Consider the following 144,179-nt stretch of genomic DNA (forward strand, 5'->3'; position numbering starts at 1 on the left):
ACTTCCGTGCACCACAATGGCCATATGCCAAGTGAACATAATCTATCAGCACTTCAGTGTGTTGTTCCGGCCAACATACTCTCCACTTCCCTGGATTATTTAATCTTTGAAGATACAGTACACCTTTGTGTATTTTATATGAAGCCCTTATGTTAGTTGCATCCGGATTGTCAAACTTGACCTTTACCGACTTGAGTGCATCATCATCACTTTGATATCTTCGCATAATCCGACATATTTCCCTAATTTTTTCTCTTCCTTCCGCTTTTTTGAAGTAATTCACCTCAAAAACATCTTCCCTATTCTTTAAACTTTCTAGTGTCTCACATCCTTCCGGTAATCTCGACAAAGCATCCGGTACTGCATGTTCTTTCCCTTTAACATACTTGATCTCTATATCAAATTGTTGTAAAAACAGCGCCCATCTGGTCAACCTGTTATGTAACAATCTGCAGTCCTTCAAAAATATTAAAGCTTTGTGGTCTGTATGGACCACAGTCTTATGCCCCCATAAGAAAAGTTGAAATTTCCTAAAACCCCATACTATAGCTAAAGCCTCCTTCTCTGAAACCGTGTAGTTTCTTTCGTACTTAGACATGGTTCTACTCGCAAATGCTATTTGTCTATGAGTTTTTTCCCCATCTATCATTACCTCCTGAAATATGGATACTCCCAATCCATAATCTGAACTATCTGTTGCCATGTGGAATGGTTCACACAGGTCAGGGTGCCATAACTTTATGTTTTTAGCCAAATTGTCTTTTAGCCGGTTGAATGCTGTTTCACATTCCTCAGTCCATATATACACACTGTTCTTCTTAAGTAGGTTGTTCAGATGTGGGCTATTGAACACCTGATCATCCACATACTTACGATAAAAGGAACAAAGTCCTATAAACGACTTTAGTTGTTTTTTATTCTTGGGAGCAGGAAAATTTCTTATTGCTTTGACTTTATCGGGATCCTTTACAATTCCCTCTGGTGTTACTATGTGACCTAAAAACTTTATTTCTTTCTTCACAAACTCGCATTTTTTCAGGTTCAGGGTCATTCCTCCTTTAATTAAAGCTTTGAACACCCTGTCGCATAACTCCATGTGCTCTTCCCATGTCCTTGTAGCAATTAACAGATCATCTACATAAACCGTGATTAGCGAACTAAGTTCACTCCCTAAAATTTTGTCTAAAGCCCGAATGAACACTGAAACGGAAGTATTTAGGCCAAATGGTACCACTGTGAAATGGTAGCATTTGCCATTGAATAAAAATGCCGTGTACTTCCTAGACTCCTCACTTAATGGGATTTGCCAGTATCCTGCAGTTAGGTCTAAACTAGTCATGTACTTTACACCATTAAACTTCTGCAATAAATTATCTATGTTCTCTGGACGATCCAACTCCCTCTTCACTACTTTATTCAGAGTACGAGCATCTATCACTATTCGTACACTTCCATCCTTCTTACCTACTATCACCAGTGGGTTATTATATGGGCTAGAACTCCGTTCAATGACCCCACATGAAACCATTTTATCTATTTCTTTTTGAACTGCTTCTTTCTTAGACAAGGGTACATTATATGGTGGTTTAAAGAAAGGTTCATGCTCCTCTACCTCCATGCAGTACTCATAATTTATCACTCGTCCCGGTTTGTCTGAAAATACCTCCTGATTTTCTTTCAGAATTTGCCATAGATCCTCCCTTTGTGCATCAGATAGTCCTTCCGTTTTATCCACTACATTTCGAAGGAGTGTCTCCTTATTTCCATCTTCAACTATCTGCCTCACCAGACACCAATCGAATTTTTGACCTATTCCTGAATCATGATCATCTCTAAATTCTACCCATCTCAGCTGGTTCTCTTCCATTACTCTAGATGATTCAAATGGTATTTCTAAGATCGCACTATCAACTTTACAAACTATTATCCCTTTGTCACAATCTATAATTACTTTCTGTTTTATTAACCAGTCAATGCCTAAAATGATCTCGGCACTGAGCTCTGGAACTACTAAAAATGCATTCGAGAATAGCTTGTTTTTTATCTTAAATTCCATCATCACTTGATGTTTAACAGGTTTACTACATTTCCCTGTCGCCCCTATCACTTTAACACCTGTTACTGGCATCACGACTACTCCTCGTTGCTCTTTGATCATCTCAAAAAATGCGTGCGAAATAGCACTTATTTGAGCACCAGTATCCAACAATACATATAAATCGTATCCACATATATTAATGGGTAGGATTGTTTGCATCCTATTGTCCTCTTTCATACTTTCTTTATCTTCCCATAATAAATCCTTTTCCACCGCCAAGTCTTGCCATATTATTTTTCCGGTTTTTATACTGACCATTCCATCTGGAGGTTTCTTTCTCCTTTTCATCCTAAATTCTTTCACCACTTTTTCCAATAGTCCTTCGTCTAGGCTCTTTAATGATATCTCGTTCTCATTCGAATCTGTCATGCCTGAACTCTCGGTTGCGGAATCGGAAACTTCCTCTACTTCTTTTTCTCCCTGGATGCTTTCTGATGATTCTGACGATAATTCCTCCTCCTTAGAAATATGACATTCTTCGGATTCAAATAATTCTTGCAAATTATAATCCATTTCTCTACTTTCCCTTTGTTCGATAGTACATTCGCCACTCTTACTTTCATTACTTTCCCCTACTAATGGAATTCCAGTCTCACTCAACTCATTTGCTTCAGTACCACAGGGATCACAACACTCTTTCTCTTGGTTAGATACACTTTCTCTAATTTCTTTAAAAGAATCTTCATCACAGTCATGTACTCTTGCTGTCACTAGGTACACATCATAATCGGTATGGCTCTCTAACACCGTCATATTCGGGTCCAAACTAATCACTTGAGTGGAAGATCTCTCTAATTGTGCTGGCTGGCTTTTGAGCTGATGTACATATTCTGCATACGAGGTAATTTCTGAATCGGCATGCGTCTCTGCACTATGCCCCTTTTTCTTATCCACCCTTTCCTCTTTAATTACTTCTCGATGCGATTCGTCGACTATTCGTACGAACCTTTTACCATAAATCACATCACTCCTACCTTGCCCCTGCCTCTCTGCACAGTTGCCATCCCTACCGACAAACAACGCCTTCTCTGACTCTTCCATCATCAATTCGTCACTCTGACCTCGAATTGTACTTATTTCATTCACGTGAGCCTTCACATCCGACCGATATTCTTTTCCTACTTCATTTCCCTTAATAATTCCTCTCTGCTCTCTCTCCTCTGTTTGTATCCCTGCATTATACTTCGCAAAGTTTCGTTTATGTAACTGCTCTTAGGCGAACGACGCACTATCCTACTATAGTACTGACTACTCCGATCTTCCCTATATTTGGGCCATTTCTTTCTTTCCGCGCGCGTTAGGCCCTTGACCTGCGCGGTATTTAGTTTTCCTGATTTTGATAATGCATCCCGTTTCCCTGATAGTGTCCTCTCCCTCGCTGAGAGTTACCTCCTCGACCTCTTCCTCTCATCATGTTAATTTGCGGTTCATTCCTACCACCTTTTACTATTCCATTCTGATTTCTGAAACCTCGAAACTCTCTAGTTTCACGCCACCTATCTTCATTCTCGATTTTTTCTAAAAATTCATCGAATGTTCGATGAGTGCCTCCTACATAACGCTTTGAATCGTCAGGTAGCTTTCTCCACAACTCCCACACTATCTCCGATTCTGATCTACGATCTTTAAGATACTCCAAACGCTTGAACCATCCTTCACAGTATTCTTTCATGAGCCCACGCCCATGTTCTGGCATTCTGGCGACAACGAATTCTCTCCACAACCTATCCCTCTGTTGTGTGCCCCAGAATTCCTCAAGGAACTTTTCTTTGAAGTCTGTAAACTTCAAATTGTCGATATCCAAATTCAATCCCCAACGTTTAGCATGACCTGCTAAAGTGTCTATTACTAAATTAATTTTTTCTTTATCCGACATGTCTGTTGGTAAGACACGTTCACAATTTTTTATAAAATCCATTGGATGCCATCCACCTTGTTTCTTTTGAGGATCGTACTTTTCCTCCCTACTCAGTATTTCCGATTTTTGCTTTACCAATGGGATACCACTACAGTTAAGAAACGTCTGATTCTGAACTTGCTGACTTAACAATTTTATCTCATTACGCAGTGTATTTTCCTGCTCCTGCACACATGCATCAAAACTCAACATGGTATTGCGCAGTGTTTCAATATCAGCTGCCGTTTCTTTAACAATCTCTTTCTTTACAACTGGTACTATCACGTGTAATTTACTTTCAATTATCGGTTCTAATTTTTCACTAACCAAAGGTTCCACTGATTTCTCTATTTTCAGAATTTCGGTATCAAATCTTTTCTCTATTTCGGTGACTTTTCTCTGAACATTTGTTATTTCAGCCCTAATGCTATTTACTGATTTGTTTACCTCTGTGATACGTTGGCTTTGCGTATTCAAAATATCTAAATTGGCTTTTATTTTACCAGATAGGTTTTCATCCAGTTGGGATATATGACTAGCCATTTCTGCTTTCAAACTAGCATTCCCTTCTCGAATTTGCGCCATCATACTATTTAACAAACTTGTTAATTCCATATCCTCTCCCTTGTGACTTGCATCCACAGATACATTGGGTTCACTTTTCACTACCTTTGGTTTCACTTCCCGTTCCTCCTGTTTTGTGGGTGTGGATTCATCTATAGGATTTTCCAACCCTACAACAGTATCTATGGTCCCTAATTCTGGGTCTGACCTTGTAATGTTTTCGTCTTGCTTGTTACTATTCGACTCCATCTTATGCTGCTGTATTTCGTGCCTAATTGAAATGTTGATTAAACCAAGTATTACTTGTTTAACTCCTACTATTGGACTTTCTTTTGCTGCTTTGCAGGTTGTCGTCTTGAACTTACCAATTGTGGTATATTTGTCTACAACAGAATTTTGAATTTAAAATTTTCTTGAAACTACAAGTTTATATAAAACACTTTTATTGCAGCCATTATTCTACAAACTTGGTAAGTCCTGTCACGGTCGCCACATGCGACCGAACCGCCGAATCTTTCCATCAGTAAACGGGGTATGTTCTCAACTGGCTCGGTTGTTTTAACCCCCTCCACTGACAGAATGACCCGCTTCCTACTTCCGTATGTATTAAGCCAATACGGACTTGTAGCTGTCACGCCTTTGCGCTTACTGCTACGTATTTTAACGGTAAATAGCTCAGCCCTAATGGCAAGAGGTAGTAGTGAGTTCACGTTATTAATCTTTGAAGACAGCACAGCTGCCACAAGCTCAGCTCACTTTTACTCCACTCCTACCCTTGCCATTGCACCACATTAACTAGGTGCTACATGGACCTTGCTAAATTCACTTGCGTATACATTTTTGACCGTTACTCGCCAGTATTTACCTATTGGATTAGTACACTCCTAACCGGACTATTTCCCAAAGAGCTGTGATGATTGAACGGGTTCGATCCACGGCCTACAGTGCCCTACAGTTCACACGGTAACACTGCCTACCTGACCCACTTAACGTGGTAGTGAGCTTATGTATCCAATCACCACTGCTAGCAGCAGTAGATAATCCTATCAGCACGACGAGAGCAGCAGACTTACCGTCGAATCCTCCTGAAAATACTTATAACTACGGTCGCCAGCTCTGAAGGAGCAAAAGACTAAATCAATTTTTTGGCTCGTTTCAAAGTGAAACGGCTTGAGTTGAATTTTAAACTTAATTCTGAATATTACTATTTCTGATCATTCTAGGTGATTCTACAAAGCAAATACTCTCTCAATTTCTGTGAGTTGGCTTGGTAATTACCACCAAGACAATTTAAGCAACTTAGGTTAACAAACTTCTACCCTTCAACTTATTTAATGATTTTGGGATATTACTCTTGGACAATTGCTATAGAATTAGTTAAGTGACTTTACTTGAAAGGTTATTCAGAAAAATTTAAGTAACTATAAATAGGCGACTCATTCTGGTGTGACCATTGCTCTTTTCTACATTCTTAAACGCTAAAGTATTCTACAACCAAAAGAATTGTAAATGAAAGAGGCGATGGTGGCCTCAGTCTGATTTCACTACACTATGTTTCAGGTTACTACACTTTACAATGAACAACATGCGTCGTAATTTTGCTCATTACTATATTCTGTCCTCTGCACTTGCACAAAATAAAACTGGTATTCTCCTTTTACATGTATACAAAGTTCGACTTAACAATTTCAAGCAGTCTTGCCTTGGGTAGACGTGTCGGTGCTGGTGGTGAGATGCATGTGGCTAACGCAGCTCTTCCTCTTCACGCCTCGTGCCCTTAATGGCGGCTGGAACTACGAGCTGTAGCACTCGTATAAGCTACTGCGCGTCCGCCATAAAATCTGGGCGCAGGAACCCTTACAATCAGCCCCAGTGGCATAGAGACGGCTTCGACAACCATTCGTCACGTTCCACTCCACAAACGGCGACGATATTCTCCTTTTCGCTGTTGCACAGTCACTTTTGCGTGAGCACAGTTATGCACGTCCGCTCACGTCAACACTCCCCAGGCCATTCCATTGTTCAGTCCCTGTGTCTCCAGCTACCTCTAGCTATGCTCGTATCACCAAGAGTGGGGGCGTTCCCCTACCATCTTTTCACCGAAATCATTTAGTATTTAAGAATATTTATATTTATTACCCTGGAGTTCATACCAGTCATAATAATTTACTACTAGCGCCTTATAACATTAAATCATACAGTAATAACTTATAATTACCATCAAAAAGAATACATTTGACTCCGAGAGTTTAGCGCATTGTCTGAGACAGCGCTAATTCCCAGTTTCGCCAATAGATGGCATCAGGGTGCACTCCCTGGCAGTCTCACACCAGCGCGCCCGTTTCCGACGCGCGGGCTCCAAATTACTGTCAGCCCACCATCATTTCAGTTCCGTTACAAGTGGGAGATACGATGCTGTGTGAAGAGTTTGACAGAGCACTGAAAGACCTGAGTCGAAACAAGGCCCCGGGAGTAGACAACATTCCATTAGAACTACTGACGGCCTTGGGAGAGCCAGTCCTGACAAAACCCTACCATCTGGTGAGCAAGATGTATGAGCCGGGCGAAATACCCTCAGACTTCAAGATGAATATAATAATTCCAATCCCAAAGAAAGCAGGTGTTGACAAATGTGGATATTACCGAACTATCAGTTTAATAAGTCACAGCTGCAAAATACTAACGCGAATTCTTTACAGACGAATGGAAAAACTAGTAGAAGCCGATCTCGGGGAAGATCAGTTTGGATTCCGTAGAAATGTTGGAACACGTGAGGCAATTCTGACCTTACGACTTATCGTAGAAGCTAGATTAAGGAAAGGCAAACCTATGTTTCTAGCTTTTGTATACTTAGAGAAAGCTTTTGACAATGGTGACTGGAATGATCTCTTTCAAATTCTGAAGGTGGCAGGGGTAAAATACAGGGAGCGAAAGGCTATTTATAATTTGTACAGAAACCAGATGGCAGTTATAAGAGTCGAGGGGCATGAAAGGGAAGCAGTGGTAGGGAAGGGAGTGAGACAGGGTTGTAGCCTCTCCCCGATGTTATTCAATCTGTATATTGAGCAAGCAGTAAAGGAAACAAAAGAAAAATTCGGAGTAGGTATTAAAATCCATGGAGAAGAAATAAAAACTTTGAGGTTCACCGAAGACATTGTAATTCTATCAGAGACAGCAAAGGACTTGGAAGAGCAGTTGAACGGAATGGACAATGTCTTGAAAGGAGGACATAAGATGAACATCAACAAAAGCAAAACGAGGATAATGGAATGTGGTCGAATTAAGTCGGGTGATGCTGAGGGAATTAGATAGAAGTAGAGAAGATATAAAATGTAGACTGGCAATGGCAAGGAAAGCGTTTCTGATGAAGAGAAATTTGTTAACATCGAGTATAGATTTAAGTGTCAGGAAGTCATCTCTGAAAGTATTTGTATGGAGTGTAGCCATGTATGGAAGTGGAACATGGACGATAAATAGTTTGGACAAGAAGAGAATAGAAGGTTTCGAAATGTGGTGCTACAGAAGAGTGCTGAAGATTAGATGGGAAGATCACATAACTAATGATGAAGTATTAAATAGAATTTGGGAGAAGAGGAGTTTGTGGCGCAACTTGACCAGAAGAAGGGACTGGTTAGTAGGACATGTTCTGAGGCATCAAGGGATGACAAATTTAGCAATGGAGGGCAGTGTGGAGAGTAAAAATCGTAGAGGGAGACCAAGAGATTCAGAAGGATGTAGGTTGCTGTAAGTACTGGGAGATGAAGAAGCTGGCACTGGATAGGGTAGCATGGAGAGCTGCATCAAACCAGTCTCAGGACTCAAGACCACAACAACAACAACAACAACAACAATATAACAGACATGCGATGGGAAGTGTTGTCAGTTCAGAGGCCTTTCAGCCAACTTTCGATGCCACTCTGTCGTGGACGCTGTGCTTTTGTCGTAGTATAGGAACTCAATAGGAAGACCATTACACTTTTTTATTAACTACGGCAGAAAAGATTTCGTTACGCCAAGCAACGAAACGTAAGCGAAGGTAGTCGTAAATGATGATTTGTCAAAGGTAATACCTGGTTTGTCGGAAATGGGCTACTTAGCCTGACCATTATTACGTGTCTGTATCTGTATCTTTTATTTACTTTTACAACAAGTTTCAAAATAAGGATTTTAATTCTATATATTTACGTTAACTTTTATACAAGATATAAGATGAAAAAGATTAGCTGCAACAAATTACAATTTTACAGTTGAAATTATAAATCAATTACATTGATAATAGTACACTTCAGCAGTCTTCATATATTGTTAAGGCGACATTTGACAATAATAAAGGAAAATGTTATAACACCGATACACGAAATAAATGTGTAGCCACGTGATGTTTTCAGATAGACCAATGTCTTATTTTCTTTTAACTTTGGCAAGTAATTTAATTGTTTATACGTTGGGAAACTTTATTATATTACAAGGCTTGTGAAAATCACAGTCTCAGTAAAACTGGTCTGTGACAGCCAATTGCCTCCCTTTTCTATTAATCTTCCTCAGCGCATTTCCCAAGCCGAATTCACGACATATCCATAAGAAGTGATCTGTTGTTTTGCAACCCCAGATCTTGCGAAAGCAGCACTGAGGGATGATCCGAAGAAAGATAGTGCAGAATGAGTGCACAAGGCGAATCCGTGATGATCTGACAAACTCTTATGGATGGTGATTAACGATAAGTGTATCAATTTGAGTTAAGACGAAACGACCGAGTAAGACGAAAATCGCTCTGATACCTCTGACAGTGGATCTATTCTAGCGCTAGCGCATGTTTCGGAGGAGGTACCATGGACCAAAACAAGAAAAATTTGTCTCGGGAACATGGGCCCTAAAATGCCTACGTTAAGAGCTAAGAGCACCTTTTCAGTAGAAGAGATATGTTTCGCAGTAGCAAATAGGATCATACTTCTCAAGGTATGCATTTCATAGCCCACATTTACTATTATTTGGATGTGAAACGTGAACGATAGGCAACTGAGTCAAGAAAAAGACAGAAGCTTTTGCAATGTGGTGCTACAGCACAATGCTGAAGATTAGATGGGTAAATGGCATGTAGAGAGGAGCTACTAAATGTAACTGGGGACAAAAGAAAACTATGTCACAATTTGACTAAAAGTAGTGACTGGTTGACGGGAAGTAGTCGAAATATCGGTGAAGTTTGGTATGGAAGGAAGAATTGTTTTGGTGGGGATGGGGGGGGGGGGGGGTGAGCGTAATCAAATGGGAGAATACAGCAAGCTGGTTTGAATGGATGTAGGTTGTGGTAGTTACGCAGAGATGAAGAGGAATGCACAAGCTAGATTACCACGAAGAATTGCATCCCACCTGTCTTCGGACTGACGTCAATACAACAACAACAACAAAACAACAACAACAAAAACAACGAAAAGAGTACTGAGATGATCCAAAGATAAACAACAGGTTTCGTTACAGTTTCAATGAGTAAGTGCGGGAGCCCCCCAGAGTGGTTCATCAAACGACAGGACCAGAATCTACAAGGGATACGTTGTACCCACCGGTAAAGCTAACTGTTAAAGTTCCTGACCCTTACGTTAAGATATTATTCTCTTCAACATGGTTGTCATGAAAACAGACGATACGATACGTATGTTACCGTCTTTCACTCACAGCATTCGGACCTGAAGCGGCAATGGGGAATCGATAGTGATACTAAAAAATGGTTCAAATGGCTCTGAGCACTATGGGACTTAACAGCTGTGGTCATCAGTCCCCTAGAACTTAGAACTACTTAAACCTAACTAACCTGAGGACATCACACACATCCATGCCCGAGGCAGGATTCGAACCTGCGACCGTAGCAGTCGCGCGGTTTCGGACTGAGCGCCTAGAACCGCTAGACCACCGCGGCCGGCAATACTAAAATTACTCTCTGTCATAAACTGCAAGAGTGACTAGTGGAGCATAGAGAGTGATACATTGATGCATAAACTCGGCAAACTTAAAAGAAAATAATAATAATTAATTTTTGAATTGTTATGTTGTAACGTTCTTTTGTTATATTTATTGAAACATTTGAATTATTACCTGAACTGGTGACTGGATACTAAACTCGAATTGTCGTGTAGTGTGTTGTAAGTGCAAGTGGTGTGCTTACTCTGTGTTATTGTTAACGAAAACTTTATACGAACTGATTGGGCAATGCAAGTCCCAATACCAACAAAGAAATACAGTCACCGCAAAATACATTCAGCCCCTTAGACACTGAATCCTCTGGTTCTGTTCAAAACTGATGACCTTGGTCTCTGTTCACATAACAAATTAAATTGTCTTACCACTAAAGCAGCAACGGTGGAACGCGATAAATTCTGGTCTCTCATCAAAAAATTAAAGTATGTCAGGTACAGGCTCAGCAGTGTGCATTGCTAGCGGTAATACTTTTAAACGTACATGAAATTCTTTTGGCTGATAAATGAAAACTTTAAAGAAAAATCCAACTTCTTTGAAAAACATACGATCTTGACAGGGAGGCGGTACTGATTGTGGTGAATTACTAATACTGACTTTTTTTTGTGAAATGGTATTGCATGTTAAGTTTGGCTTTTCAAAAACATTTGCAACTGAAGTTACATTGGTTAGAATAACATATCATATTTACTAATTGGTTCTCAACCAAAGAGACTTATACAGCAAATATTATCTAACATCACAAAACCAGCACAGATGCAAATAATCGAATTACATATAGCTCTGTTAACAAATCTTAGAAACATTGCAAAAGTGAAATAACTAACAGCCTTTTTATCAAAGCAGTTTACGTACTATCTGGGATTATTAAACAATTACAAATTATCAGCCAACTCATTTTTACTAACGCTCCAGCAATACGAAAATCATAATTATTTAACATTTTTACGTTGCCTGCATGAAGTCTTCTACTTCCATGTTCTCGTAATCCCCACATTAATCTAACACTTGGTGGCTTCACAAAGCCTGCTCCATCGTCTTTCGCTCACACATAGCTACGTACAACTTTGCGCCCAGCGCTCTCTTACCCTAACACTACAATCTCAGATTAGAAGCAGTATCTTTGACTCTATGGTCGTGCACAGTCAGCGATCCGCTTTATAAAACCTATCATAGACATACATCGTTTATAATACACTAGTTTCATTTTAGTTTACATTAATATTATTGTCATATTCGGGTGCCACATACAAGTGTGCCCCAGTAGACTTCTTTCAATGTACAGGAGTATAATTCGAAAATGGCATCTTAAATCAAACCTACTAGTAAGTCTTGACCTCTAAGTCAACTTACGTTTTGACAAGAATATAACAATTCCTGCCAAACTATGGATTTCTATTTCGGCAGTGAAATGGTGGCTCTGAAATGTGACATCAAGCAACTGATTCTACTTATGTTTCGAATAGTACAATAATGGCCAATAAAATTGCAACACCAAGAAGAGATGCAGATGATAAATGGGTATTCATTGGACAAATATTTTATACTTGAACTGACATGTAAATTCATTTTCACGCAATTTGAGTGCATAGACCCTGAGAAATCAGTACCCAGAACAACCACCTCTGGCCGTAATAACGGCCTTAATGCGCCTCGGCATTGATTCAAACACAGCTTGGATGGCGTGTACAGGTACAGCTGCCCATGCAGCTTCAACACGATACCACAGTTCATCAACAGTAGTGACTGGCGTATTGTGATGAGCCAGTTGCTCGGTCACCATTGACCAGACGTTTTCAATTGGAGAGAGATCTGGAGAATGTGCTGGCCAGGGCAGTCGAACATTTTCTGTATCCAGAAAGGCTCGTACAGGACCTGCAATATGTGGTCGCGCATTATCCTGCTGAAATGTAGGGTTTCGCAGGAATCGAATGAAGGGTCGTAACACATCTGAAATGTAACGTCCACAGTTGAAAGTGCCGTCAATGTGAACAAGAGGTGACCGAGACGTGTAACCAATAGCACCCCAAACCATCACGCAGGGTGGTGGTAGTGGTGGTTAGTGTTTAACGTCTCGTCGACAACGAGGTCATTAGAGACGGAGCGCAAGCTCGAGTTAGGGAAGGATTGGGAAGGAAATCGGCCGTGCCCTTTCAAAGGAACCATCCCGGCATTTGTCTGAAACGATTTAGGGAAATCACGGAAAACCTAAATCAGGATGGCTGGAGACGGGATTGAACCGTTGTCCTCCCGAATGCGAGTCCAGTGTGCTAACCACTGCGCCACCTCGCTCGGTATCACGCATGGTGATAAGCCAGTATCGCGATGACGAATACACTCTTCCAATGTGCGTTCACCGCGATGTCGCCAAACACGGATGCGACCATCATGATGATGTAAACAGAACCTGGATTCATCCGAGAAAATGACGTTTCGCCCTTCGTGCACCCAGGTTTGTCGTTGAGTACACCATCGCAGGCGCTCCTCTCTGTGATGCAGCGTCAAGGGTAACTGCAGCCATTGTCTCCGAGCTGATAGTCCATGCTACTGCAAACGTCACCGAACTGTTCGTCCAGATGGTTGTTGTCTTGCAAACGTCCTCATCTGTTGACTAAGGGATCGAGACGTGGCTTCACGATCCGTTACAGCCATGCAGATAAGATGCCTGTCATCTCGACTGCTAGTGATACGAGGCCGTTGGGATCCAGCACGGCGTTCCGTATTGCCCTCCTGAACCCATTTTGTCACTGGATCTCGACCAACGTGATCAGCAAAGTCGCTATACGATAAACCACAATCGCGATAGGCTACAATCCGACCTTTATCAAAGTCGGAAACGTGATGGTACGCTTTTTTCCTACTTACACGAGGCATCACAACAACGTTTTACCAGGCAGCGCAGGTCAAATGCTGTTTGTGTATGAGAAATCAGTTGGAAACTTTCCTCATGTCAGCACGTTGTAGGTGTCGCCACCGGCGCCAACCTTGTGTGAAAGCTCTGAAAAGCTAATCATTTGCATATCACAGCATCTTATTCCTGTCGGTTAAATTTCGCGTCTGTAGCACGTCATCTTCGTGGTGTAGCAATTTTAATGGCCAGTTGTGTAATTACATACATAATCCTGCATGTCGTAGGGTATATTCAATCGTACAGCGTCTTTTGTTATGATTTGACGAATTTATGTCAGTTTTGTGGTCGTATGACTTTACTGTCCCAAAATGTTGTCAATTGACCTAAATTATTTATCTTTTTTGTTGCTATTATAACGCTGAGTCACAGCTTTGTAATCGACTAAAACGTGACGCAATTCAAAAAATGTTACGAATATGACCTGTTATACAAATAGAGAGAGTTGGTCTAAGAATTCAGTGAAATAATGAATGACCTAAGTGAAGGTTTTCTATTTGTCATCTGTCTGTAAATCGTGCAAACCTTTGTGTGTTATCGTATTTCAACTGTTTGTTATCGTGTTTACTTTGTCGGAGAATGAATAAGCAGGCACACTGTATTCACTTGAACAAGGATTTCGCGAACTATAGTACTTCGTTAACCAGGTACATTCCTAACCAATACATTTCTTAATGCTTTGGTTTAATGAACATTCACTCTCATATTTCTGCGTATTAGCGTTTTGAAGATCTGATGGTAGTGTAGCAGTTCCTAGAGTTGTGTTGAGTTCAGGTGAGCCTGACGTCGAGGCTGGAGGCACAGTTCGGCACTTGCTGCTCCAGCGTTCATCACCCCGAGTCGGCAGCCTCGCGTCCTCGCAGGAGGCACACTCTGGGAGAAGCGTGACGTGACGTCGTCCGGGCCCTCCGCTGATTGATTGCTCGCCAAACAAACGAGGAGCGCCAGGCTTGATGCAAGTTTGAAGCGACTGCGTCCCAGCACAAGTGATGCTCCACGCCGTCTACAGTGCGTACCTAAGCTTGAAGGTGATGAGCCACCTCGCGCGCGTGCGTCAGAGCGCCTCGCCTGACGTCTGAGTTTAGCACAATCTTCTTCTAAAATAAATAAACTGCTGAGGGAGTCTGGGGCCCTTACTCGGAACGCACTGCCGGAACGGAAAGAAAATTTATGTTTACTTTGTGCGTCACTCTTCCAACAGCAGAGCGGTGAAACAAACATGCTTATCAAGATTTAGAAGAATGTTTCACCATCTTGTTCGGTTCTAGATAAAAACTTACTGTCGAACAGTATGTACCGGGTGATCAAAAAGTCAGTATAAATTTGAAAACTCAATAAACCACGGAATAATGTAGATACAGAGGTAAAAATTGACACACATGCTTGGAACGACATGGGGTTTTGTTAGAACAAAAAAAAAATATATTGCTAGACGCGTGAAAGATCTCTTGCGCGCGTCGTTTGATGATGATCGTGTACTCAGCCGCCAATTTCGTCATGCTTGGCCTCCCAGGTCTCCAGACCTCAGTCCGTGCGATTATTAGCTTTTGGGTTACCTGAAGTCGCAAATGCATCGTGATCGACCGACATCTCTAGGGATGCGGAAAGACAACATGCGACGCCATTGCCTCACCATAGCTCCGGACATGCTTTGCAGTGCTGTCCACAACATTATTCCTCGACTACAGCTATTGTTGAGGAATGGTGGTGGACATATTGAGCATTTCCTGTAAAGAACATAATCTTTGCTTTGTCTTACTTTGTTATGCTAATTATTGCTACTATGATCACATGAAGCGCCATCTGTCGGACATTTTTTGAACGTTTGTATTTTTTTGGTTCTAATAAAACCCCATGTCATTCCAAGCTGTGTGTCAATTTGTTCCTCTCTATCTACATTATTCCGTGATTTATTCAGTTTATCACCCGGTATATACCGAAAGAACTAATCAGCCTGTAGCATACGACATACAAGAAATTCCCAAAAAAGCGTGAGTTAAGGCAGTTAGGTGGATGTAGTATCGTTGAATTTCGAAAAGCATTTGACTCATTACCACAATAATATAGATTCAAACTCAAGCAAAAATACCTGATAAAATCCGAGTAAGTCAGAGGTTATAAAAGGGTGTAGCCCGACGCTGATGCGGCTCGCGTTGCTACCGTTGGTAGGCTGGCATCGTGTAATAGGGATAGTGGCGTCTCGTTTCCTTCTTGTGTTTACTGGCGCCACTACGTTTGCTAGCGTTGTCTGTGCGCGAGTGGCAGCAGGTGATACTGTCTTTGGAGGGACGTCAAGTGTTTTTCCGGGTCGGAGTGTGCCGGGGAGTTCGGTTTGGACGGAGCGGCAGTGAGCTCCGGCAGCATTATATACTGCACAGAAAGGCGTTCCACGAAGCAATTATGCAAATTCACACAGGTATCGACGGGAAATACAAAATGTCACCTGACAGATGACTGTACAGCGCAATGTAGCCGCAGGGCCGGAAAGGATAATAAATATGAAACATCTCAATAACAGGCATAAAGTTGCGAGGCGCCGGAGTGGAGAAGAGTTTGTACCTCTTTAATTCAGACGAATTTTGCATGAGCGCGAGACAAGCACTCAAATCCCTCCTTATCTACCAGCTAATTAATTATGAGCACAGCGGTAACGGAAGGAAATGATGGTGGACCCTGCTAGTTGGTAAAATAAGGAGTGCACACTCACAATATTTTAATAAAAATTGTAATCTACTCAAAAGAAAGAGAACTTTATCATAATAAACAACAGGAAGGGGGATTCTGCCTATATCTACGAACTGATATGCGGATTAAATATTACAATGAGATTTATTATACGTCAGAACATGAATGCATATGATTGTCGACACACACAGTAAGTTAAGGGATAGGATATACTGAAATATTATGAGAATAAGAGTTGGCTCGACAACAAGGGGCTCCTACTCTCTGTGATGCAATAGATTGACAATAATGGCTGGAGGTCCTAATGGATCAAATATATTAATCTCACGAATATAAAGCAGTGTCACTATTAGTAGTGAGAGCTCAAATGGAATCACATGGAGAAACAAGCAAGGTCGACTTGTAGTAAAACGAGCGCGCGTGCTGCTGAGGGATTCAGTATAAAATTGATAAGTTCCTAAAACGCCAGAGCCGCAAAATACTGTACCAGTACTGAAAACTGCAGCACGTCGTCGGTAGGCAGCGTCCTGATGACGCAGGCGCCGACTTCTGCCGTGCAGCAACTCTGTGTCAACCCCTGGCCGCGAAGGCTGCCCGAGAATTCTAAGTTCTACCGAAAACTAGCGACCAAGTCGCAAGACCGTCCGACTCCGAGGAAGATCAGATCCCGAATCCCTTCTGCGATACGAAGCAAGCAGCGAAGTCAGCATTGCTCAACTCTCTACTGTCCTCGAAAAGCGCGAATCAGCATTCAGTGCTGATTCCAAAATTCCCCCACACTGTCTCGGAACATCATTCGCGCCAATAGCGACTGTTCCCTCCAATTTCGAGCAGGGTTTTATGACGTCAACTAGCCTCAGTTTAAGTTGATCAGTCGTGCCTCTACTATTCACCTTAGGGCACTGAACTTGCCGTTTGACAGGCCAAAAAGACAACCTGCCTAGATCACCGTCCATCCCCAGCAGGGCACAGTCCACAAGTATTCTCAGAATCATGAGGACAATACAGTCAGTCAGTGCTAAGAATCTTCGTTCCGGACGCGCCGGAACAGTAAACACATAAACTACTGCGACACTCAGACGTCTCGCAGGTCGTTTCGCCCTGCATACTATAGGCGAAACTCGACCGATGTCAGTCGTTCCGCAAGGAACATTGTACGAACACCACAGAATTCAGGGAAGTGCAGCCCCCAACCGGAAATGCCATGTGCTGCGTCCTCTGATGCTTGCCTCGCTCAGGCCACCCATGGAACTAACCCAACATGTATAGCAATAAAGTGAAAAGTATTTTTTGAGCTCTCAGTACAAATACTCTCTTTACAATAACCTTCTTCGGTCTGTTACTACCGTGCAATGACATAGAGCATTGATAAAATTGATGAAAATGAGAGGCGGCATGCAAAAGAGGGCATGGAACCTCTCAAAGTCTTTGCGGATTTCATTTCGTGTACTCTGTTGGATGCCAACTATGCCTCGCAGACATGCGCATGAACAGTATACGCAGATGTCAACATTTGATTTCGGATGTGTAGTTTAGCTCAAAGAAGGCGATTGCTGTAATCGGCGAATCGCTCGAAATTTGAACAGGAATAATGCCACTATTCGATGATGTTGGCAGGAAGGGATGAACCATGGCTCAACACAGCGTCTAGGACGGAGGGGTCGACCTGGAGAGAAGACACAACGTGAGGGCCGAGCAATCGTCAGAGAGGTGCTCACAGCCCTGGAATCATTGTTGTCGATCCGACGTGCAGCTGGTGCTTCAGTGACCGCCAAGACCATTAACAGGTGGCTCACAGAAAGGGTGATGAACTCACGCCGTCGCCTACAACCGACTACGGCTGACCTCTGTACACCAACAAGCCAGTTGACAGCGGTGTCGGTCATATTTTGCCAGCCGTTGTGTCCGAGCGATTCTAGGCGTTTTAGTCCAGAATCACGCGGCTGCTACGGTCGCAGGTTCGAATCCTGCCTCGGGCATGGATGTGTGTGATGTTGATAGATTAGTTAGGTTTAAGTAATTCTAAGTCTAGGGGACTGACAACCTCAGATATTAAGTCCCATAGTGCTCAGAGCAATTTGAACCATTTTCGGGCATATTTGGCCTGGGGTCCCAATGACTGCATTAGAAATTTTTTCTGTGATGAGGCCCGCTTCGAAATGCGCCTCGATGACCAGCGATTATGAGTTTGGAAACGCCTCCGACAGCAACGGCATACCAATCTGACTGTTGCCCGCCTTACGACATTCATGGCATCCTTACCGTATACCGGTACGTCGACGATATTCTGCGTCCCATTTTGTTGCCCTTCATGGAAAGCCATCCTGCATTTACATTAGAACAAGATAATGTCAGAATTTCTAAATTCATTGGGGGAATTGGCAACAAAACGACTATTCACATTGGCGTGTAGAATGTATAATTTTGGGGACATACTATCTGACTTTCGGAAAAGCATCATGCATACAATTCCGAAGACTGGAAGAGCTGAGAAGTCAGAGAATTATCGCACAATCAGCGTAACAGCTCATGCATCTAAGTTGCTTACAAGAATGATATACAGATGAATGGAACAGAAAATTGAGGATGCGCTAGATGACGATCAGTTTGGCTTTAGGAAAGCTAAAGGCTCGAGAGAGGCAATTCTGATGTTGCGGTTAATAATGGAAGCAAGACTAAAGAAAAATCAAGACACGTTCATAGGATTTGACCTGGAAAAAGAGTTCGACAACGTAAAATGGTGCAAGATGTTCGAAATTCTGAAAGAAGCGGGGGTAAGCTCGTGGTCTTGCGGTAGCGTTCTCGCTTCCCGTGCACAGGGTCCCGGGTTCGATTCTCAGCGGGATCAGGGATTTTCCCTGTCTCGAGATGACTGGGTGTTGTGTCCTCTTCATCATCATCATCGTTCATCCTCATTACGGTCGGAGGAAGGCAATGGCAAACCACCTCTGCTAGGACCTTGCCTAGTCGGTGGTGCGGGTCTCCCGCATCGTCCCCTACGCTCCTCGGAGTATGGGACCTCCTCATCATCAAGCTATAGGGAGAGACGAGTCATATACAATATGTACAACAGACAAGAGGGAAAAATAAGAATGGACGACCAAGAACGAAGTGCTCATATTAAAAAGGGTGTAAGATAAGGATGTAGCCTTTCACCCCTACTGTTCAGTCTGTACATCGAGGATCCAATGATGGAACTAAAAGAAAGGTTCAGGAGTGGAACTAAAATTCAAGGTGAAAGGATATTAATGATACGATTCGCTGATGACATCGCCATCTTGAGTGAAACTGAAGAATAGTTACAATATCTGCTGAATGGAATGAACAATCTAATGAGTACACAGTATGAACTGAGAGTAAATCTAAGAAAGACGAAGGTAATGAGACGTAATAGGAAGGAAAACAGCGAGAAACTTAGCATCAGGATTGACGGTCACGAAGTAGATGCAGTTAAGGAATTCTGCTACCTAGCCAGTAAAATAACCAATGACGGACGGAGCAAGGAGGACATCAAAAGCAGACTCGCTATGGCAAAAAAGGCATTCCTGGCCAGGAGAAGTTAATTAATATCAAGTATCGGCCTTAATTTGAGGAAGACATTTCTGAGAATGTACTTCTGGAGTGCAACATTGTATGGTACTGACGCCATGGACTGTTGGAAAACCGGAACAGAAGAGAATCAAAGCATTTGAGATGTGGTGCTACAGATGAATGTTGAAAATAAGGTGGACTTATAAGATAAGGGATGAGGAGGTTCTGCGCAGAATCGGAGAGGAAAGGACATGATAGGACATATGTTGAGACATGAGGGAATGACTTCCATGGTACTAGAGGGAGCTGTAGAGGGCAAAAGCTGTAGAGCAAGACAGAGTTCTGAATACATCCAGCAAATAACTGAGGACGTAGGTTGCAAGTGCTACTTTGAGATGAAGAGGTTAGGGCAGGAGAGGAATTCGTGGTGGGCTGCATCAAACCAGTCAAAAGAATGATGACCAAAACAACCAAACAATGTGAGCCCGCACATGGCGAGAGCTTTTACTGCTTGTCTTCGTGGTTGCCAAACCCTATCTTTTCCAGCAAGGCCGCCAGATCTCTCCTCTATTGAGGAAATTTGGACCATTATGGGTAGAGCCCTCCAACCAACTCGGCATTTTGAGGTCCAGCGCGCCAAATTGGGGATCAGTGCCAAACCGAATAACTGCTTGCATAAGAGCGAGAGGCGCGCCAACGCGTTATTGAATTGGTCACTACTTGAAGCTCATTCTCTTGACTAAATCATCTAATTTATCTTAAGTTTTAATAATTTGTTTGTCTGTACACTGCACCAAATCCACCGATTTCCATCCCATTCGGCGCGTCCTTTTTTTTCTTATTTTCTTTTCTCTTCAATTGAATCTGAAGCACGGTGAGTACTATTTAATGACTACGCGCCCACATTATGCTCCTAAATCTTTTTAGATACGATAATGGCTGCCGAGGTGAAATCAGTAATCAGTTGGAATAAAATGTTGCGTGACCAAGACACTGATTTTTGTAATGTAATCCTATATCAAGATCATAAGTCTCCTCAGGAGCTAAAAGCATCCTCGATCTTAAGAAAGTAGAAATTTTTTAGTTCAACCTTGTATAAATATGTGATGCTAAATTAAATACTTACTCGTTCGCTAACGACTAGTTAATTATATACGACATATTCTGAAAAATGAAATCTATTAACAATCAGAATAAATTTAAATATTAGGGAGTCTGAAGGCATTTCTCTGGATATAAAACATAGAAAATAAAAACTTCAAATAAGAAGAGAGTAGAAGCTTTTGAAATTTAGTGCTACAGAAGAACGCAGAACATTTGATGGGTAGATCGCAATTATTCATGGGGTGCGCTGGATCGAATTGTGGGGTACAGAGAATTATGCAACAGCTTTGACTAAAACAAAGGATCCATTCTAGAATGAAAGTTTCACTCTACAGCGGAATGTGCGCTGATATGAAACTTCCTGGCAGATTAAAACTGTGTGCCGGACCGAGACTCGAACTCGGGACCTTTGCGTTTCACGGGAAAGTGCTCTACGAACTGAGCTACCCAAGCACGACTCACGCCCCGCCAAAGGTCCCGAGTTCGAGTCTCGGTCCGGCACACAGTTTTAATCTGCCAGGAAGTTTCAAAGGATCCATTGATAGGACTGATCATGAGGCATCAAGGAATATTTAATTTGGTAGCTAAAAAATGTATGGGGATAAGAATTTTAGATGGAGACAAATGCTTGACTCCATTAAGTAGGTTGAATCGGATGTAGGTTGCAGTAGCTACGCAGAGAGAAAGGGCTTGCACAAGACAGATTAGCACAGAGAGCTGCATGAAACCAATTTTCGGACAGAAGCACACAACAACACAAAAGTGTTATATCGCCTGTAAAATAATTTTCGCAAGAACGACATTGAAATACTGGTTGGTTCTGCTGCCCCTACCGATGGGTTTAATGCAACTCGCAATGTCAACAACAAGCACGCGTGGGTTTTCATATTCTCTCGCTTGCTATGTGCAAACTATTAGTCCTGCAGAAAAAAACCAACAGGAAAAATTTTTGTACAGTGTTAAGTGGGAGTACCACGACCAAAGTGTTAGAAATCCTGACCAGTAGGGGCTGAGGTGGTAATGGGGGTGTGTTTGAAGGTCACTTTTTAAAATTTTTCTTGAATAACTCGGAAACTACTGCCGCTAGTAAAAACGTATCTCAGTGCAAAATTTAACTACATTAAATTTTCTACGAAAAGGTCCTGTTCATTTTCTCTGTAGGACTAATAGTTTGCTCATAGCAAGCGAGGAAATATGAAAACTTGCGCATGGTATTTGAATGCGTAGCAAGCTCCATAGACCCATCGGCAAGTCCAGCTTAATTCACCTGTATGTGGGTGAGCACTACTCATGAACTGTTTATCAGAAGGAGAATGATTAAACTTAATGATTTGCACACCGATGTATGTACTGTCAAACTTCAATTACAATCGGAAGATACGAATCCAAATAAATAGAAGAGGAAGGAAGGAAGATTAGGGTTTAACCTCCTGTAGGTGATGTCATTAGAGACAGAGCACAAGCTCCTATTAGAGAAGGACGAGTAAGGAAATCGAACCTAAAATCTCCAAAACAACTAACCCAACTCCTGTCTTCGGCAATTAGGGAAATCACGAGAAACCTACATCTGGATGACGAGACAGGGGTTTGATCCGCTGTCCTGCAGTGTAGTAGCTCAGTGTTTTAGCATTGCATCACCTCACTCAGAAATGAAGACAGTAATGGATGAGATACCGTTTACATGTTGTTCGGGATTGATGATTTAGGGCACCCATAGAGAAGAAACCCAATACTAGTCCATAAACAATCATGAACGAAGGAATATGGTTTTAAAAATACAGTGTGAAAATGGATGCAAATCCAGTATTCCAATACGATCGATAGGTATAACGGCTTGGAAAATAGACTGATAAATTATTTAAAGAATTTTCATATTGTTAAGAAAGAGGGATATCTTCTAGACTACTGTCGCTAGTTACAGGAAATAGCGCTATAAAGTGCCGAAGAGAGGTCTAGATGAAACATTTAAATTCGCTGCCTGTTGCTGTTCCATGTTTTGCGGATCATTATCTGGCAAATAAAGTATTTATCTTGTATGCCTGTCAACTACGCTGATCACGAAGTAAATAAAACATGTTACTTGCAGGATTTTAAACTGAGCTCTTACCGATTACAGTTCCACTATAGCTAAATGACGTGATGTGATCTCTGTTATGTAACTGCATTTCACATAAATCATTACAAACTAATTGACCTCACAGTAGGCTTGCATGTGTTTTATATACGTGATTCCGTGTTGCTAGACGATAATCATATTAACGTAATCCTTTGGTGCAAATTCTAAAGCGAATGGCAAACAGGAGGCTCACAGTTAGTTAACGCAATTACGAGCGAGCTCGTTAGAAGAGCGGCACAAGTGGAATGAGCTTTGCAGTGTATCTACACACAGCTTTCAGTACTCCCTCTGGCCCTAGCACTGCTGCTAATTCGCTACCTGCAGAACTAGAGAGTACAGGTGGACGGTGTGAGAATGAAATTAGAGAGACCTGCCTTGGTACTGTGTAGCAGACCATTTCGCCTTGTTGATGGACCCTTACATACACGAGATGTCAAAAGCGTTGCGCTACAACTCGATTCAAATCATCGCTGAACGACTGGCACGACTAACGGAGATCGGTGGGAACTGGGTTAAGCGTGCGTCACATTGCAAGCCTCCAATCTGGTTTTCTGTAGTTTCCGTCACCTCTTCAGTAGCTCCTCAGAGAGTTGTCTCGAAGCTGAAAATCTTTTTTAGTATCTCATGTACTCAGAAAGGTGTGTTCAATTTGGACGATGACCATTTTTCTACTCCGTAAAATTAGTAGTTCTTACATTCATGTCGTCACTCACAAGCAACCAAGAGTCCAGTGGCAGAACTATTCCTATAAATTACAAAGTGATTGAAGCACGAGTAAATGAAACACGGTGCAATAAGCAGAAGTGATCCTAACACGTCACTGACCAAGTATTTAAGACTGACACAGAGCGCAGTCCATATTTACACAGAATGTCTCAGTTCACATGCTGCCTTGTAATAACCATTGGGTAAAAGTACAGTACAGTAGTTCAGTTCGTCTATTCCTTGATGAAAGTTAGCACCGTAAACAATCACACTATCTAATGACAATGTCAGCTAAAGATTCCTGCCTACCACCATACACTTCTGTGAAATCGTTATCAAACTTGAATTAAGGTAACATTTGTAGGGAATTAGGCTTTGGAGTATCTGAGTTTTCGCGGATGCCGAAAGGCGTATTTTCAGGGGTATTCTGCCCATAGCCATTGTGTGAGCGAGCGCCGGAAGCAGATTCGACGTAGGTGTTAGCTCGCAGGGAATTTGCGCAGACTGCCAATTATTCAACTACTTAAAGTTTTATTTCGGGAACTCCGCAATCATTTGAAAAACGGCTAGGTTAAATTTTACTGCATAAAACATTCTCGGTCTTCTTGCCTTGTGAGTCCAGGGTAAAACCTCGATTTTGCGACAGTTACCTCCGCCGTCTTCGTCAGAAGCAACTGCTACTGACGAAAATGATGGAGATAATCGTCGAAAGCTCGAGGTCTTACCCTGAAATGACACGGCAAGAAGTCCAAGAATGTTTTATACAACAATGCCATCGCGAAAGACTTCGTTCTCTTGACTTTTGCTATTCAGAATGGACCGAAAGTATTAATAAAATTTTGGTTTACGAAAAATGTGGTAATTTAGGAATATCTAAAGAAATGGAATCACTGTAAGCATCCACACAAGAAATAACTCGTTTATGAGTACAAGCACCGTGTTGAAAATTATTAGGAATTATATGTAAATCTCAAAGGCTCAATCTGTTAATGAAGAATGAATACTAGTGCACAAAATGTAAGTTAATAGAAGTAAAATGGCAAAGATCGGAATCCAATAGCCATTGAGGCAAAACTCCGCATTGGCAGATGGAGATGTTTCTGAAATTTAATGCTAATTATCTCCTAAATTAATTGGTTTCATAGAGTTTGGAATAAAACGGCAAAGGTCCCGAGTTCGAGTCTCGGTCGGGCACACAGTTTTAATCTGCCAGGAAGTTTCATATCAGCGCACACTCCGCTGCAGAGTGAAAATGTCATTCTGGAATTTGGAATAAGTTATTTAAAGCTAGGCTACCAGTCTTCATTGCTAGTGGTGTCACTATGTCTAGATATACATATTAGCTAACAATGTCTATATTATTACTCATCTACTAGAATCTTCTTAACTGACTTTTCAGCAAACTAAGTGCAGCTTTGAATAATGAGTCTAAGTTGGAAAACAGTTTCGTTTACGTTTTGGAATTTTGTAACACCTGAGTAATAAGCCAAGGGGAAAAATTAGTTATCAACAAGAGTTGATTTCATCATAGACTTAATAGTGCCAACTTTCTGTACCTCAGCATATCAGCCTACAGTGTAGCAGATGTGAAAACGAGACGGAGGCCTAAATAGCGACTAGGGTGTGAGATATGTGACTAGCAGGTGCTGAAAGGAGCTGCTATCTTGTTAACATAATGTGAAACAGCACTCAGTTTTGTTACTCTATGAACACTTGAAGCGAGTACATTGTCATAAGCCTGTCTTTCTCTTTCCTCGAGTTTATCCAGTCGTAGAGGGTCAGCTGTTTGTAGGATCTGGCAAATTCTCTTCCTGTCGCCACAGTCGTCGTTAACCAAAGGGAGGAACAGGGTGTGCGTCATCTGTCCGTAAATGGTATAAATTTTGCTCTGTGTGTTTCCGTATTTTAAATGCTGGAGTGTCGTATTTAGTGAAGTGGAAATTGATGGCCGATTGAGAATTTACCTAAACGATTGTGGGATTCGTGCTGAGAAACACTCTCAGGCCGACCGGTGTACTGGGCCTACGGTCGTTAAGCAGCGGCGAGGATTCCATCCTGATGCGGCTCACTTGCCTGTCTCACAAACTTGTTGCACTGCGCCGTAATCTGCACGATCACGTCCGCTGTCGTATGGGAATGAACTGAGTAAGAATGTATTTTCTTTCGTGTTCAAACTTTTAAAGGTACGTTTTCTCGCTAATGCTATACTAACCGTGTAGCTATTTGCTCATCGTGTTTAGTAAGTTGTAAGGCTTTATGAAATGTGCACATTTACTACTTAGGGCTTCGGTTTTATTTCGTAGGTAACTCAAAAGTGAAAATAACCCATGGTATTGCAAGCTGTCGCTGGTTTTAATCATAAATATAAGTCTGAATGATGCTATATGTTACACATAGTTAATCTGACAATGGTGTTACAGTGAGAGACTGGTGTGCTAACTTAGTGTATACGTGTACTACTATGCGAACAATTCACAATAGTCAAAAAGCCTAACATTGTTACAGACAATGAAAAAGACAGCGCGATGGGATTAGGATGAAAAAACAAGAAGAAAAAATGAGAAATCTGGAGGCAGTAAAATCCTTCAATGTGCCTCGTGGTACGTGGTGAGACTTGAGCAAAATGTTAGAAAATCCGAGTAACAGGAGAAAACGAAATGTGAAGGAAAGAGTCGGATGTCACAGAGAGGAAACAGTTTTGGAGAATAACCCGTTATTGAAGGAAGGCCTTATCTGTGAAAGTGTAGCGTCGCAAATTGTTCCGAGCGAACGTTTGTTTTAGGATAGCTTGCTTTATGTAATTTCGGCGGCTGACATCTAGCAGCCTCCCCGGGAGACACACGAGCATCTGTCACTGCTGTCACTGCCTGCAGAGGGAAAGCTATTCAATGTCTCTTACCGAACGCGTACATTCACCACCTACAAGAATCTAAATAAAGGATAGTAGTTTTTGTTTAATAGCTTTCAAAGTTTGTATACTGCGCTTTGTTATTAACAGAAAGTTGGTGTGAAAATCTAAGCTTTTCGGAGATAGAAATATTTACTTTAAAGTTAGAAAAACTAAAATTAAGAAAGGAAATTCCCCTGGGAACATTTTTGACTTGTTTTGGGTTGTCAACTGAAATACTCACATGAAGTATCAGGGTATAGAATTATTTAACTGGAATTTAATTTAAAAATTTCAAATGCCTTACAATTTTCGTAGCATGAAATATAGATTAACTTCAGCAAGAACTGATAAAATCAGTATTTATTTTATTATGTGTTATGTGAGCCTGTGAGTAAATGAGAGTGTGTATGTGCGACATTGGTCAAATTTCAATATTGCATTATATACCGTCTTAAGTAACCTGCAAGAGTTACACAAGCCTGTTGTGGGAAAACGATCCTAGGAGATTTACCCATTTTGCTGATGGCGTATGTCTAGGTGTGATTGCTATTGTAACAGAGCAGCCAGAAAGTCAGCTGGAGAAAAATCTGTATCCTAAGAATATTTCCAGAATTATTGTCTTTTCGTTTTCGTTTATTAATTATTACTTTAATGTTAGCAAGTCATAATGAAGCAAATGCGACTGTGAATAAAGATTGGTGCAGGCCAGTTTTGGCGCGAGTATGATCACAAGCGAGTATTCTGATTAGCAGTCAGTATGGTCAGCCAATCAGAACTGAGACGGTTCCCACTCGTTACCTGATAGTTATATTGGCGGTGAGGCTGGAAGAGAAGAGTCGCTCGCTAGCTTTGAACGCGGACAGTCATGTTACTAATGCCAGTAAAAATAATGTGTAAGATGAAGAACTACTTAGTGTTTGAGTTATGGGTGGGCTAAGTCGATAGCAGTTGTTGTTGATGACTGCTTGGTGAAATTTCAGAGGTTTTGACTGAATCTGATGGACAGATATTCACATGTGAAATATTGGCCTTCATAGTTTCCGTGTGGCATGTTTCAACTGCTGAACATCTCGGCGAGCAGTTTCTTTCTGAGAAAGCCACAAGAAGGACCGAATGTAATAACTCATATTAGTGGTGAAATTAATGACTGTGAAAAAATTTTCACTTAAAACGTCCGGGCTGATAGGCCGTGGTCTAAGTATAAAACTCTCCCCTGACGTTTCGTCTCCGACTGCGGGAGACATCCTCGGAGGTAAAGCGGCAAAATGCAAAGAAAACTCGAGGAAGCGCTGATTATATAAGCAGTACAGAGGGCGCCACAGTCGATCACGTGGCGTCGGCTATGAGATTGTCTCTGGTGATGCCAACATTCTCGACTGAAAGTAATCGATCGTCACGCTTGCGGTGCAATGCTGACATCAAAATTTTATCCAGTTTACCACCTTCGTCTTTCCTGTTAAAATTATTACGATATCTATCAATCTCGATAGCCTCTCTATACAAGCGTGCATGATAATGCGAGGTTTTTGATATGACGCTTGTCTCGCTGAATTTTATTTCATGATCACCTTCCTGGTAAACATGTTCCGCTACGGCCGATTTATCCGTGTGACTCAGGCGGCAATTCCTCTTATGTTCCACAAGACGGGTGTTCACACTTCTCTTTGTGGTACCGATGTGAACCTGTCCACAAGTACAAGGAATTTTATATACCCCCGGTGTAGCCAAAGGGTGTCGTGCATCTTTTGCCGACCTTAAAAATTCTTTTATTTTCCTAGTAGGTCTGAAAGTAGTTACCACCCCATACTTGCCTAAAACTTTCCCAATGCGATCTGTGACCTTACTAATGAACGGAAGAAAAACTTTGCCCTTGGGCGACTGTTGTTCTTCGTTGCTCCTGATTCTCTGCCTAGAGCGAAGTGTTCGATCTATATCCTTGCTAGAATAGCCATTCTTCACAAAAGTTGACCGTAGATGTTCAATCTCATCCTTTAAATAAACAGGTAAACAAAGCTTGTACACCCTCTCAATCTAGAATGTTGGCATCATCAGAGACAATCTCATAGCCGACGCCACGTGATCGACTGTGGCGCCCTCTGTACTGCTTATATAATCAGCGCTTCCTCGAGTTTTCGTCGCTGTTCGCCGTTTTACCTCCGAGGATGTCTCCCGCAGTCGGAGACGAAACGTCAGGAGAAAGTTTTATACTTCGACCACAGCCTATCAGCCCGGAAGTTTTAAGTGAACACAATACCGGCCGTAAAAGCTTACATTGTATGATGTGAAAAAGTTGTTTAATTTGGGTCGGGTTTGGACACATTTCTGGCTGCGTGTGAAATGTATGTATGAATCGTGAACTGAAAGGAAATAGCCAATAGTTTAAATGTGGACTGAATAGTGCCTTTTCTTTGGTTATCAAGGACTAAATAAACATTATTGTGTGGAAATTTCGGACATTATTTTTCAGAAGCCAATCTATTTTCTTACTGCCTGAAAAAATTGGATGACACTATTTCTACAGAACTTTTTTTCATAACTAGAGATGCATGGCGTCAGTAATTATACATATAAGGTGGCGTTTTTTATCAACGCTGCTTTTACATCATCTTGTAAGTATCTACGTTAACGAGTGAAGGGACATTGAGCAGACGCCGTCCTGAGGTAGGTGAATTTTTCTTTGCAGCCTGCACAGTGACAACGACGTAAAGACAGAACAAATGAAATCCCCCACCAGCCGCAAAGGAAAGAAAGCCTCAAATGATGCAGCCAGCCTTGTCTGCCAAGGACTATTCAAATAACAACAAACGGGAGCTGTGCATCACGTGCTAGCGACTCCTGCTCCTTGTTTTGAATAATCCTACGTCTCAAAGCTGCAGACCATTTTTCAGACAGAATGCGGCGCCGAGGATGTCATTTGGCTTTCCTGCCACGTCATATATATTAATGCTATTTACTATAGACACATTCCATGTCTGCCATTTTGAACGCCGAATAAAGGGACTCCATTCAGGCATTTATGTTGTTATGAACCTCCAAAACCTCACAACGATACTGTAAGTAGGCTGTTTATGTTTTCTTATTGGCAACGTTACGTAGCGCTCAATATGAAAATCACTGGCTGTGCTGTGTGCAGTCTGTGGCTAGTTTGCATTGTTGTCTGCCATTGTAGTGTTGGGCAGCGGCAGCTGGATGTGAACAGCGCGTAGCGTTGCGCAGTTGGAGGTGAGCCGCCAGCAGTGGTGGATGTGGGGAGAGAGATGGCGGAGTTTTGAAATTTGTCATGAACTGCTATATTTATATATGATGATATCAAGGTAAATACATTGTTTGTTCTCTATTAATATCTTTCATTTGCTAACTATCCCTATCAGTAGTTAGTGCCTTCCATAGTTTGAATCTTTTATTTAGCTGGCAGTAGTGGCGCTCGCTGTATTGCAGTAGCTTGAGCAGCGAAGATTTTTGTGAGGTAAGTGATTTGTGAAAGGTATAGTTTAATGTTAGTCAGGGCCATTCTTTGTAGGGAATTTTGAAAGTCAGATTGCGTTGCGCTAACAAAATATTGTGTGTCAGTTTAAGCACAGTCACGTATAATTGTTCAAAGGGGACGTTTCAATACGTACGGAGTGGCTGATGTGGCAGGCAGTTGTATGTGCTGTGTCTGACAACAACATCACAGTCAGAGGAGTGAGTACAGACACAACCAGTAGAACGTAAGGAACAGGAGTCCACTGGAAGACACCCTATATCACTAAGTGATTGCTGACACAAGGAAAATGGTCCGTACCTAAATGTTCTTTGAGAGGACTTTTTCCTAGTAGCAAATTGTTTTTTGTTCCTCTCCCATCCTACGTCCTTAAATTCCTTCCTATAAATTTCAGTCACTCATATGGGATTTAGCTCCACACCAAATTAGTGACAGGACTGCATTATTCCACAGCACAGTGAGTGTGAAAACACGATTGCCAGTTAACAGACTCTCACGTAATAACATGCCCAATAGTTTCAGATACTTTTCAAACACCTTAGACGCTGATCCATATATCGTTCACAAAAATGTAAAGCTATCATCAGTTCCATGACTGGTTTTAACACCACAACGCTTTACCATGTGCGGTTCTGTTGGAGATGCAGTGCCATTGCATTCCTCTGAGCTTTGAACTCACTTACCCAGCCGGTTATAGGGATATTCCAAACCACAGTGCCACTCGGCATTTTACACATTAAAAAACATCGTAACAACTTAAATTGGAAGGAACACATAGAATATGTTGTGGGGAAGGCTAACCAAAGACTGAGTTTTGTTGGCAGGACACTTAGAAAATGGCCGGTCGAAGTGGCAGAGCGGTTCTAGGCGCTTCAGTCTGGAACCGCGCTACCGCTACGGTCGCTGGTTCGAATCCTGCCTCGGGCATGGATGTGTGTGAAGTCCTTAGGCTAGTTAGGTTTATGTAGTTCTAAGTTCTAGGAGACTGATGACCTAAGATGTTAAGTCCCATAGTGCTCAGAGCCATTTTGAACTTAGAAAATGTAACAGCCTACTAAGGAGACTGCCTACACTACGCTTGTCCGTCCTCTTTTAGAGTATTGCTGCGCGGTGTGGGATCCCTACCAGATAGGACTGACGGAGTACATCGAAAAAGTTCAAAGAAAGGTAGCATGTTTTGTATTATCGTGAAATATGGGAGAGAGTGTCACAGAAATGATACAGGATTTGGGCTGGAAATCATTAAAAGAAAGGCGTTTTTCGTTGCGACGGAATCTTCTCACGAAATTCCAATCACCAACCTTCTCCTCCGAATTCGAAAATATTTTGTTGACACCGACCTACATAGGGAGGAACGATCACCACGATAAAATAAGGGAAATCAGAGCTCGTACAGAAAGAGATAGGTGTCCATCCTTTCCACGCGCTATACGAAATTGGAGTGATAGAGAATTGTGAAGGTGGTTCGATGAACCCTCTGCCGGACACTTGAATGTGACGTGCAGAGTATCCATGTAGATGTAGATGAAGGTGGAAGCTGTAGCATTCCGTCGTTGGTGATGCATGCACAAGCAGGAATACGAGCCCAGGTAACCAAAAACAATAGAACTTTATTAATACGGAGAAACTACATAACAATATTAGTAATTGTAACAGCTTCCGAGCAAAATGAAAAGATCGTCCTGATCTGATGAAGGTTTGTCATAAACATGATAACAGTGCTTGAATGTACAAGCAGAGTTCACTGTCGCTCACTATCAAGGAACACTGCCGTAGCCAGAGTCTGTATAAGCAGCACTGGCGGTGCCTCTGGTTTCACTGGAGATCACACGCTCTGGCAGATAGACTGGCTGTACTTCCGCTGTCAAGTCGAGAAGTCGACATCGAGCCTGGAAATCGCACTGACCAACTGCTGGGCAGTGACCTATAAAGATCGCCAGGATGTTGTCCAGAATAACGTGGCGTGTGGAAGAGGGGTAGGGCTGGCTATGTCGTGCAGATGTGATGCTTTCAAATACTGCAGGAACTGTCACGGGCAGTGGAGTTGCAGGCGCCTTGGCATTGCGGCGACCCGCAACACTATGGTGTTTGCGGTGTGATTGGATCACAAGGCGCTACAAGACGCGTCATTCCTCTTCCCTACAGAGGACATGACGGACCCATCTCGCAGCAAAGACAACAGCCGAGAATCAGCCACCCGTACTTTTCCAGTATAAAGCAATGCCAGCAGTAGCAGCACCGATCAGCTACGAAGTAGAAGACTATCAGTTTGTGCCTTGCCCAACGATCTCTAATTATAATTATTACTATTAATTTGTGTATGTTTCGTTGTACTTACGGCTTTGTTATTATTGATACAGACGAGGACACGCAGATGTTTCTGCCTGAACAGCAGCATCAGCAGATACTGTCCACAGGGTGTCTTCCAGAACTTTTTTTACCTGGTGTCTAACATTCTGCGTGGTGTCTGTTTGTTCTATATCGTGTCTCCCTACCACTTTCGCGCAACGACGCTCTGAGCGTGTTTTTTAGGGAATTGACTAGTTTGAACCTGGGACCTGTTGCTGGTAAGGAGACGTCAGACCACACATGACATGTAGAATTCCGAAGAGTTCAGTGAGACTAGCGATGATATAACCAAATACTTCATGATTTCAGCGTCAGCTCCACTGCACTCCCTGTAAAAGAATCTTAATACTAACTAAATTTAGTGGAAGCGGTTCAAGGCTTTCCTATTTTTAGTTAGCTGGTAAAATAACGTCGAAAAAGCAGTTAAGTTTACCATTGGAAATTTTATTCTGCTCACAAAACATTGTTTATACATTGCACTATTGATAAAAGGAAATGTTTTAATACAGGATGGTAAAAACCAACTGCGTTCAACAAAAATGTGAACGAATATTCCCTGAATGGGTTTCCAAGTTCTACAATGGATCGAAGGATGACCTATGCCATATCACATCTATAATCTGGGTTTAAATTAAGTTTCACAAAAGAGAAAACTATCAAAATGGTCTACAGTGACTCTCAATTACCTTTAACTACTTATCTAACTTGTCGTAAATTACAGTGGCTGATGTGGCTTCTCAGTAACTATATAACAGAAAAATCATCGCGTTTCAGATTTCTACTTCAAGTGGCAAATGTGAACATCATGAGCTTTAATTAACGATAGACACTAGTATTACGCAAAAAGGGGGTGTAACAGATGAGACTTCTGCTGTTCTGAGTGAAGCTTTATGCGCTGTTATGAGGCATCACGTGCGTTCATTACCTTGCCGGTGTTCGTCAAGGGGTGGCGGACAGCACAGCTCCGCTCACCTCGCCGTCTCAGAAGCAACTCTCCCCTAACTTCTCCTTACTACAATTTACCGAAGTTGGTTTAAAAAAAACTATCTGGCTGTGTTTTCATCTGACCAGTCAGGGTCTCAATGTTAACCTTAAGCTCCGCCTACAAAAATTCTGTCCATCCAATGAGAAACGTTATACTTTTCGTGGTGGGGCAATGTTTTTAAAGTTTGCAACGTAACAGAGAAGCGAAAAAGTCTCACGATAAAACTTGCAGCTGGTGTGGCCCTTTTAGCGTTATCGGAAGATCTATACTGTTCTTCTGGAGGGCTCTATCTTTTAACATGGGCTGGTGGGTGGTCCTGACGTAACAGAGACGTGAAAAAGTCTCACGCTAAAACTTGCGGGTGGTGTGGCCCTATTTGTGTTATCGTAAGATCTATACTGTTCTTCTGGAGGGCTCTAGCTTTTAACATGGGCTGGGGGTGGTCCTAACGTAACAGAGACGCAAAAAAGTCTCACGCTAAAACTTGCGGCTGGGGTGTGGTCCTAGCGGTTAGCTGGCGACGTGGGTGTCCGTCCCTTGTCGTAGGGCCTTCCAGCTTAACACGGTTCTGCTCTCGGCTTCTGTTCTCGTTTCTCCCCTCGGAACTGCGTCTGTCACACGGTGGGAAGGTATGACATGCATTTAAGCTTTCTTGTGTTAGTCAGTGGTATTCCATTTGCTCACTCGTTACTCGTATTACTTTGGTTAATTTAATGTCACGATTTATTCGGAGCTATGTGGCATACTACTGGATTTGCTTATCATGTCAGGGTTTTCATGGAAAGTGTTGGATTTGCCTTTTACGAAAAGTATAACGTTTCTCATTGGATGGACAGAATTTTTGTAGGCGGAGCTTAAGGTTAACATTGAGACCCTGATTGGTCAGATGAAAACACAGCCAGATAGTTTTTTTTTTAACCAACTTCGGTAAATTGTAGTAAGGAGAAGTTAGGGGAGAGTTGCTTTCTTCGGCTATGTCACAGCACAACCACAGCAGGTTGTGGAACTTCATATGTCAGCTAAGTGGTAGCAGAATTCTGATATTCACCAATATGTGCAATTTGACTGTAAGTCGTTGTAAGCTTATGCATGTAAGCCGAGAACCCCTCAGTGACTTTGATGTGCTGCTTGAGATAGAGACTATTCAACGTTTTGGCACTGGTGTGAATGGGAGTGCCAGTGTAATATGATAGACTTCATAGTGAGAAAGACGACGGCTGCACACAGCCATCGGATACTCCTGTTAACGTTAGCATGTTAAGGATCAAGGGGTCAACTGTCTATACGGAGAGGCAGTATTTGATCAAAAATCTGAAGGTGCCGTCATATACGTAAAACATGCAAGTTTGGTTGCCTTGCTTCCATGTACCTAGAACTATTTTGAAGGTCACTTACATCTCCCATCAGAAATACATGCACGTAAAACACTGTAAATAGGAAATCTCTCACAATGTTCTATGTGCATGTATTTTGGAGGGTAGAACTGGATGACCTTGAAAAATAGGTGAAATTATGTAGCTGAAATCAAAGCAAAAAGCCGACAAACTGCAGGGATGGATTTGTGTGGAAATGGAGAAAAAAGTGGTCCTATGAGCATGTGTCAAGAAATGCATTGTTGCTACGGTAGATGGTGCTGATAAATGACAGGTCATCTGACCACGTGTTGTGTGTTCCCTGAGTGTTGTACGTTGTGTGATTGACTCAGCGTACTGCATGCAGCAGAATGGCCGGGTATTCGTCTCGGGAACAAGCCGAGATGGTGTTTTTATACCGCTAATCAGATGAAAACGATCGAGAGGCAGCATGGCTATACCAAAACATTCATGTCGCGAACAGGCTGAGATTGTGTATGGTTAAGCAGATGGAAATGGTCGAGATGCATCACGGATATACCAAAGTAAGTACCCTCTCAGACACCAACCACTTTACACAACATTTAAAACCCTTTTTGCGCGTTCATGTGATCGTGGGTCCTTTAAGACAGATGAGTATGCAGGGTTCAAAATGGTTCAAGTGGCTCTGAGCACTATGCGACTTAACTCCTGAGGCCATCAGTCGCCTAGAACTTAGAACTAATTAAACCTAACTAACCTAAGGATATCACACACATCCATGCCCGAGGCAGAGTGGGGATCTAGTCACTTACACATCCACTGGTGATGTGTACGTATATGGAGCTACATCGATATCTGACCACGTCTTCAGCGTACTAACAGGCAGTGTATTTTAAAGTTGTAGAAATGTAGTGTACGCCATAATAAAGTGAATAGTGTCCCAAATTATGACTTTGATGTCGGAACTGGTATCAGGATAAAAAGAAAATGCACCTTTTGGTGATTTTTCATCAATATAGGATATCATTTCACAGTAAATGGGCAACAGTATGTACTGTCACAGGACTTTGTAACGACATATTTGCTTCTCGCCTAAAATCGTGATTTCGCAATTTATTTGTCCCAAAGAATCTACTGAAGGAGGGTTAGCACGAAATTTTAAAACACCCTTCAGGATTCCCCAGTTTCGGTGACGTACACGTAAGAAGGGTCTCGAAGCTGCTTTCGAAGGAGTGCTTCCCCGCGTTCCTATTGGGAAAAGGCGGACAGCGGCGCGAGACGCGCTCCACAGCGCCAGAGCGGAAGCGGCGGCGGCCGGGGGAATCACCAGGATACCGGAGATGGCGCCACGGCCGGCGAGTCGCGGCTGTGCCGGCGGGAAGTTAAGACAATAACGGAGCGGGGGCAAAAAGGAGAAAGAGCCGGCGAGCAGGAAACGCATAAACCGAGAACCGCCAGAGCGGAAGCATATTTGCGCGAGGGACGACGAGGGGTAAGCAGGGGTGGGGCGAATGGGTGTTAGCAAGCAAAAGCACCCACTCCATTGGGGGAGCTGTGCTGGCTAAGAGGAAAGAGGGGGGGGGGGGGTGGGGTGGGCAGAGGAGAACCGCGGTAACTGTGACTAGAACTAAAGTTTAACAATGCCACTTTGTTGCGGCTCGTTATTCTGTGTTTAGATTTACAGCTATGAAAGACCTTCAAAAACTAAGTTACACATCATTGTGACGGACCAAAGCACTGAATGCTGCACTGCACTTAAAAGTGACGCATATACGTGACACCACTTTTCAACATAGACACCAACTCTCAAACGATCGGAATGTTCTAACAAACTTTTAATTCCTAGGCGACAGAGATTGTGGGTTGATCATGGAGCCATACGAAAACTGCTGTACGAAAGTCCTCATAGTAGGAAAATTTCCTTTCCCACCAGATTTTTTTCCACCCTGTCGAAAAGATGGAAGCCATGTGGTGCAAGATCTGCACTCTATCACCCATGTCCGTCTGATCTTGGCCAAATTTTTGTCGCCACTTTCTTACAGGTAGATGGGGTGTCACATATGGGCCTGTAACGGACCACCTACACTTGAAAGCAAAATGTAGAAACATTAAATTTTTTCCCGTAAATGTTATATTTCTACTGTGAATGATCGATAAATTTCGATACTTACTTATACCGAAATGGAAGGCAGATACAATATGTGATCAAAAGTATCCGGACACCTGTTTGAAAATTACTTACAAGTTCGTGGCCGCCTCCATCGGCAATGCTGGAATTGAATATGGTGTTGGCCCACCCTTAGACTTGATGACAGCTTCCACTCTCGCAGGCATACCTTCAGTCAGGTGCTGGAAGGTTTCTTGGGGAATGGTAGCCAGTTCTTCAGCGAGTGCTGCACTGAGGAGAGGTATCGAAGGCGGTCGGTGAGGCCTGGCACGAGAAGCGCGTTCCAAAGTATCCCAAAGGTGCTCAAAAGGATTCAGGTCGAGATTCTGTGCAGGCCATTCCACTACAGGTATGTTATTGTCGTGTAACCACTCCACCATAGGCCGTGCATTATGAACATTTGCTCGATCTTGTTGAAAGATGCAATCGTCATCCCACCATCCCCGAATTGCTCATCAACACTGGGAAGGTGGAAGGCGCTTAAAGCATAAAACATCCATGTAGGCCTGTGCTGTGACACTGCCACGCAAAAAACAAGGGGTGCAAACCCCCCCCCCTCCCCCATGAGAAACACAACCGCACCATAGCACCACCTCCTCTGAATTTTACTGTTGGCACTACACACGCTGGCAGATGACGTTCACCGGACATTAGCCATACCCACACCCTGCCATCGGATTGTCACATTGTGTACCGTGATTCGTCACTCCACACGTTTTCCCACTGTTCACTCGTCCAGTGTTTACGCTCGTTACATCAAGCGAGGCGTTGTTTGGCATTTACTGGTGTGATGTGTGCTTGTGAGCAGCCGCTCGACCATGAAATCCAAGTTTTCTCACCTCGCGCCTAACTGTCATAGAACTTGCAGTAGATCCTGATGCACTTTGGAAATCCCGCGGGACGGTCTGGACAGATATCTGCCTATTACACATTGCGATGCTATTCAACTGTCGGCGGTCTCTATCAGTCAACAGACGAGGCCTTCCTGTACGCTTTTGTGCTGCACGTGTCCCTTCACGCTTCCACTTCACTACCACATCGGAAACAGTGGGCCTAGGGATGTTTAGGAGTGTGGAAATCTCGCATACAGACGTATGATACAAGTGACACCCAATCAACCGACCACGTTCGAAGTCCGTGAGTTCCGCGGAGCGCTCCATTCTATTCTCTCACGATGTCTAATGATTACTGGGGTCGCTGATATGGAGTACCTGATGGTAGGTGGCAGCACAATGCCCTAATATGTAAAACGTATGTTTTTGGGGGTGTCTGGATACTTTTAATCACATAGTGTATCTCTGTAGCTTCGGAAAGTAAAGATTTTCTGAATATTCGTTTGTTAATATCGAGAAGGAGTTGTTACAATTATTTTTGTAAATATGTTTTATGGAACAATTCCCAGGGTTCATGAAATTAGTGTTTGAATTTAAAAGTCATAATAAGGGGAGTCGCGAATTGTGACTGGTTGCACAGCTGGGAAGCGCAGTGGTGGCATACCCAATATCAAGCGATGCTTTGAATTAAGCACCCGTGTTGTCTATGGTTGGTGACTTTAAGAATTTATTTTGTCGTAAGAAGTGCGTTATTACAGCTGTAAAGTGGTATGGCATTAATGTGCACGCAATGAAGTTGTCTCTGATCTTTTGTAAAGCGCGAAAGCAACAATTTCCACGTTAGTGACGCTGTAATGTTTTTCAGCTGTGGCCACCGAAGTAACAATGTCTCCAAAAGGTATCTTATTGGTTGACGAGTAATGGAGACGTACAACGTTGGTTTTTTCCACCACTCATCTAAACGACGCACGCATCAACGATCGTCATAACACGACAGATCAAGACTCTCCAACTAAATTTCTTAAAGACTAGAACTGTATAGGAATTTAGTTCAATTTTCTGTTACGAGAAGTCTGGTGAATTATTTGAAAATAATTCTTAACCACAGTGTTAATATCATTTTAAACCATTTCACGTTCCCAGTTCCAAGACAATTTCAGATCTATTCTAAATGCAGTTTTTCTTCTAAATTATAGTTTTTCGTAATCTAAAAGAATCGGAAAACAACTAAATTTAGACTGATGAAGTCTGACCATTCTCGCAGAGGGAACAGAAGTTCTAACTGAGTGCGTTGGTTGCTTTATGATACATTTTGTACGGGAATATCTTTCTTTATTAACTTCAAAGCTTTACTAAATCTAAGTTCTTTCTAAAGAACGTTCGTTTCCATGAAGTGATACGTAAAATTAAAACTAACTGCTTCACAGGATATGAATCAGTCATAATGCTAGCTTATATAGGAAAAGAATGTAATTAACATCAACTGGAATTACAATACAGCAAAGTGCATTAGCCACATTAGCGCTTGCCGACTCTAAGGAAAACAAGAGAATATATGATTGCAGAAGCATAATACAAGGTTAGTCACAAACTATTCTTTCCTGAGCTGGAATTTTCGACTGTGACTGATGGATATAATCGTGATATCAAAACGGTATCGGAGGTATACAGTGTTAAGATTAAAACAGTATTTTGTGTGGCCTGGTGATCGTAGCTGAGGATCGAATCCTTGCATCCACCAGTAGTTTTGGAATAAGACGTAGTGGATCGCCTTTATTAAACTTGAAACAGTCCAAGTAGGGCGCACAAGGGTCAATCGAAACACAGCAAAGTTGATATCGTTATTTGTCGTTATTTGCTAGAAATATCTAAAAAATGACTATATCAACTTTACTGCTGAATGAAAGCGAAATTCTTGCCTGCGTTGGGGTCTGGCATAGCAGTCTCAGGAACACAGTGCTGGTGCGGCCAAGTTCGCGCGCTGCCAAAGCCTGGAGGGAGAAAAAACCGGGTGCAGTGACCGGGGGCGCAGAATGTGGCTTCTCATCACGGAAAAAAAGTAGCTCTAAATCGATCAGTTAATAAAACGGTATTAACTGAAACAATAGTAGATTGCACTAGTAGTAAAAGATCATGGGGGCTCGGTAGCACCTGGGACTGTGACAGGAATTTCTGGAGGTTTACCTTGTGCAACAGGTTATCGAAAAGTTGAGAAAGTCCAAAGAGCGAACTTACAATACGGAAAGATTAGTTCCAAAACGTTACGAAATATTTTATTGGGCTGTATTTACGTGACAGCAAGAGAGAGGAAAGAGAGTGGCAAAACCAACATTTGTATCCCTACAAAGTCGCAGTTACTAATTCCAATATGGAACATGATAGTGACACAGTAGAAAGGAATGATGTAAGCGCGAATGCCGAAGGTTCAGACGATGACAAACAGGTCGTCGTTTCCTTATTCGTAGATAGGAATAAAATATTTTGCATTCGGACCAAAAAGTTGATCACTGAAACTTTATGATAAGATTACATCGCAACGAAAAACACCTTTGTTTTAATGATTGATGTCACACTCACTTACGGTAACTGTGAAACGCTCTCCCCTACTTTGTGATAATACAGAACGAGCTGCCATTCGATGAAATCTTTTTCGATCTCCTCCGTCAGTCATATCTGGTCCGAATCCCTCATCACACTGCATTATTCCGGAAGAGGACAAACGTAATATTGGCAGTATCTCTGTACATCTGTTGCATCTTCTATGAGCTGTGTTGTAGTACAACCTCACGAAATTTTCTACATGATGATTGCAATTTAAGTCGTCCGTAGTTACAATCCCTAACTATTTAGTTGAATCGACCACGTTTAAATTTGTATGAATTATCGTGTAACAGGTATGTGACGGAAGTTTTTTACTCGCAGTACTCGTGTTGAAAACCTTAAAATTTTTATTGTTCAAGGTCAAATTCCACTTTTCGCATCATGCAGACGTCTAAATCATTTTGCAGTTAGTTTCGATCTTCTTAAGAGTTTACAAGACAAACGATGGCTTCATCTATAAATACTCCAAGAGAAATGCGTAGATAGCTATCTGATTCGTTTATATAGATTAGAAACAGCAGAAAGTCTATAACGCTTCCTTGAGGAAATCATAACATAACTTCGATTTCACTAGTGGCGTCTCTAAAATTACAACGAACTGTTACTTTTCTGATAGGAAATAACGAATTCAATGGCACAACTGAAACTATACCCCACAGGCACGCATTTTTATTAGAAGTCTCTTGTCAGGGGCGATATCAAAAGCCTCCAGTGACTCTAGGAAAGTGGAATCAACTTCAGATAAACTGTCCATAGCACTCAGTACCGCGTGTCAGTAAATAGACAGCTGTGTGTCGGAAGCTATGTGTCAATAGAACCTTTCATAACATTGGAACAGCATATGATCTAAAATACTAGTACTTATTTCACTGATTAGGATCTATAGTGCAACGGATTATTTCTATTTTCTTTTAGCATCGTCCGATCTATTGATTTCTTTACGTCAGAAACATACATATTTTATTGCATGATATAAAGAACATTACGGCTTTCATGATATGAAACGGAAATTAGGAAAGAAATCTATACATAACTGATGGCCGCACGTGCAAATGAATGAAATAATAAACGTTATAGTCAACAAAACTAAAAATTGTAAAAGAAGAAAAATGATCCACATGTTCAGCCCGTGCTGATAAGGTCAAGTACGCTACTATCAGCAACATAGACAAATAATCTGACGAGACAGATAAAATATTCCAGAAAAGTGGTTAAAACAGACTTCAGGACATAAGATATTATGAAAACCAGAGTGAATTATAACTTACGTGAACAGTAAATACGGAAAATCTGGACTGTATAGAAATCATGTTGACTGCGAAAAAGTTATATTCGTCAGATGAACGGACCCTTTGACTTTGAATGAAGGACATGAAATTAGATGTTTGAAAAGAGCGATATAACAGTGGTATAAATCTTACAAACACTTAAAAAAGTAAAATTTTGCAATAATTGGAGATTTATGTTACGAAACGATAGGAACTGGTTAAACTCCCCAAGGAGAAGAGTGAGTTTATGGTTCAAAATGGTTCAAATGGCTCTGAGCACTATGGGACTTAACTTCTAAGGTCATCAGTCCCCTAGAACCTAATTAATCTAAGGACATCACACACATCCATGCCCGAGGCAGGATTCGAACCTGCGACTGGAGCGGTCGCGCGGTTCCAGTCTGTAGCGCCTTTAACCGCTTGGCCACCACGGCCGGCTAATGAGTTTATGATGGACACTTATTTTAGTATTCAGAACAATCTTTTCAGCTGATGTGGTTGTTGGAGCCAGCTTGTGTGCTACAGTTGATCAGAGAGGACCTGCCAGAAGGCAGAACTGTCTCCAGCCAACAAGGTGAGTTTGCTTTGACTGGTATCTTCAGAGTGCTGGAGTGGGACAGTTTGACTATCGCGAAGACGTACATGTCAAGAATGGTAGTTTTCTCAGTAGCCAAATTGTAGAATTCAGCGGTACGTCTTGTAGATCTAACAAGAAGGAACGAGCAAACGTACATCGAACATAGGGATTATTTTGCTGTTGTCGTGGCCGTTGTATGGCCCGTCATTCGGATGTTTACGCCATTCTCCAACGAAAATTCCGCCACCATGACATGTGCTGTTCACGATACTCTGGACGGAAACCTGTGTCATAGAGACAAGAGGTATGTCGTCAGTTGAGTGATGCGCTTCGGAAGATTTAATTAAAGTGCTAGAGAATTACCGTCTTCAGTGATCAGGTGCAAATTTAAAGGAACGCAAAATTCCCAAAACTGGAAAACATTTGCACAAGTTTGAAAAATTGCTCGTAATTCAATGCAAGATGCTTCTACTAATTTCTACAACGAAACTTTGTCTCGGAATCTGGCAGAAAACCCAAAAAAATTCTGGTCACACATAAAGCACACCAGTGGCAAGACGCAATCAATACCTTCACTGCGCGATAACAACGGTGAAGTCACTCATGACAGTGCCACTAAAGCAGAGATATTAAACACGGTTTTCCGAAACTCCTTCACCAAAGAAGGCGAAGTAAATATTCCTGAACTCCAATCAAGAACAACTGCCAAGATGAGAAACGTAGAAGTAGATATCCTCGGTGTAGCACAGCAGCTTAAATCACTTAATGAAGGCAAGGCCTCCGGTCCAGATTGTATACCAGTCAGGTTCCTCTCAGAGTATGCTGATAAAATAGATCCATATTTAGCAATTATATACAACCACTCACTCACAGAAAGGTACGTACCCAAAGACTGGAAAATCGCTCAAATCACATCAATACCCAAAAAGGGAAGTAGGAGTAAACCGCTGAATTACAAGCCTATATCACTAGCGTCGATTTGCAGTAGGATGTTGGAACATGTACTGTGTTCGAACATTATGCAGTACCTCGAAGAAAACGATTTATTGACACATAGTCAGCACGGTTTCAGAAAATATGGGTCTTGTGAAACACAACTAGCTCTTTATACTCATCAAGTAATAAGTGCTATCGATAGGGGATGGTACAACAATCAAAAATTTCTTTCAAGATTCACAAGAATGTGTAATACAACAGCTGATGTACGAGTATGAATAACAGTTATGTGACTGGATTCTTCATTTCCTGTCAGAAAGGTCACAGTTCGTAGTAATACAAGGAAAGTCATCCAGTAAAACAGAAGTAATATCCGGCGTTCCCCAAGGAAGTGTTATAGGCCCTCTATTTTTCCTGATCTATGTTGACGACATAGGAGAGAATCTGAGTAGCCGTCTTAGATTGTTTGCAGATGATACTGTCATTTACCGTCTTTTAAAGTCATCAGATGACTAAAACGAACTGCAAAATAATTTAGATAAGATACCTGTATGGTGTGAAGAGTAGCAATTGCCCCTGAATAAAGAAAAGTGTAAAGTTATTCACGTGACTACTAAAAGAATTCCGCTAAATTTCGATTACGCGATATGTCACACAAATGGTAAGGCTATAAATTCAACTATATACTTAAGGCTTAATAACCTAATTTGGAACGATCACATAGATAATGTTGTGGGTAGAGTAAACCAAAGACTGCGATTCATTGGCAGAACACTTAGAAGGTGCATCAGGTCTACTAACGAGACTGCTTACACCACGCTTGTCCCCCCTATTCTGGAGTATTGCAGTGCTGTGTGGGATCCGCATCAGGTGGGACTGACGAATGACATCGAAAAAGTTCAAAGAAGGGCGGCTCGTTTTGCACTATCGCGAAACAAGGGAGATAGTGTCATAGACATGATACGTGAATTGGAGTGGCTCATCATTAAAACAAAGGAGTTTTCCGTTTCGACGGGATCTTCTCATGAAATTTCAATCACCAGTTTTCTCCTCCAAGTGGGAAAACATTCTGTTGCCACCGACCTACGTAGGGAGAAATGATAATCACTATAAATTAAGAGAAATCAGGGCTCCCACAGAAAAATTTAAATGCTTGTTTTTCCCGCGCGCCTTCCGAGAGTGGAACGGTAGATAGACAGTTTGAAGGTGTTTCATTTGACGGTCTGCCAGGCACTTTATTGTGGATAGCAGAGTAATCAAGAAGAGGTATATGTTATGAGAAATTCTGCAACTCATTTTCAGTATACTGCCTGTAGAATACACATAGTAGAATCGTTAGTAATGCATTAAAGTTTGTAGGGAGTACAACACAATTTACTAATGAGGAATTAGTGACTTGGTATTAATTTATGTAGGAAGTCATCAACAGCATCAGAATAGTATGTGGAATGATTCTCGGGTAGACGGATTCAAGTCGTCCCATCTTCGTTACTACCATCAAAAGACACCGAGAGACTGGGAACTTCGCCTGAAGATAATGTATACGAGCGAAGACTGCCCCCAATAAAGTTGCAGAAGTTGCGGTTCCTTCTGCTGCTGCAATGTCCGCATACCAGTAAGCGTCAAAGAAACCTTGCTATCAGCCAGAATGCTTTCTACTGTTCTTCACGGACACATAATATATCTCTCTACATCAAGAGGTACATGGCAGAGCTTTTCAACAATGTTTTCAATCCAGAATGAGATTTTCACCCTGCAGCAGAGAGTGTTCGGTGATATGAAACTTCCTAGCAGATTAAAACTGTGTGCCGGACCGAGATTCCAACTCGGGACCTGTGCCTTTTGCGGGCAAGTGCTCTACCAAATGAGCTGCCCAAGCACGATTCACGCCCCGTCCTCACAGCTTTACTTTTGGAAGGTAGGAGACGAGGTACTGGCAGAAGTAAAGCTGTGAGAACGGGGCGTGAGTCGTACTTGGGTAGCTCAGTTGGATAGAGCACTTGCCCGCGAGAGGCAAAGGTCTCGAGTTCGAGTCTCGGTCCAGCACACTGTTTTAATCTGCCAGGAAGTTTCAATGTTTTCAATACTCTCGGTTCGTTCTCTAGCAAGACAACATGGAATGGGGAGAACAACATACATTATTTAGTAATGATTTAAAATTACTATTAGAAAATGTATCCTTGGGAACTCGTCAAATTGGTGCTGGGTATACAGCCGATAATTAATCAGTGACAAAAGAAACATTATGCCCATCCACTGACGAAAAAACAAAAGCGCATCACGAAGAAGGTGTTGAGCGATATAAACCAAAGTACGTATACGTGTTTCTACGTCGGAAATATCATATCTATTCTAATTCCGCGTCGGTCACGTAAGAGTCGCTCTTGTAGTACAACTATGATGATGCAGCCTGAAATACGAGTAGTAACGGTCAGTCTGCGTTCGGCAGGCCAGCAGTGCGCACGGCGCTCGGCCGTCAGCGCCGCTGCGCGCGCGGAGTGTTTTGTTTACTTCGTCGTCACCGCGCTTCTCAGTCGAACAAGCTCTAATGGCTAACTCTTACAGGAAGGACACTCTTAAGTTCACCTTCTCAAATGAATACGCACGACCCAAAGCACTGGCCGTCGAACGCTTCCTACGCGAAGACGTGAAGATCCCCCGTGACGAGCACATCGGCATACACCTATCGATCATTGCCAAATGGCTCTGAGCACTATGGGACTCAACTGCTGAGGTCATCAGTCCCCTAGAACTTAGAGCTACTTAAACCTAACTAGCCTAAGCACATCACACACATCCATGCCCGAGGCAGGATTCGAACCTGCGACCGTAGCAGTCGCACGGTTCCGGACCGCGCGCCTAGAACCGCGAGACCACCACGTCCGGCGATCATTATCAGTGTCGTTTATGTTAAGATGACTTCCGACGCTGCCTGCATCGAGATTATTCAAAGGACGCGACATGGACTAAAATTTCGGCACTCCGACGGGAACGTCGGGCCTGTGGATGTCGACCATGCAGGACTTGGCCTTCGGACGATCCGTGTATTCGAACTGCCTTTCGAGGTGAATTGAAGATGAAGTCATCACGGCTCTAAGCCCGTTCGGAAAAGTCCAGAGCCACGTAGCCGAGACATGGGCACAGTTTACGACGTATCCGGTGCTTAATGGTGTGAGACAAGTCCGAATCGATCTCAAACGGCACGTTCTATCGTACATTTCTATCGGCGGCTGCCATGCGGTGGTCATTTACGACGGACAACCTCGAACATGTTTCGGTTGTGGCAAAGAAGGCCACGTCCGTAATGAATGCCTGCAACGCCGCATCACACAACTAAGGCCCGACGATACGAACACCGACAGAACCACGACCACCCTTCCAGTCACCTATGCGGCGACACTGCACGTCCAGCCCACACAAGACGCGGTTCATGAGCGTCTCTCTGGTCCGATACACCCGGAGGCGTCCCAGCACCTTGACACCGGCGATGCCGCCCGTGAACATGTCCAACAGCCGGACACACCCACGCTAGAAGATCACAAGGATACCAATGAGAATGTTCTGGAGAATGACGACCGCATCATAGCACCCGCGGCTCTTGTACCGGAACGACGTGAATATCTTCCTTCCTCAGACACCGAAACTCATTGCCGAAAGCAGATGTCGCCCAAACGACGAAAAAAAAAAAACGCCGCAAGACATCAGAATCGACCATTGAGCCCCCTCCGCAGGACGAAGAGATGGCACATCACTCTGACAGAGAACACGATAACACGGAGACGCGTCATCCACAAGACGGTGAACCGTCCAACAGAGATCGTGCGCAAGCCCCGCGCCCAGAAGCCATGGAACACAGCACGCCTGTTGTCACCGACGCAATGGAGCCGACTCGGACAGCGCTGCCACCTCTCGCCGATGTCAAACCTGTCGGACATTTTTCCGTTAGACCAACACTAAAATGGGGTAAGTTTCTACGGCGACTCCTGCGACTTCTATGGACTTCCAGCGTCCACCACAACAATCTTCACCAGCTACGAACCTATCTGCAGCACGGATCTCCCATCAGGCGTACCGAATGGCTACTATCAATACTAATAATATCGGCTCCCACGCTAAACTTCAACTGCTCCATGACACGCTAAGAGCAGCAGACATCGACATCGCCCTGTTACAAGAACTGAGGACAGCAACTTGGACTGGGTGTTATGGATATGAGACGTACGCCGCCCCTGCAGCTATGGAACACACAGGCGCAGCCATCCTCCTACAAGAAGGGATTGCAGTTTTCGATGTCGCATACCTCCCAACGGCGCGAGGGGTGGCCATAACAGTTGAAGAACTCAAAATCAAAAATCTCTACGCCCCATCGGGCACTGATAAACGGAGGGATCGCTCCCAGTTCTACGCAGAAGATATCACGCCTTTATTCCTCGGCCGATACGATCATCTCATCGTAGGTGGAGATTTCAACTGTGTTCTCGAGTGCACAGACCAATACCCCCATTTCACCACATGTCCGGAACTTCGTTTCCTCGTCCGCCGCCTTCGTCTCCTCGATACTTGGCGAGTGGTACACGGCGACCGCCCTGGGTATACACACATCACGAGCCACTCCGCCAGCCGACTTGATAGAATATACATCTCTGACGCTCTGAAATCAGTTCTCCTCGACGCGGAACGTTGGCAGTCTGCCTTTTCGCATCATGACATCTACATCTGTACCATGAACCTACGTCGACAGTCTATATGGCGCAGTGCAGGACCTTGGAAACTCAATGTCGCGCTACTGCGGGACCCTGAATGTCGACAACAGCTCACCGACACGTGGCACACCTGTGTTCAACGCATTATGCATTACGAGACCACACTGCAGTGGTGGTTGCTGTGCGCCAAACTTGCCATCCGACGCACATTGACACACTATGGCAGAGCCAAAACCAGGTTTAATCACCACACAACTGATTTCTACTATAGCGCTCTTCGTGAACTCATGGATCATCCTCCATCCCCGGATCGTCTAAAACAAGCTCAACGCATCAAGGCAAAGATTTTAACCTTGACCAGGTGCCGTATAGAGGGAGCTATTGTACGAGCACGCAGCCAAGACAGGATTAACGGTGAAGAACCTTCTATGCATCATATTATTCAAAATGTTCGTCGACGCCGACAGGCTTTAATGACAACTTTAGACTTACCTGATGGACGACGGCTGACTTCGCAAGCTACCATTGCGGATGCATTCACAACGCACTATAGACTATTCTATCAAGAAGTACCTGCCGGTGCAGAGGCCATTGCTGAGGTTGCCCAGGAGACACTTGGGACTCTAAGCGCAGCAGCTGCAACCCTCCTGACTTCTGAAGTGACCACCGACGACGTCCAAGGTGCTGTGGCCAAAGGGTCTCTGAATTGATCTCCCGGCCCGGATGGTTTACCTCTCGAATTTCACAGAACCTACCAAGATTTGATGATGCCACGATGGAGGGACATGTACTGGGAACTTTTGTCCGGCGCGGCGAACCCGCCACCAATGTTCATGGAAGGCTTACTTGTACCAGTCCCGAAACCCGCAGGAGGAACACGACCCGACAGTTATCGGCCGATCACGTTACTCAATTCCGACTTCAAGATTATCACACGCCTTCTAGCAGTGCGACTCAAACATGTCTTACGAGACATTGTTTCCCACGAACAAACATCTTTAGGTGGCGATCGTAATATATAGACAGCCCTCAGTGAATATCGAGATGTGATCGCTGTGGCAACACACTCGCGACTGCCAGGCGCTTTAATCTCCATCGACTTCAAACAAGCGTTTGACCGCGTCAATCATGCATTCCTCATTGCAGTGATGGACCGAATGGCAATTCCCCCGACGTTCACGCAAGTGATTATGCGGCTCCTTCGTGGAGCAACGTCCAGACTTCTCGTCAACGACAGACTTACAGAACCTATACGGATTGAACGCTCAGTACGGCAGGGTTGCCCTTTGTCGACGATGCTTTATGCCATTGCGATGGAACCACTCATTTGCGGATTACGGCGACGTTTGGCGGGTATTCCAATCCGGGATCATATGTTCCGCTGCCGAGCTTACGCGGACGACTTGGCCCTCGTCGTACGTTCAGCGGCCGACGTACAAGCTGCGATGCAGTGGATTACCCGTTACAGTGCAGGGGCAGGGAGCGCTATGAACGTGGCAAAATCATGCGCCATGAAGATCGGCCGCGGCCTTCCCGCAGACAGCGTAGTCCCATTTCAACTGGTGGACACCCTTCGTTGTCTCGGATTGGGGTACACGCGAGACATTCGCCGCACCTCGGCGATCAATTTTCGGGCGCTGCTGCAACGAATCCGGGCCAGCATACAAAATCACATACTACGCCCGCTGACTATGTGCCAGAGAGTCACCAATACCCATCTGGCAGCCCGGAGACCCCATATAGCGCAGATTCTGCCCATCACTGCGACAATGGCGGCCAGATTACAGGCGGCTTTCGGCTATTTCATTTGTTCTGGACACATCTTCAAAATCCAGTATGAAGCTCTCACCTTACCGAAGCGGGATGGTGGTCTCGATCTGGTTAATGTGAGAGCCAGGACTACGGCACTTCACACCAATACTATGCTCCGGTTATGGAAAAGCCAAAATGCTAGTTTTACTGGAATGTTGACCACCGAGCTCGCACCGACGTCTCTGGCACACATCCCACCTCCGATGTCACATATCGGCCGTTTCTTTTTGGAGTACAGCTACATATGCACCGAGTTCCCCACGACCAGGAAGACGACCACCCGCGACATCTACCGCCTTCTCCGAAAATCTCCACCCCGCAACCCCGTCGAAACACGTCACCCCCAGGTTTCATGGTCTACAGTTTGGAAAACGATCCACCAACCATATCACACCACTGACACCACCTCTATGTGGTACCTTCTCGTCAACGGCAAGTATACTACAAGACAGAAACTGCATCGCATCGCACTGGTGGACTCACCCCGGTGCCTCAAGTGCAATGTCGAAGATACAGATTTACATCATTTTGAGTGTGGGCCAGCAGCAGCTGTCTGGACCCTCGTACAGAAGATTGTGGCTTTCTACCTCCGAATACCACGACATCACGTTTCTCCTACCATGATGATATATCCCGACACGACCTACTTTCCATCGGCTAAGTGGCACGCCCTCACATGGATCAGTGGCATGGCTGTCAACTACCTCTTCCGGGACGACATCGTCGATCCGGCGGACTTTTGGATACGCCTCCAAGTACATCACCACACCCTTCGCCGACATCGACACTATCGGGCCACTTTCGGGAACTATTTACAGAGTATTTTCGCCAACCCCCCTTCAATGGTCAATGATAGAATGCATTTTGTTCTGATGGAGCGCCAAAGTGGAGCATGGCGCGGAAAGTATTCATATTTTATTTCACTTCTCTTTTCTCCTCCTCTTCTAAGTTTTTTTTCTCCTTACACATGTTTATCCTTTTCACACATAGCTCTCTATCTGCAGCCTCTTTGTTTTTCTTTCTCCTGTGCTCCCAAACAAAAATAAAAAAAAAGTTTGCTGCTGATGGTGAGACTGTATACTCATTTATGTTAACAAAAAAAAAAAGTTGGTAGAGCACTTTCCCGCGACAGGCAAAGGTCTCGAGTTCGAGTCTCGGTCCAGCACACTGTTTTAATCTGCCAGGAAGTTTCAATGTTTTCAATACTCTCGGCTCGTTCTCTAGCAGGACAACATGGAATGGGGAGAACAACATACATTATTTGATAAATGATTTAAAATTACTATTAGAAAATGTATCCTTGGGAACTCGTCAAATTGGTGCTGGGTATACAGCCGATAATTAATCAGTAACAAAAGAAACATTATGCCCATCCACTGACGAAAAAACAAAAGCGCATCACGAAGAAGGTGTTGAGCGATACAAACCAAAGTACGTACACGTGTTTCTACATCGGAAATATCATATCTATTCAAATTCCGCGTCGGTCACGTAAGAGTCGCTCTTGTAGTACAACTATGATGATGCAGCCTGAAATACGAGTAGTAACGGTCGCGAGCGTTAGTTACACTTGAGGTGGGACGTGGTGATCTGATGTTGGTAAGGAATGCCTGTAAGATGACGAAGAGGCCCTTATCAACAGTTCACTGAGTATGAACAAGGTCATTTAACAGGGCTACGAGAAGATGGATGTGTTTTCCGCGATACAGCGGGATAACCTTGCAGGAATGTAACCAATGTACATGACGGCCAGCAGCGGTGGTCATGAGAATGTACAGTCGCGAGAAGACCGGACTCCGGACGGACACGTTGCACTATCGAGACGGAGGGTCATCGTGTTCGGTGTATGGTTCTGGCGCATCTGCAGCAAAAATTGGAGCAGCAGTTGGGACCACAGTTTACTTGTAAAGTAAATGCAGACGTACTACACCATTTCTACGTAAAACAGCATAGTAACAGTAAACGCGTTTGGAGGATGATAAAACACCACGATACACACGCAGAGTTGACAGTACTGTACAATAAGGCACAAAAACACCACGAAAACTAACGTAGCCTACGACTCGGCTCGAAACAGACAACTGACTGGTACGTGACATCATAATACCCTGCAACCCGTTTCACGGAGCGCCAAGGTAACGCCTGTGCTTCATCCAAGCATCGCGCAGCCCTTCCAGTAAACACGTGTTTATCTCGGAAAGTATGCGTTTCGGGACCCAAGTTAACTGTATTTTTTTTTCTTGTTTCAATGAGTACTACCACCTCTCAAAGTATTCGACGCTTTTTTGGTTCAAATGGTTCTGAGCACTATGGGAATTAACATCTGCGGTCATCAGTCCCCTAGAACTTAGGACTACTTAAACCTAACTAACCTAAGGACAGCACACACATCCATGCCCGAGGCAGGATTCGAACCTGTGACCGTAACAGTCACGCGGTTCCAGGCTGAAGCGCCTAGAACCGCTCGGCCACACTAGCCGGCACACTTTTTTGGAACCTATATATATACTACAATGTTTTGATAGCAGAACTTGTGTTCTATTAAGCCGCGAAACTCAACAAGTCACTCTTAACGGAACTAAATTGACAGGTGTAAATGTAATATCCAGAGTACCACAGGGAAGTATGATAGGATTGTTGCAGTTCACAATATATACAAATGATCTAGTAGAAAGCGTCGGATGCTCTTTAAGGCTATTCGCAGATGATGCAGTTGTTTATACCAAAGTAGCAACGCTGAATGGTGCAGACTATGGCAGTTGACTCTGAACGTACATAAATGTAACATATTGCGCATACAGAGGAAAAGAAATCCACTACTGTACAGCTGCACTATTGATGACAAACAGCTGCAGACAGCGTCTGCCGTATAACATCTAGGCGTAACTATTCAACGCGACCTCTGTTTCACAGAGGAAGACCGCACTGCAGTTCCTTCTCTAAATCCTCGCACAAACGAAAAAATGGCTGACATCGAAATAAGCGTCCAAGGAATAGAAAAGCAACTGGAATCACTCAACAGAGGAAAGTCCACTGGACCTGACGGGATACCAATTCGATTCTACACAGAGTACGCGAAAGAACTTGCCCCCCTTCTAACAGCCGTGCACCGCAAGTCTCTAGAGGAACGGAAGGTTCCAAATGATTGGAAAAGAGCACAGGTAGCCCCAGTCTTCAAGAAGGGTCGTCGAGCAGATGCGCAAAACTATAGACCTATATCTCTGACGTCGATCTGTTGTAGAATTTTATTGCATGTTTTTTGCTCGAGTATCATGTCGTTTTTGGAAACCCAGAATCTACTATGTAGGAATCAACATGGATTCCGGAAACAGCGATCGTGTGAAACCCAACTCGCTTTATTTGTTCATGAGACCCAGAAAATATTAGATACAGGCTCCCAGGTAGATGCTATTATTCTTGACTTCCGGAAGGCGTTCGATACAGTTCCGCACTGTCGAATGATAAACAAAGTAAGAGCCTACGGAATATCAGACCAGCTGTGTGGCTGGATTGAAGAGTTTTTAGCAAACAGAACACAGCTTGTTGTTATCAATGGAGAGACGTCTACAGATGTTAAAGTAACCTCTGGCGTGCCACAGGGGAGTGTTATGGGACCATTGCTTTTCACAATATATATGAATGACCTAGTAGATAGTGTCGGAAGTCCCATGCGGCTTTTCGCGGATGATGCTGTAGTATACAGAGAAGTTGCAGCATTAGAAAATTGTAGCGAAATGCAGGAAGATCTGCAGCGGATAGGCACTTGGTGCAGGGAGTGGCAACTGACCCTTAACATAGACAAATGTAATGTATTGCGAATACATAGAAAGAAGGATCCTTTATTGTATGATTATATGATAGCGGAACAAACACTGGTAGCAGTTACTTCTGTAAAATATCTGGGAGTATGCGTGCGGAAGGATTTGAAGTGGAATGATCATATAAAATTAATTGTTGGTACGGCGGGTACCAGGTTGAGATTCATTGGGAGAGTCCTTAGAAAATGTAGTCCGTCAACAAAGGAGGTGGCTTACAAAACACTCGTTCGACCTATACTTGAGTATTGCTCATCAGTGTGTGATCCGTACCAGATCGGGTTGACGGAGGAGATAGAGAAGATCCAAAGAAGAGCGGCGCGTTTCGTCACAGGGTTATTTGGTAACCGTGATAGCGTTACGGAGATGTTTAACAAACTCAAGTGGCAGACTCTGCAAGAGAGGCGCTCTGCATCGCCGGTGTAGCTTGCTTGCCAGGTTTCGAGAGGGTGCGTTTCTGGATGAGGTATCGAATATATTGCTTCCCCCTACTTATACCTCCCGAGGAAATCACGAATGTAAAATTAGAGAGATTAGAGCGCGCACGGAGGCTTTCAGACATTCGTTCTTCCCGCGAACCATACGCGACTGGAACAGGAAAGGGAGGTAATGACAGTGGCACGTAAAGTGCCCTCCGCCACACACCGTTGGGTGGCTTGCGGAGTATAAATGTAAATGTAAATGTAAATAACCATGTAAAACAGGTAGTGGGAAAGGAGTCACAAGACTCAGATTCATCGGAAGAATCTTAAGGAAATGTAATTCATCCAAGAATGAAGTGGCTTTTAAGGCTCTTGTTCGCCCGTTTCATCTACGTGGGATCCCTATCAGGTAGGACTGATAGAGAAGATCCAACGAAGAGCGGCGCGTTTCGTCACGGGATCGTTTAGCTGGAGAGAGAGCGTTACGGAGATACTAAATAAACTCCACTGGCAGACATTACAAGAGAGATGTTGTGCATCATGGAGAGATTTACTATTGAAATTTCGGTACAGCACTTTTCAGGAGGCGTTAGACAACATATTACTTCCCCCCACATACACCTCGCGTATTGACCACGAGGAGAAAATTAGGGAAATCAGAGCCAATACCGAGGCTTACTGACAATCATTCTTCCCACGCACTATTCGCGCGTGGAACTGGGTTGGAGGGATCAGATAGTGGTACGGAAAGTACCCTCCGCCACACACCACTAGGTGGCTTTCGGAGTATGATGTAGATGTAGATGTAGACAACCCCAAAAGACACTTAAGCTATAGCGCTTTTGTGAAGCCCAAGTTAACCCTTTCTATGAAGATAACAAAAGGAAATGACTTCTGAACAAGTTACGGAATGGAGTGGAAACTGCAAGGGATTCATATATTTGCCTGGAATATCGCGCAACTGATAACTGTTCAACATACAGCTACAAAAATTATTAAATAAAAAATCAACATACAAACTTTTCAAAATTGCTGAAGAAAACTAAAAAAATGATATCATTATACGGAAACTGCAACGAATTCATTTATTTGCCTTGAATATCGCACAACTGATAACTGTTTAACGTACAGTTACAATTTTTTAAAAATAAAACATCAACAGACAAACTTTTCAATATTGCTGAAGAAAATTTAAAAAAAAGATATCAGAATACGCAAATGGCGTTTTAACAAAAGTCTTTAATCAAAAGATAAGTAGATGACCTATTACAATTGCGAAGGGAATTCGATAACAGAACACACAGAAGGCGATCGTAGGGGTCGGAAGGTAGTGCAATTTTTTATAACGATTACTTTTTGGCAACATTATGTAGTAGTCGACTTACTACATTTAAGAACAAAAAACTTATAAAATGTTTAATCAACGTACACTCATAACAACGAAACAGTTTTACAGCACACAAACATAACTACATGAAACACAAGGACTAATCAGCTGAAAGCTATTAATTAATTAAATGGAAAGCACTGTTACACAATTAAAACTCTACAACGACTGCCACCATAAAAAGTACATGCAAGGCAATTTCACTGAAATGCGGGATTACTCAAATGGCGAAAACAAAGAAAGTTTCAGCGAACTGAATGTTTAACACCTTAAGTAACAAGGACAAATAGTAAAATTAATTTTTTATTGATTTCCAGCCACGCGAGGTAGCCGTGCGGTCTAGGCGTCGCCTCAGGGTTCGCGCGCATCACCCCGTCGGAGGTTCGAGTCCTCCCTCGGGCATGAGTGTGTGTGTTGTCCTTAGCAAAAGTTAGTTTAATTAGTGTGTAAGCCTAGGGTCCGATGACCTCAGTAACTTGGTCCCATAGTCGTTACGACAAATTTCCTATTAATCTTATATTCAACTACAAGGACGAATAGTAAAATTAATTTTATATTCAACTACAAGGACGTTCAAAATCCAGTCACCGCAGGTTTCTTCCACTTATTGGAGACAGTTCAAAATTTACATTGAGCTACATGACTCCCAGCTTATCCACTTTAGCAATATCAGATTAACTGGGGCGGTCAGCAAAGCACACAAAACAAAAGTAGTTATACGCCATACTACAGTGACCAATGCAAGCATGACGCAATCTTTTCTCGGCCACATCCAGTCCAACAAAATTCAGCTAACAAAAAAATGGTTCAAATGGCTCTGTACACTATGGGACTTAACATCTTAGGTCATCAGTTCTAGGGGACTAGAACTTAGAACTACTTAAACCTAACTAACCTAAGGACATCACACACATCCATGTCCGATGCAGGATTCGAATCTGCGAGCGTAGCACAGTCGCGCGGTTCCGGACTGACGCGCCTAGAACCGCTCGGCCACCGCGGCCGGCAAATCAGATAACATTAATTTGTCCAAGCTGCCTCATTTTCTGAGAAACAATTTCGTATAATCAGTGCCACTTGAATATCAGCACCAATATAGATTCAACTTCACCGCGCGACTTAACACACAGTCACCTGTCAAGCCAAATCCCGTTGTTGAGGCCAGCATATGTTGTTTGTTGTTGTTGTTGTGGTCTTCAGTCCTGAGACTGGTTTGATGCAGCTTTCCATGCTACTCTATCCTGTGCAAGCTTCTTCATCTCCCAGTACCTACTGCAACCTACATCATTCTGAATCTGCTTAGTGTATTCATCTCTTGGTCTCCCTCTACGATTATTACCGTCCACGCTGCCCTCCAATGCTAAATTTGTGATCCCTTGATGCCTCAAAACATGTCCTACCAACCGATCCCTTCTTCTAGTCAAGTTGTGCCACAAACTTCTCTTCTCCCCAATCCTATTCAATACCTCGTCATTAGTTACATGATCTACCCACCTCATCTTCAGCATTCTTCTGTAGCACCACATTTCGAAAGCTTCTATTCTCTTCTTGTCCATACTAGTTATCGTCCATGTTTCACTTCGATACATGGCTACACTCCATACAAATACTTTCAGAAACGACTTCCTGACACTTAAATCAATACTCGATGTTAACAAGTTTCTCTTCTTCAGAAACGATTTCCTTGCCATTGCCAGTCTACATTTTATATCCTCTCTACTTTGACCATCATCAGTTATTTTACTCCCTAAATAGCAAAACTCCTTTACTACTTTAAGTGTCTCATTTCCTAATCTAATTCCCTCAGCATCACCCGATTTAATTTGACTACATTCCATTATCCTCGTTTTGCTTTTGGAGGCCAGATTATAGGCTAGCGTAATAACCACCGTTACGCCCACTCGCACGGACCATCTGCGCGTGTATTTAAACGCAAACGATTACTCTGCAGTTCACAGTTAAGTGCGTGGCAGAGGTTTCATCGTACACCTTCAAGTGTTTCTCTACCGTTCCTCTCTCGAACAACGTGAGGGAAAAACGAACACTTAAATTTTTCCAAGCGAGCTCTGATTTCTCTTATTTTATTACGATGGTCATTTCTGCCTATACATGTGGGCCGCAATAAAGTATTTTCACGCTCTGAGGATAAAGTTGGTGATTGAAATGTCATCTCAAAATCTGGCCTCAACGAAAAACGTCTTTGTTTTAATGATTGTCACCTCGATTCCCGTATCATATTCGTGGAACTCTCGTCCCTAGTTCCTGATAATACAAAACGAGATGCTCTTCTTTAAACTTTTTGCATGTCCTCCGTCTACCCTAACTGTTGCGGGTCCCACACTGCACGATAATAATCCAGAAAATGGTGCAGAAGCGTAGTGTAGCCAGTAGGAGCTAGTAGATCTACATTTCCTGAATGTTCTGCCAATAAATCTCAGTTTTGTGACAATGTAGATTTTCCCAACGTATTAACAGATCAAATTCTTGTTGGTTCTTCAGTCGGATCTGCACGTAATATTTTCACGGTCCACCTCGCCGCCAATATCAGGTGGGAAAAGCTAAGCCCCTCTCAACGATAACTGATTCAAACCGTTTTGGTTTGCTGTCACCACAACGTTATTCATGCGATCGTTCCAATTTAATTGTTCATAACTGTAATCCCTAGGTGTTAAGTTTAATTTACAGCCTTCAGATGTGCGTGATTAACCGTGCAGCTGAAATTTAGCGGGTACGTCATATGCCAAAACTAATTACATTTCAAGTTCTATCCAAACTTAATCCTTAATGGATTCATCATACTGCAAACCTAATTACGTTTCCATTTCGATTCAAACGTAACCATTACAAGCATAGTCATCCCTTACTAAGGAGGCTAGGGACCAAAATGATTTAAGTGTTAGTATTACACGGTTGAAATTCGCTTACAATCTGTGAGTGCATGGCTAAGCCGTTGACGTAAGTGGGTTTTTGTAGAGAAATTAGAGATTGTTTACCGGATTTTTAGGCAACAAGTGTCTGCCGCGTGAGATTAGCCGAGCGGTCTAGGCGCTGCAGTCATAGGACTCTGCGGCTGGTCCCGGCGGAGGTTCGAGTCCTCCCTGGGGCATGGGTGTGTGTGTTTGTCCTTAGGATAATTTAGGTTAAGTAGTGTGTAAGACTAGGGACTGATGACCTTAGCAGTTAAGTCCCATAAGATTTCACACACAAACACACACACGCACACACACACACACACACACAGACTACAAGTGTCTTCCACCAGACTCCTTCAGTGGAAGTGCAGCAGCCGTCTGGTGCACATCATTCACTACAAGGTTGTTTATCCATCGCTAGCACCTTCACGGAATTGTATTATTGCCATATTAATGTAAGAATCACTGCTACGAACTATTGTCGTATTTTGCAAGAAGGTCCCAAGGCCTTTACGCAATCAAGCGACGACGCATGTGATACAATAACGAAGTATAGAAAACGGAAGGTATCGAAGATAATGAATTTGTAAATAATCCAGCTGGATTTCCAGAACTTATTCCTCATCATCGTGCCTTCCTCGATGCGGGTTCTCAACATCAACAGCATTAAGCCCTTCACCTGGTTTCGCAACAATGACGCGACAAAGAAGAACCAATTACACATCAGATTTTCCCTTATCAAGACACGAACAATGTCTACATCTACATCTACATCTACATCCATACTCCGCAAGCCACCTGGCGGTCTGTGGCGGAGGGTACTTTGAGTACCTCTATTGGTTCTCCCTTCGATTCCAGTCTCGTATTGTTCATGGAAAGAAAGATTGTCGGTATGCCTCTTTGTGGGCTCTAATCTATCTGATTTTATCCTCATGGTCTCTTCGCGGGATATACGTAGGAGGGAGCAATATACTGCTTGACTCCTCGGTGAAAGTATGTTCTCGAAACTTCAACAAAAGCCCTTGCCGAGCTACTGAGCGTCTCTCCTGCAAAGTCTTCCACTGGAGTTTATCTATCATCTCCGTAAAGCTTTCGCGATTACTAAATGATCCAGTAACGAAGCGCGCTGCTCTCTGTTGGATCTTCTCTATCTCTTCTATCAACCCTATCTGGTACGGATCCCACACTGGTGAGCAATATTCAAGCAGTGGGCGAACATGTGTACTGTAACCTACTTCCTTTGTTTTCAGATTGCATTTCCTTAGGACTCTTCCAATGAATCTCAGTCTGGCATCTGCTTTACCAACGAACAACTTTATATGATCATTCCATTTAAATCACTCCTAATGCGTACTCCCAGATAATTTATGGAATTAACTGCTTCCAGTTGCTGACCTGCTATATTGTAGCTAACTGATAAAGGATCTTTCTTTCTATGTATTCGCAGCACATTACATTTGTCTACATTGAGATTCGATTCCCATTCCTTGCACCATGCGTCAATTCGTTGCAGATCCTCCTGCATTTCAGTACAATTTTCCATTGTTACAACCTCTGGATATACCACAGCATCATCCGCAAAAAGCCTCAGTGAACTTCCGATGTTATCCACAAGGTCATTTATATATAATGCGAATAGCAACGGTCCTACGACACTCCCCTGCGGCACACCTGAAATCACTCTTACTTCGGAAGACTTCTCTCCATTGAGAATGACATGCTGCGTTCTGTTATCTAGGAACTCTTCAATCCAATCACGAAATTTGTTTTATAGTCCATATGCTCTTACTTTGTTCGTTAGACGACTGTGGGGAACTGTATCGAACGCCTTGCGGAAGTCAAGAAACACGCCATCTACCTGGGAACCCGTGTCTATGGCCCTCTGAGTCTCGTGGACGAATAGCGTGAGATGGGTTTCAGACGATCGTCTTTTCCGAAACCCATACTGAATTCTACAGAGCTGATTTCTAGTCTCCAGAAAAGTCATTATACTCGAACATAATACGTGTTCCAAAATTCTACAACTGATCGACGTCTAGTGCCAACGGCAGCGCGTTCAGCGTCTGGTAGCAGGAGACCGACAACCGTAGCCTTCCGAGAACATGCAGATGCAGTGTCAGCCGTCAGCTTAAAACATCATCCAAGTGGTCGAGCAACTATCCCATGAACCACGGCAAAGAGCAGTTATACATTAGACATGTTTGTAATTATAAGGAACTCAAGGAATACTACATAAGCTACCAGTTCAAAATCGCTTTGAAAATTCTTGTCGCAACGAAAGTGAACCTCTTGTTAATAAAAACCCTGTGCAACCACCTATCAGGATCGCCATTATATACAGCACTAAAAGCTGGAGTGTCCACCTAATTTTAAATATTCCTCTGTATCACATCTAAAATGCTTCGATTCTCTTCTGTTCCGGTTTTCCCACATTTTGTGTTTCATTACCATACAATGTTGTGCTCCAACGTACCTCCTCAGGAGTTTCCTCCTCAAATTAAGACCTATATTTGATACTGCCAGATTTCTCTTCGCACCATTTTCGCCAATTCAGAAATGGCTCTGAGCACTATGGGACTTAACATCTGTGTTCATCAGTCCCCTGGAACTTAGAACTACTTAAACCTAACTAACTCAAGGACATCACACACATCCATGCCCGAGGCAGGATTCGAAGCTGCGACAGTAGCGGTCACGGGGTTCCAGACTCAAGCGCCTAGAACCGCACGGCCATAATTTTCTCCAGTGCTAGTCTGCTTTTGATGTCCTCCTTGCTCCGCCCATCACTGGTTATTTTGCTGACTAGTCAGTAGAATTCTTTAATTTTATCTACTTCATGATCATCAATCCCGATGTTAAGTTTCTTACTGTTCTCATTTCTATTACTTGTCATTAACTTCGTCTTTCTCCGATTTCCTCTCAACCAATATTCTATACTCATTGGACCACTCCTTCCATTCAGGAGATCGTGCCTTTCTTCTTCACTTTCACTCAGGATAGCAATGTCATCAGCGAATCGTATAACTGATATTCTTTAATCTTTTATTCTAATACCAATTCTGAAACTTTCTTTTACTTCCATCGTTGCCTCTTCGATGTACGGAATGAACAACAGGGGCGAAAAGCCACATCCCTACCTTACACCCTTTTTAATCCGTGCACTTCTTTCTTGGTCGCTCACTCTTATTATTCCCTCTTGGTTCTTGCACATATTGTGTATTACGCGTCTCTCCATAAAGCTTACCCTTATTTTTCTTTGAATTTCGAAGATCTTTCACCATTTTACATTGTCGAACGCTTTCCCCTCGTCGACAAAACCTACGAACGTGTTTCGATTTTTGTTTAATCTCGCTTCCATTATTAACCGCAAGGTGAGAGTTGCCTCTCCATTTTCTTTCCCTTAAGCCAAACTGATAGTCATCTAACACATCCTCAGCTTTTTTCCATTCTTCTGTATCTTATTCTCCTAAGTAACTTGGATGCATGAGCTCTTCAGCTGATTGTGCCATAATTCTCACACTTTCAGCTTTGCAGTCTTCGGAACTGTGTGGATGATATGTCGCTAGACTCATACATTCTAAACACCAACTTGAATAGTCGTTTTGTCACCACTTGAGGCAAGTCTTCCTCCTCATAGAGCCCTTCAATATACTCTTTCCACCTATGCACTCTCTCCTCTGCATTTGTAGGATTCCCGTTGCACTCTTGATGTTACGAGACACGCTTTTTATTTCGCCGAAATTTATTTTGACCTTCCTGCTCAGTCACACCTTCCGACAATCATTTCTTTTTCGATTTCTTCACATTACATTTGTAATACAGCCATTTCGCCTTAGCTTCCGTGCACTTAATATTTATTTCATTTCTCAGCGACCTTTTATTTCTGTGTTCCTGAACCTCCCTGAACGTTTTTGTAGTTTCTACTTTCACCGATCAACTGAAGTATTTCTTCCGTTACCCATGATTTCTTCGCAGCTACCTTCTTTTAGCCTATGTCGGAAACCTCTGAAAGGAACCAAGAGGCAGACAGAACTGGGGAAATCGATGGTGCTGGGAACAGCATCGTGCGAGTGGCAGACATCGCAGTGTCCTCCGGAAATTTTAGCGGAGAAAAGCGAGACACTTGATACAGTCGCTGGAGGGCGTCCTCAGTGAAAGACGGCAGGCATCATCTATTTCCATTAGCACGCGCTCCCTGTCGCTTAGTCAGTTAACAGGTAGATATTAAATTTCGCGACAGGAAATGAAATTAAAGTACGTCGAGCAGCGTGCTGCGCTTGCTTCTGATGAAAGAGGAATTAATGGAACGGCACGGTTTCTTTCGAGCACGCCTGCTTCGCCGTCGGACAGCACAACGTTAATTTTGTGCACTTGTTTCTCCGGCGTCCTCGCCCATTCATCACTTAGCGGAGTCTCTGGATGAAGAAACTGTGAATATCAGGGAAAAGACCATTCATATTTTAAAATGTTTGACGGGATACGTTGTGTTATAAGAATATTTTGCCGCCAGCTGTTGAGTAATTAGGGATATAGCAGAATTTCAGTGTGATTAAATAGAATAGATAGACTAGCTAGAGACAAGATCTTCAACGAGGATCACAGTTCATGTTCCCTTACTTGCGAATGCAGCTGTAAGAAGAAGCAAGGAAAACAGGGAAATTGTGGAGTAGAATAATCCTGTTTAATTACTGTATTCAGTGGATTAGACCACATGCGATTATATCGTCTTAAGCAGGAAAAAGATTAAATTCAGAAAAATAACTAGTAGATTTCGATATAAATTTCGACACAGGAAATGCGTTCTCAAGTATGATGTACAGTATATCACTTTTTGCCCAAATTTAATATCGAAATACAATTTTGGATGTTACAGTTGTAACAGATTTACGTAAAGTTGTTCATTTTACTAAGAGAGTATTAATGCTGTAAACTGGTCTCCCTAGTGCGAAAAAAGGTTAGAAATTTAATACACTGTGAGGTTTCCTTACAATTGATTTCTAGAATACGTACAATTAAGTATTCAGATTCGTATCACTTAAATGTCGTGTACTGATGAAGTCAAATTATTTCCATGCCTAGTGTTCGGTGTGTTAAAACTTTCCTGTCATTCAAAATTGAATTTTAGCAGAAGGTAAGCCTGTATTTATTTCCTGTAGAGTACTCTTAGCCGCATCAAAAAGTCCTTGATTGTATCATATTACCATTATTTATATGACTGTTAGATTTAGGATAGTTTCTCAGAAACAGAGTATCTTCCGAAAATTTCTTATAGAACGTGTTTTTACGACAACAGAAATAATAAAGTACATCTACTGGATTAATTAACAGCCTCAATTACTGCAAGTCAAATAGGATCTTGCTTTGCAGTTCGCCTTTACTCTCTTAAAAAGATAAATCAACAAATATTTTACTTACAATATTTATTTCCGCTCAGCACCTTACTACTCCCACACCCTAGTTCCCTACCATTTCAGGTTTCGTTTCTCTACCATTTCAGGTTTTGTTTCTCTGGAGCATGTATTCTCCGACTGCATGGGGCTGTGATCTTTGCATGTTTAGCTCATTGGCCCTCGATGTTCCTACGCACTGGCTAAGTTAGCTTTTTCCTCATTGTTACACAATTCCTTATCAGATTCCAACTCTCACAGATTCTTTGCCTACTTTATCTTCACTGTAACAAGCCCAACGGAAGATACGTCCAACTTTCTCGACTAGGGAGTGTGATTTCCTTCTTCTTCTCACTACAAGGAAAACAGTTTTATCAAAGAGAAAATTATGCACAGTGTCGTCTTGTTATCTCTATCTAAGCAATTCGTTTTTGTGCATTGTTACAGGAAAGGACCTGGCAGCAGAGTACTTTTCTGTGTCCCAAACTAAGCCCAAATTCTTATATTGTCCTGAAGTTGACCAGCGAACATATTGGCGACACGATTCGTCTTATACTCCTTGAACTTATTCCATTACCTTGCGAATGTACAGTAAAAGATTTCGGCTTATTCCTGTACGAGCATTTAAACTAGATAGAACAGACTGCTACAAATTTACGGAAACTCTCTCATGCTGGCATCCATTGAAAATTGTGGAAATGTGTTTCAATGTAAAAGTAAGCGGTATCAGATCCAGTTTATATGGTATGTAATATTAACTGTATATAGAATCACTGTGTATGTACACTACTGGCCATTAAAATTGCTACACCACGAAGATGACGTGCTACAGACGCGAAATTTAACCGACAGGAAGAAGATGATGTGATATGCAAATAATTAGCTTTTCAGAGCATTCACACAGGGTTGGCGCCGTCGGCGACACCTACAACGTGCTGACATGAGGAAAGTTTCCAACCGATTTCTCATACATAAACAGCAGTTGACCAGCGTTGCCTGGTGAAACGTTGTTGTGATGCCTCGTGAAAGGAGGAGAAATGCGTACCATCACATTTCCGACTTTGAGGAAGGTCGGATTGTAGCCTATCGCGATTGCGGTTTCTCGTATCGCACCATTGCTGCTCGTGTTTGCGAGATCCAATGACTGTTAGCAGAATATGGAATCTGTGGGATCAGGAGGGTAAAACGGAACGCCGTGCTGGATCCCAACGGCCTAGTGTCACTAGCAGTCGAGATGACAGGCATCTTATACGCATGGCTGTAACGGACCGTACAGCCACGTCTCGATCCCTGATTCAACAGATGGGGAAGTTTACAAGACAACAACCATCTGCACGAACAGTTCGACGACGTTTGCAGCGTGGACTATTAGCTCGGAGACCATGGCTACGGTTACCCTTGATGCTGCGTCACAGACAGGAGCGCCTGCGATGGTGTACTCAACGACGAACCTGGGTGCACGAATGGCAAGACGTCATTTTTTCGGATGAATCCAAGTTCTGTTTACAGCATCATGATGGTCGCATCCGTGTTTGGCGACATCGCGGTGAACGCACATTGGAAGCGTGTATTCGTCATCGCCATATTGGCGTATCACCCGGCGCGATGGTATGGGCTTGCCATTGGTTACACGACTCGGTCACCTCTTGTTCGCATTGACGGCACTTTGAACAGTGGACGTTACATTTCAGATGTGTTACGACCAGTGGCTCTACCCTTCATTCGATCCCAGCGAAACCCTACATTTCAGCAGGATAATGAACGACCGCATGTTGCAGGTCCTGTACGGGTCTTCCTGGATAGAGAAAATGTTCGACTGCTGCCCTTGCCAGCACATTCACCAGATCTCTCACCAATTGAAAACGTCTAAACGTCTGGTCAATGGTGGCCGAGCAACTGGCTCGTCATAATACGCCGGTCACAACTCTTGGTATCGTGTTAAGGTGCATGGGCAGCTGTACCTGTACACGCCATCCAAGCTCTGTTTGACTCAATGCCCAGGCGTATCAAGGCCGTTATTACGGCCAGAGGTGGTTGTTCTGCGTACTGATTTCTCAGGATGTGTGCACCCAAATTGCGTGAAAATGCAATCACATGACAGTTCTAGTATATTTGTCCAATGAATACCAGTTTATCATCTGCATTTCTTCTTGGTGTAGCAATTGTAAGACTAGATTAGATTAATACTAGTTCCATGGATCATGAATACAGTATTTCGTAATGATGTGGAACGAGTCAAATTTTCCAATACATGACATAATTAAGTTAATTTAACAACATACATATGTTAATATAGTAACTTTTTTATTTATTTGTTTTTTTATTTTTTTATGATTTTTTTTGTTTTTTTCCTTTTTTTTCTTAATTTATATCTAAAAATTCCTCTATGGAGTAGAAGGAGTTGTCATTCAGGAATTCTTTTAATTTCTTCTTAAATACTTGTTGGTTATCTGCCAGACTTTTGATACTATTTGGTAAGTGACCAAAGACTTTAGTGGCAGTATAATTCACTCCTTTCTGTGCCAAAGTTAGATTTAATCTTGAATAGTGAAGATCATTTTTTCTCCTAGTACTGTAGTTATGCACACTGCTATTACTTTTGAATTGGGTTTGGTCATTAATAAGAAATTTCATAAGAGTATATATACTGAGAAGCTACTGTGAATATCCCTAGATCCTTAAATTAATGTCTGCAGGATGATCTTGGGTGGACTCCAGCTATTGTTCTGATTACACACTTTTGTGCAAGAAATACTTTATTCCTCAGTGATGAATTACCCCAAAATATGATGCCATATGAAAGCAATGAGTGAAAATAGGCGTAGTAAGCTAATTTACTAAGATGTTTATCACCAAAATTTGCAATGACCCTTATTGCATAAGTAGTTGAGCTCAAACATTTCAGCAGATCATCAATGTGTTTCTTCCAATTTAATCTCTCATCAATGGACACACCTAAAAATTTGGAATATTCTACCTTAGCTATATGCTTCTGATTAAGGTCTATATTTATTAATGGCGTCATACCATTCACTGTACGGAACTGTATGTACTGTGTCTTATCAAAATTCAGTGAGAGTCCGTTTACAAGGAACCACTTAGTAATTTTCGGAAAGACAGTATTGACAATTTCATGAGTTAATTCTTGTTTGTCAGGTGTGATTACTATACTTGTATCATCAGCAAAGAGAACTAACTTTGCCTGTTCATGAATATAGAATGGCAAGTCATTAATATACATTAAGAACAACAAAGGACCCAAGACTGACCCTTGTGGAACCCCATTCTTGATAGTTTTCCAGTTTCAGGAATGTGCTGATCTTAGCATATTATGAGAACTGCTTATTTCAACTTTCTGCACTCATCCAGTTAGGTACGAATTGAACCATTTGTGCACTGTCCCACTCATGCCACAATACTTGAGCTTGTCTAGCAGAATTTCATGATTTACACAATCAAAAGCCTTTGAGATTCGGTTATTCAGATCATTCAAAATTTGATTGGTGAAAACATATATGGCATTTTCTGTTGAAGAACCTTTCTGGAAACCAAACTGACATTTTGTTAGTACTTCATTTTTGCAGATATGTGAAGCTACTCTTGAATACATTACCTTCTCAAAAATTTTCGATAAAGCTGTTAGAAGGGAGATTGGACGGTAATTGTTGACATCAGATCTATCTCCCTTTTTACGCAAAGGTATAACAATAGCATATTTCAGTCTATCAGGGAAAATGCCCTGTTCCAGAGACCTATTACACAGGTGGCTGAGAATCTTACTTATCTGTTGAGAACAAGCTTTTAGTATTTTGCTGGAAATGCCATCAATGTAATGGCCAGTAGTGTATAATTAGACCTAAGAGAGGGCCTGAAGGTTATGATCTTGTATAAATATTGTTTTTGTTGTTGTGGTCTTTAGTCCTGAGACTGGTTTGATGCACCTCTCCATGCTACTCTATCCTGTGCAAGCTTCTTCATCTCCCAGTACCTACTGCAGCCTACATCTTTCTGAATCGTCTCCCTTCACAACCTGAATAATTATTCAGTAAAAATACCTTCACTTGGATATGTAAACTGTGTAAGCGACAGAATTATCCTGTCACTCCCTTAACTACTACAGTACACTTCAAAAGCACTAAGAATGAAAACATCAGACCACTCAGTCCAGCTAAAAATTGTTTCGGTTGCGTTCGTTCTTGTTTTGATCGGATGGTGTAGACGCAACTAGATAATGCAGGTAATTTGAAGACCTACTTTCTTCATTTGTTTCTTAATAGCTGGCGTCCTCAAAATCACTTCCAGAAATTTAAGAAGCTGTCATCATTCTATAAATGCAATATAAGATGTGATTCTTCCTGAACCTTGGTTAAAGCTACCAGCAAGTATAAATCTTTCTCTCCTTCGTTGATCCATTATGGATCGTGGGACGACGGCTGGCATGAACTTCTTGATGCAATAATTTACCCACAGCCGTATGTATTGTAGAAATATATTTTATTTTATGAACATCTATGTTCTACCAGTTTCGGCATTACATTGATGCCATCTTCAGGCCCCACTCGTCATAGTCGTAAAATCGCTATATACGGAAGGAGCCATATAACTAGATCTGTGTCGCCTGGCCACCAAGAGCTGTTGCAGGACGATGTGAGTCACGGATCCAGTTATATGGCTCTTTCCGTGTATAGCGCTTTTACGACTATGATGAGTGGGGCCTGAAGATGGCATAAATGTAATGCCGAAACTGGTAGCACTTAGAAGTTTATAAAATAAAATAAATTTCTGCAATACATACAGCTGTGGGTAAATTATTGCATCCAGAAGATCGCCGGCCAGTGTGGCCGAGCGGTTCTAGGCGCTTCAGTTTGGAACCGCGTGACCGCTACGGTCGCACGCTCGAATCCTGCCTGGGCATGGATGTGTGTGATGTCCTTAGGATAGTTAGGTTTAAGTAGTTCTACGTTCTAGGGGACTGATAACCACTGATGTTAAGTCCCATAGTGCTCAGAGCCATTTGAACCAACAAGAAGATCTTTCTCTATCTCCTTCTTTTCAGCTGTATGTCTGGGGAACAAAATGCCAAACGACCCAAAAATGTTATTTTCGTTTTATCATTCTCACTAACGCATATCGACTATATCCAAAGTAACAGCGAGCCTGTGGACCTGCCACACTGTCAGAACTCTCGTACACGTAAGTTTCGTTTTCTTCCTTCTTTCTTTCGTAATATTCTTAGCTCTTCTCTGGATCAGTTCAGGTCTGCTGGGATTTCATTCTTCGTTAATACTGGCACGATTTTTCGGGTTACTTCACATTGACAGTATCATTGCAGCACGTGAATTGTACTTGACTATGTGAATAGAGCTGGTATCACAGCAACAACTACGACACTTAACTACAACTACTAACATTATTATCAGTAACTTATATTCTATGTACGTTACAAGGTTAACGGTAAATAAAGTCGTTAATAACGCCTAGTTACATATGAGAGAGTGTAATGGCTATATTCGTGCCCGGTAAAATAAGTCACGAAATAAATAAATAAAAATTCTTACTTGTTCAAAAAGAGGCACAATCAAAAACAAATTAGTTCCTAATTTTTGCAATTTTAAAATATGATTTAGTCTCTTGAACATCCTCAAGCTGAACACGAATGTAGCAGTGCCCAGCAGTGCTTCCGGAGACAAGGAACGAACTTCGCCAAAGCTTCAGTAAGCTCTTCAGACATTCATTAGTAATTGGTGGACGATACATTGCAACGGATTGAAACTTCCTGACAGATTAAAACAAATTCCCGGATTGGGACTCGAACCAGTAACGTTTCCTTTCGCAGGCAATGCTCATAACGAATGAGCTATCTAGACATCTCACTAATAAACTTCAGTACTTTTTTCTGCCGGTACCTCTCTCCTACTTTCCATTCTAGAAACGATGTAGTAGCGTATGTATCCACCATCCGTCATAAGATACCAGAGTTGCGCAAATGTTACAGTAGGTGTCGTTAAAGTCTTCCGAAGTAAGAGTGATTTCAGGTGTGCCGCAGGGGAGCGTCGTAGGACCGTTGCTATTCACACTGAGGCTTTTTGCAGATGATGCTGTACTATATCGAGAGGTTGTAACAATGGAATATTGTACTGACATGCAGGAGGATCTGCAACAAACTGACGCATGGTGCAGGGAATGGCAATTGAATCTCAATGTAGACAAGTGTAATGTGCTGCAAATACATAGAAAGATAGATCCTTTATCATTTAGCTACAATATAACAGGTCAGCAACTGGAAGCAGTTAATTCCGTGAATTATCTGGGTATAGGCATTAGGAGTGATTTAAAATGGAATGACAATATAAAATTAATTGTCGGTAAAGCAGATGCCAGACTGAGATTCATTGGAAGAATCCTAAGGAGATGCAATCCGAAAAGAAAGGAGGTAGGTTACAGTACACTTCTTCGTCCACTGCTTGAATATTGCTCACCAGTGTGGGATCCGTACCAGATAGGGTTGATAGAAGAGATAGAGAAGATCGAACGGAGAGCGGCGCGCTTCGGTACACGATCGTTTAGTAACCGCGAAAGCGTAACGGAGATGCTAGATGAACTCCAGTGGAAGACTCTGCAGGAGAGACGCTCAGTAGCTCGGTACGGGCTTTTGTTGGAGTTTCGAGGACATACCTTCACCGAGGAGTCAAGCAGTATATTGCTTCCTCCTACGTATATCTCGCAAAGAGGCCATGAGGATAAAATCCGAGAGATTAGAGCCGACACAGAGACATACCGACAATCTTTCTTTCCATGAACAATACGAGACTGGAATAGAAGGGAGAACCAATAGAGTTACTCAAAGTACCCTCCGCCACACACCGCCAGGTGGCTTGCGGAGTATGGATGTACATGTATATGTAGATGAAATGGCACTGGGCCTAATCCTGCAACTAAAAACTCTTATTAGTGAGGAGAAATGGTAATACGCAAACACAGCATCGGAGACAGAAATTACGCCTAAGGAAAAAGTAGCCAAAGCAACCGTAAGGAGAGAAATGGAGGAAGCGTTGAATAAATTTCAAGTAAACTTATAACTACAGATCTCACAAAAGATCGTAAGACATTTGTTCTTATGTGGTGTTAAAAAGTGAATAAAATTGGTCTATCCAATTGCTCACTGTTCATTATGACGCCGAAAAGTGGTGATGACACAGAGAAAGCTGAAATACTTGATTCCTTCTATCTAAACTGTTCACTGAAGAAGATTGTACTAGTGCTCTTTCTGTCAATCGAAGTCAGAAAGCGGAAACGAGATATATTGAAATACATGATTGCCGAACAGAACTTACTTAATATGTGACAACAAACGACTACATCTGATGAGCTATCTGTAGCATTATTTTCGCTTACGTGATAGAACGTCCTCGAGTTACAGAATTCAGTTTTGCAAGTAGGTTCAAACAGATTCATACAATCAGAGGTTGAGCCGGCCGGGGTGGCCGAGCGGTTCTAGGCGCTTCAGTCTGGAAACGCACGACCGCTCAGGTCGCAGGTTCGAATCCTGCCTCGGGCATGGATGTGTGTGATGTCCTTACGTTAGTTAGGTTTAAGTTCTAAGTCTAGGGAACTGATGACCTCAGAAGTTAAGTCTCATAGTGCTCAGAGCCATTTGAACCATTTTTATTTTTATTTTATTTATTTATTTATTTATTTTTTGCTGAGAGCCATTTGAACCATTTGAACCATTTGAACCAATCAGAGGTTGAAAATACCGCTTCAGTTGTAAATTTCTTTATCACCACCGGTTTCGAACTCTCATAAGCCAATCCTCGTCGGCCTTTGTGGCCGAGCGGGTCTAGGCGCTTCAATCTGGAACAACGCTGCTGCAACGGTCGCAGGTTCAAATCCTGCCTCGGACGTGGATGTGTGTGCTGCCCTTAGGTTAGTTAGGTCATATAGAAGAGCAGCACTTTCCGTTACAGGTTCATTTAGTAAAGACGATAGCGTCACAAAGATGATAACCGAACTCCAGTGGCAGTCCCTACAAATGGTTCAAATGGCTCTGAGCACTATGGGACTTAACATCTGAGGTCATCAGTCCCCTAGAACTTAGAACTACTTAAATCGGCGACATGGAGCCTGGAACCGTGCGGCCTTAGGTTAGTTAGGTTTAAGTAGTTCTAAGTCTAGGGAACTGACTGATGACCTCAGATGTTAAGTCCCATAGTGCTCAGAGCCATTCGAATCATTTTGAACCAAAAAATGTCTTAAGAGTAGGCGTGAACAACAATTGTGCATAGTGCTTAGAGTCATTTGAGCCATTTTGAAGCCCATGCTCAGGTGTCACACTGGAAACAGAAAGAGGCAGAAGATAATTTTCACACGCCGCATCACATATAAAAAACAAAACAAATTCATAGGAAAGGTTAAAAAAAATTTCGAAACCGCCAGTCGGGCTAGGTGCTGTGAAACCTATGTCAATGCGAAAGTGACACCAGACAGTAGAACGGACGACTGCCTGGGTAGGGTAGTATACAAGTACTAGCAGGACTTCTACACTGTGCTGTGGTCCCCGAGCGCCGCGGTGGACGTGTATCAGGCGGTGTGTATTGCCTATGAGCGCAGAACAGGATGTAGCGGATGCGAACGAGGAAGCAAATTGGTCAACCAGAGTGGCAAAAGTGCTGCCATCTATTGACGGGGAGAAGAACGCGGAGCTATTTGCCCGACCGTTCACAATTTGAATTAGTGGTTTACACTTTAAATGAAGAAAAAACAAAAACATTACATAAAAATGCACGAAATAAGTTAAAAGTGCATTAACGTAGTAAAGGAGTGTATTGAACAGGTCGGTAGAGAACTGTCGCAAAACTGAGTGGAAGCTGCGATATAAGTGGAAGTTGCGATACAAGATTTTTATATAGACCGTAAAGCGCAATGAAACTTTTCTTTTACATCAGTGGCAAATGGATTTTAAATTTAGTGGGGATACGTAAGTGGCAACGTGGAACAACGCGCCACAGTCATCAGTTAAGAAACATACACACTTGCCACTCTCCCATTTACGAATTCTCGTTACTGATCAACAGGGAATGTAGCGAAACCTTACTGTCTACACTGTCAGAAAGTACTACGCAAATTAATAGCTAGCAGCAATAGCACAAAACAGACACATTAAAAGTGGGGTCAGTTTAAAAGCTGCTAACCAACAGACGACAACTAATCGAGGCTTACATGAGATAAGACCTGAGACGCTTTTTACATCATGAAATACAGGCAATTTTTTTAAAAAATTTGTTTTATGTAAATAAATACATACAAACATGTATACATACATGTACATGTCGAGGGACCCTCCTGAGATTTCAAATGGTTGAAATGGCTCTGAGCACTATGGGACTTAACTTCTGAGCCCGCATCTCGTGGTCGTGCGGTAGCGTTCTCGCTTCCCACGCCCGGGTTCCCGGGTTCGATTCCCGGCGGGGTCAGGGATTTTCTCTGCCTCGTGATGGCTGGGTGTTGTGTGCTGTCCTTAGGTTAGTTAGGTTTAAGTAGTTCTAAGTTCTAGGGGACTTATGACCACAGCAGTTGAGTCCCATAGTGCTCAGAACCATTTGAACCACTTAACTTCTGAGGTCATCAGTCCCCTAGAACTTGGAACTACTTAAACCTAACTAACCTAAGGACATCACCCACATCCATGCCCGAGGCAGGATTCGAACTTGCGACCGCAGCGGTCGCGCGGTTCAAGACAGTAGCGCCTAGAACCGCTCGGCTATTCCGGTCGGCCCCTCCTGAGAGACGCCCGTCGCATTTTCTCTGGTGTTCCGGCAGATACTTGCAGATCCATTTTTGCAGTGTATAGCTAGAGAAGACCCTAACAGACAATGCTCCTCACTTCTTTCACCCGACCCCCAGTGTCAACGGAAAACATCGGTTTGTCCCCCTTATAGGCAAAACTATTTTCAAATCGGAATTTTACGTTTCCTTTAGGTAGAGCGACCAAAATTAGTCTAACGCAATACTCATTTTACCGATATGTAAAAATAAGGGCACTAAAACTCGAAGAATAACTAATAGTCCAGCAGTGACAGCACCGTCCCAGCCCTCGTTGACTGATACCACCATGCAGCAGCGCTGCACACTCGCTGCCGGGGTACTGGCTATTCATCCTGTTTTAATATCCCTGCTAACACGTACTGATAAACGGAACATTGTGTTGGACAGTGTAGGACCGGTCTATCGAAAGGGCAAGTAAAATTTCATCTTAAAAATATTTTGTTTTTAATGAGAAACAAACCGTCTCTTTCCATCGCCATTGGTCGTCGCGTGAAAGACGTGATGAGCAGTGTCTGTCTGGGCCTTCTCTAGCTGTACAATGTAAAAATAAAAATGCAAGTATCTGCCAAAACAATAGAGAAAATGCGCCGGACGACTCTCTATATACACTACTGGCCATTAAAATTGCTACACCATGAAGATGACGCGCTACAGACGCGAAATTTAACCGACAGGAAGAAGATGCTGTTATATGCAAATGATTAGCTTTTCAGAGCATTCACACATGGTTGGCACCGGTGGCGGCACCTACAACGTGCTGACACGAGGAAAGTTTCCAACCGAATTCTCGTACACAAACAGCAGTTGACCGTCGTTGCCTGGTGAAACGTTGTTCTGTAAGAAGGAGAAGTGCGTACCATCACGTTTCCCACTTTGATAAAGGTCGGATTGTAGCCTATCGCGATTGCGGTTTATCGTATCGCGACGTTGCTGCTCGCGTTGGTCGAGATCCAATGACTGTTAGCAGAATATGGAATCGGTGGGTTCAGGAGGGTAATACGGAATGCCGTGCTGGATCCCAACGGCCTCGTATCACTAGCAGTCTAGATGACAGGCATCTTATCCGCACGGCTGTAACGGATCGTGCAGCCACGTCTCGATCCGTGAGTCAATAGATGGGGACGTTTCCAGGACAACAACCATTTGATCGAACAGTTCGACGACGTTTGCAGCAGCATGGACTATCAGCTCGGAGACCATGGCTGCGGTTACCCTTGACGCTGCATCACAGACAGGAGCACCTGCAATGGTGTACTCAACGACGAACCTGGGTGCACGAATGGCAAAACGTCATTTTTTCGGATGAATCCAGTTTCTGTTTACAGCATCATGATGGTGGCATCCGTGTTTGGCGACATTGCGGTGAACGGACGTTGGAAGCGTGTATTCGTCATCGCCATACTGGCGTATCACCCGCCGTGATGGTATGGGGTGCCATTGGTTACACGTCTCGGTCACCTCTTGTTCGCACTGACGGCACTTTGAACAGTGGACGTTACATTTCAGATTTGTTACGACCAGTGGTTCTACCCTTCATTCTATACCTGCGAAACCCTACATTTCAGTAGGATAATTCACGACAGCATGTTACAGGTCCTGTACGGGCCTTTCTGGATACAGAAAATGTGTGACTGCTGCACTGGCCAGCACATTCTCCAGATCTCTCACCAATTGAAAACGTCTGGTCAATGGTGGCCGAGCAACTGGCTCGTCACAATACGCCAGTCGCTACTCTTGATGAACTGTGGTATCATGTTGAAGCTGCATGTGCAACTGTTCTGGGTACTGATTTCTCAGGATCTACCCACCCAAATTGCTTGAAAATGTAATCGCATGTCAGTTCTAGTATAATATATTTGTCCAACGAATACCCGTTTATCATCTGCATTTCTTCTTGGTGTAGCAATTTTAATGGCCAGTAGTGTAAGTACAAAGGACGTTTCGTAAACACATGGTTCACACTAATTCTTTTTTATTTACATGTTTACTTGGCTTTTCAGTATCTCGTTACATTCCACCAGTACAATCTCCACGCTTCTCTATGACTGAATCCCAACGTCTTGGAAGCTCTATTATTCCACACAGGAGATCACCCTTAATTTATCTGCCGAATGCCTCGCGTAACGGTGGTAGGAATGTCTTCCAGAGAAAGATAACGACGTCCACGCATAGGCTGTTTCCAGCTTCGGGAAAAAGGAGAAGTCTGATTGACTCATGTCCGGGCTGTAGGGCCGCGCGGAGTGGCCGCATGTTTTCAGGCGCCATGCGACGGATTGCGCGGCCCCTCCCGCCGGAGGTTCGAATCCTCCCTCGGGCGTGGTTGCTTGTGTTGTCCTTAGCATAAGTTAGTTATAGTAATGTGTCAGTCTAGGAACCGATGACCTCAGCTGTTTGGTCCCTTAGGAATTCACACACACACACACACACACACACACACACACACACATACACACAGGGAGGAAGCGGCAGCACTTTCCATGCTTATTCGCTCAGTTTTTGGGCCACAACATTGCCGATATGCGGGCGAGCATTGTCGTGGAGAATCAGTGGCCCAGCTCGAGTAACTGAGGTCGGGTTTTGCGAATTTTTCTGCGGAGGTTTCGCATCAAGTTACAGTATTAAACTGCTATGACACTTTCACCGCATGGGGGCTCTACCTGTCATGATGATTCCTTGGTGATTGTAAGCATAAATCATCATTTCCGTGAGCTTTGATTGAGCGCGTCGAATTTCAACTCCGCTTCAAAGTCTCTACTCCACGTTTCATCAAAAGCGACAATTCGACACAAGTATCCTTGACCTTCACGGTCGGATCGTTGTATGAGCTAGGTTATAACGGACAGAAGTTTCTGCTTCTCTTCAGCAGTCAAATAGTGTGGGGGCCATCCCGCAGAAATTTTTCTCTTCTTGAAATAATTTGTCAGAGTACTGAGTAGTGATGTTGGGAGAATTCCCATGGCTTCAGAGAGCTCCCCACAAGACCCACTACTATCTACTTCAAGAGCTTCTGCCAAAAATTTCAAACTTAATTCATCTGTTGACATTCTTGCCTTCCTGGTCTTCGCTTATCGTCTACGCTCAACGACCATCATGATAACGTTTAACCCAATGACAAACTGTACTACGGTCCACTGTAACATTTAACGCACTGTCCATTTCTGTCGGGTTTTTGGTGCGTCAAATTTCGATCTTGATCTACGACCTCTAGCCTTCAACAGTCACAGTAACCGAGGACCTTGCAGGATCTACCTCTCGCCAATTTTATGCTAGAGTACACAGCGAAAAATAAAAAACAAATGATTTTTCCTCAAGTTCCCAACTACATCTGACGTAATATTCATTGCTGATGCATTAAACAATCAACAGTAATATCAAACCATCAAATATTCGTGAAATGTCCCTCGTATATGTAAGTATATACAGAGTCCTCTAAAATTCCTCTTATAATCTCATAAGGATCTTGTAGAGCGGACTGAGTAGATAATATTTTGAACAGGAAACCATGTCCCGAAACGTACCGTTTACGTGCTACAATCATTTGAAAACTCTCTGGTAACGGGACAAACGAGCAATTGATTAGGTGTGACCCAGTACACCACTTGTTTCAAAATTCCATTCATTAATAATCAAAGAAACACAAAGGAAACATAATCAGTTTTCCCAGGCTCTGTTGTTTCCAGTATGAACTCCTCCAGTTTCTAAGCGCTACAGTCCGGAACCGCGCTGCCGCTACGGTCGCAGGTTCGAATCCTGGATCGGGCATGGATGTGTGTGATGTCCTTAGGTTAGTTAGGTTTAATTAGTTCTACGTTCTAGGGGACTGATGACCTCAGCAGTTAAGTCCGATATTGCTCAGAGCCATTTTTTGAACTCCTCCAGTTTGGGTGTGCGGCATCTCCTTGAAGCACCGTGGACACGCATGCTCACAGCGAAGCAACCCCTTTCACGGAGCCGTTAGGTACTTTTGGCAAAAATTGTATTCGATGGAGTCGAGCGTTGTGGATGACGATCTTGACGAAGGCGATGAACAGCTCTTTCATTATCGTGAACTTCGCCATACAGAAGGATCACACCCATGTATTCTGGAAACCTGGACTCAAACACGTTGCTCTAACACTCACAGGCGCGTGAGTGAGGCTCGAACCAGGTCAGAGAGGTATGATTGACGTCAAATGACAACTATCGATCCGACGTAAGCACGAATCCCCCAGCCCCCCCCCCCCCCAAGTGACTACCTTATGCAAACATAACATCTGAGGTCAGTAGTCCGCTGGACTTAGAACTACTTAAACCTAACTAACCATCGCACACATCCATGCCCGAGGCAGGATTCGAACCAGCAGAATATTCAGTGCTAGTAGTTTAGTCATTGCACTGATGTAATCGTCACACCCAACGGTTGCATATACACTCCTGGAAATTGAAATAAGAACACCGTGAATTCATTGTCCCAGGAAGGGGAAACTTTATTGACACATTCCTGGGGTCAGATACATCACATGACCACACTGACAGAACCACAGGCACATAGACACAGGCAACAGAGCATGCACAATGTCGGCACTAGTACAGTGTATATCCACCTTTCGCAGCAATGCAGGCTGCTATTCTCCCATGGAGACGATCGTAGAGATGCTGGATGTAGTCCTGTGGAACGGCTTGCCATGCCATTTCCACCTGGCGCCTCAGTTGGACCAGCGTTCGTGCTGGACGTGCAGACCGCGTGAGACGCCGCTTCATCCAGTCCCAAACATGCTCAATGGGGGACAGATCCGGAGATCTTGCTGGCCAGGGTAGTTGACTTACACCTTCTAGAGCACGTTGGGTGGCACGGGATACATGCGGACGTGCATTGTCCTGTTAGAACAGCAAGTTCCCTTGCCGGTCTAGGAATGGTAGAACGATGGGTTCGATGACGGTTTGGATGTACCGTGCACTATTCAGTGTCCCCTCGACGATCACCAGTGGTGTACGGCCAGTGTAGGAGATCGCTCCCCACACCATGATGCCGGGTGTTGGCCCTGTGTGCCTCGGTCGTATGCAGTCCTGATTGTGGCGCTCACCTGCACGGCGCCAAACACGCATACGACCATCATTGGCACCAAGGCAGAAGCGACTCTCATCGCTGAAGACGACACGTCTCCATTCGTCCCTCCATTCACGCCTGTCGCGACACCACTGGAGGCGGGCTGCACGATGTTGGGGCGTGAGCGGAAGACGGCCTAACGGTGTGCGGGACCGTAGCCCAGCTTCATGGAGACGGTTGCGAATGGTCCTCGCCGATACCCCAGGAGCAACAGTGTCCCTAATTTGCTGGGAAGTGGCGGTGCGGTCCCCTACGGCACTGCGTAGGATCCTACGGTCTTGGCGTGCATCCGTGCGTCGCTGCGGTCCGGTCCCAGGTCGACGGGCACGTGCACCTTCCACCGACCACTGGCGACAACATCGATGTACTGTGGAGACCTCACACCCCACGTGTTGAACAATTCGGCGGTACGTCCACCCGGCCTCCCGCATGCCCACTATACGCCCTCGCTCAAAGTCCGTCAACTGCACATACGGTTCACGTCCACGCTGTCGCGGCATGCTACCAGTGTTAAAGACTGCGATGGAGCTCCGTATGCCACGGCAAACTGGCTGACACTGACGGCGGCGGTGCGCAAATGCTGCGCAGCTAGCGCCATTCGACGGCCAACACCGCGGTTCCTGGTGTGTCCGCTGTGCCGTGCGTGTGATCATTGCTTGTACAGCCCTCTCGCAGTGTCCGGAGCAAGTATGGTGGGTCTGACACACCGGTGTCAATGTGTTCTTTTTTCCATTTCCAGGAGTGTATAACGGCAATGGCGCGAATCGTCGATCCACTTCCGAACTCGTGTAGCCGCTCTCGTTTCCGCGCTTGTAGGCCCTCTTTCACGCGGCAACGGACCGAAGTGACGAGTTGTCAGGTAAATGGCCAGCGGCAGAGATTCGCGAGCAGAGTCTATGAATGCACGGCGACGGCGAGTTCGGAGATTACGTCTTAGGAACTTTAACAAATACAATTAAAGTAATATAATAATTATTATTGTCATAATAATACTTGTTTGTTTGGATAAGTAATTGAGAGAGTAAAATTTACGCCGTGAATTTATCGAGCTTCGCACAACCGAAGATGTACGGAACGTAGCCAGGGCTCATTATATATTTTTTGTAGACAAAGTCTGACATCTGATCTCAGCTTCAATCATGACAATGGGGTGACTAAAACTACTAAAACAGAGAAAAGCATACGATTAAATAAAACATATATTCATTACAATACATACAGGGTTATGATTGAAGCGATTTCACAGCTCTACAATAACTTTATTATTTGAGATATTTTCACAATATTTGCACACAAATACAAAAACTCAAAAGGTTTTTTTAGGCATTCACAAATGTTCAATATGTGCCCCTTTAGTGATTCGGCAGACATCAAGCCGATAATCAAGTTCCTCCCACACTCGGCGCAGCATGTCCCCATCAATGAGTTCGAAAGCATCGTTGATGCGAGCTCGCAGTTCTGGCACGTTTCTTGGTAGAGGAGGTTTAAACACTGAATCTTTCACATAACCCCACAGAAAGAAATCGCATGGGGTTAAGTCGGGAGAGCGTGGAGGCCATGACATGAATTGCTGATCATGATCTCCACCACGACCGATCCATCGGTTTTCCAATCTCCTGTTTAACAAATGCCGAACATGGTGATGGAAGTGCGGTGGAGCACCATCCTGTTGAAAGATGAAGTCGGCGCTGTCGGTCTCCAGTTGTGGCATGAGCCAATTTTCCAGCATGTCCAGATACACGTGTCCTGTAACGTTTTTTTCGCAGAAGAAAAAGGGGCCGTAAACTTTAAACCGTGAGATTGCACAAAACACGTTAACTTTTAGTGAATTGCGAATTTGCTGCACGAATGCGTGAGGATTCTCTACCGCCCAGATTCGCACATTGTGTCTGTTCACTTCACCATTAAGAAAAAATGTTGCTTCATCACTGAAAACAAGTTTCGCACTGAACGCATTCTCTTCCATGAGCTGTTGCAACCGCGCCGAAAATTCAAAGCGTTTGACTTTGTCATCAGGTGTCAGGGCTTGCAACAATTGTAAACGGTAAGGCTTCTGCTTCAGCCTTTTCCGTAAGATTTTCCAAACCGTCGGCTGTGGTACGTTTAGCTCCCTGCTTGCTTTATTCGTCGACGTCCGCGGGCTACGCGTGAAACTTGCCCGCACGCGTTCAACCGTTTCTTCGCTCACTGCAGGCCAACGCGTTGATTTCCCCTTACAGAGGCATCCAGAATAAACTGCGCGTACCATCGCCGAATGGAGTTAGTAGTTGCTGGATCTTTGTTGAACTTCGTCCTGAAGTGTCGTTGCACTGTTATGACTGACTGATGTGAGTGCATTTCAAGCACGACATACGCTTTCTCGGCTCCTGTCGCCATTTTGTCTCACTGCACTCTCGAGCGCTCTGGCGGCAGAAACCTGAAGTGCGGCTTCAGCCGAACAAAACTTTATGAGTTTTTCTACGTATCTGTTGTTGTGTCGTGACCATATGTCAATGAATGGAGCTACAGTGAATTTATGAAATCGCTTCAATCATTTCTAATAGCCCAGTACAATACTATATGAATGACACGCAAAATTATAGGTAAATAATTGCAGATAAATCACAAATGAGAGCGACTTATTAATTCTGCGCCTCTTTCCTGCAAATAAGTATCAAATGGCTAACTGTGGAGCCACACAAAATATTACGTCCTTCTAGGACAACGAATAACGTAAGAGCGTAGATGCCTACTGGCTGCGACAAGAGAGCGGTGTTAATTCCTTTATTTTGCTTTCTCTTGTCTTAAAAAAAATCGATGCATATACTCTAAGTTCACTAAATCAAATATCGTCTGTGCTCGAGTGCAAATGGTTCCTTAAAGAACCAAGGGTGCCATACGACGGTTTGTAGAAGAGGAGGCTTGACCTGAGAGTATGGAGAAATTTTAATATTTTGCAACATGAATGGTGACTTACAAATAGCCATAAAAAGCTACAGCTCCACGTTATAAACCTGCCTGCTATCGGCTTTTAAATCAGTATATTGAAAGAAAAAGACGTGAGAGATATGGGGCTTGGGCGCTCTCGATACGACCAGCTGGCGAGTTGAAAGCGAGTACGCAGAGCTCATTACTGATCTCTAGTGGTAAAGAGCACCACGCTGGTAGAAACGGCGCCCCTGCAGCAGAAGTGCCTCTACCTGGACGGAGGGCGGTAACCGGGTTGTCGTGGCGGGCCCTGTGAAGACGCTAACGAACCGTGAGCGGTGAGTCGCGCTGCCTGGGTGAACGCGACTGGCCGTCCCCACGCGTAGCAGCGTCAGCTCCGGGCACGGAGCGCCGTGTTTGCTCTCTGCAGAGGGCCAGAGCGCTCCTGGCTCCCAGACAATCAGCACCTCAGCTCCCTCACTGTACTACGTTACCGCGGCGACGCTGCTGCATATGGACACCCGTGTGCCTAGCATTTTAACCGCCTGTGAAGTACACTGCTGGCCATTAAAATTGCTACAACCAAGAAGAAATGCAGATGATAAACGGATATTCGTTGGACAAACATATTACACTACAACTGACATGTGAAAACATTTTCACGCAGTTTGGGTCCATAGATCCTGAGGAATCAGTACCCAGAACAACCACCTCTGGCCGTAATAACGGCCTTGATACTCCTGGGCATTGAGTCAAACAGGACTTGGATGGCGTGTACAGGTACAGCTGCCCATGCAGCTTCAACACGATACCACAGTTCATCAAGAGTAGTGACTGGCATATTGTGACGAGCCAGTTGCTCGGCCACCATTGACCAGACGTTTTCAATTGGTGAGAGATGTAGAGAATGTGCTGGCAGCGCGGGATTAGTCGAGCGGTCTAAGGCGCTAGAGTTATCGACTATGCGGATGGTCCCGGCGAAGGTTCGAGTCCTCCCTCGGACATGGGTGTGTGTCTTAGTCCTTAGGATAATTTAGGTTAAGTAGATGTAAGCTTAGGGACTGATGATCTTAGCAAATAAGTCCCATAAGATTTCACACTCATTTGAAATGCAGCACATTCTCCAGATCTCTCACCAATTGAAAACGTCTGGTCAATGGTGGCCGAGCAACTGGCTCGTCACAATACGCCAGTCACTACTCTTGATGAACTGTGGTATCGTGTTGAAGCTGCATGGGCAGCTGTACCTGTACACGCCATCCAAGCTCTGTTTGATTCAATGCCCAGTCTTATCAAGGCCGTTATTACGGCCAGAGGTGGTTGTTCTGGGCACTGATTTCTCATGATCTAATGCACTCGTATGTATTCACATGTAAAAATGTATTCACATGTCAGTTCTAGTATAATATATTTGTCCAATGAAAACCAGTTTATCATTTGCATTTCTTCTTTGTGTAGCAATTTTAATGGGCAGTAGTGTAATAGCACATGGTATATATCGTGTGGAAAGGGAAACTAAGCCATAAGGCTTAATCAACCGTACAGTTACCCATATAAATGCTATGGCGCAGCCATAATACTTAGAGACCGATGACTTCGCGCCTGTAAAGCAACCAAACAACCAACCATAAGGCTTAGTTCAAATGGTTTAAATGGCTCTGAGCACTATGGGACTTAACATCTATGGTCATCAGTCCCCTAGAACTTAGAACTACTTAAACCTAACTAACCTAAGGACATCACACAACACCCAGTCATCACGAGGCAGAGAAAATCCCTGACCCCGCCGGGAATCGAACCCGGGAACCCGGGCGCGGGAAGCGAGAACGCTACCGCACGACCACGAGCTGCGGACATAAGGCTTGGTGAACACTAACATATTCACATAAAATCTAAGGCAGACCTGCATTACACACACAGACCAGAGCGTCCCCTGACACATATTCGTTGCTGATGGTGTTTGTTTTGAAGCGGGAGCCATCACTAAAAATTCAACGACATTTAATAAGACTCCAGGGCGAAGACGTGTCTAGAGACGGTCCTGACATCCGTGGGATGCCAGTATGTTGCCCGTCATAAGGCCCAGCAACCAGAAGAGTTGGTCTGGGCTGTCATTTTATTACATACCACGACTCCTTTGGTTGTCAACCGCGTCACACTTGTAGCACAACGGTACCTCGACGGTATTTTGTTACTGTTCACGGCAAGCAACCCTGGTCTTACATTTCACTAAGATAATGCATGCCTGTAAACGGCGAGAGTTTCTGCTTGTCTTCAAGCTTGCCAAACCGTAACTTGGCCAGCAAGGTCACCGAATTTCTCCCCAACTGAGAACGTTCTTGCCTCAATTGCAACTTTGGAGTTCTGGCGGGTCAATGGCTGTCAATAGTTGACTAATACCACTTTTGTGGTCTGCGTTTGTGTCCAGGGAATTGTCACACACCCGTCACAATCCCCAACAACTGGTTCCCTTAACTTCTTAATAATTGTTAGCTGCAGGCAGGATTCTGGTCAGTTGTGTCAAACAAAAATGTTCCAAATACCAGCTAATTAGTTTTTAAAATTAAAAATGTCTAGTAAACCTTCAAGATGCTAAAGCAACACGCTGACGCATAGTGTCTCTCGCAACAGTCACAGTGCTGCATGCCACAAATCACGTTACTGTTAAATACCACGTTACTGTTAAATACTAAAGTTGTTGTGGCAAACTCTCGAAAAACGTTAGAAATCCACTGGTTCTGCTTAAAAGCAGATGTTCGCCATCTAACTGACGAAAAAGCGCTTGTGCTCATGAAGTCCAGCACATAAATTCTCCAAAATTTTCAAGTCGATGTGCGTTTCTGTACAAAAGCTGAAATTCGACAGCTAAGATACAGAAAAGTTTCCAAGTCCAGATGCATATCTGCTCACAGTAAGATACCTCCACTTACGATAAAACTTCTCTAATTTTCAGATCTCCTGCACGAAATTTTACAGTTCTACAAAACAGTCGCCGGAGATATTTCACTTATTCGAAGTTGCCACCGACACATCGCTCTTACAACCACAAGTCCAACTTCCCAACTGTCTCCTGGCAATATGGCCGGCACCCTCCCGTAAATGTGGTCTGCTAATGCGAATCTCTCAAAATTACATTGAACTTACCGCTACTATATACATTGCATGTCAGGCGAAGAGCTAAGAGTGGTGCCAGGCAACGGAAAACATAAACTATTACCCAGAAAAAGACTAATAACCTTTATGTAACAATTTGTCCAAATTGTTCTTATCATTTAACGTTTTTAGAGCTAAACGAACACAGTTATTTTCAACCAACTAAAAAAATCACCAATAAAGATTCAGTTTTTCAAATTTGTTGCCTATTAATTTAAAATTCCAAATCCTCATCTCGATTACAGCTTCATGTCACTTGGGTGGTTTAAAAAACACAGTACGAATTCAGTTACTACTAAAACAGACAAAATTTATTTAAACCAGTGTAATAAATCAGGAATGAATAAACGTTTGGTTAACACATCAGTTAACACCTATATACACAGCAGATGACAAAGGCAATGAAAACAGTGAAAAAATTCAAGCCTTACGTGTGAGCCGTGGAGGCTCTCTGGATATCGACCTCTGCCCTTTGTTTCCGTCTTTGGTTGTCGGTTGTGACTTGATGGGTTAGCAGGGGAGCCTACGAACTTGGGGACCATTGACGGTTGTTGCAATGTGTAGCTGGTTCACTTACCTGCCAACTGAAAAAATTGTGCGGTCACGCGTAGACTCTTGGACCTGTTTTGAGGTGATTTTCCTGTTCTCAGGTCGCTTTATTTTAACATGTTTTCTGGCCTCTGTATCTGCAGGGGTGTTTATCCTTAAGTGGTTTTAAGTGCACTTGCTGTTCGCTCCTGAACACTTAATTCATATTCATGATTCATAGTGTGGGTCGGAGTTACGATTCCCTTTGTTCAAAGTCGTGCTGAATAGTAATTCAGGTTCTCCGAGCCAGGGTTTGAGATTGTTACCTTCAAAATCTGTGATCAGTTTCGGTATTTGTTGTCTTACCTTCTACCAGCACTGACATTTAGTCTGTTCCACGTTGAGAGCTGGAAAGCTGAGCTCGTATTCGACAGTCTTGTCATACCGCCATTTGTTTTCTGGGGAGTTATGGGTTTGCCGCTACATCAGACAAGAATTATTGTAAAGCAGATTTATAACTGCATATTCGGTGAACTACAGTACTTGCGGCAATTTTCATGTGGATTTGACCCAAGCTTTTTAAGATTTAAATGTCTAATTAACGTTATATGGCTGTAGCCCCCTATGTGTTCGTAATTTATATTTTGCACATTCAATTCAAAATGTGTCACCACAAAGAGATGGGGTATTTTGGGCTTATCTGTGTTAATTTGAACTGGTGTGCACCTGTTACTAATGCATACAGTGTACTCCATATACCTACGCTCAACTTGATTGCTTGTGAGCCTAGTACTGCAATGCGTGGAAGTGAAGTTTCGAGACTGGTTTGTGCTTCTGATCCTTGCTCCTACTGGTACACTGTTTGTCCCTATAGCGCCTGTAGAGCGGTTGTGCTAGAGAGGCATGAACTATGTCTGCCGCTCTATGGGGCGGTGTTATCGGAGCCCAATCAGTGTACGGAATCCATTTCGTGTGTGTTCTTTTTGTACTGCACCTAAAAAGGTTTGCCGCAGTTTTGGAGTGTTTGCTTTAATAGCTTGTGCTCTGCAAGCGATGACTAAATTCTATGATAACGAAAAGAGTTTTAATTTTGTATATTACCATATCTTCGGGTTGTATATTGAGACTGGTATATTTGATTACTTTTTTTTTTTTTTTTTTTTTTTACTTCTCAAGGAAAAGTCTCAAGTGTTCATGTTTCTCCAAAATAGTTGGTGAATATGTAAACTTCCGCCCGTGGTATTCACTAAGAGTATGGGGTCCTCTTGTTCCCGCCAATAGCGATTATCATGCATTGTTCTAAATTATTTTAATAAGCAGCTATTGTGAGCCCTCCATTTTCCTGGATAGTTTTCTTCTCCTTTATTGCGGAAAATTATTATTAATATCGTTGTCACTTCTTGGAATTGTTATTCGTTGTAAATAAATTTTGGAAATTGTCATTATTCGTTCTACATTTTGTTAATTACTATAACTGTGAATAATTGGTTCATGTGGAATGAAATGTTACTTACTGTTCTCCTTCCCACTAATGGGTTGCTGTCAATGTAATTCAAACACATTTTGAAGTTCCTCTAAATTAAATTACTGCATTTGTATCTGAAAGCTTAATATTGTCGAATTGTTGTTTTAAAATCATAAACTTCGTCTGTACTTAGATAATTTTTACATTTCCATACGAAGTACATAGTTTCTATTAATTCTGAAACCTTTTGTGAATACATAATTTTGTGTACAGCAAATGTTGAATGACGTTCCAAAACCATGGGGCAACAACTTATTGTTACTCTGGTAAGAGAGTGGAGAGTGTTCCTTTTCTTGGTAGACATCTTCATTCACAGTTTATTGTTTCCTGAATTACAGTCTTTGTATTGTAGACGAGTCTATTAATTATTTTATAGAATCAGGTACATACATGGAGGCCAGAACGTGTTCGAGGATATCTTTTCTTTGGCGTGATCAATTGCAGTATGAATTAAAGGTACGCTGGATACCAGGTGAAGGAAGTATGGGTGATCTGGCAGCTCGTTTACGTCCTGTTCTTGATAATCTCTTGAGCTTCACATCTGACAACACTGGTGAGGTAATTTCTGCAACTGATGTCTGGTCTTCAGCCTTTGTCGAGGTAAGTAAGAACGTAGCATTTGTTGACGATTGTCAGCCCACCCACAAATTGTTGTACCGAGTGGAGGCCACACTTATGCGTTGGGGTAATCGTCTCACAGATCTGAAACAGCTATCATTAAATGCTGAGCAGATTAGTTTAGTTGAACGGTTGCTTAATCAGGTTAAAAAATTACAGGTGGCTGTGAGTATTCTCGGCAGGAGTGAGGAAAGATCAGGCTGGGGTTGTTAGCCAGTTATCCCAGACCGCCGTGTCTGTAGGAATGTCAAGTAGGCCACTTCCTGAAGGATTTGCTAGGTTACCTAACCTCATAATTTATTGCAAGGAATTATTTTGTAATGAGCATCTTGTGCAAGTCGAGTTTTTCGTGTGGTTAACCAATCGTTTCGAATACCACGTTAACGCCCTACGTATTTCGCAGAGGGTTATCAACCAACTGCTGTATCCCCTAAGTCTGAGGTTACTGAGTGAGGTTTTTTCTGTATTACAGGGCCAGGGTTCACTGGGCTATTTGAGGAAACGAGTTATTCAGCTTAAATTGCCTTCACATATTAAGAGTAAACTTGAACATAAACATGATTGGCTACGAAGTCTTTCGCGACGTATTTCCTGAGTAAAAATTTCTCGGTGTACATGCCGCGTCAAATCCTGATTTGACGCGGCATGTACACCGAGAAATTTTTACTCATAAACATGATTGGTTTGCGCAATTGCATCAGGGAAATTGGGCTGTTTACAATGAAATGGTCTGAAAGGCCGCATCTGCCTTAGAACTTCAGATCACCAGAGCTGAGATCATTCACACTATCTTGGTGGGGTTTGACATCGGAGGACCATTTGCAGGTAATTTTTCTAGGGTACCCATTTCCCTAGTAAAATTGGACATCCTGGTGGCTATCACTGAAGGGCTGCGATTTGCTGATGAAAGCCGTGAAAAACTTCGTAAGTTTGTTTCTGGTCCTTATGGCGCAGTCTCAGAGCACTTTGCCCGTTTAGTCTAAGGTTGTTACCGATGTTGTTATGGTGGACCTTTAGTGTGTGACTGTCCAGTGAAGCGGGGGCCCTCCTGAACAACTGACGCCAGGAGACGTGGGGAGTAGATAGAGGTCCTGGGCCACCCGAGCATTGTGCGCACACTGCACCGGTTGTAGGTCAGACGCTGCCTTTTGTTTGTGTGCAACTTAACCAGGGGTCTGTAAGTGCCTCACTCGATTTGGCTAGCAAGATTTAATTAAGTCACCAGTGGTACGTCGAATTCATAAAGATCAGTAGAATGCCTCCCTTGCGTGCCTCATCACAGAAATTTTGGGCTGTTAATAGACAGTTGTTACCTCAGGTAGGTGAACTGTGTAGGAAGTTGAGTGTTATTGGTTTTCCTTGGCCAATTAACTTACTGTTTGTTAAGGATTTTTCAGCTACACTTGTTGTGATTCGATTTCATACTGTGTACAGGGCTTGCATTGGATTACGCCAGTAAGACTTTTTACTTCAGATTTTGTCCTATTGCCCAGTTAGTGTTGTGCGCTTTCCAGTGGCTTACTGAGTCGATGTGTTCCAGGCACAAGGTTCCGATTTTGAAGTCAGTCATCTCAGCTCAGTCAAGGCTGAAAAACTATTGCAACTCCTTGACCATTTTTATGATGTTCTGACATGTAAACTGGGGATCACCATCAAAATTAAGTACAACATTCGCTTGGCCAATGACGTTGATCTGAGACAAACCCCATATAGATTATCACCCTCCAAGATGAGGATCTTAAGGGAATTGATTAATGGCATTGTCCGAGATGGAGTAATTAGGGCTTCCACGTCCCCCTGTGTCTCACCGGTTTTTCTGGTCTCTAAGAAGCAGTGAGTGGATTAACGATGTTGTTGACCATAGGGCATTGAATGAGGTTATTTTGGAGTTCATTCCCTTCATGGATCGCCACTATTGTTTTACGCAGTTTCCTGGAGCCTGTTCCTTAACTTTGTTGGATTTGAGTCAAGGGTACTATCACATTATCCTAACTGAAGGTTCCAAATATCTTACTGACTGGAACCCATACGAATTTATTTGGGTTCCCTTCGGCCTCTCAACCAGACCTGCTGTGTTATTTCGGTTACTGGATACTTTGTTGGGGAATCTTAAATTCAAATCCTTTTGTAGCTGCCTGGGTGATGTAGCTATTATAGTTATTACTTAGACCATCTTGAGCTCGTCTTGTTTTTGTTTAGGGAGGGTGGGTTCACCATTAAGCATCTAGCTTAGCCCAGCAGCAGACCTCTTTCTTGGGGCATTTTGTGTCAGTTGAGGGTATCAGAATTAATTGGCATTTCTTATCTTCTTCGCAAATTTGTGTCTAATTTTGAGCAGTTGGGGCCCCACTTAATAACTCACATTTGAGGTATTGAGTGGGATGAAAGTCAACAATCCTCGTTTGAAATCATCAATCGATTTTGGCGATCCCTAATTTTTAGTTGCTCTTTATTGTACAGACAGATGCCTCTAATACCGGCGTTGCTGCCTTTCTTTTACAGGAATTTGAGAGCCAACGCCGTGCGACTCCTATGCCTCCCGCAGGGTTTAAATATTCCATTTATGAGTGGGAAGCTCTCATGGTTCTTTTCGCCTTTTAGAAATTTACACTATTTCGAACGTTGCGAATGCCAACTCGAGACCGATAACCAATCCTTATGTTGGGTGTTGGGGCGCCCTAGGAAAACTTCGAAGACCGCTGGTTGGGCAGTCCATACCTCAGCTTTCCTATTTACTGTCAAACACTCTAAAGGTGCGGAGAATGAAAATGCTGACACCGTCAGCCGGTGGAGGTAGTTGTCAGTCTCAACCTGTAAGATTTGTGACCGTTAGCCTAATTGAGATAGCGGAGCACGTTTCGGATCTGAAGTACAAGAAGGATCATGATCCTTGTATTGTCTATAAGTGCGAGTTACTTTGGGTAGCGGGAGAGCAAGATGTGGATTACTTTTTAAAGTCATGGTTTGCTGCAAAGAGAGGAAGAAAAATTATTTTAAGATCTGTTCACCCGAGGGGCTGGTACTGGCCGTCTTTCATTATTTTCGCAATTCCCTGCTGGGTAGAATTTTGGCAAGTGTACAAGACTGTAGCTAAAAGTAGACAACATGTGACATGGCCCTCTTTGTAAAGGGATGTTAGGCGTTGGGGAATGTCAGCAGTGTAAGATTACCAAGCCTAACCCTAACTTGCAAAAAGGTTTCTTTCATTCCAACCATAAGGTAATCCTATGGACAATTCTATATTGATTGCATAGTTCCCTGCCTCATACCAGAGATGGGAACCATTATATTCTAGTGGTGGTCAATGCTCTTTAACGTTTTACTTGGTTGGTACCAATCAGGGGTCACAGCAGCCTCGTCAATGCATCATCTAACCAACATATTTTCTGTTTTTAGTCTATAGTGGGCGACACGCCCTGGCATTCGCCTTCAAAGGATTTAAGAGGTTCTGTTTCGAGAACGGCATCCAGCATATCATCACCACTCCGTAGTACTTCCAGCCCTCCTTTTCCGAAAGAGTTAGCCGAAATGTTAAGTCTGCAGTAATTACTTTTGTAATGTATGTACTACTATTTTGCAGCAGCAGCGGCTAAATCTAATCTGCATAACAAAGTGTGTGTCATGTATGAGTGTCAGTTTCACTTAAGCCCTCAACAGATCGTTACATGAAAAACTTAAAATTAACATTTGGATAAGCTATCTGACTGCGTTTTTGTACAAGAATTTTCAAGTGATACAGAATCTGACTTATGGAACGGAATTTACTGGACTAGAGTACATGACATATTGTGGTGTGTCAGTGTCTCTCTTCTGGCCCTAAGTTTTACACTCACCTCTTTAGATAACTGCCTTTTTCTATGTGGCGTACAGTAATGAGCAGCAGCATGCAGCAGCAGTGGCTAAAGCTTATTGTTACTAAGAATGAATTTAAGAAAGAGTACTTTGCTTGGTCCCGTTAACTACTAAATAACTTTTGAAAAGGGATTTCATTAATTAAGTCTTTTTAAAACTTCAGAATCATCATGAAACAAATATTAATAACGACGATGAAAATGACATGTGTGTCGGTAATGGCTGAGTGCCAAATCAACAAATTATTTCAATTTCAAAACTGCATTAACATTTAGTAACCACAGCATATTATTTAGGAATGGAGAATAATTATTATTATTTGGAGGATAAGAAGGCTTCTTCCACTGACAAGCAAAACATTGGATTATTTTAAACTCGCACTAACAATCACGAGCCTAACACTTCAATTGCTTTTGCGTTATGCTTGCGAATTTTACCTTGACTTCCATCTTCAAGGGTAGTTAAGGCATCTAAATCTCTCCTGGCTATATAAATGAAATCGGGCCTTGAGTGTGGTAAGATCTGCCATCACCAACGTGACGGCAGCGTGACACGTCTTCTGTCTCCGAGATGTCGACCACTAATTCCAATCTCGCAGACAGACCTCGTCTCACAACAATGCTTAGAATCGCGCTCCCACGTTTCGCCTCAGATTGTTACTATCGACATCTGAGTGCTTACACAATGCAAAGAGTAGTGTTAAGCTGGATGTATTGTTCTATGTATTGGAGAGTTGTAACACACTACTTACACTTTTCATGCTTCGGTTCAAAAGAGTTGGGACACTTCAGTTCCCTGGTTGAATTTTGCCTTTAACTCAGCACAGTTTGGGTCCACCCGCTTCTTTCATGCTCGCATCTCTTCTCAATACCCCATTAGCTAATATATGGTCGTTGGATGAAAGTCTCCAGATACGATCAGTCCAGAGATTATTGAACGAAATTGGAAAAGGACTACACGAAACATGGAACTAGCGCACCGGAGGCAGGCTCTCCCTTATAATCAAGGGAGACACCCTTTTGAAACCAAAGTTGATGATTGTGTTTTCATCTATAGTTTTAGAAGAAGTTGATAATATCGCTTCAGTTGCAAATTTCTTTTATTATCACAACGGTTTCGGGCTCTCATTAGCCCATCCGCAGGTGTCGCATCTGTGTTGTGATAGTAAAAGAAATTTACAACTAAAGTGGTGTTTTCAACTTCTAGTATAATGCTCAGTTGCGGATGTTCTCGAACAGGATTGTTTGGTATAATTCTAGTGTCAGAACAAGAAGGTACAAGGAGCCTTCCAGTCAACTGAGTTATTATTTTTTGGGACCTTGCAGGGTACTGAAACTGCTGAGCATCATCAATCTTACAGTACCTAATCTTGGCACAGTCAAGAAACCCAAAGGCATGTTAGCCTAGTTGAGGAGAGTATTTACTCTTGGCTTCTGTATCACGGAGTTGGATGGGAGTAGTGTAGGCGTTTTGGTGCGGGAGGTTGAGCCATGGCAGCTCTTTGGATCTCGACTCTTGCCCTCTGTTTCGATCTCTGGTCGTCAGTTGTGACTAGGGTGCGAGGTGGCGCACTCTGGCGAAGAGAAAAGGGGTTGCTGGAGAGGGGTGAGGGCAGTACGAGACTAGGAAGTGCTTCTCCAAGTGTTCGTCGATTTAGCCGGCTTCCATGGCACCTGTGGTGCGGTGTGGACTAAACGGGGAGCCTAGGTGCTTGGGGGCCGTTGACCGCTGTTAAGATAAAATATATATATATATATTTTTTTGTGTTTCAAATTGTTCAAGGATGTCAGGAAAAATGTTGAAAAAATAAGATATTTTTAATTCAGAAAAAAATTATTTTTATTCAGTTTGCATTTATGCAAACACTCATAAGTGACACTTGCAAAACCTTGTGAAGTTTTTGACACAAAAAGGTTATTAACTGCAAAAAATATTTTTTTCATGTCAAATTAACAACAGATATGAAAGAATTAATAACATATTCGAAAATTAATGAAAGACGCATGTCTTAAACCTATGGAAAGCAAGAAAGCAGTTTTTGTCTTTATTTAAACTTAAATTCACTTTGCGCTTTTCACACACGATAAAGGTATAGCCTTTGCAGTTAGGGCGTTTGCATGTTGTTCTCTTCTTATTCCACACTGGCCAGTGATCATAAGAATCTAACCTTACTTCCTTTGGATGTGCTGATGATCCCTTATATCTCATCCTTTTTATCTCTATTGGATCTGTGCTAGCTGGTCTACCTCGTTTTCTTGCTCCAGGAGCAATCTGGCAAAGAGTTTGAGCCAACTGAGTTCTAAGTTTCTTCTGATTCATTGGCATGTTTGCTGCTGTTTTTTCCGTTAGTACCCTTCTGTACAGAATCAAGGAATTTATTACAATTATATCAATCAGATGGAAAAACAAACGTAAATACCAGCGTTTGGATCTAATCTTTATATGACATCTTCCAATGTTGGTATCCAACAAATCTACATTTCCCATATGTGAGTTGTGAACAGAAACAACAGCTCGACATTGCACCATTCTGTGCTGTCACTTCTTTCTGTGAAATTTCGTCACTTCAGATTTTGGCAGTTCACCAACAAATGTAGACAGGAAACAGACAATATTATTATCTTTATACAAAACAGAGGAAATGTCCACAGTGTCAACAGTAGTGATGTACTCCTCAGAATAGCCATGTACTTCTTTCTTCAGTTCCTTTTCACTTTGAAATTTGCAATTTGGTATCCTATTCCTTTGTATTGTTCCTACACTCTGGATCCCAAGTTTGAAAAGGTATACAACTAGATCCATAGAGGTATAATATCTGTCAAAGTAGATCCTGTAATTCTGATACCTTGGAACTTCCCTTATGAGGTGAATCCCAAAGTTTCCAGATGCTCCAACATCTGGTTCATTATCCAACCTGAATTTTGGATTATTTTCTTGCCCACTGTAGATTTCAATTTTGTGTGCAAACCCCATATCCCCACCCAAAACAAAAAGTTTATACCCCCATTTATGTGGTTTGTCTTTCATATAAACCTACATGTGGTGCCTTGCTTTGGTTGCGCAGATTTGTTCATCAACTGACAAATGCTCACTCATTGGAATCAAAAGACATTTTTTATTCATATGATCAATTGTAGGTCTGATTTTGTTCAATTTTCCATGAACTTGACTCTCAGGGTGTGGCCGCTTTGTATTGTCATTGAAATGCAAAGTGGCCATCAGACTCTCAAAGTATCTCTGACACCAATAACATCATTCCAGAGATCACGACCAGCAGTAGGTGGAGCCAAAGAACTAATAATACATATGCCTATAAGTTTATGAATGTCATGAACATTGCAATTAAATGGTTTGTTTGGATTTTTTGTGTGCTGTAAAGACTAGTTTCATTAACAATTTTCGCCATTAATTCATCATTAAAAATATATTTAAAAAACTGATATGGCATGGACAACTCTAGCACTGACTGTGGCAGTGAGGACTTTCCTTTGAATATAAATTTATCATTTCCAAATGAAGCACGTTGTTTTTTCCAGATGATTCGATTTTTCTGAACCTTTTGGTGTTTTTCAGAAGCTTGTGGTACCTGTGCATCGGCAACAGCTTCACGCTCATCATCCTTCAAACAATAATTATTTGAATTATTTTTAACTGCGGCAGCCTCAGGCTTCCTATCACTATCTGCAGATTCCAGATCATTTACGTTTATTGTCGGGTCTTCATCTGAATCGTCAAAATCTAACTCATCTTCACTGCCTGAAGGGCATTCTAGGGCCATGAATTCTTCATGCGTCATCAATTTACGTCGTCCATTGTCGAAATACGAGAATGACTCCATTACAGCACTCGAACTATCACGATAAACTAGAAAAAAAGCAGAAAGAAGGAAACACTACTTTCTCATCGTTCGATTGTGGATAGAAGGATTATTACGCACTACTGCACATATGCAAACGAAATTGATTTGTATACTACTCACATATTTATTAGCAGAAATACAAGACGAACGGAGCAGAATACTCTCCAAAGGTTGTAGAAGCACTATAATTTTTTTTGTATTCACATGTTCTTCCATTCAACTTCTAACAATCACCCCCGAAACAGAGCAATGTCAGCCTGACTTACAATGCTACTCACAGCAACACACATTGTCGGGCCATACACTCAGTAGCGCATTCTAGTGGCAGAATCTTATCAGTTACCGTCATAATACAACATAGTACATCTGCAAAACAGTTTCAAGCGTTAAACTTCAAGAACAACGGCGAAAAGAGAGTTGAAACATTGCTTTGCACATCTGCTAAGCAACGCAGTGAAAGGTTAAACTCTCTCAGTACTGGCAATTATTCCGTTCCAGGTAGCACTGTGTATTGCAGAGCAGATGTCGTATTCGACAGTCTTGTTATTCCGCCACATATTTTCTGAGGACTTTGATTGTTGCCACTGCACTACATAAGCAATTACTGTAAATCCAATTTATAACTGGATGTTTGGTGACCTATCTGTATGGCAATTTTGATGTGGTTTTGACCTAAGCGTTTTAAGATTTTTAATTCACATGATTTGGCTGTAGCCGTGTCGTAATCTGTATTTTGTACATTCAGTTGAAATTGTGTCACTGCGTAGAGGTTCGTTTTGTTTTAATTTAAATTGGCGTGAACCTGGTTAAGGTGTCCGTAATTTAATATTTACTAATGCATGCGCTCTGCTCCAAGTATCTACGCTGTGCTTGACTGCTTGTGTGTCTAGTTGTGGCTTGTGATCCTTGTTTCACACGCTTGTAGTCTGTCTGTACACTGTTTGTCCCTGCCACAGCTTTCGAGAGATCGCGCTAACGAGGCGTGAACTGTATCTACCACTATGTGCGACAGTTCTGTCGCAGCCCATTCAGTGAACGGAATTCACATACAAGATAAGACGTATTCGTTTCATACCACTCCTCCAAGTGTTTGACAGGAATTTGAAGTGTTTGCCTTAATAGCTTGTTCTCTACAAGCGGTCTCTAAATTTAAGTTATAGAAAAAAAAAGGTTGAAATGGATCTGAGCACTATGGGACTTAACATCTGAGGTCATCAGTCCCCTAGATCTTAGAACTACTTAAACCTAACTAAGCTAAGGACATCACACACATCCATGCTCGAGGCAGGATTCGAACCTGCGACCGTAGCGGTCGCACGGTTCCAGACTAAAGCGCCTAGAACCGCTCGGCCACAACGGTCGGCAGTTATAGAAAAGATTTTAATTTTGTACATTACCATACTGGGGGCTGTGTAATGTGATTGGTATTTTTTCTTGCTGTTGTTGTACTCTTACATTTCTGAAAGAAAAAAATTCATTTGTTAACGCTTTCCTAAAATCGTTGGTGGCCATGAAGAATTTCGCCTATGGTATTCACTATGGCTATGGTGTTCTCTTACTCCCGCTAGTAGCGATTATCACGTGTTGTTCAAAATTGTTATAGAAAGCTGGGGTTGTTAGTCGCTCATTTTCCTGTATCGAGTTCTTGTCCTTTATTGCCGTCATCTTGTTCTTTGTAGTGGCTAATTATTATTTGTATGATTTCCACATCTTGGGGCTTGTTATCTGTTACAAATAAATTTGAGGAATTGTTGTTATTCGTCTAACCCTTTATAATTGATAAAATTTTTATTATTTGGTTTATGTGAAACGAAGTGTTACTTATTGATGTCTTAGGCACTAAGGGGTTGTTACTAATGTCATTCAAACAAATTTTGAAGTTCTCTGAAACTGAACTATTGTATTTCTATCCGAAAACTTTGTATCGTCGAATTGTTGTTTAAAATCTTAAACTTTGTTTGAGCTGAAAGAACCTTTATATTACCGTGTAAAGTTCACTGTTTGTTTTAATTCTGAAACTTTTCATGAATAAATCATTTTATGTACAATAAATGGTGAATGAGAACCCAAAAACTTTCCACTAAAAATCCTTATTCGCGACTTTCAGCCATCGAGGTTTTCCCACTACATCATAATTAAGAGAAAGATTATTTGAACACTCACAAATAGGTTGTGGTTGTCTCCTAGAAGAACGCGAGATTAGGAACAGAGATCTAAACGTGGAATTAAGTATGATAACTCACGCTACTTCTGTAAAATGTGTGTAAGTAAAATTTAACCAATAACACCTAGGGGGCTAAAAATAAATCAAGTTGAACTTACATTGAAGATGTGAACCAAATACATTACATATAACCAGCACGAATAATATTCGTGAATAACCAACACACCTCAAATCCAAGAGACATGAACTAGACAATCCACTAAACATTTTTAGGACTGTAAATTAGCCAACTTGGAACTGTTTAACTCTTTAAATAAAATCAGAGTTAACCCAAACCTATAACGGTACCACTTACACAATTTAATAACCCTACAGCACAGCGGATAAGTCCGAATAACTGTTCGTACAGTTTAGACTCTAAGGTGTTTACCAAAAAAATCCAGCAAGTGACGATGATTACAGCTAACTGATCCCACTTTACGAATTTACAGCATGCTGAAGCAGCTGTGGGTCAGCATCTTCTGTTAATCAGTACAACGGTAAACCAGTCAAAAGCTGAAAATTTTACTTTTTTCATTATGTTACGATGATTTAAAAATGAATCTCGGCCCGAAACTAGTCGTCGAGTGAATAAAAAAAGTAAAATTCGGAACTTCGGACTAGTTTCCCGTTCTACTGATCCCACTTTGCCCAAGAAATCGGTAACCACATGTATCAGAAATCCCAAGTCCGTATTCCACCAAATCCGAGCAACATGTTTTTCAGACATGTAAAGTGGTAGAACAGAGAATGTCATACCAGCTCAAAGCCATATTCCACTTCAGCAATTGTTCCTAGAACATTCTCGTACACCGAGCGAGGTGGCGCAGCGGTTAGCACACTGGACTCGCATTCGGGAGGACAGAGGTTCAATCCCACGTCCAGCCATCCTGATTTACGTTTCCCGTGATTTCCCTAAATGGCTCCAGGCAAATGCCGGGATGGTTCCTTTGAAAGGGCACGGCCGACTTCTTTCCCCGTCCTTCTCTAATCCGATGTGACCGATGACCTCGCTGTCTGGCCTTCTCCCTCAAAACAGCCCAACCAACATTCTTGTGACACATGGCTGACAGTACTTGTCCTTGGATGGCAATCCTGCAGTTACTGGTGGTAAGGGGCTGAGAACCCATACGCTAAGCCATTCAGTCGATGTAATGGAAAGCTCGCGTACCCCTTGGCGGGAAGCAGTTGAGATGGTTACTTAGCTACACAGACATATCGACGCACCAAAATGGCCAGCTAGGGCCAGAAGTTTATCAGCTTTCCCTGAGGTGTACTTAGATTTTAGCTGGAATCCTTAATTTTTTTGTTATTTACATTTTGATCAATGAGATAGTTCGTTTATCCTTACTTGCTATTGATTGTCATTAAATATAATGAAATTGACATAACTGTAGATAACTACTGTAGTCTGCTTTTTCATATTTCTGGCAGTTTACTGATTTATAATTTTATTTATATTAAATAGGCTTTAATTCCCAGAATGAACATTCTCGCTTATAACTCAAAATGTATTACATTGATAAAGTTTCTGTAACTTCTTCTCGTTAGAACTATGTAAACGCAATCTGTGGACACTTGTTTCTTTAAAACCTCTTAAGGTATTTAGAAGGTACTAATTTCTTAAGTGAATTGGTATTCCCAAACCATTCATCTTTAATAACTTAAGCGCTATTTTGTCTCCCGAGAGCCGCGCGGAGTAGCGGCGCTGTTAGAGGCGCCGTGTCACTGACTGCATGGCCGCTCCCACCGGAGGTTCGAGTCCTCCCTCGGGCATTGGTGTGTGTGTGTTGTCCTTAGCATAAGTCATTTGAAACAGTGTGTAAGTCTAGGGTCCGATGACCTCAGCAGTTTGGTCCCTTATAAATTCACACACATTTGAACATTCGTCTGCCGAGAGCGCAGCTAGATGCAAAATCTCATCTTGTTTTCTCTTTAATTTGATATTCTTGCCTGACGTGTAAACATAATACTGCAGACTGTATATATTTTGTGCTCATGAAATTCATTTTCAGCCTCTGAATCTGCGCCATTGCAGCACCATCCCACCAACATCTTGCAACAGTCAAGCGACTAGCTTCTATCCTCTTGCAGTAAAGGTGTGCATTTGCTGCCTGGCCTTTCACCTCATCTGCTAGGAAGACTCACCCCTGAAACGTGTTTGACCATCTTCGACATATCTCATCCAGACACTAAAGTGTAAGAGGACCAAAGTGTATTACAATTACAAATAAATTTGTTTGCCCAGTTGCTACTTCAGTTCATTTCACTTCTTGCCCCTCACCTTTTCCTCCAGCTCACACTTTATCACTCTACTACGCACTTACGCCTACTCATTGTTCCTTCTCCTTCCGCACCTACTTCCCCCCTCCTCCCCCCCCTCTACCCCCAAGCACACACAAAAAAATGTTCAAATGTGTGTGAAATCTTATGGGACGTAACTGCTAAGGTCATCAGACTCTAAGCTTACACACCACTTAACCTAAAGTATCCCAAGGGCAAACACACACACTCATGCACGAGGGAGGACTCGAAACCCCCCCCCTTCCCCCCCCCCCCCCCCCACACACACACGGAGGAAACTCCATCACTATTCGCCAATTATTCCTACGCAGCATATACATAAACAGCAACCTCCATTAATCTTAAGCTGTATATAAATAAACAGCAACATAATTAAGTAGAGTAACGCTTATATAATTAATTACAGGGAGGAAAAAAGTGTATTTCATAGACAACCTAGAGGCATTGTTGGCAACACTACGAAAAACAATACATTCTTGGAAGTACACAAGAAAAGCAGTCAACAGGAGCGTACGAAAAAGTGTGCTGTGTAAAACAAAACAAAAAATGCATAGTTCGGCTACACGGAGAAACATTAGACCACAAGTACCAGTGTCTGAGGAAAAAAGAAACCAAAGACGTGCTAGCAGACGGCATTTCCTGATGTATGCGAAAAAACGAGGCAGAAATTACCGTTAAAGAACTGTTTTACGAACTACAGAACGAATCAAATTGCAATTACCTTTAACTACAGGCCACTGATAATGCATCACCTCAATAAATCAGAACGCGCCTGGTGAGAAAAACTTGCTTTGTATGCTGTGCAAAATTCATCGAAGAATCTCTCTTTCTTATGAAGAAAAGTGTACCTATAGCAACAAATGCAGCCAATAGTGAGAAAATGATGAAATTTCACATGTAAATGAAATTATTTTGTTACGTTTTTGAACTTCCACTGCTACGAGTGTGAATCCTGAACGCTTCCTGGTCATGGTGACAAAGTTTTATGAATTTATTTCTGAAAATATAGACAGTTGGAAATTAAAATGTCCTGTGGTGCCTCTCCCGCTCCAAGTCCCGTTTGACGTCCTAGCCCCCTTAAGTCAGAACTATGATTGAATCATAAGTAGCCCGTAAAATATACTGCAGTAGTTCTTGCGTATGCGGTTCTGGAGCCATAACAAATTGTATGTAATGCATACTTTTAAACGAATAATCCACCAGAGCTTCACGTTTCCGCATTTATCTCTTCCACGCCGGAGAAACACGAATGTCTTCAGATTTTTTTCTACCATTGTCATTTTTAATACACTTTGACTAACCGTTACTCAGTGAGGCCCGTTTGCAGAGTTAATGCGCCACCTTCTGCTTGCTGTTCCATTTCGTCAGCTGAATGTTCTATATTAACAGTTGCCGAATCAGCTAATTCGCTGCCGGCGCCTTGTGATTAGTGATCACTGTTCTCTACAGTTTTAATGCTTGTGATTTTATCTGTTTTTACCTTGGCACAGATGAGTGAAGCTGTCTTAATAAAATTTGTATATTCAATTTAAACAGCATTGCACAAGTAATATGGACTCAAAGCGTAAATGTTTGAGAGGAACTCATCAATCTGCAGAAACAGGACAGTAGCGCTGTTCCATATTGTTCCCACTGCATGCTGTCAGCCATCTTGTTGGCGATACGTTCATGAATAACGTAATTAATTAACAGATTTGGCTCTGAGCACTATGGGACGTAACATCTATGGTCATCAGTCCCCTAGAGCTTAGAACTACTTAAATCTAACTAACCTAAGGACATCACACAACACCCAGTCATCACGAGGCAGAGAAAATCCCTGACCCCGCCGGGAATAATTAACAGATTTGAACACTGAATTTGAGGTAAACTATGGGCCATAAACTGTCTATCCGACTGACACAATTTTATCACATGCATAAGCAGAGGAATAGATAATGACATCCAGAATGAGAGTTTCACTCTGCCGCGGAGTGTGGGCTGATATGAAACTTCCTGACAGATTAAAACTGTGTGCCGGACCGAACCTCGAACTCGTGACCTTTGTCTTTCGCGGGAAAGTTCTCTACCATCTTTTTTTTACTTTTATTTTTTTAACGCCCTTTTTTTGTGCTGGAACGGGACTCGAACCCGGATTTCCCTCTTTACGCGAGCGATCACCTTTTTGTCTACAATGTCCAAATTTTGAGAAATAGTGGCTGATTAGATATTAATTAAGTAAGGAAATGAATAAAATTTAAAATTTTCACGATGGAGAAACACGAATGCTACGTTAACCCCTTGCCTGCACATCGGTGCTTATATACTACGTCTACATCTACATCTACATGATTACTCTGCAATTCACATTAAAGTGCTTGACAGAGGATTCATCGAACCACAATTAATCATACTATCTCCCTACCATTCCACTCCCGAACAGCGCGCGTGAAAAACGAACACCTAAACCTTTCTGTTCGAGCTCTGATTTATCTCATTTTATTTTGATGATCATTCCTACCTATGTAGGTTGGGCTCAACAAAATATTTTCCCATTCGGAAGAGAAAGTTCGTGACTGAAATTTCGTGAATAGATCTCGCCGCGTCGAAAAAGTCTTTGCTTTAATGACTTCCATCCCAACTCGTGTATCATATCTGCCACACTCTCTCCCCTATTACGTGATAATACAAAACAAGCTGCCCTTTTTTGCACCCTTTCGATGTCCTCCGTCAATCCCACCTGGTAAGGATCCCACACCACGCAGCAATATTCTAACAGAGGACGAACGAGTGTAGTGTAAGCTGTCTCTTTAGTGGGCTTGTTGCGTCTTCGAAGTGTCCTACCAATGAAACGCAACCTTTGGCTCGCCTTCCCCACAATATTATCTATGTGGTCTTTCCAACCGAAGTTGTTCGTAATTTTAACACCCAGGTACTTAGTTGAATTGACAGCGTTGAGAATTGTACTATTTATAGAGTAATCGAATTCCAACGGATTTCTTTTGGAACTCGCATCGTAATCGCGCTGCAGCAACGCCCTCAAATCAAAACTATTTGATCGCCCCTTATAAAAAGGATAAACCTAGTGGTGCGTTATTATTAATATACTCCTCTTCGATAATACTTTGACAAAAAACTTTTATAAGCGGAATAAAGAGGTATGAGAGCAAACAAAGTGTGTGAATGACGCCGCCACCAAACAAGCGGCTTAAGGGGGAGAGAGAGTTTCAAGTTTACTGCCCTTCCAAGGCTTTCCACTAAAGGAGGACGCCGTGGCAACCACCCCACACCGTGAAGTGTTTCATCTAGATTTCGTTTTTCGGAGGTCTGTTACCAGATAATTAATTTCCAGTTCGAGAGCAGCTTCGGTTCGCAAACTTGGCAAACTCAAACGCAAACAGCCCATCTCGGGAGAGAAGCCCCAGGCGCCGGCATGGAGCACGCCCAGCAAGAACCGGGCCGGGCTAATAGCTTCCTCAGTTCCGATAACAACCCCCGCGCGGATAAAACTGGCGCGCCGGCCGGAAAGAAGGCGACGGGCGGGTCTAGACGGCCGAGACGCAGCCGGCGGGCCGTCAGCGCAACCTCATCGGCGGCGGCAGTCGATAGGGCTTAGGGCCGGCAGTGTCTGCAGCGGCCATCAGGCCGAGTTCCTTTGCTCAGGTGCTCGCCAACTTCCCCGAGACTCCTTAAGTTCCTGATGGGGATCCGAATAAGAGGTCACGGGAGCCCGTGTAATGGAACGCGGCGCCTCGGTCGCAATGAATTAACCCGGCGGCAGCCCTGCCGACTAATACTTCGTGAGCGCCCTAATCCCCTGGAGGGGGAACTCGCAAAGACCTCCCGTCCAAATTCAGTTAGTTATGTGTCTTCCCGGAGACGGTGCAGTGAAGAGCTCCTGAGGGCTGAGTGGGACATGCAGCAAAGCTTATTATGAGAGCTGCCTTTTACGTTTCACGGAAACAATAGAAAAAACACGTCTTTGTACGTATCTTTTATCTTTTCAGGGTATTTGCCTTCAAAAGAGGTCGGAAGTAATATAGAGCTGATGCTTATAAAATATGGTGACATGTTTCTCAAGCTCAGCATGCTCCACGCGCAATATACTCAATTCTGTGTAACAAACAGGGTAATACATCTTTAGGAGATGGTGGCCCACAGCTTCCACGTATTGAAAAACGTCGTAGCACTGCCTTCAGCTCCTCGTGATATTCTTTATTTGCACAACTACTTTGAATAGTCTGGTTCCCATATATCAAAGTACAGTACATGCTTAAACTGTGACGAATCTCACAAATGATGTAAATTTTGATTAAAACACACACATAAGAAAATGTCACGTACTCGCCTAAAAGCATACGCACTATCATGTTACACGAAATAAAAAACCACTATCGTCAGATGAAAAAAACCATGAATTAACACTGTAAATAAAAGTATATAGCAACGCTTTGACGTGACTCACTACGAAAAAAAAAATGGTTCAAATGGCTCTGAGCACAAAGGGACTTAACATCTTAGGTTATCAGTCCCCTAGAACTTAGAACTACTTAAACCTAACTAACCTAAGGCCGTCACGCGCATCCATACCCGAGCAGGATTCGAAACTGCGACCGTACCGGTTGTGCGGTTCCAGACTGAAGCACCTAGAACCACTCGGCCACACCGGCAGGCACTACGAAAAAGACATGTCATAAAAACGTAAATGGTTCACATTTGCACTGACTTAAAAAATGTTTCAAATGGTTCTGAGCGCTATGCGACTTAACTTCTGAGGTCATCAGTCACCTGGAACTTAGAACTAATTAAACCTAACTAACCTAAGGACATCACACACATCCATGCCCGAGGCAGGATTCGAACCTGCGACCGTAGCGGTCACGCGGTTCCAGACTGAAGCGCCTAGAACCGCACGGCCACACCGGCCGGCTTTTGTACTGAGTTATCTGTCATCATATCGTAATATAAAATACATCATGAACCTATAACAACCATGCTAGGCAGTGTACTTACTCTTCTTATAACTTTTATAGCGTTAATGCTGTGAACATACAGTCGACTGCACATCTCATCACTGTAGAACCAAATCTACATACATCGAAGGTGACTACTATCTTACGATTAAAAATATTTTTCCTTACACAATTTCGGTTGAAGAGATGCCGAAGTTGTTGTGGGATATCGTGGAATATTCCCGCTTCAGCCCTATAGTTTCAAGAGGTTCCTACGGGTGGCAGCGCCATTCGTTGACTTTAAAATTGCGTCTGTTACGAACGGAGGTACGTTGCAAGCAGAGAGCTTAGCAGTATCCGTTGCTTCTTGACGCTGGATAAATCCTGTTGTGAACCATATTTTTTGCATGTAAGGCCACGTGTAATGTAAAACTCCTTTAAATGATTTTATAAAAACGTTTGTGTGTGTGCTCTTTTATGAGGTGAAAAGACTGGAACTGCCTATGGATTAGTACATTTCTTCCATTACAACTGGTGACAAAATGGAGCTGTCCGTATTCCACGTGATACACAGTTAGGTAATGGGTTTCTATGTTCTACCTCATCGCTATGGATCATATGAAATTAATTCGTAATATTATAAGCATCATCTCCACTAGGCCAAGGGTCAGTGTCCCATACAACTCTTTCTTTATATCATCAGTTTATGCAACTACATTGTTACACAACCAGAGAGTCCCTTACTTAGTTTACCTTCAATTTGATACAGTTCAGATTGAATTAGTTCCCCTGAAGCATCTCATTCTGACGATACTCCACCACTAGTATAGTAATTTTTAATCGAAGTTACAGTTTTTCATTGATCTGTGTGTCTTTTTCAGATTGTTTCTGGAGTTCCTTGCGGTGTGTCTTTGTACACAAGAAACAGTATTCCATTTGAGTCCGTAGACGTATCACGGCACTGCACTGAACAGGTATTTGAATGTTGTCAAGGTCAGTTGAATTTAGTGAAACTAAACTTCTAATTGTTGTTATTTAAGGTCCCCTAACTCTGACTTCAGAGCATTTCTGCTCAAGCTAGAGAAGATTCTTGGTTAACTGTATTTTTTCCAACCAGGGTGCAGGGGAACAGTAGCACAGTCATTTACAATATTTTTATTCATTCTGTGTTACTAGATGGTCATTCTGTTTGTAAAAGGGTGAATGGCCTTTCAGACCATGATGCACAAAATTTCACACTAAAAGATTTCTGTACTCAAACAAACGTTATATATAATAGCAGTAGAGAGTTTTTTAAACTTCACTAAGGAACAAGAGGCACAGGGTGTTTATAGTGCCGATAACATAGATGACAAATATAATGCTTTCCTTAACACGTCTCTCGTGCTCTTTGAAAGTTGCTTTCCACTAGAACGTTCCCAACAGGGTACTAGCAGTAAAAGACAGCCTGGGTGGTTTACTAGTGGGATAAGGATATCATGTAGAACAAAGAGGGAATTATATCAAAATGTTAGAGGTAGTCACAGAAGTAGTTACAGTAACCCCAGTACGGTATTTAAAAATCATTTTCTGAGCATTGCTGGTGAATTAAGTAAAAACTTAGTTTCTTTAGGGAATCATGTAACTCTCTTGGCAAATGTTTCCGAGACTGATCTCTGAAATACTCCTCTGTGACACAAGAAGAAGATTGAGTCAATAATTAAATCACTGAAGATTAAGGGATATGATGGACTACCTAGCACAATACTGAAGTACTGTGCTACACATGTTAGCCCTGCACTTTGCCATATTTGTAGTTTTTTACTATAAGAATGGTAAGTTTCCTGAACGATTAGAGCACTCAGTAGTAAAGCTGCTTTATAAAAAGGGAGAAAGGGATAATGTAGACAAATAGGAAAATATTGCTCCAGAAGTTGGACCATTATGGAATACAGAGAGTAGCTCACAATTGGTTCACCTCTTACTCTAACAACAGACAGCAAAAGGTCATTATTCACATTGTTGGGAAAGGCTGTGATGTGGGTCTCAGTGGGGCACGATCGAATGGGGAGGGGAGGGGGGACCCACGAACGAATCAGTGCTGCGGTCACCCGTGTTCCTTATTTATATAAGTGATACGCCCTCTAGTATTATAGGTAATTCTAAAATATTTCTGTTTGCTGATGACAGTAGCTCGGTAGTAAAGGCTGTTGTGTGGAACATTGCCTCTGTTTCAAATAGTGCAGTTCATGACGTAAGTACATGGCTTGTAGAAAATAAACTAACGCTAAATCATAGTAAGACTCAGTTTTTACGGTTTCTAACAAGCAATTCAACAAAACCCGACGTTTTAATTTCCCAGAATGGACATATGATTAGTGAAACTGAACAGTTCAAATATCCAGGTGCTCATATAGATAGTAAACCACCGTGCAAACCCCTGTTCAGGATGTTATTCAAAGATTCATGCTGCCACTTTTGCTTCTGAAAGGTATCTGAAAAAAGTGATAGTTCGCCACGACAAGTAGCCTACTTTGCTTATTCTCTTTTTCTTATGTCGTATGGCATTATGTTTTGGGGTCACTCTTCCAATTCTCAAAGGATATTTTTGACAGTTCGGGCCATAAGAGGTGTAATTTCGCAAACCGACCCTTGTTCACTAGTCTGGGTTTACTGACGTTGGCCTCTCAACATATACAGTATATTCTTTACTGTCGTTTCTTTGTAACAGTATCAACTTATTCCCATGAATTATCAGCTTCCACTCAGTAAATACTAGGCAGAATTCCAGTCTGGATTTGGATCGCACTTCCTCGACCCTCGTGCAGAAAGGTGTGCAGTATACTGCTGTATCCCTTTTTAATAAGGTACCGTAAGGATTCAAAAATCTTTGCAGTAATCCACGCGCTTTCAAATTGAAACTGAAGAGTTTCCTCATGGGTAAGTCGTACTCTGTCGAGGATTTTCTCAAAAAATTAAGCTGATTTCTATATTACATTGTTGATTGCGTTTACATAAACTTATGGCTTGTCTTTTTTTGGGTTCATGACCATTTTATTTTATCTGTTATTACTTTTATGTCGTAACTTCGTGTACTGACACGTCCCATGACCTTGCAGATTTGCTCCTCAATTTCGTCCTACGGAATTGGATGCGTACAATAAAATATAAATAGAAAACATCAGTTTCTTAAATACATTGAAAAAAGTTATGGCTCTGCACATCAAATTGTTCTTTTAATTTAAACTCTTGTTCAGCGGCTAAGTTAGTCACTGTTTCTGTTAGCTGCCTATCTCTTTTAGCTGCTGAACTGTCCCACTTTGGCTGGATCGTTCCGACTGCAATGATCCCATCTCGTCTGTTAGTCTTTTTATAGTAACAGGAATGACTTGATAAACATCTTTTCATTCCAAAATTCCGGTTCTTAGGACATCTCGTTCGGTATTAACGTCATACAGTTTGGACTTGAAGGAGTCCTGAGTAGACTGAATAGCGGCCACTTTTGTTGATTTTGCAACTGAAGTTTGTCTTCAAATTTATTCCTATCATTGTCATTTTTAATACATTTTGACAAATAATTTCTCAGTGAGGCTCGTTTGCAGAGTTAATGCGTCATCTTCTGCCTCCAGTTCCATTTCGTCAGCTGAATGTTCTATATTAACAGTTGCCGACTCAGCTAGTTCGCTGCCCGCCTTGTGATTAGTGATCACTATTTTCTACAGTTTTCATGCTTATGATTTTATTTATTTTTACCTTGGCAAAGATGAGTGAAGATGTCTTAATAAATTTTGTATATTCAATTTAAACAGCATTGCACAAGTAATACGGACAAAAAGCGTGAATTTTCAAGAGGAACTTATCAATCTGCAGAAACAGGACAGTATCGCTGTTCCATATTGTTCCCACTGCATACTGTCAGCCATCTTGTTGACGATACGTTCATGAATAATGTAATTAATTAACAAATTTGAACAATTAATTTGAGGTAAACTATGGGCCATAAACTGTCTATCCGACTGACAAAATTTTATCGCATGCATAGGCAGAGGAATAGATGATGACATCCGGAACGAGAAATTAGCTCTGCAGCGGAGTGTGCGCTGATATGAAACTTCCTGGCAGATTAAAACTGTGTGCCGGACCGAGACTCGAACTCGCGACCTTTGCTTTGCGCGGGCAAGTGCTCTACCATCTGACTTCCCCAAGCACGACTCACGACCCGACCTGACAGCTTCAATTCTACGAGTACCTCGTCTCCTACCTTCCAAACTTCATAGAAGCTCTTCTGCGAACCTTCCCGAACTATCACTCCTGGAAGAAAGGATATTGCGGAGACATGGCTTAGCCACAGCCTGGGGGATGTTTCCAGAATGAGAATTTCACTCTGCAGTTTCAAAAAGATCTGCTGGGTGATCGTATGACGCAACAGAGGAAACAAAATGCTGTATATTGGTACCACAGAGGTTTTAGTGAGCGAGCTGTAGGGTGCACGTCTCCATTTGCTTACCCAGTTCCAGCGGCCTGCAATACGAGCGGCTGTCCGCGAGATTCTCCAACAGAACCAAACTGAGATGGAAGAAAGCGACATGAATCCTGATTAAGTAAAAAATTATTCGAACAAAGTTCAACAGGACAACATGTTCAGAACTGGTGCAATAATCAAAGAATGCTCGCCCGTATGCACAGAGAGCCAATCAAGCATGCTTACGTTGTCACTAAAGCTGCACCTAAGAGACTGAAAAGCAAAACCGTTGATATCTAGACGACTCGGAGTTGGGCGTGAGCACGTTACCAGTCGCCCAAGACAAGGACGCAACGACTGTCACACCCATTCATCTCGCGACAGCCAGCAGTTTGCGACTAACGACGCTTGGAAATTGCGAATTGGAAGTGGATCTGGGGTTCATCAAGAAGTGAAAGTCAATATTCGGCTCGAAGGTGTGGAGGAGTCAATATTTAATGCAGACTTTATTACTCAGCATGGATTAGTGACAAAACTCAGTATGGCGCAAATCGAAATGGACAAGGAAGCTTTAATAGGTTCTGTAGGCCGAGGTATTACAAACACCATCTGCCCATCCCATAGTTCAATTACACAGGAGAACAGACAAGAAGGTGGTGACCAGTCCGTCATTTTGAGATGTTACCTCTCCGACCAGTCTTTTGACAGCCAAGAAGATTGCCACCTGATTGCTTTGCCTCAGCAAAAGCAGAGTTTGAAGATGTGCAACAGTCGGGGATATACACAGATCAGACAGTACATGGGCATCGTCGCTGCCTCTGGTCGAGAGTAAAAAAGGTACCTGGAGACCCTGCGGAGATTACCTTGTTTCTAAAACACCTGCACCGTTTCAAAGCACTATTCGGTACCGGAAGTAACGGATTCACAAAAGTATTATCAAGTTCCTTGGTGCTCAGCGTAATTCGTAGTGTGAAAGCTTACTCTCAGATACGTAATGGAAGAAGACACCCGAGACTGCGGTAGTAACTCTTTCTATCTTTTTGGACACTGGTGTCTCCCACTCTGTTTGAAGAACGCCGCACAGACATGGCAACGTATCATTCACCAAGTATTCAGAGGACTCAGTACATGTTTTGTGTACCTTCATGATATTGTGGTATTTCCCAAGACGACAGCACTGCACGAGAACAGTGTTCGTCATAATACGCAAATGTGGTATACCAGTCAATAGAGCAAATTGTGCTCTACAACAGAAGCAAGTGACATTCCTTGGGCGTTAAGTTGCGGCGTCTGGGATTTATCCTTTGCCGGCCGTTGTGGCCTAGCGGTTCTAGGCGCTTCGGTCTGGAGACGCGCTGCTGCTACGGTCGCAGGTTCGAATGCTGCCTCGGGCGTGGATGTGTGTGCTGTCTTTAGGTTAGTTAGGTTTAAGTAGTTTTAAGTCTAGGGGACAGATGACCTCAGATGTTAAGTCCCATAGTGCTCAGAGCCATTTGAACAATTTATCCGTTAAAAGGCAAGGTGGACTTCTTCAACGACATACCATGCCCTATGGATAGTCAACAGTTAAGAAGATTCCTGGGAGTCTTGAATTTTTACCCTCGATATCTACTGCGGGTGGGGGGTGGGGGTGGGGGGGGGGGGAAGTAGAAGTGTAAGCAGCGCAGATGGCAGCACTGTCAGGTAACAACGCTGACACTCCACCAAGGTCAACAGAAATTCAACGATCCTTCGAAAAGGTAAAAGCTGACCTGCAAAAAGCAGTTTCTTTGGTTATGCAGTTCATGACGCGGGGCTAGCGAAAGAGGTGTACGCTCGACAGTAAGGAATCGGCGCAGCTCTCTAGCACTATCGTAAACTAGCGGACACTCTAACTGAGTGGACTTACCGGGTATTATTAGCCATTTCCCAAGCCGTGCGACACTTTCGCCCGTACGTCAAGAGCAGGACTTTCTAAATCTGTACGGATCATAAACCTATGATCTTTGCCTGTAGAAAACACAAGCAAAGCTGTTCCCCTCTACAACTCCGCCAGCTTTATTTTATCGGCCAGTTCACCATAGACATAAGGCACATAAACCGGGAGGCGAAAGTAGCAGCTGACTTCTTCTCACGTAGCCAGGCTGTCTGGTGCACGGTTTTACAAACAACTCAGCACAGTACACGCTGATGACAGAGAGCAGCAGGAATATTTACAAAGAGTATGAACAGAGCTACGGCTTAAGCAGGTCCAGATAGTACCAGCAAAGGATATGATATAATGTGATGTTCTCCAAAACCAGCCAGAGAGTTACACTAATGCAAAACAAGTATTGAAATGTTGACAACAAATTTCATGTGACCCCCAGATAAAGAAGGATTGTTGCCAATGGACGACAACATACTGCACATCGCATTCTAGCAGTATACGGTAGGCAGACAGGTAAACAACCTTGTGGGAGATTTGCCAGTGGCGATATTCAGTGTCCCCCACATACTTCCACATGTTTAGAGGTCCACTGCCTTCGTCATAAGGATAGCACTATAGAGGGTGGTCCATTGATCGTGACCTGGCCAAATATCTCACGAGATAAGCATCAAACGAAAAAACTACAATGAATGGGACTACGTAGGCTTTCCCGGCGTAACAAGTCTTGAAAGTCTTTTCGGGTTTGAATGGGACTTGTCTAGCTTGCAGGGGGAAACCATATGGCGCTATGGTTGGCCCGCTAGATGGCGCCGCAATAGGTCAAACGGATATCAACTGCGTTTTTTTATATATGAACCCCAATTTTTTATTACATGTTCGTGTAGTGCGTAAAGAAATATGAATGTTTTAGTTGGACCACTTTTTTCACTTTGTGATAGACGGCGCTGTAAGAGTCACAAACATATGGCTCACAATTTTAGACGAACAGTTGGTAACAGATAGGTTTTTAAATTAAAACACAGAACGTAGGTACGTTTGAACATTTTATTTTGGCTGTTCCAATGTGATATATGTACCTTCGTGAATTTATCATTTCTGAGAACGCATGCCGGCCGGGATGGCCGAGCGGTTCTAGGCGCTACAGTCTGGAACCGCGCGACCAGTACGGTCGCAGGTTCGAATCCTGCCTCGGGCATGGATGTGTGTGATGTCCTTAGGTTAGTTAGGTTTAAGTAGTTCTAAGTTCTATGGGACTGATGACCTCAGAAGCTACGTCCCATAGAGCCATTTGACCCATTTTTTTGAGAACGCATGCTGTTACAGCGTGATTACCTGTAAATACCACATTAATGCAATAAATACTCAAAATGATGTCCGAAAACCTCAATACATTTGGCAACACATGTAATGACATTCCTCTCAACAGCGAGTAGTTCGCCTTTCGGAATGTTCACACATGCATTGACGCATGTTGTCAGGCGTAGTCGGTGGATCACGACAGCAAATACACTTCAACTTTCCCCAGAGAAAGAAGTCCGGGGATGTCAGATTCGGTGAACGTGCGGGCCATGATTCGACGACCAATCCACCTGTCATGAAATGTGCTATTCAATACCGCTTCAACCGCACGCGACCTATGTGACGGACATCCATTATGTTGGAAGTACATCGCCATTCTGTCACGCAGTGAAACATCTTGTAGTAACATCGGTAGAACATTATGTAGGAAATCAGCATACATTGCACCATTTAGATTGCCATCGATAAAATGGGGGCCAATTAACCTTCCTCTCGTAATGCCGCACCATACATTAACCTGACAAGGTCGTTAATGATCCACTTTTCGCAGCCATCGTAGATTTTCCTTTGCCCAATAGTGCATATTATGCCGGTTTACGTTACCGCTGTTGGTGAGTGACGCTTCGTCGCTGAATAGAACGCGTGCAAAAAATCTGTCATCGTCCCGTTATTTCTGTTGTGTCCAGTGGCAGAACTATACACGACGTTCAAAGTCGTCGCCATGCAATTCCTGGTGCATAGAAATATGGTACGGGTGCAATCGATGTTGATGCAGCATTCTCAGTACCGACGTTTTTGAGATTCCCGATTCTCGCGCAGTTTGTCTGCTACTGATATGCGGATTAGCCGCGACAGCAGCTAAAACACCTACTTGGGCATCATCATTTGTTGTAGGTCGTGGTTGACGTTTCACGTGTGGCTGAACACTTCCTGTTTCCTTAAATAACGTAACTATCCGGCGAACGGTCCGGACACTTGGATGATGTCGCCCAGGATACTGAGCAGCATACATAGCACACGCCCGTTGGGCATTTTGATCACAACGGCCATACATCAATACGATATGGACCTTTTCCGCAATTGGTGAACGATCCATTCTAACACGGGTAAATTACGAAGCTAATACCGTCCGCACTGGCGGAATGTTACGTAAAACCACGTACTTATACGCTTTTGACTACTGCAGCGCCATATATTACAAAGCGAAACATTTTCAAATTTTTACTTGTGTAGACCGTCAAATCCTGCATATATCCAAGCGAATCTGAACATGTCCTGGAATTTTGGAGAGGAAAGTTGTTATGTGTGAGTGTCTGCACTTAGGTAATTGTCTGAAAATAAAAAATTAAACTTTTCACTCTAGGGCAGAGTTGAACTAAGGACTTCTCAATCCGCAGCTGCTCACTCTAACCGCGGGACCACAGCGCTTGTGAGCTCGCACTGTCCTTGATGTTGCCTATCTTGCGCATGGACTACTCAGTTTGTATATTTTGCTTATTTTTTCATAGTTCCACACAACTTCTTCCTGTTTTCTCGTTTTATCTGTGTTCAGTTTTTCAAGGCCGATCCACTGTGCCAACTTATAGCTAAATCTGAGGTGGGGGGGGGGGGGGGTGCGGTGGGGAGGTTCCTTTGTTAGAATAGTTGCTGGTCCATACACAGCACGTGGCATCTACTCAACATTTACACACGTAACCGGTGCGTGTGTACCATATTTCCAGACAGTAATATACTTAACATATACACTGGTATCAAAGTCAAGGCCATATGTAGAATGTTGTCATTGTGAGTTCAGGAAGTACCGATGTGCTAGTACAGTCTGTGAATGAAATATCACTTTATGGGTCAGTGCACAGAGTTTTGACCGCAACAGTGATTGATTTTAGAGACACGCAAATATATATACTGTTGAACCGTGTCAGAATTATCACTGGAGGTAGATCCTGTTCATACTATTACGTAGCAGCATAACATCATATAGAACACATTCTGGAGAATAAGATGTTAAAAATAATTTAATACAGTCGAAAACAACTTAGATCAATATAAAAACCTAAAAGAACAATAACACATACGGACAAAACTGTTCTTCTTGGCAGGAAGAGTGTAAACTACATGTCCCAACAACTGGAGAAACGGGAGGAAAGGAGTCTAACGAGAAGCTACGCGATATAGGACAAGAAAGTTCGTACAGACTCGCCTCGATCAAACGTGGATGCCCTTGAGACGCAAATAGATATCAACGAGTATTTTTTTAAAAATATTGATGTAATACAGTTGGTCAATACCACTCTATAAAAACTAAAAGTTTCGGTCAAATATAATACATCTTGAAGTTAAAAAAACATGAATGTTGTTTCGTTATACCTCAGGATAATCTGTTGTTTGATCGAAACTCGTAGTGTTCATAAAGTGACATACAGTCATCGTAACAAAGCAGGATTTTTCAACAGTATTTAAATGCTGTAAATGGTAGCCTCCCTAAAACAACGAGAAATATGAACCCGCTGAGCAGATCCCCGGGTTTAGATGACCATATTCCAAGCGAGATTACAAGGTGATCACTGTGATGTTCAATAGAATGTAGTTTGTCCTAAAAATAAAGACGTCCAAAAACTATTTGTGTATATAGGATTCGCACGTAGACGTACCCTAGTTGCGAGAGGTACTCCTAACAAAATGCAACTTATTATTGGTTGTTATGTGATTCTTAAGAAGTACGACGAATTTCACTGTAACACGAAAAATTATTAAGTATATTGGCTGCAAAACGAAGGCGATGATAGAAAACGAAGAACCACTGCATACCTTCTAGTACCAAATATCCAGATGAATTCAGATGCAAACACCGCGTTGTGCTAAAACCTATTTTTTTGACATGATATATTAAAAACTACAGGTAAATACGTGGCGACATAGGAATTTAACTGAGTTTCGAGAAGAGAAGAACAGCTCTCAAAATTAAATTTTAGCGAGTATCGGGAAAATGTTATTGTATTACTGGACAGTTATGTAGCGTAGATTAAGATTCATTCCAATAACAGAGTGCACATTTCCACGAACTCTAATAATGGCGAGCATTCTAGTTTTATTCCTCGTAGCCAGAGTTTTATTACCTGCGCCAAAATATGGCTCTTGTATTTCGGGACCGCTTTGCTTCCTGTAGGCTATTCGAGTTGAATTGAAAAATGCACTAAGGAAGAGGAATGTGGCAAACGAATACTCAGATTTTTGTGATTCATATCTGATGGTAGTAGTTTTGGAGAGGTGGATGCGAATGCATCAGTCTGGTGACCAGAGAACGCAATAGCACAACTGTGCGAAATGTTAGTATCTTACTTTAATATTTGGTAGGGGCAAGGCGGGTGGATTTCAGAAACCCAGCGAATATCAGTTCAGGTCTTTGTGAAATTATCATGGCAATGATACGAACGAAAATCAACACGTCACCCAACGCTAACTAGTAAGAGTATGGAATACTAACAACTGAAAAAACCGAAGAGCATCGCCATTTCACTTCTCAATGGAAGAATAAAGAGCGGAACGACAGATGAATTCACATTTAACAGACAAATGATGTACAGAAAGGGACTATTAGAAACACAGAGACAATAATATGTGAACTTATCAACGGACTCTCTAACAGCCTTGGGTAGGGAAGATGCATCGTTAACTTCAATAATTAACAAAATTAATAAAGGAGTGACATAATATTGAAAACTATAGGTAACCAACTGCAGCTAAAGATTCGTAAATAACAAAAAACTATTCTTGAGAAATAAAATGGCAAGCTTCGACAGTCTCATTATCAGATTTGTGTTTCTTTGGATAGTTCTCACGAAGATGTGCAATGAGACTTTCTTAATCAATAACTGGCTTGTGTACTGTGCTGATGGAATTTTGTTTTAATTCTCAAAGATAGGTTAGTCAAACCTATGCAAAACTTTAGGCAAATATCTTGACTAAACGTAGATTTGGGTAATTTGTATGGCCACATTAGGGATAGTGGCGCAACGTCGGAGAACATCTCGAATATTCTAACAGAATGGTACGTCGTCATTCGCCTAAATGGGTCGAGGTACACCAAATTGGACTTTGTGTTAATAGATTTCGTAAAGGCCCGTGACAAAATGAATAACAAGTTCCTAATAAAAGTTAAGCACAAAATGAGTTTTCATTATCACCAACACAATTAATGGACAGTTGACTGATTCCATTAGTTTTAAATATCCCATAAGACTATAAGATGCATACGAATGAAAGTAAGGCGTATTGAAAAAATAAATAAACTTTTTATCATTACAAAAGTAATCGCCATAACTGTTAATACATTTCCCTTCATGAAAAAGTGTTCACGGTTGCGCATGCGGAAACAGTTTACATATTTTCTTTCCGTCTGTCTTGTTTTCATTTGAGTGCACCTTATAGAAAGCGCACTACGCCACTCTCCTAGCGCGACAAAAGTATAATTCGTCTTACGAACTGACACTCATAACAAAGGTTATGGGCTGTCGGCAAGAGGATAATGTTTCAAGCTTGCAGACAAAAGCTGCGTTTCTCTTAGATAATAATACGGAATTAGAAAAGGTTAAATAAAGCATCACCCGACTCCATTAACGAGCAGTCACTTTGACTGACCATCAGGAATTTATAATTCTTGAAGAAAGCGTTGAGAACAACGTCGTTTGTCAAAGTTGGTTCAAAAATAGCATAATTAGGGATATTTATTGCGTCAACTGGGAAACTGTGTCACCCCGGACACTCAAGCGATAAGGACTGGTAGTAGGGACAAAGAATATGTGAAAATTCCTAAGTGCCTTAGCCGAAAATTACCTTGCATAGTTAATAAGAGAACTGATTCGTTAAGATATTTTAAACCTGGTAGTGATAAACAGACCCTAACTTATCAACTGAGTTAGTCTAGAACTGGGAATCATAAAGTCGTTACAGCATACAACTGTAAAGAGGAATGCAAAGAAAAGCAGGAAGATCTTTCTGTTTAGCAAGAGCGACAAGAGACAGATTTCAGATTACTTGACAGGTCTTTACGAACATTTCAACCCAACCACTGACAATGTTGGGCGTCAATGAGAAAAGTTCAAAAGCATCGTACAATACGCTTTAGACTACGTCCCGACTACAATTGTGAGGGATGAAGGAGACCCACCATGGTTCGCCAGCTGTGTTAAGAAGCTGCTTCCAAAGCAAAGAGAGATTCACTGTAGGTTTAAACGTAGCCAGTGCCTCGCAGGTAAATACTCGTAAAAACGAAACGAAGCTAAAATTTGCGTAAGGACCGATCTGCGTTAAGCATTCAGAGAATACGAAAGCAAAACTCTAGTTACCTGCTTGAGAGAAAATCCTAAGTTCTCGTCTTATATTAAATTAGTATACGGATTGAAGGCATTTGTCCAAATGCTCTGTGACCATAATGGTACTTAAATAGAGAAGGACGCAGAAATGACCGAAATACTGACTTTCACAGAGGAAGATCAGACTGTAGTTCATTCCTCAAATCGTCGCACGAACGACAAAGTGACAGATATCGCAAGAAATGACCAAGGGATAGAGAAACAACAGAGGAAAGGCTACTAGACATGGCGGGTGTTTGATTCTACGTACAGGGTGTATGATAATTATTGGAGGAAACGCATACTCCTGAAAGTACGCGATACTAGAAGCAAAAACGTCTCAGTAAACAAAGGGTCAAAGATGCATAACTAGAGCTATGAGCAAATTTTCATCTTCGATACTGTGAAACAAATCCATTATACTGCAAGTTCTTTGCTTTCCATGTTTTTGGAACAGTTAGTATGGGTCAAAATAAGAAAAAAAATAACCAGCAAACATATGCCCTAAGACGCATACCTTAAAAGGTACGAGCACTTTAACATTATGCCGGCAGGAGTGGCCGAGTGGTTCTAGGCGCTACAGCCTGGAACCGCGCGACCACTACGGTCGCAGGTTCGAATCCTGCCTCGGGCATGGATGTGTGTGATGTCCTTAGGTTAGTTAGGTTTAAGTAGTTCTAAGTTTTAGGGGACTGATGACCTCAGAAGTTAAGTCCCATAGTGCTCAGAGCCATTTGATTTGATTTTTTGACTTGAACATTAGAAGAGAATTATGTTTCAAAGTAGCAGAGATGAACAAGTGCACATAGCTCTTAAATAATGCATTTTAGAGCACATATTTACTGGACATTTTTTCCTTATTTTGGTCCGTACTACCAGTTCCCAAAATATGGAAAGCAACGAACTTGCAGTAGAAGAGATTTGTTTCACGGCATCGAAGATGAAAAATTGCTCGTAACGCTTAAGGTAAGCATTTTCGCTCCTATGTTTACTGAGACTCTTTTGCTTCTAGTATCGTGTCCTTTCAACTGCAAGCGTTTACGCCATTAATTATGATACACTCTGTAGAATATGAGAAATAACTTGCCACTCTTCTAGCAGAAGTCTACCGTAGGTCTCTTCAGGAGCGAATCGTTCCTCATGATCAGAAAAGAAACACAGGACATTTCAGTTTTCAAGAAGAACAGTCGAACAGACGCACAAAGGTGCTTACATCTCTGACATCAGTCTGTTGTAGAATTTTCCATCTATAAAATGGACAGCCTAGATTAAGTGTTAAATGAAAAACAACGAATATTGTATTTCAGAAGTAACTGGATTGGATAGTTATTCCACAAATGTGAATTTTAAATACTTTAATGTGCGCCAGTCTTTCCGCATTGTTGCATCGGACTTTGTGATTTAAAAAAAAACATAAGAAACAGGTTCTATATAATTACTGCAGTTATTAGTTATCTCATTCAGGTAGTAGTAACGGCGGCTAACCAGATTACGTTCCGGCCGGCTTAGTCGTCAAACAAGTTCATCGACACTTAGAAAGTATGAGCTGTTAAAATAGAAATATACCATTACTGACAATGAATTAAATAATCATATACAATGTGTCTAATTGATCCTAGTTATTATATTCTCCAAAACAATAACTTACGTAACTAAACACATCCGTTGAGAAAGAGGGTAGGATGAGAACATATAACCCACGAAGTGACGAGAGAATCCTGCAAATGAAAAAACAAAGAAGATACTTCCATAAGTTTCACCTCCTGAGCTTATAAATTATAAAAGCCTCTATTTTATTATAAAAGGAAATATTACATAATTGTCTCCCGAGAATTAAGTCAAAAAAGAAAATTTCATCTCTATCAACTATAGGCACTTTTAAGTATTGAAGTGTCAATGGATCACTAACATATAGTAGGATACGTAATTTACGAAAGCTTGTTCGTAGTAAATATAAAAGTCTTCAATTTAAAGTTATGGATTATACTCAGGGCCTTAATTGATTTTTATCTCCCCATCCGGGTTCTGGCTAGCGGAAAAACCCCCAAAATACGAGTAAAAGCTGTGACTGGACCTTCATATCTTGCTCACGTCAGTTCATACAAACGTTCAGTTACTCTCAATTGTACGCTAAAACTAAGTCTTTCACGGTGTCCTTTGTTAACACACACGCTGTACGTGCTTATATTTATAGATTGACAGAAATTTCTCAGTAAATTTAGTTCATCAAGATTTCTAAGAGTTTTTAAATCTTCAAAACTCGTGCCAGTCACAAACTATCACAGGAACAAAATTTTCATATTCTCTCAGTTTCTTGGAAAACACTTCGTAACACAACACTAACTGTATGGTATTTACTATAGTTTCTTGCTTTACAAGTGCTATAGTTGAAATAGTATGTTATTTTATTTATGTCAGTTTCAATGGAAGTTTCAACTGGAAGGAACTAGCGATGAATGCGCTGCCGAATTGAACAGGACACCGAGGACTGCATTCTTGAATGTATGACGACCAAGAAACAATAATCGAAAGCCAGGATCCTGCAGGAAAGGTTTTTGGAATCAGTCGGCAGGAAACGTCTAGGCCGCTCAGAATAGTATTCCAGGAGGTTATTATGTAGTACGTATTAGGCAGATTACATAAAAGAGCACATAGACAGGAGGCAGAATAGCTGCACACGTGAGATACGTGAGCTTTATGGTACAATTAATCTGGTTTCTTTAATTGACGCAAGATATGATCATGAATAAAAATGCAAATAGAGCTGAAGGTTCATTAATTGAATTATATTTGAATAGTTGAAGCCTGTTCGGTTCATTCCATATATCACAGGGAATGATACTGCAACGTAGTCTTTAGAATCAAGGTCAAGGATCACTTGATATTAATCAATAAGAACACGCATGTAAGACAACACTTTTTATTATCCCCCCAAATATCATACCTGAACAATCATAATGTAACTTTTATCCATATTGGATTTGGAACACTGCGACTGTCTTGTTAAAAGTTTCAGAAATTGCTGCAACCAATCGCCTTTTTTTCTTCAGTTTTTATTTATTCATGACCAATTTCGAATCGCCTGGCGATCATCATTAGATGATGCAATTTAGTCTGGAGTATTGTGGGGGTCTTGCATCTGTGGCAAATATAGAAGCACTGCTCTGTAAAACATAATGTAACGAGACTGGCAAGCATACATTATGTTTTCCAGAGCAGTGCTTGCAACAAAAATAGAAACAGTGAGTAATACCATCAAATTAATCTTACAATCTTAATATTCTTCCCCCACACAGTGCTCACTTTTTCGTCTCTGTATTTGCCACAGATGCACGACCCGCACAATACTCCAAACTAAATTGTATCATCTAATGATGAATCGCCAGGCGATTCGAAATTGGTCATGAATAAATAAAAATTGAAGAAAAAATGGCGATTGGTTGCAGTAATTCCTGAAACCACTAATCACAATGAAGTTAATCAAGAAGCGAGTTTAAGTCTCGGTACGAGAAGAACTGAAACAGAAGTTAGCTCTCAAGCACTTTTACATTTTAATATGTGACACGCAAAGAACCAGAGAGTTCGTGCTACTAGCAGCAAGGAATTTTACATTGACATTTTAAAGTTAGTAACATCTGGTGATTCAAAAAGAAGTAACAGACTTCAGTTGTTTATAACAGACAAACTAAAAAAGATAGAAACATATTCTTACTTGTTTGTAGCCATACTGTGACTATACCACAAGAGAGATAATTTTGTGTGATGGAATTTGTGCTAAATCAATCCATTGTTCAAGTGCAACATGGATTCCAACCGTTGATCCAGCAAGAAGCTGCCTCTGCACAAGCAAATTTATGAGTAGCGTAAAACGTTTTTGAGGCTGGTTACATATGTAACGGGAAGAGCACTGGACGGTCACACACACCTGACGAAAATGTCGACTGTACCCGAGATGCGTTCACACGGAGCCCTCGGATATCCACAGGACGGACAGGCCAGGAACTTCAACTTCCTCAAACATTGGTGTGGCGTGTTCTGAAACTACCCCTGCATATGAAGAATTACAATTTGCAGTTACTACAGCTATTTCGTCCCGGTGATTATAACAGAAGGTACGAGTTTTCGTTTCAGTTCTCCGGATATGGTAGAGGACACTCTTTCCGAACGACTTATCATTATTGCTCAGGAAACAGTGACAAGAATGTTACACCTGGAGATGTTACAAAACTGGTTGCTTCCTCAACTTCACGAATATTCAGTTGATTTAATTTTCATGCATGACGGCACCCCGTCTCACTTTCACACTGAGATGTGATATTGTCTTAACAATACGGTCCCACATCGTTGGTTAGGATGATGTGGATAACAAGATCTTGTTCAGTGCTTTCGCTGCTGGACCTCACACCTTGCGATTTGTTTCTGTTGGGGTACATAAAAGACAGAGTCTTTTTCTCACCTGTGGCAGCTACTCTTCAATAGCTGAGAAATCGAATTGTTGAATCTGTCGATTCAGTAAACAGGGACGTGCTGAAACGTGTGTGAAGTGAAATGGACTACAGAGTCGATGTTTCTCGTGCAACGCATGGTGCCGATGTTGAGTGTGTAGTACAATGCCTGAGCGTACATAAAACTTCGAGCCTTCTTCTATCCAGTGACGTGCGCAATCTGTTTCTGTCTCTCACAGTTTGTCTATGATAAACGACTGTAATATGTGCTCTCTTTTTGAATCACGCTGTACATTTCAATACGGAAAACCCATGATACACATTACTCTACTTTCCCTCTTTCACTTAATAAAACAGGAAATCTTCGTCTCTGTCTCTCTCTCGCTCTCTCTCCCTCCCTCTCTCTCTCTCTCTCTCTGTCTCTTTTTCTCGCTCGGACACACACACACACACACACACACACACACGCACACAGACAGACAGACAGACAGAGAGAGACAGACAAACAGAGAGAGAGAGAGAGAGAGAGAGAGAGGTATACGAGTTTTCGCCTTTACCATATAAAGTGTTCAGGATCAGAATAGATAGGATAAAGATAAGAGACAGAGCACGCCAAAAATTCAAAAACTACTTCAAATGAAAACGAGCAAAAAAAAAAAAGAGAAACGTAAACACAGTCCACATAGTTACAATAGTGACATTGACATTAGTTAGGAATGAAATTCACTTTGCATCTAGGAAACTGCAGATGACTGTCGGAAACTCATCACTCTTAAATTTGTTACTGTGTGAACAAGAAAAACTACTTACTCGAGAAAAGTGTAGCAAACAGTAAAACAACAGTGCACTCCAGAAGTTTTCTGGAAATAAAATGTGCAGAGCCGTAACCCTCTAATTTTGAAACATACTAGGCTAGAGGAGAGACTGAATGAAATTATGTGATAGATATGAAGTTAAGCTCTTAACGTGTTTTACATTTTCGTTAGCGACAGGATACGCTGCATTCTGGTTAGATATAGTGCCACTGCATGAGGTTTCTCCTTCGTGTTTACAACTACTCTTTTTCTAGAAGTTGTCAAGTTAGTGCAAATTTCTCTGTAGGGTATTCTCTGCTCTGCAGACTGCATAGATCGATGCACTTGTTCCAATCATTTGGACATATTTTACAGATTTTACGTTGACTGATAAAATAAAAAGTGCAGTATAACAAAGCAGACTTCAGTACCATAAGAATTCATTGAAACATTTTATGGTGAATACGTAGTTCTGTAATAGAATGTTGTGCTGTGGTCTTCAGTCCTGAGACTGGCTTGATGTAGCTCTCCATGCTCCTCTATCCTGTGTAAGCTTCTTCATCTCCCAGTACCTACCGCAACCTACAGCCTTCTGAATCTGCTTAGTGTATTCATCTCTTGGTCTCCCTCTACGACTTTTACCCTCCACGATGCCCTACAATACTAAATTGGTGATCCCTCGATGCCTCAGAACATGTCCTACCAACCGATCCCTTCTTCTAGTCAAGTTGTGCCGCAAGCTCCTCTTCTCCCCAATTCTATTCATTACCTCCTCATTAGTTATGTGATCTACCCATCTAATCTTCAGCATTCTTCTCTAGCACCACATTTCAAAAGCTTCTATTCTCTTCTTGTCCAAACTATTTATCGTCCATGTTTCACTTCGATACATGGCTGCACTCCATACAAATACTTTCAGAAACGACTTCCTGACACTTAAATCTATACTCGATGTTAACAAATTTCTCTACTTCAGAAACGCTTTCCTTGCCATTGCCAGTCTACATTTTATATCCTCTCTACTTCGACCGTCATCAGATATTTTGCTCCCCAAATACCAAAACTCCTTCACTACTTTAAGTGTCTCATTTCCTAATCTAATTCCCTCAGCGTCACCCGACTTAACTCTACTACATTCCATTATCCTCGTTTTTCTTTTGTTGATGTTCATCTTATATCCTCCTTTCAAGACACTATCCATTCCGTTCAACTGCTCTTCCAAGTCCTTTGCTGTCTCAATATAGAGATTGAATAACATCGGGGAGAGACTACAACCCTGTCTCACTCCCTTCCCAACCACTGCTTCCCTTTCATGTCCGTCGAATCTTATAACTGCCATCTGGTTTCTCTACAAATTGTACATAGCCTTTCCCTCCCTGTATTTTACCCTGCCACCTTCAGAATTTGAAAGAGAGTGTTCCAGTCAACATTGTCAAAAGCTTTCTCTAGGTCTACAAATGCTGGAAGCGTAGGTTTGCCCTTCCTTAATCTAGCTTCTAAGATAAGTCGTAGGGTCAGTATTGCCTCACGTGTTCCAACATTTCTACGGAATCCAAACTGATCTTCCCCAAGATCGTCTTCTACCAGTTTTTCCATTCGTCTGTAAAGAATTCCCGTTAGTATTTTGCAGCTGTAACTTATTAAACTAATAGTTCAGTAATTTTCTCATGTGTCATCACTTGCTTACTTTGGGATTGGAATTATTATATTCTTCTTGAAGTCTGAGGGTATTTCGCCTGTTTCATACATCTTGCTCACCAGATGGTAGAGTTCTCTCAGGATTGGCTCTCCCAAGGCCGTCAGTAGTTCTAATGGAATGTTGTCTACTCCGGGGCCCTTCTTTCGACTCAGGTGTTTCAGTGCTCTGTCAAACTCTTCACGCAGTATCATATCTCCCATTTCATCTTCATCTACATCCTCTTCCATTTCCATAATATTGTCCTCATGTACGTCGCCCTTGTATAGACCCTCTATATACTCCCTCCACCTTTCTGCTTTCCCTTCTTTGCTTAGAACTGGGTTTCCATCTGAGCTCTTGATATTCATGCAAGTGGTTCTCTTTTCTCCAAAGGTCTCTTTAATTTTTCTGTAGGCAGTATCTATCTTACCCCTAGTGAGATAAGCCTCTGCATCCATACATTTGTCCTCTAGCCATCCCTGCTTAGCCATTTTGCGTTTCCTGTCGATCCCATTTTTGAGACGTTTGTATTCCTTTTTACCTGCTTCATTTACTCCATTTTTATATTTTCTCCTTTCATCAATTAAATTCAATATATCTTCTGTTACCCAAGGATTTCTACTAGCCCTCTTCTTTTTACCTACTTGATCCCCTGCTGCCTTCACTACTTCATCGCTCAGAGCTACACATTATTCTTCTACCGCATTTCTTTTCCCCATTCCTGTCAATCGTTCCCTTATGCCCTCCCTGAAACTCTGTACAACCTATGGTTTTGTCAGTTTATCCAGGCCCCATCTCCTTAAATTCCCACCTTTTTGCAGTTTCTTCAGTTTTAATCTACAGATCACGACCAATAGATTGTGGTCAGAGTCCACATCTGCCCCTGGAAATGTCTTACAATTTAAAACCTGGTTCCTAAATCTGTGTCTTACCATTATATAATCTATTTGAAACCTGTCGGTATCTCTAGACTTCTTCCATGTATACAACCTTCTTTCATGATTCTTGAACCAAGTGTTAGCTATGATTAAGTTTTGCTCTGTGCAAAATTCTACCAGACGGCTTCCTCTTTCATTTCTTACCACCTGTGCATATGCACCTACTACGTTTCCTTCTCTCCCTTTTCCTACTGTCGAATTCCAGTCACCCATGACTATTAAAATTTCGTCACCCTTCACTATCTGAATAATTTCTTTTATTTCATTATACATTTCTTCAATTTCTTCGTCATCTGCAGAGCTAGTTGGCATATAAACCAGTACTACTGTAGTAAGTTTTGGCTTCGTGTCTATCTTTGCCACAATAATGCGTTCACTGTGCTGTTTGAAGTAGCTTACTCGCATTCCTATTTTCCTATTCATTACTAAACCTACCCCTACTTGATTTTGTATTTATAACCCTGTATTCACCTGACCAAAAGTCTTGTTCCTCCTGGCACCGAACTTCACTAATTTCCACTATATCTAGCTTTAACCTATCCATTTCCCTTTTTCAATTTTCTAACCTACCTGCCCTATTAAGGGATCTGACATTCCACGCTCCGATCCGTAGAACGCCAGATTCCTTTCTCCTGATAACGACATCCTCCTGAGTAGTCCCGGCCCGGAGATCCGAATGGGGGACTATTTTACCTCCGGAATACTTTAGCCAAGAGGTCGCCATCATCATTTAACCATACAGTAAAGCTGCATGCCCTCGGGGTTAGTGTTGCAAGGCCAGATCAGTCAATCGTCCAGACTGTTGCCCCTGCAACTACTGAAAAGGCTGCTACCCCTCGGCAGGAACCACACGTTTGTCTGGCCTCTCAACAGATACTCCTCCGTTGTGGTTGCACCTACGGTACGGCTATCAATCGCTGAGGCACGCAAGCCTCCCCACCAACGGCAAGGTCCATGGTTCATGGGAGGGGGGGGGGGGTAATAGATTGCATTTCATGAAACGCAACCACGACCTTTTCAGTTATCCAGTTAGCGGTTCCCACTGGGAAGCCCGCTAAACGGTTCTCAATTCTGCCGATATGTCGCTCTTACTGTCACGATACCTATCAAGCAGACGGTGGCTGTTTGAAAACACTGCACGGTACACACTCTGAAACTACCAGCAACAAATACATCTACATCTACATCTACATCTATACTCCGCGAGCCACCTTACGGTGTGTGGCGGAGGGTACTTATTGTACCACTATCTGATCCCCCCTTCCCTGTTCCATTCACGAATTGTGCGTGGGAAGAACGACTGCTTGTGAGTCTCCGTATTTGCTCTAATTTCTCGGATCTTTTCGTTGTGATCATTACGCGAGATATATGTGGGCGGTAGTAATATGTTGCCCATCTCTTCCCGGAATGTGCTCTCTCGTAATTTCGATAATAAACCTCTCCGTATTGCGTAACGCCTTTCTTGAAGTGTCCGCCACTGGAGCTTGTTCAGCATCTCCGTAACGCTCTCGCGCTGACTAAATGTCCCCATGACGAATCGCGCTGCTTTTCGCTGGATCATGTCTATCTCTTCTATTAATCCAACCTGGTAAGGGTCCCATACTGATGAGCAATACTCAAGAATCGGACGAACAAGCGTTTTGTAAGCTACTTCTTTCGTCGATGAGTCACATTTTCTTAGAATTCTTCCTATGAATCTCAACCTGGCGCCTGCTTTTCCCACTATTTGTTTTATGTGATCATTCCACTTCAGATCGCTCCGGATAGTAACTCCTAAGTATTTTACGGTCGTTACCGCTTCCAATGATTTACCACCTATGGCATAATCGTACTGGAATGGATTTCTGCCCCTATGTATGCGCATTATATTACATTTATCTACGTTTAGGGAAAGCTGCCAGCTGTCGCATCATGCATTAATCCTCTGCAGGTCCTCCTGGAGTACGTACGAGTCTTCTGATGTTGCTACTTTCTTGTAGACAACCGTGTCATCTGCAAATAGCCTCACGGAGCTACCGATGTTGTCAACTAAGTCATTTATGTATATTGTAAACAATAAAGGTCCTATCACGCTTCCCTGCGGTACTCCCGAAATTACCGTTAAGAATGACATGTTGTGTTCTTTCTTCTAGGAAATCCTGAATCCAATCACAAACCTGGTCCGATATTCCGTAAGCTCGTATTTTTTTCACTAAACGTAAGTGCGGAACCGTATCAAATGCCTTCCTGAAGTCCAGGAATACGGCATCAATCTGCTCGCCAGTGTCTACGGCACTGTGAATTTCTTGGGCAAATAGGGCGAGCTGAGTTTCACATGATCTCTGTTTGCGGAATCCATGTTGGTTATGATGAAGGAGATTTGTATTATCTAAGAACGTCATAATACGAGAACACAAAACATGTTCCATTATTCTACAACAGATTGACGTAAGCGAAATAGGCCTATAATTATTCGCATCTGATTTATGATCCTTCTTGAAAATGGAAACGACCTGCGCTTTCTTCCAGTCGCTAGGTACTTTACGTTCTTCCAGCGATCTACGATAAATTGCTGATAGAAAGGGGGCAAGTTCTTTAGCATAATCACTGTAGAATCTTAAGGGTATCTCGTCTGGTCCGGATGCTTTTCCGCTACTAAGTGATAGCAGTTGTTTTTCAATTCCGATATCGTTTATTTCAATATTTTCCATTTTGGCGTCCGTGCGACGGCTGAAGTCAGGGACCGTGTTACGATTTTCCGCAGTGAAACAGTTTCGGAACACTGAATTCAGTATTTCTGCCTTTCTTCGGTCGTCCTCTGTTTCGGTGCCATCGTGGTCAACGAGTGACTGAATAGGGGATTTAGATCCGCTTACCGATTTTACATATGACCAAAACTTTTTAGGGTTCTTGTTTAGATTGTTTGCCAATGTTTTATGTTCGAATTCGTTGAATGCTTCTCTCATTGCTCTCTTTACGCTCTTTTTCGCTTCGTTCAGCTTTTCCTTATCAGCTATGATTCGACTACTCTTAAACCTATGATGAAGCTTTCTTTGTTTCCGTAGTACCTTTCGTACATGATTGTTATACCACGGTGGATCTTTCCCCTCGCTTTGGACCTTAGTCGGTACGAACTTATCTAAGGCGTACTGGACGATGTTTCTGAATTTTTTCCATTTTTGTTCCACATCCTCTTCCTCAGAAATGAACGTTTGATGGTGGTCACTCAGATATTCTGCGATTTGTGCCCTATCACTCTTGTTAAGCAAATATATTTTCCTTCCTTTCTTGGCATTTCTTATTACACTTGTAGTCATTGATGCAACCACTGACTTATGATCACTGATACCCTCTTCTACATTCACGGAGTCGAAAAGTTCCGGTCTATTTGTTGCTATGAGGTCTAAAACGTTAGCTTCACGAGTTGGTTCTCTAACTATCTGCTCGAAGTAATTCTCGGACAAGGCAGTCAGGATAATGTCACAAGAGTCTCTGTCCCTGGCTCCAGTTCTGATTGTGTGACTATCCCATTCTATACCTGGTAGATTGAAGTCTCCCCCTATTACAATAGTATGATCACGAAACTTCTTCACGACGTTCTGCAGGTTTTCTCTGAGGCGCTCAACTACTACAGTTGCTGATTCAGGTGGTCTATAGAAGCATCCGACTATCATATCTGACCCACCTTTGATACTTAACATAACCCAGATTATTTCACATTCGCATTCGCTAATAACTTCACTGGATATTATTGAATTCTTTTCTGCTATAAATACTCCTCCACCATTGGCGGCGTTTATCCTATCCTTGCGGTATATATTCGATTCTGTGTCTAGGATTTCGTTACTGTTCACTTCCGGTTTTAACCAACTTTCCGTTCCTAATACTATATGCGCACTATTTCCTTCAATAAGAGATACTAATTCAGGAACCTTGCCCTGGATACTCCTGCAGTTTACCAATATTACGTTAACTTTTCCTGTTTTTGGTCTCTGAGGACGGACGTTCTTTATCAACGATGATAATGTCCTCTCTGGTAAGCCGTCAGGTATTTTATCGTTTCGCCCAAGGGGGGGTCCCTCTAACCTAAAAAACCCCCGTGTGCACGCCACACGTACTCTGCTACCCTAGTAGCTGCTTCCGGTGTGTAGTGCACGCCTGACCTGTCTAGGGGGGCCCTACAGTTCTCCACCCAATAACGGAGGTCGATGAATTTGCAACCATTATAGTCGCAGAGTCGTCTGAGCCTCTGGTTTAGACCCTCCACACGGCTCCAAACCAGAGGACCGCGATCGACTCTGGGCACTATGCTGCAGATATTAAACTCAGCTTGCACTCCGCGTGCGATGCTGGTTGTCTTCACCAAATCAGCCAGCCGCCGGAAGGAACCAAGGATGGCCTCAGAACCCAAGCGGCAGGCGTCATTCGTTCCGACATGTGCTACTATCTGCAGCCGGTCACACGCAGTGCGTTCAATAGCTGCCGGAAGGGCCTCCTCCACATTACGGACGAGACCCCCCGGCAAGCACACCGAGTGCACACTGGCATTCTTCCCCGACCTACCCGCTATTTTCCTAAGGGGCTCCATAACCCGCCTAACGTTGGAGCTCCCTATAACTAATAGGCCCGCCCTCTGTGACTGTCGGGACCTTGCCGGAGAATCGGCCACTGGCCCAACAGGCGAGGCATCCTGTGGTGGCTCGGAAACGATGTCATCACCACTAGGAAGCACCCCGTACCTGTTGGAAAGGGGTAAGGCAGCTGCCACGCGGTCAGATCCCACCTTCGCCTTTCGGCCAGGCACGCGCGAGCCCACCACTGTCCGCCATTCACCCTGGAGTGATGGCTGACCGGTAAGATGCTCACTGACGGAAGACGCAGCGACATCAGGGGTTCCATGTGATTCCAAGGCCACCGAAGTAGGCATAGGTCTCACCACAGTTGCCCCAACGCCACTACGAGCCGACGCCTGCGCCTCGAGCTCGATGAGCCTAACAGACAAAGCCTCCACCTGCCCCCGAAGAGTGGCCAATTCTTCTTGCGTCCGCTCACAACAACCACAGTCCCTGCACATGACTATGTTTACCCTACTCTATACGGTGACAAATTCCCAAGATAATCTTCTGATGAGCTACTCTGATAATCAAGAAACACTCACTGAAATACGAGACGCGAAAACTACGCTAGGTTTTCCCAGAAAAACTATTTAAGCTCTATCTACTGAAAGTATCTGAAATTAGTATGTGGTAATCTGCTTAAATAGAAAAGTGTCGCTTCGTCCAAATGCATGTTTCATGGCCGACTCCAAGATTAAATACTGTTGCGATGTGAATGAAGTACACTTACGTATAATAGGAAAAAAACAAAGCCGTATGCCATAGTTCGCTAAGTAACCCCTTTCTCGGTGTAACGGTACCAGTCCTTAAAGACGTGCTACTCTACTGTCTCGGGAGTATTGGTTTAGTGTAACATCTGTGATCATGTCTCATAAATAATCACAGATCATCTCCGCATAATACACAGCGGAAAGGCATGGAACTGAATCCAAGAGATAAATCTGCTGATTATTCACTTAATGCCATTTAATGTCCATTGCAGACTGTATACTTGCTATGAAATTTGTAGTGTAGTCCAATTATTCGTACGGTTACAGGAGTCCATTACCGATAGAGGTACACGACGACATTACTCTCGGCACAAGAAGTAAATAAATCGTCATACCGTTTCATCCTATCGAATTAGTAACTCGGGTGGAAATGAACATAGCTACGCTTACGATCAGACTGTTGTACACTGTGGCCACCTGTGACGCCTAAGGGCTGGTTTATTTTCTGATGCCATACGGATTATTACTTGGGACAGCTTAATTCATTCTCTAAGGTCGTTTATTATTAAAAAGCGTGGCAAGCAGGCGACAGACAGTGGCAATAAAATGCTTTTAAACTGAACTCCGTTGAACTGTAATTAATAATTTCCAAATTTAATTTATTTAATTTCTAAAATGTTTGTACATAGTTTACACAGAATTAATATAACGATAGCTATAATAAAGTTGGTATTTTCGAGTTTGCTGATCGTCGTTACATCAGTCACTTTGTTGATACCCCAGTAAGTTTTGGCTTTTTCATTCTCTACAAGAGTAAGAGGATCATCAAATGGTTCAAATGGCTCTGAGCACTATGGGACTCAACTTCTGAGGTCATAAGTCCCCTAGAACTTAGAACTACTTAAACCTAACTAACCTAAGGACATCACGTACATCCATGCCCGAGGCAGGATTCGAACCTGCGACCGTAGTGGTCGCTCGGTTCCAGACTGTAGCACCTAGAAACGCTCGGCCACTCCGGCCGGCAAGAGGATCATCTTAAAGAATTTGTATTATAAAACGCACGCCCATGGAGATGATGTACGTTATGCCACAACCGATAGTTCCCTTACAACTTTCTTAACATGTATCTAATTCCTTTTGACTTTTGCCCCTGACTTTAGAAAACCTTCGAAATCCATGAAGAAACGCTATGCGTATGATTGTGTGGGACGCCAATACAAGATCAACTAGTACGCCTTATTGGTACAGTGCTTCTAAAAACTACATGTATTCAAAATCTAATGACCAGTGCGGTACTTCTCTCGTTGTACAGTACAACATGCTGAAACACATCAGAGTGTTTGGGCGTAGTGCTCTGTTCGAGAGTGTGATCAGCGGCGACGCAAAGAAACGACACTTTTGCGGCGTGCGCGTCATGGGAAAGGAAGTGGACTGCAGGCAGTGGGGCGTGCAAGCCGCGATAACACGGCCCCAGCACCGAGCGGTCGCCGCTGCCTGTGCCCGAGCTTCCTGTCCGCACCGCAGCGAAGCGTTACGCCCAGCTGCCTACGCCACAGGGGCGCACTGTATGCATCAAACACAGCTGCCCACTTCGTAGAGGTAAGCCAGATGGTGGGTGCAGCGTACACGTCATTTCATGGACGTATAAACAGTGAATTCACGATCAATAAGACCTTCCAGCTTCAGAATTATTAAAAGACCATTCCAAAACATTTCTTTTTATTAATGATAAGCTCCCAATTTGAATAAATTGCACAAATCTGCTATTGAAACTAGAGAGAAGTCCACTAAAATCGTAGCACCAGGAGGGACAGTTATTCTGGTAATTTAATTTATTGCGAGTATACAGCAAAGTAGAAAGGCTATACGAGAAGTGTTTATAAAATAACGAGACTGATGCTGTCACAGAGTAAATACACACGCGCCAAAGATGAACGACCAATATCCGTGAAGCATAAAGCCTTCTCAGTCGAATGTGACATCTCTGGTCTCTGTAGACAAATCGGTGCAACAGTGGCCCTGGTTTCTGAAGGAGCTATTATTTGTTTTGCCGGAAAAATGGCAAGTGTAATAATACAGCAATTAATTTTGTGAAGTTTCAATTGAAAATTAAAGAAACTGCTGCTTAAAACTATGCTTTATTAAAGGAGGTGTAAGGCGAAGACTGATTATCAGCGTATGTGAGTTCTTGAGTGTTCCAAGCGTTTCCAAGACGGTCGAGAAGACTCACGCCCGGGAAGCACTGCAACGTCAGAAATGGATGAAAATATCGAAAAAGTGGGTAATTTGATTCGATCTGTCTGTCGGTTGAGTAGTTTATCGATTGCTGGAACTATAGGGATAGACAAAGAATACGTAAGGCAAAGTTTATGTAACCAATATAACATAAGAAAAGTGTGTGTGCTAAACTGTTGCCAAAAAGCCTCACTTCTGAACAAAAAAAAGCTCGTCAAAATGTTTGTACTGACACTTCAAGTACCATTGAAAATGATTGTAATTTCTTGGAAAAAGGGACAACATGTGACGAATATGGCTTTTTTCCTTTTGACCCAGGAACTAAGTACTAATCCATGCACCGGAATGGCCTGAATTCACCAAGAGCGAAAAACGTTCGAATGAGCAAATCAAGATTCAAAACAGTCACGATTTTTTTTTTCGATATTCGTGGAATTGTGTACCATCAATGGGTTCCTGAAAGTCAAAGTATTTATCAACATTACTACCTCGATGATCTTGTTCAATTCCGTGCGAAAATAAAAAAGACCCGAATTGTGTAAGAACAAGTGATGGGTTCTTCATCAAGACAATCCATTACCTCATACCTCATTGTTTGTTGAGAGGTTTCTAGCAAACTGCAGCATCCCAGTGTTAGGCCGCCCACCATTTTCGCTTGACCTAGCACAATGTGACATGTATATTCCCGAAGATCAAATCTGCAATTAAGGGAATATGATTTCAGTCCTTTCATGCAGTGGAAGAGAAAGCAGCACACATCATCAGGGATTTAACAAAGGAAGACTTGCAGCACTGTTTACATCAATGAAAAATTCTCATGGAGCATTGTACAAATATGGGAGGAGAGTACACTCAGAGTGACAATAACTAAATATGTATGTTTTTGAAATAAAGTTGAAACGTCCCCTTAGAACAATTATACATGACTGTGCTTAAACTGACACACAATATTTTTAGCGCAACGCAATCTGACTTTCAAAAATCCCTACAAAAAAATGGCCCTGACTAACATTAACCTATGCGTTTCACAAATCGCTTACCTCACAAAAATCTTGGTTACTCGAACTACTGCAATACAGCGAGCGCCACTACTGCCAGCTAAATAAAAGATTCAAACTACGGAAGGCACTAACTACTGATAGGCATAGTTAGCAAATGAAAGATTTTGATAGAGAACAAACAATGTATTTACCTTAATAGTCATAATATATATAGCAGTTTATGACATCCAGTCTTACAAATTTCAAAACTCCTCCATCTCTCTCCCCATATCCACCACTGCTGGCGGCTCACCTCCAACTGCGCAACGCTATGCGCTGTTAACAGCCAACAGCCCAACACTATAATGGCAGACAACAATGCAAACTAGCCACAGACTCCACACAGCACAGCCAGTGATTTTCATACAGAGCGCTACGTGGCGTTACCAATAAGAAAACCTAAACAGCCTACTTACAAAGTGTTTTACAGCAGTAGTCCCGTTATTTTGTATCCACAACTCGCGTGATAAAATTTGTAGGTGATTTCGGGATATTCACAGTACACAGTGAAACCTACAATTATGCATAAAGCGAGGTATAGCGAAAGGTTAAGGCCCATGTAACATCATGTGTCATTTCCTGTTACTAACTTGCTGACACAGATACCTCTGCAACAGTTCAGCGTTTTTCAATCACAATTTCAGTTAATTACAACACAGATTGAGTAAGATATAAGATCTCAGTAATAGGGTAATAAAAAGAGGTAGGCCTTCTTTAATAAAAGCTTCAGCTAAATAAAATTACCAAATATCGACATGCGGGACTTCAATAATAAGTAAAATTACCAAAATAGATAACAGGCAGTCCTTTTTTAATAACAGCTTCATTTAAGTAAGACTACCAAACAGAAAACAATTAGTTCTTCGTGAGTAACTGCTTCAGTTAAGTAACCAGGAGTTTGACTTCCTTTCTCACAAGGGTTGCACCAGAAGACTTCTACGCAAGGAGCACAAGACTACATCAAATAGGACGGCCGAAAACGGCCGCAACAAGAGGCCCTTCCAAGGCCCTTTTGATTTTGTGCAGACCCGAAATATTAACACAGAAAGGATAATTAATTGAAAGCAACAACAACTAGATAATAACTAGTGCAAATCACTGCAAGATATTGCCTCTACAACGACGGCGAAACACCCGAAAGAAAACTAGGCTGCCAAATCCGATTACATAGCCGCAGAATTGCAAATTTTGAGACCCAGGCACCCCCAAAACCAAAGTAATTAACAGAACGATGACGGCTGTACTGTTTGATGATAACTCGAAACCGGCATCCGGCCGTATTACACGAGGAAGGTACTTACCTGGTATTCGAAGACGTTTGGTATGGAGGTTGTAACAACAACAACACTGTACTATTGTACATATAATAATTTTTTCTTCTGATTTTCGATAAATTAGTGTAATCGATGTTCTGATTTCATTTCCTTTTTTTTTGTTTCATGTCATTATGTTAAAGAAACTGTAAACAATTTTCAATGTCAATATTAATGTTTATGTCAAATGTCAAGCAATATTGTAACAGAATTGAAATGTAAGAAATGTTGAAACTATTGTAAGATGTTAAAATTGTAATTGTGCGTCTGGTCCATACGTAGGCAATGTGTTAGAATATGTAGAATGCAAAACCTCGGGTGAATACCCTATCTGTAAGGGAGCGGTAAAAGGTGGATGGCAGACGAGCACGGGAAAATACACACGGGCGCTGCACGGCATAACGGGCTCAGCAGTGGTAGTCGGAATTGGGCATTGGTCTGAGCAACACGTTCTGGATCGAGGAGGCTCTCCTGGAAGACATAGTTTCATTGAGCCTCGGATATGCCGTTCCGACACCTATACAGCACGGCAAAATTCCATAGGCACTAAATGGAAAAGTATTGCGACGCTATGAAGAAGTAAAGTGCTGATACATCAAGAGTCATTGCTGTGGTTGTATGTGTGCTCCGTGCCACGCCATCTCGCCGCCCGCCAACCGCCGCATCGATACGAACAGGTTGAAACTTTTAGTACTGTATTCGTGTGGACCAGTGTTACTTTTGTTCCATACTGTTCAATAACAACTTAAATTTTACCAGAACAGTCCTATCATTTAACTATCCTCAGAACTAACCTAGACAGGGTCCTTTCCAAATGTTGCGCAATCCGAGTGTCCCGAAATGAAGAATTAAAGTTTATGTTAATAATAATTACCTGCAGACCTAGCTTTGTTAGAATGATGTTTAAAGAACTTTTCTTGTTAATGAACTAATAGACGAATAACAAAGGTCTGACAAAGTTGGAAGATAATTTTGATATTGATTTAGTAATCAAGCTTAATTATTTCGAGACAGATATAATGGTATTTAAATGAGTAGGAAATAAGACAAAAAGAGTAGTAAATCATATATTGGAAATCTTGAGGGCATAATGATTTCAGTAATTCATTGTTTTAATACAGTGATCATAACAGTTTCAGGGTCCCCCCCCCCCCCCCCTTTTTTATTCATTTGAATTCTGAAGTGTTCTAAACTGATTTGACCAGCAAAGTCAAAGCCAAAATAGAAACCAAAATTTATCAGTGTTTTACCTTTATCAAAATTAACATTGTGTGTGTGATTCGAAAGTGCTATTTCTAGGGTAACCTATGCCCGATTTTAATCAGATGCAATAGACAGTACGAAGTTTTGTAGTAAACATTGTAGTGTAGTGTTATGTATTTATGGTTTATCCCTATCAGTACAGAAAGTGAAATTATCAGTTCAATAGATTTTCTGGTTCTAAAACTTACCACATTATGCTGTGTTACTACGTGTTGTTTTGCTTGAACATACATCAACTTGTACAGGGAAGAAACTCAGTTAATGCCTAATTAGGCTGGCGACCGTATTATTAACAAATAGGTAGCATCTTCAGTGTTGTTTCTTGTCCGTCCTGACGTGTAGTTGCTTTTCGGACTTGCTTGACGTATCATTGTTATTACAGAGTGGGTGTAAGTCTGATTTGCCTCCATTCAGGTACACGCGGTCAATTTCTATACAAAAATCCTTTCTCATGAAGTGAAGCCCGTCAACTTACCATAGTACAGGCTTTAATGAGTATCGTGTGCAAAAGCGCAGCGTTACAAGGTCGACTAAAACTGAAGTTTTTGTATGACCTTCCTGTTGGCTGGAGGTCTTGGGGACCAAGGACGTTCAGTGTTGTAAGAAAATGAAATGCCTACGGCCGTCCTTATGATGTTATTTATTGTGTAGCTACCAGTTCCGGCGCTGCAGTGAGCTATCTTCACGCCGTAGTTGATGTTGAAGGAGTGATCACGATCCATATACACATTGCATTAGTGGTCAGGATAACTCGCTTATGCAGACTATCAGTAACTGTAGTATCAGCACTCCAACCACCGAGCTAGCGGTGCCAGGAATTCGATAGGCGACGCCAGCAACCCCGCCACGGCTCACACAGACACAGTCATAGTAATAACGGTACTAACATCAGCTGGGTATCAGCGTGGAATTCTATACTACTTCATCACTAGACCCCGACATCACCAGTCGCAGAGGCTGGTGGGAAGGAATGTAACTGGCAGATGCCAGCTTATCAGTTTCTCATCAACCAATAATCGCACGTATTTTATGGGTGAGAGATCTGGGGAACGTGCTAACCAGGTCTGGGGAATGTGATGGCCGGGCAACATCCTATGTATTGAGGTACATTGAGACAGCAGTCTGGTATAATTCACAGAGACCCCAAAACCATGACACATACACTGGTCATAATTTGTCATTAATGAAACACCTGTGCCCAAATATATGGCTATGCATATCAGAGGCGTTCATGTTTTGTAGCCAATGGCATCCTCATATCTTCATGCCCAGTGGTCGGACAATAAGACTATGAAAATTGCAATACAGCACCTTTTCCTCTTGGAACGTTCATGCATACATACACCATACACCCATCATGATGTTGTATGTAGAATTGTTATTCGTCTCAAAAGATACTTTTTTTTTCTTCAGTTTCCAATTTTATCACGGTGTGTCCTACTGCCTTCACGGCACTCGCTACTGCCTTGGCAAGATACGCTGCAACAATTTTTGACGTGTTGATATACGGCAGAACTCCTCAACTTGAATAACGGTCATGATAACAGATATTTGCATAAAATGAAATTATCTGCTTTTTAATTACGTGCACACACACATAAATATATCTTTATTTCAACATCGTAGTATTAAAATGAGGTAGTCAATCCATTTGCACAAAATAGAGTTCTGGTCAAAGGTACATCTTTGTCTCTATATTCCTCGCGCGCTCGCACACACACACACACACACACACACACACACACACACACACACACACACGCACGCACGCACGCACACGGACATACATATTTTGTACAATTACCTTACCTTTTCGCCGTGGTCTAGGGGTAGCGTCTTTGATTCATTATCAAAACGTCTTCGGTCCCGGGTTCGATCCCCGCCACTGCCTAAATTTTGATAAATAATCAGCATTGGCGGCCGAAGACTTCCGGCATAAGAAGTCAGCCTTATTCTGCCAACGGCCTTGTCAAAGAGGACGGAGGAGCGGATATAGGTTCAGGGCACTCTCTTGTCCTAGGGGTGGGAAATTGCCCCTAAAGGCGGAAAAATCAGCAATGATCAACGACATGAGGAAGCAGAAGGCAATGGAAACCACTGTATTAAAGAGACGTAACGTGTATCCACAGGACATGTGGCCTGCAAATGAAGAAGTGTCGTGATGACCTCTCCATTGGCAAAAGATTCTGGAATAGTCCCCCATTAGGATCTCCGTGAGGGGACTGCCAAGGGGGAGATTACCATGAGAAAAAGATTGAATAATCAACGAAAAGATAACGTTCTAAGAGTCGGGGCGTGGAATGTCAGATGCTTGAACGTGGTAGGGAAACTAGAAAATCTGAAAAGGGAAATGCAAAGGCTCAATCTAGATATAGTAAGGGTCAGTGAAGTGAAGTGGAAGGAAGACAAGAATTTCTGGTCAGATGAGTATTGGGTAATATCAACAGCAACAGAAACTGGTATAACAGGTGTCGGATTTGTTATGAATAGGAAGGTAGGCCAGAGGGTGTTTTACTGTGAACAGTTCAGTGACCGGGTTGTTCTAATCAGAATCGACAGCAGACCAACACCGACAACGATAGTTCAGGTATACATGCCGACGTCGCAAGCTGAAGATGAACAGATAGAGAAAGTGTATGAGGATATTGAAAGGGTAATGCAGTATGTAAAGGGGGACGAAAATCTAATGGTCATGGGCGACTGGAATGCAGTTGTAGGGGAAGGAGTAGAAGAAAAGTTTACAGGAGAATAAGGGCGTGGGACATGGAATGAAAGAGGAGAAAGACTAATTGAGTTCTGTAACAAGTTTCAGCAAGTAATAGGGAATACCCTGCTCAAGAATCACAAGAGGAGGAGGTATACTTGGAAAAGGCCGGGAGGTACGGGAAGATTTCAATTAGATTACATCATGGTCAGACATAGATTCAGAACTCAGATATTGGACTGTAAGGCGTACCCAGGAGCAGATATAGACTCAGATCACAATTTAGTAGTGATGAAGAGTAGGCTGAAGTTCAAGACGTTAGTCAGGAAGAATCAATACCCAAAGAAGTGGGATACGGAAGCACTAAGGAATGACGAGATACGTTTGAAGTTCTCTAACGCTATTGATACAGCAATATGGAATAGCGCAGTAGGCAGTACAGTTGATGAGGAATAGACATCTCTAAAAAGGGCCATCACAGATGTTAGGAAGGAAACCACAGGTACAAAGAAGTTAGTTGCAAAGATACCATGGGTAACAGAAGAAATACTTCAGTTGATTGATGAAAGGAGGAAGTACAAACATGTTCCGGGAAAATCAGGAATACAGAAATACAAGTCGCTGAGGAATGAAATAAATAGGAAGTGCATGGAAGCTAAGACGAAATGGCTGCAGGAAAAATGTGAAGACATCGAAAAAGATATGATTGTCGGAAGGACAGACTCAGCATGCAGGAAAGTCAAAACAAACTTTGGTGGCATTAAAAGCAACGGTGGTAACATTAAGAGTGCAACGGGAATTCCACTGTTAAATGCAGAGGAGAGAGCAGATAGGTGGAAAGAATACATTGAAAGCCTCTATGAGGGTGAAGATTTGTCTGATGTGATAGAAGAAGAAACAGGAGTCGATTTTGAAGAGATAGGGGATCCAGTATAAGAATCTGAATTTAAAAGAGCTTTGGAGGACTTACGGTCAAATAAGGCAGAAGGGATAGATAACATTCCATCAGAATTTCTAAAATTATTGGGGAAAGTGGCAACAAAACAACTATTCACGTTGGTGTGTAGAATATATGAGTCTGGCGACATACCATCTGTCTTTCGGAAAAGCATCATCCACACAATTCCGAAGACGGCAAGAGCTGACAAGTGCGAGAATTATCGCACAATCAGCTTAACAGCTCATGCATCGAAGCTGCTTACAAGAATAATATACAGAAGAATGGAAAAGAAAATTGAGAATGCGCTAGGTGACGATTAGTTTGGCTTTAGGAAAAGTAAAGGGACGAGAGAGGCAATTCTGACGTTACGGCAAATAATGGAAGCAAGGCTAAAGAAAAATCAAGATACTTTCATAGGATTTGTTGACCTGGAAGAAGCGTTCGACAATATAAAATGGTGCAAGCTGTTCGAGATTCTGAAAAAAGTAGGGGTAAGCTATAGGGAGAGACGGGTCATATAAAATATGTACAATAACCAGGAGGGAATAATAAGAGTGGACGATCAAGAACGAAGTGCTCGTATTAAGAAGGGTGTAAGACAAGGCTGTAGTCTTTCGCCCCTACTCTTCAATCTGTACATCGAGGAAGCAATGATGGAAATAAAAGAAAGGTCCAGGAGTGGAATTAAAATACAAGGCGAAATGATATCAATGATACGATTCGCTGATGACATTGCTATCCTGAGTGAAAGCGAAGAAGAATTAAATGATCTGCTGAACGGAATGAACAGTCTAATGAGTACACAGTATGGTTTGAGAGTAAATCGGAGAAAGACGAAGGTAATGAGAAGTAGTAGAAATGAGAACAGCGAGAAACTTAACATCAGGATTGATGGTCACGAAGTCAATGAAGTTAAGGAATTCTGCTACCTAGGCAGTAAGATAACCAATGACGGACGGAGCAAGGAGGACATCAAAAGCAGACTCGCTATGGCAAAAAAGGCATTTCTGGCCAAGAAAAGTCTACTAATATCAAATACCGGCCTTAATTTGAGGAATAAATTTCTGTGGATGTACGTCTGGTGTACAGCATTGTATGGAAGTGAAACATGGACTGTGGGAAAACCGGAACAGAAGAGAAACGAAGCATTTGAGATGTAGTGCTATAGACGAATGTTGAAAATTAGGTGGACTGATAAGGTAAGGAATGAGGAGGTTCTACGCAGAATCGGAGGGGAAAGGAATATGTGGAAAGCACTGATAAGGAGAAGGGACAGGATGATAGGACATCTGCTAAGACATGAGGGAATGACTTCCATGGTACTAAAGGGAGCTGTAGAGGGCAAAAACTGTAGAGGAAGACAGAGATTGGAATACGTCAAGCAAATAATTGAGGACGTAGGTTGCAAGTGCAAAAAAATCCTTACAGATGAAGCTGCAGAAGGAAGCGTTCAAAGTTCGACCTGCATACCACACATGGTCAATGAAATAAATTATTTCAGCACAATAATTGTTCTGTAATGCTTCTTAAGTGTCATTATTGTGATATTTCCAAGTCTCAAAAAAGTGCAAAAATACTTCAGCGATATTAAAAATGCAATGTTTAGGTCAAGTACCACAATCGTATTTTCCATACACAAAAAACATACGTTCATGAAACTGGCGCCTCAAACATTGTTGTCAACCCTAAAGTAAGTACCCCATTGTATTTTCCATGGCTAAATCGTTATAAATAACTTGCTAAACAGACAGTTGACATTTCAATTTTGGCCCAAATCATCGATATAGTAAAATTAACATGACCAGACTTATAACAATACAAAATACATGTTAGCTAAAATACTATGCCAAGCAGGTAAACACACAATCAAATAGGCAGCTTCAGTTTTTGCCAGTTACTAGAAGGAAGTAATTAATTTGATTATGAAGGCCTACTGTAAGAGAAAGGCAAAATAGACCCTGAAATTAAATTTTTCCACCTTCTAAATTGTCCATTATGCTTGCCAGTTGTTACTATGGGATATCCACATCTAAAATACACAACAGGCGTTGACATTTCAACCTGAGGATACTCTATAGAATGGACCATCGTTAACTAAAGTTTTACAAATTTTAATAATTTTTCATCTTAGAAAGCATCAGTTTAGAAGGGTAGAAGACAATATACCACTAGATAGATACTATTGCCAGAATGATATACTATTTATCTGCATTTGAACGAGGCATAGTGGAGGTTAAGAATAAAATGCACTTTCGAGGAAAGCAGCAATATTTACCAATTGGAACTTATGTACCAAGGCTATCTTGTACTTCTAGAGACTGTATTTCCTATAATTAATTGCTGTTAATAACACCAACAGTTAATAAAAATAAGTCATGGAAGTACATCATACTCACACACACAACATAGCCAAAATGCAAACGGAATGAGCAAACACCATTTTATAAACGAAGGTGATTTTATTATACTGTTGCACTTAAACTGCATATGATAAGATTTTATTATGATGCAGCACTCAAATTGCATATTTGCACTATTTACAAGGAGAACTACTCTCATGTTTACATACATCAACACATGATTAACCAGAGCGCTATAAGAAGATGGAGGTAAAACATTGTCATCTATAAGATTTTGAGATTAAAACAAATGTGGCACTACTGTTCCACATGTTTAAATAATACATATGGTTTGTACGTTGGCACTGCTAATAAGAGTTTTAGGTGTAAGCAGTAATTGTTAACGACCAAATTTCTTCTGCTGTACCACACTTTACAAGAACAGTGCAATTCCAAATTAAATATTTTCGCATCTAAACTGTCTATATACATTATGAGAATACTCACAGACCTTTTACAGGCACTACTGAAATTAATTATGTGTTACTTGATGAGCGTAGTTTGATTTTAGTGCCACACGTTACATTCATCAAAACGAATAAAAATTGGTTCGAAAAGACAGAAGGTCACTACTACTGATATAACTTAAGGCTTAAGTGTAGTTTCAATGAGAATTACCAATGTTAAGAACGTTATTGTCATTTCTAAGACTTGTCTCTAAAACTGAATTTTTTATATCTCTGCCATACGTTGTAAGTGCAATGGATTTTCAAATTAAATATTTCCACGTCTAAAACGTCTGCATTACTTATCGAAATACATGGAGCTCATTTATTGAAATTAACGAGATAAATCATAGGTTCGTACATAAACATAGTTTATTCTTAGAACCACTTTTTAAACACATCAAAAGACATTAAAGTGGTTCTATAACATTGCAACACACACATTGCCTCTACCCCTCATCTAATGTGAGTTTTTCGACGAGATTTAGCAAAGTATACAATGCTATGCATTGACAATATATGGCAAAGTGGAGAAGGTATTAACTGCTCGTTCTTCACTAAGGATGGTCATTAATAAAAATGAGGTAAATTCCATGGTGCTACACTGACTGTCAAAAAATGGTAACTGCTTTAGCTGGTTATAACATTTATATTCATGCATAAGTTTACAATTTAATTAGCGAATAAAACTCTATTTTATGTAAGTTAATTGAGTGAAGTTTTTAACATAACTTAATTTTCTATTTTATTGCTACCTCCACAACGAACACAGCGAATCTATATGTGAAACATTTTTGGATAGTCTCTTACTGCCTCTTAGTGGAGGTAATACTTCATAGTCATTTGCCTATCCCAGTGTCGGGTACAAATATCTCGCCAGGTTTTGTTGAAATCCCAACGAAATATTCACAAGAAACTGAGAGTTCAAAAAGGCAAAATCAAATGAGTCTCTGCTACAAGAAGGATTTAAACCCACTTCCAAACTTCTACAGAGATAGGGGCAGGTACAAGGAGAAGAAGACAGACGAAAACAAGAAAGAGATTGAAGCCAAATAAAACAATGTATTTAGGAAAACAGAAGGTAGAGACATTGGAGGTGGAGAACAGCGCAGTAATACATGAAGATAAGGTATCTGATGTCCCCGACTGGAAGATGGTCCTCAATAAATCGCCAGCAGATGTCAACTGGAAAAACATGAATGATTTGCTAGAGCAATTAGTTTTCTTGCTGTGTTCGAAGTCATATGATAATGATTAATATCTATAGAATGAGAACTTCGAGAATCATCTATTACTGCCTGAAATTTAAAATTTCTGCATTAACTGTGGTGAAGGACTAAATGGTAATTTTCTAACTTGCTTAAGAGAACATTATGTATTACTTAGAGCAATGAAGTTCTTAGAGAAATAGTTATAAACTTACCCCAGCTGGCCGGTGTGGCCGAGCG

The sequence above is a fragment of the Schistocerca serialis genome, chromosome 1 (assembly GCF_023864345.2).
Source record: "Schistocerca serialis cubense isolate TAMUIC-IGC-003099 chromosome 1, iqSchSeri2.2, whole genome shotgun sequence".
NCBI classification, from domain to species: Eukaryota; Metazoa; Arthropoda; class Insecta; order Orthoptera; family Acrididae; genus Schistocerca; species Schistocerca serialis.